Source organism: Piliocolobus tephrosceles, chromosome 19, assembly GCF_002776525.5.
Source record: "Piliocolobus tephrosceles isolate RC106 chromosome 19, ASM277652v3, whole genome shotgun sequence".
Lineage (NCBI taxonomy): Eukaryota > Metazoa > Chordata > Mammalia > Primates > Cercopithecidae > Piliocolobus > Piliocolobus tephrosceles.
Window position 1 is genome coordinate 49,966,367 of NC_045452.1, and position 144,179 is coordinate 50,110,545.

The following is a 144,179-nucleotide window of genomic DNA, read 5'->3' on the forward strand; positions in this document are numbered from 1 at the left end:
GTTAAGCTTAATAAGTATCTCAAGATAAAATGAAAATATTAAAATTGCACAAGTCTGCCCAAAATAAATGCTAATTTTACAGACCTAAAGAATTTCCAATTAAAAGAGCACATTCATCCAGGATGACCCGCTTCTGTTACAGATAAGGAAACTAAAGCCTTGAGAAGGGCAATAATTTAAAGATTGAAAAGCTCTCTGCTCCCAAGTCCAAATATTACATTTCAATTCATGTTACATGACTCAAGTGGTATGTGGGGGAGGAAAAGGTAAAACTGAGGAGGGATGGAAGAACAAGGAGTACAAGAAATACCCCAAGTATCCTGTGTGTGATGAGAACGAACACTATTAGACAAACAGATTAAACGGGCATTTGTGGAACAAGTTTCCCCTTATTAATCAGTATTTGGTGGCTTTTTTTTTTTTTTTTTTTTTTTGAGACAGAGTCTTACTCTGTCACCCAGGCCGGAGTGCAGTGGTGCAATCTTGGCGCACTGCAACCCCTGCTTCCCAGGTTCAAGTGATTCTCATGTCTCAGCCTCCCAAATAGCTGGGATTACAGGCGAGCACCACCACACCCAGATAATTTTTATATTTTTAGTAGAGACAGGATTTCACCATGTTGGCCAGGCTGGTCTCGAACTCCTGACCTCAGGTGATCTGCCTGCCTCGCCCTCCCAAACTGCTGGGATTACAGGCGTGAGCCACCACAGCAGGGTCTGGTGAATTAATTTCTAAATAACACTCACTGGATTATATAACCAATCTCATGCATCACTGAAAGGAACCTGACACTAAACTGCACTCAACTTAAATCATCAAGGTCTATAGTTATACATACTACATATGGAAAACTAGAAGAAAAGAACGCTAAAAAGTATTTCACTACAAGTTACTTTCAATATAGAGGATTAAGCATCCATGTACTATTTTCATAATGAAATAAAGATTCTTCAGATGCCATCTTGTTTTTAAACTGTAAAAATTATAACCATAATTCCTATTATTTAGGAGGCGAAAGCCCTAAAACTAGTTGATAGCCAAAATGACCCCCTATAGGTTTAAGAATTGACACACATAGTATGCATAGTAACTGAAAAGACAAAATAAACAAACAAAAAAAGTGCTCTTCAAATTCCTAATTATACACCAACTCACAATAAAATTGAGTCAAAAAGGGGGTTGGGGGGAGGTGCTTGAGTATAAAAAAAAGTTAACAATTTTAATTAAATAAAGCAGAAGTTACCGTACAGCAATCAGTATATCACATGAATCACAAACCTGAAACTGTTTTATTCAAGTAGAGATACTAAACTGAAATGCCTTACTTAAAAACAACCAAATCCACTGATCCCTAACAGCCACCATAGCGCCACAGTTTCTCAATATACATAGCTAAAACTAAAAACGTAAGTCTATTTTTCATTATTTAACTTGAGAGTCAAAATAATCATTTCTAAAATGAGGATTTCCAAGCTACAGATTTTGCACCAGTGATCGCAGTAACTACTTTTCATTATATGATAACCACAAGATTCAGCCAAATAAGGAACAATATGTGGCCTATAAATAAAGTTGAAATATATCTCAGTTTAAATAGCATTTAAGGAACTACTAAGTAGGTAAATACTACTGCATTTATCTGAGACAAAAATTACATTGGTAGTATAAGTCTTTCTAAATTCTATCCAAAAAAATAATACCAGTTCAGAAGCCTATTCTGGCGATTTATCACAGTCTATTTGTTACTCTCAAAAAGAAACCACCATTGAGCAATTACTTTGCATTTTGTAAATTTACAACACTCAAGTGTTTAGGATTTACATTATTTGTCTGCCTGTGTTTCACAGCACAGGAAGCACCCAAACCTGGGATTGAGAAGGAACAAGAATGAAATATAAAAGTGCTTTTACACAGTGACCATACTTGTAACAACATACACAGGTGTCCCCCTTATCTACAGGGGATACATTCCAAGAACCCCAGTGGATACCTGAAACTGCAGATGGTAACAAACCCTATATATACTATGCTTTTTCATCAAGTACAATAAGAGATTAAAACACAACTATAACCATATGCTGTAATAAAAGTTATGTGAATGTGATGTTTCTCAAAATATCTACTGCATTTAATATTTTTGGACTTCATTTGACCACGGGTAACAAACTGCTGAAAGTCAAACAGTGGGTGGGGAGCCTACTGTATATCAAAATTGCTAAGAGAGTAGATTTAAAGGTTCTCACCACACACACAAAGGTAAGTAAGGTAATGGACATGTTAATTAGCTTGATTTAATCTTTCTACAATGTACACATACAGCAAAACAGAAAAGCTAGGAGTACTACAAGAATACTGTATAAAGAATGACAAATAAGCTAACCACGGTACAGCTTTCCCTTCGAGGAGTGGAATGAGTGTGCAGAGAAGGGAAGATGTTCCTGTTTGTACTCCTGATTCAAGAATTTGGTTCTAAAGAATCCTGACGCATCTAGCCAATGAATTAACCCTTCTATCTGAGCCAGGTTGGCCTCAGCACTCGGTGCAAGCCATACAGACCACAGGTGGGTGTGCACTATGGACTGAAGGACAGAGTAGTCCTCTTGGTATACACATAATCAGAAACTACAAGATATAATTATATGTTCTCCTCTCCCTGAAAGGAATAAGACAATGGCAGGGAACTTTTGAAATGTTTAAAGTACTGAAAAAAATTTATTTCTTCTATATGTATTTATTGACAAAATTGGCATTTTCAATTTTAAAATAATTTTTAAATAAACTATTGATTTGATTTGATTGTAAAACTGCTACTTGATCATAGAAGGAAATGGCATATAAAAGGAAAAAAAGTCACCTAAAATTCCACATCCAAAGACAAGCATATTTTATTTTTCTCCTCACAAGTTTGCATCTATGTGTAGCGGTGGCTAGTAGACAAGGATGTCACCGTTAACTGCACAACACCATTCACCCCCTCACTTTCTAACCAAACCCTGATTGTGCTCACGTATCTCTCTCAACCAGAGGCCATCAACTTCCCAGTAGGTAGACCCCAGTCACAACCTAAGATGAATCACAATCCATTTATGCCCATCACAGCTGTGCTATACCCCTTGACCTTGACTCATTTAGGCACTGGCTTGTGTGCAATGATGACCTACGAAGAGAGGAGAGAGGGACAGGGTAGCATCTACTATGAGGCTTTAGGGAAAAAGTTTTTCTCACTGATAGAAACAACCTAGGGAAAAAAAAAGTGTCTCTTCTTCCAGGAAACTTAGTCATATTTTCTTGTGACACTTGAACTTGTGGCAGCCATCTTGCAACCATAAGAGGAACTTGCCAAGGACAAAACAAGGACGTTGCCTTTCCATTGACTGGATTTTTAGACACACACACACACACACACACACTTCCTGACCTAACTTCCCCCTACTAAAATCTATTTCTCTCTACTCTTATTCACAACTAAGCTTCTCAAATTGAGTTGATACAAGCTGTTTCCTCCACTAACCTATGCATTCATCATTAAACATCCCTAAGGCTTTCCTGATTTCCCAAAACTTAGGCTTCTAATATCTATGGTTCCATAGCATGTTTTACTATGTTGCTACTATAGCATGCTATGGGAATGGTTTGCCTGTCTATTAGACTGTAACTTCTGAAAAGTTCATTATTGCCAATATCTGGAAAAGTTCCCAGCTTATAAAAGCCTAAATATTTGTTTCATAAGTTAAATGTAAACCAAATGCCTAACATGTAGGAATGCCAAAAATACTGAAATGAATTTAGCAACCCTATTGTCCACATATACCGAAAGTTAAATATGTGTTTGGTGAGTTTGGGGAGAACAGCAGCAGGAACAGGGAGAAATGAGAACAAAGTGCCTTAGCCTTGAAACTTAAAAACACAGTTCCTCCTCACTCTTCAGAGATTAGAGAGCTGTTCCAAGCTAATTCAACAAAAAAGAAGAGGCTATTTCCACACTGGCATGTGAGAAGCAGTGGTAGCATAGCTCTCTAGAATCTCAGCTCCTCCGCTATTTGTGACCACTGTTGCCAACCTGCTCAGAGAAGAAAAGGCGGCCCAGCCCTTCTGGGGTGTGGAAAAGACAAACTAGTCCAAAGACAGGAGACCCTCAGAGACAAAATACACTTTAAAATAAACTTACAGCTTGAATAGCACTTGTGACAGTCCTTTACAACAAAAAGACAACGAAGTAGGGAAAGTTAATCGTAATTACATGCTCATCCCCAAGTAGCATTTCCTTTGACTTCTCTGGATGACAACTGAAATTGAAGGCATGCCAGCAAAGAACCCGAGGAGGCTGGGCAAAATGCTTTTTACTTCAACAGTCTCTTGCTAATGTGAGAGAGAGAAAAAAAAAGATTACAAGAGCCAAAAGCTTTTTTTCCCTTACTTCTTTTAACCTGAATGATGACTCTTACCTAGGTGAGTACCCAGAGCCAGGTCGAAAATATACCTTAGAAAAACAGTCGATAAAGAGACATCAGGTACACTGGAAATTGAAGAGGTCTGCGCCAAGATCAGATAACCACTGTACATTTTTTAAAATAATATTTAAATATAAAACACATATTAATGAAATCACCTAATAAATCATTCAATCTTTTATAGTCACATATTTTATAATAAACTGATGGATGAGCAACTGCACTAATCTAGCTGACTTCCAAAAGATGCTGGCACACTTTAGAAAAGGAATAAGGCATTAAGTATACAAAGATATCAGTAAAGAGGAAGTTGGGTGGATAGGTCTCCCTATTTCTTCAATAGGACCCTGAGGAGTTCACCTCCTTAGGACAAACACACCTCCCTAGGGTCCTGGAGGCAGACAAGTCAATAAAAAGAAGAGATAACTGGAAAAAAGGTGTGCAGGGGGAGGGAGGGACATTTTCCTTACTATACTATTTACTCTATAGCCTTGGAAGTAGGCTATTACTAATGTCCAGGCTACAAAGGAATTGAAAGCATTTTTTAGTGTAATTCCACTTTAACGAAGGATGGGGAAGTAGAGTGCAACTGTCCACTATGACCGATCTGATCTAAAAAAATAATAAATTTAAAAAGTGAAAATAACTTTACCTGATAGAAACTGGGAATAATTAGGGGCCAGGCACAGTGGCTCATGCCTGTAATCTCAGCACTTTGGGAGGCAGAGGTGGGTGGACTGCTTGAGGTCAGGAGTTCGAGACCAGCCTGGCCAACATGGTGAAAACCATCTCTACTAAAACACAAAAATTAGCTGGGCATGGTGGGGGGGGGGGTGCCCCGTAATCCCAACTACTACAGAGGCTGAGGCAGGAGAAATGCTTGAACCCAAGAGGCAGAGGTTGCGGTGAGCTCAGATCACACCACTGTACTCCAGCCTGCGCGACAGAGTGATACTCCATCTCAAAAAAAAAAAAAAAAATTGGGAATAGTTTGTTACAAAAATATTAGCTTGAATGATGACTTTCCTAAGGCATTGAGAAAAGTGTTTACAATTACTTTTCAGATAACATGATCTGCACAAAATTTCAGCTGCATTAATGCAACATTTTCTAAATTGTGCCGGTACTGAGAAAGGAACCAGCTGTCAGCCAACTTCACTACATGCCCACTGTGCTCCTACACTGGTCATTAACAACCAAGATTCTGGCTACCACTATTTCTTCTTCCTCATGTGTGCTTCAAGACAGCTTTTATTTTCCTATGAATATTTTCTAACCTGTCCCTAATCCTAAATAAAACAAAGAATCTGTCCTAGAGGAGTGATGATATTCAAAGTATTAGATGTATAAGACATTTAACATCTAGAAAACCAAATTATATTGTGCTCAATTCAATTCTAAGCCAATTATGGGTAAAAATAAGTCACAAGACAAGTTTTATGTCTATCTTAGGAGATGAACTAGAATTACTTAATTCCAGCTGCTTTCTCAATAATCACACCAATGATAAAAAACAGAAAGTAGAAAGCTAAATAATCAAAAGAATTTCAACTCAGTGTACACTTACAAGGTACAATACACGATGTTCTCTCCTTTAATCTGTTAAACATTCCCAAGTTTCAAAACCACAGAACTAGAATGAACACATATCATACCACCCAGTTCAGCAACCAACAGTTTATTAAAGAAACACAGCCAAGGTATATTCAGTGTGCCATAGGAGATAAAACAGAAAGACACAGATTCTCATCATCAGGAAACTTACACTCTGGTTGAAAGAATGGTCAATAACACAACCTTTTGGAATTACTAACAGGTACAAAAAGCTATATGATAAATACGTGCATTGTATTCATATCCATTTCATGGATAATTTTTCTGTATTAGTATGGGCATATCATCTAAAGAAAACATAATACTTAGAAGAAACTAACTGGCATACAAATTTACATTCCAAATGTTTCCAACAAACTGGATAGGGCCCAGGAATATGTACTGAGAAGCTAGTTCTGTTCTGGTATTAACAAGAAGGGAGGGGTGGACAGGTTACTAAAGCTGCCAGGCCACAATGTCAACTACAACATGGAAAAGGCTAGCCAAAGAATAGCAAGTGTTTTTATTTCATAAAAGCCAGTTTCAATTAACCGGTTAGTGACTACCTCAAGCACTCCGCTGAGACTAAGATTCCTTTAAGTAAAAAGCTATGTCCTGTGTTCCTTGCCCTCAGAAGTTGAATGTATGTTTGAGATGGTGCTACTGACTTAACGTAAGAGTGTTCCCCGAGTTGTTTTTCCAGCAGCAGCAACCTGCGCTGCACTCCCCAGTCTCACTTGTGATAAATGGCGGCGATTCACCTCTCAGCAGCTACGAAACATTGCTGTGTAACTAAGTACTTCCCTGATTCTGAACAAGAGATAGTAACACCTAACACTTATTGATGTTTCCTATAAAGCTGGCACTGTTCTAACCACTTACCCCATATTAATGAATTTAACCCTCACAGCAATCTCTCTGAAAGAGATTCTACTATCACATGCCTGTTTTACAGAGGAAACAATGAGGCACCAGTTACCAGGCGGAAGAGCTTGCCCAAGGCTTTAAAGTGGGTGACACAACCAGAACCTGACCTTAAGCAGTCTGGCTCCAGATCTACTTTTAACCATTCTGCTTACTGCTTCTTTGTCAACTGTACAGTGATCAAACTCAGACTTCAGTTATGTTAGTGCACTGTGGAAGTCAGGTGCCTGGGCTTCGGGCTAGTGGAACAAGTCAATGTTTTATCTGCAGTCCTGAAATGTTTACTCCCTCCAAGGGGTGTGGATTCTGGCAAACTGCACTCAAATTACCCATACCTTGGCCATCGGTACATTACCTCATTTGACATACATTTTAAAACAAAACAATCTTAAAAATCATCGTTCCACCACATAAAATAAACCCTGTTTAGAATGCTCACAGAATGCAGGTTTTAGGGTGAAGACAATTCTCTCATTAACAGAACATAAGTCAGAAAATTAGAAGAGAGGTGGTGATTCCTAAAACATAAGTCACGGAGAGATCAGCACAATGAAGAGAATCTCTGACACGTGGTAATTTTAAAGGGTTTTGCAACTGTTATTCTGAGCATCACCTCACACACCTCACAGTACAGGTGTGTAGAAGGCACATGGCACATGAGATTTAACTGAATGGTAAATACCACCCTCACCGCTGCCACCCGCCACCAGCACTAGCAGGAGGTTGATATTCAGAATAAATGCCACTTCCCAAGGGATTCACTGAATCTGTCGTCTTAGTAATCTTCATTAAGCGAGTGTAAGCTTGGCCAAAAAAAAAAAACACACACACAGACTTCGAGGAGTGACAGTACAAAGTAATTTTTACAGAATGTGTGATATACATATTACACTCCATATACATACTACACTCCAATGTGTGGATCATCTTCGAGTATTTCCACTGCACCTTTTTACACATCACTGCACTTCAGATAACATACATTAAACAAACCAACCAGTGAGCTTGTCTCCAAATTCAAAATACAGGTTACCAAATGAAATTCTGTATTTTTTGTATTTCCATCCCCAATATCAACAATGCAACAAGAAGTTTACACTCAAACTTCTAATCTGTAAAGTAAAATATACAGACAATAGAACTACCTATAAAACTTAAATGGAATATTAAGAACAGTCTGAAAGAACTCTTAGGAGGAAACCATAAAAGAACAAGCATTCCGGTTGCTGAAAGAATGTTACTGACAGTGGTTAACAGGCTATGTTCCCCCAACAACAAAGGGGTGGAGGGCATGCACGCGCATTATATAATATGAATGCGCTATTGTTAGTCTGTATTTTTAAGTTTAATGTCTTTCTTAAATTAAATAAAAAGTTTTAAAAGTTTTAATATAGTCTTTCCAAACGAACCTCCTTGTACCCCACCTTAGAGGCCCTAATACTTACAAAATTCATGATTTCTAATCTCCTGTAGTCCCAGACATAAAGGAACAAAATAAACCGTTTTTCCTAATATAAAATGTTTTAAATGAACTATCATTAATAGGAATCATCATTTTTTCCACCAAAGGGTCAAATTCCCAGCTCTACATGTCCCATTCCTAAACTTTGTTTGCAATGAGGGTTCACAAATATTTGGGTTGTGTGCTCCTTTTCAAAGCAAGAAGCAATGACACCAGGTGTAAAGGCAGTAGTGTCATACAATCAAGACAATGAGACAGGTATTTATGGTTGGCCATTCATTAAACAGCTCTTTCCAGGCTTGACCCAATGAGACCTGTTAATTCCACTCATATTGTGTTTACCCTCCTCTGACTCCTGAAACTTCTTGTGTATGCATGAAAAGCCAAGGGTCTTGAGAAACAGCAAGTCCCCTCTGCGTACTCATAACCAAATTTTTATGAAGCACAAATTAAGCTCAATGCTTGAAATTTATAGACCACATAACAAAAACCACAAAAAGGAATCTAAGTCCAGTAAGAGTAGCAAATATTTTTGTTACAATTTTTTTATTGGGTTACCCCTAGCTGCAAATTTCTTCCCCCGTTTTAGCTCTCTCCAGCGCAAATTTATTCTCACACAGCAGGTCACGAGACTCTGGGTTTAAACACCGCCTCAGTGCTATTGGCCACTGCCTAAGAGTGCTCTTCCACTTCACCCACTGATAACCTGGATCAAAACAACCCCAGCTGGGTCCCCTTCGGCCTTCTGAAGCAACCCCTCTAGAGTGCTCCTTGGCCTTTTACAGTGGAGGCATGTGATGAGAGTATCTGCACCAGCTGTTTCTAATTACCTCTCAGGCTGGGGCGAATGACTCAGCAACCCAACTTTTTAAAGAGTCATCCTACCTTGTTAATCAACCAACATACTGAACAATAGTAAACCACTTGACAGAACCATAGGTTAAACAGCAATACAAGATTCACTACACCAAAGCCACCCTACTCCAGGCTGACTCACCAGGAGCCTTTCTTCCCTAACCTTCCTTAAGATGTCCAAAGGCAGAAGTGGCAAGTGCCTTCAAGCCAAGCCCAGCCCAGCCCTTGCACCACTACCCAAAGACCAGGAAGAAGCAAGCCTCTTCCCATTTCTCTGCTTGGCTATGTGAAGCGCTCAAGTGCTCTGCCACTAACACATCTGGGATTTCCACCCTTTATCCTTCTGAACTGCATTCAGTACAAACCCTCTGATGTAAAGTGTGTTCAAATACATGACCAAATTCCCATAGCATCCTCCATGGGTAACAGTCCATACCCCTATACAATTTTCCAAAAAGCAAAGCATCCTACAAAACATTCTTTGTTTCTCCAAGCGTGACACTGTAGCTCGTTTTCCCCATACACGTTCTTTCACAATTACTACTACACTTTACCTGGAATCAAAACAAGTTGAACGCAGAAGCCTCACTCCATAAAAGCATTCCGCACAATTCTACTCAATGACATGAAACTGCCGTGTAAGAATGAGGAAGCAACGGCACTCGTGTTACATTACACGAGCACAAAGCTGGTGTCTCCAGAATCAACGCCCACTCTCACCATATTGTGCGAGGCTTAATTACAACGCGTGGGCAAAACTCCAACAAAGGGAGTCCTGGGATCTCCGGTCCCCAAAACCAGTCTTCGCTAAATGCATCTCAGCACGGTGGCCTTCTCTCCCCAGCCACAAACTCGGCTTTTCTTACGCGATTCCACGCGCGACAGGCACCAGGCTGAGTAGACGCGAGGCTGGGCATAGCGGTGGGAGGCGGCGGAGGACAATACGGGGCCCCAGCCGCGAGGGCGGTGCTGATGTGTCACAGCCCGGGCGGGCCGCGGGCGAGGGGCCGGGCTGGCGCCCGAGGGCGGGGAGCGGGGGTGGGGCAGAGACCCCGCGGCCCCCAGTCCCCGCCCGCCCCGGGTAAAGTACGGCGCGCGCAGGTAAACAACAGCTCCTGCTGTGCAGGGGGTTCGGGCGCCGACGGGACGCCCCTTCCGGTGTCGGGGCCACTTCCAGAATCCCGGCTACCAGCGCCCCCCGCGAGCCCCGCTACGCGCCCCCCGCGCCCCGCCCAGCCCAGAAAGAGCCGCCCCCGGCCCGCCCGCGCCTCCCCCGGACCTGTCTGCGGGCCTCCCCTCACAGGCCCGCGGCTCTGACCGCGCCAACCCTCCCGGAGAAGGGCCGGCGGGACTGCCGAGCCACTCACCGGAGCTGAGGCGCGGCGCGGCCCGACTGACTGCAGCGAGAGCGGCTGGCGGGCGGCGAGGGCAGCGGTCAGGTGACTCACTCCTTCCGCGCGGCCAGCCGCCCCCTCCCTTCTGCGCCGCTCTGCTGCCGCCACCTCGCGGCGCCAAAACCCCGCCCGCCCACTGGAGGCCCCGCCCCCAGCGCCGAAGCCCCGCCCCGCCCCGCCGCCCTCGAGGCCTCTGTCAGCGAACTAGCTAGCTCAACAGCGCGGGCCGGGGTCGCCGCGGCCGGAAGCCCGCGCGGGGAGGTTGCAGGGTCGGGTCGTAAGGGGCGGGGCGGGCCTCGGGGAGGCGGCGGTGGGGTCCCCGGACCTCCGCGCGTGGCACAGCCCGCAGCCTGAACTGACTCCCACTCCAGGACCACCTGTCCTCTCCCTTCTGAGGGCAGAATAGAAAGACCGAGCGCCTCCTCGCCCCGGGAGCTGCAGGACGCCCTAATTCAGCCGAGTCGTCGCGTGCCCGGGTGCCCCCGGACAGCAGGAGAGAGGACGGGCGCTGACCCCACAGGGGTCGTTTTACCCCTTGAAGAGCTCCTCGCTGCCTGCCCTGGGGGTGGCGGGCGCCCAGGTTCGCAGGGTACTTGAGCTTCCTGGTTGGGATGTATCAAGTGCGTCCAGGGTTTTGTGGAGCGAGTCTAGCAGTTGCTCTACTTCTTACTGACGTGAAACAAGGGCCCCCACGACAGGTGTTCCCTTTTCGCTGTCGCTGCCAGGAAGCTTCCAGCCAGGTTCAGCGCCCAGTGGTGTCAGCCGGCCCATCTCGAGCCTTGGTTCCGCTGTCATCTTCTAGTGCTTATTCTGGTATTTATCCAACTGTCAATTTTGAAATTATGTTCCCAAGCCATTTAACACCTCTGGAGTTCAAAGCAGTGGCTGTCAGCGGAGAGGGATGCACGCGCAGCGGAGGGGACTGTGCACGCCAACTCCACGAGGGTTCCTGCGGAGATGGCACGGACCTTGAGGTCTGTAGCCAAAGGACGATTTGTGTGACGGGATTTTATTGTTAGCTTTGGAGCCAGTAACACGACAGCCGTGGAGTTCCAGGGGCAAAAAGGATACCAAGATAATTCAGGTATCATGACTGCATTTGCACCCACAGGCTGTGGGGCTTGGGGACATTTGAGTTACATCCAAAATACATGAGAAAATCACGTAAGTGAAGTTGGATGGGAGTGCGAGGGGTGAAGTAATACATTATGACCTAGAATTAGGGGAGGCTTCCTGGAGCATTGTGTCTTAATTGGGAAGAGTGGAACCCAGCGGTCTAGACAGGGTCCAGAGGTGGGAGGTACCTCGCATCCCGGGCTGCCTCAGTTCTTGGTGGGAGTGCAGATATTTAGTGAAACATGAGGAAAGGACACTTGGAAATAAACCATGAAAGAAGGATTGAAGTTCTTCCAGACACACGAGAGCGCCCGAGGCTTTATTCTCCATCCACCCTGAGCCAGTGGAATTACAGTCTTTTTTCTACACGTATGCAGTTTTTTCTAGGGGAAGATCAGACCCTCCTCTTTGGGAGGAACTCTTGCTTCTTTAGATAACAGCAGTGACATTTTCTAGCCTGAAAATTATGATGTATGCCCTGACATGTTTAATTATTTGAGAAGCTCTCACAAAGGTATACTACCAATGTGCTGAGAGTATCAAGGCAAGTGAGTGACTCTCAAGCTTCAATTTGGGTAAGAATATCTGGTTTGCTTGTTAAAATGCAGATTCCGGCCAGGAGCAGTGGCTCATGCCTGTAATCTCAGCACTTTGGGAGGCCGAGGCGGGCGGATCGCGAGATGAGGAGATCAAGACCATCCTGGCCAACATGGTGAAACTCCGTTTCTACTAAAATACAAAAAATTAGCTGGGCGGGATGGCGCGCGCCTTTAGTCTCAGCCACTCAGGAGGCTGACACAGGGGAATCGCTTGAACCTAGTGGGTGGAGGTTGCAGTGAACTGAGATCTGCCTGGCGACAGAGCAAGACTCCGTCTCAAAAAAAAAAAAAAAAGTTTCCTGGGTCCCACCCCCAAAAGATTTTAATTTTGTAGATCTGAGTAGGACCTAAGGATCCGCATTTTTAATACTGAAGCATGTGGTCTTCAAGCTTGTGGCATGTAGTAGGGACAGGATGAAAAATGAAACTGGAAAATGAAATGAAACTGAGTCAGTATGAGAAGGGCCTCATGCACAGCACCTGGAGTTTGGACTTTATCCCGTGGTCTGTAATAATTGAGTAGAGGTTTTTAAGTCACGTGGTTATTTTTAAAAGCTAATTCTAGTATTGAGAAGGAATGGGAGTGCAAACATGGTAGGTTGAATGAAGGAATGACTGAATGATGATGCAGTAAAATAGTGAAAGATGTGGCACTTTTTGTTTTCAGTATTCTCCTGCTTTGAACCAAAACCACTTAGAATATATTTCTTTTAAAACCTGAATATCAGTGTAAATATTCACAAACAACTGTATGTTCTGACCTATGTCTTCTGGACTTCCAGAGTTAGCATTAACATTATTAGCTGCCAGGCCAACAAAACCTTGAGTAATCCTACTATACTCAGAATCAAGAAAAGTAGCTACATCATTGGTCAACTTTGAAGGACATCGGCCTCAAGATCTTTTACACTAACTCACACATTTATTGAAATATATTACTAAAACAGATTTTTAAAAATTATCTTGAGGTTATAATGAGACATAGTGCTTCTACCCAATTCCTATTGGAAAAAAAAATTTTAAGATTTGGGGACCAAGAAAAAAAATTGATTTTTTTTTTTTTTTGAGATGGTGTCTGTCTCTGTCACGCAGGCTGGAGTGCAGTGGCATAATTTCGTCTCACTGCAACCTCTGCCTCCCAGATTCAAGTGATTCTCCTGCCTCAGCCTCCTGAGTAGCTGGAATTAACAGGCACCCGCCACCAGGCCCAGCTAATTTTTATATTTTTAGTAGAGACGGGGTTTCACCATGTTGGCCAGGCTGATCTCAAACTCCCGACCTCAAATGATCCACCTGCCTTGGCCTCCCAAAGTGCTGGGATTACAGGCATGAGCTACTACTCCCAGCTGATTGCTTTCAATTGGTATTGATAATAGTTTGAAACTGGGACAAGTAGCCTAGTGTTGTGGTCTTTCTGCTCCTTAGCTCAGGTAGGTCCAAGTTCTTGTCTCACAACCAGGAAAAATTAGGCACACAGACACCAGAGAGTGAGTGGAGTGGAATTGATTAAAAGAAAGGAAAGCTCTCAGCAAAGAGGGAATGCTGGGATTGGTTCCCCTACCCAAAAGTGGGAAAATCCCCTCTCGTGTGGCTGATCCTGGGGCTTTTATCCACTCAAAATGGGGAGTGCATACTGATTGGTTTGTGAGTTTGCAAAAAAAGGTTTAGGCAAAGACACCACTCAAAGGCAGGCACGACAGTGTAGAAAACCAATTAGAAAGGGTAGGTATATGTAAAATAGGTGAAGGGTGGGGGTCAGAGGAAAGCGTACCAAACAGGAAGACAAGTTCTCAATCTGGTCTGAGAATTTAACTTGTACCTTGGCTTTCAGGCTTTAAACTGTCTTTAGCTTGGATGTGAGGTTTCACCAGAGACCTGCCTCTATCTGCTAGGTATTTGACTGTCTCCTGTTGCTATCGCTAGTAGCACAACATAAAGATTTTTGCTACTGTTTCACAGTGATTTGCAATTGGTGCTTTTTTTTGGGTCATGTAGTTTTGTTTTTAGTGCATTATTCTTTAGGAAAATATATCCATGAAGCTTGGGCATCACAGCTTACTATGTCCTTGATTTATACTTCTCATTGACTGTGAGAAGTGATGGCTAGTTTTTCTGCTGTGAGCAGGTTTTGTGATATACAATGCCGTTCGCAAGATGTTATATATGTGCATTGTCACATTTCTTTCAAAAATGATATTTCCGATTTTTCCAAACATACATATCTTCTTTCTGGCCATCATACTGATTTTATTACCAAAATAAAATCTTATTAATTTAACTCTGAAAACAATTTAACTATAAGCCACCGGTAGGGAATGATTTTTAATAAAACCTAGATATATACACCATCATTTTCTCCTCTAATAACAGGTTGCCTTGCCAGACCCTCAAAAATGAGGGAGCTAAATCATACAGATAGGTGACATGTTCATGGCTATAAGGAACACCATAGCATAATATTTGGACAATAAAACATAATACATATCCTGGAAAAACTTGGATGTATAGTCAGTATAACCCTTATCCCCTGTCCTCCTCCCTAACCTCAGGAAGCATCCACACATCCACATTTATTCCCTACCCACCTTTGGTTCTGAATCCTCATTTCCACAGATGCAACATGACATCTATAACCCCTACAAATCTGCATACCCCTCCAGCCTTCCCAGAACTTCACTCCCTCCATCTTCTTTGCCTTAGCTCCTTTTGTCTTTAAGTATTCACTCGCTAAGTCAAGAAAATTATTGGAGGGGGGCAGGGCAAAAAAAACTAGGCTTTAAACTGTGGGGAATTACCCAGATAAAACAAACACAAGTCTCCCCACTTGAAAAACTGCTCTTTGACACCTGTACCCTAAGATGTGGTTATGGATTAAAGTCATAGCACTCCTGGCCCCGGGTTGGAAGGTTTTATGGAAAATGAACGTATTTTATTAGAAGACAATGAGAACTTCCTGGAGCAGATCAGTAAACACACCCTCATGTTTACCTGATAACTGAAATCAAAGATAAGGTGTAGCCTCTGGTTTGAAATGTTACAAAGTCTAAGATCAAGATAAAGGCAGAAAAATGAAAAGGAAATAGCCAGTTTTGAAGCAGCAGAACTCAGTGGGACAGGGGCCAAATCAGTGAAAGAGGTGCTACTCAGATACCAAATATCATGACAACCAAAGTGGCCCAAACACCCCAAAAAAATGTGCTTTTGAAAACCAGCAGGAGGTTGCAGTGGACTAAAGATGGCCACAAAATTTTTATCATTTTTCCCGTGGAGAATGGGAGTTTATTTTTAATCATCTTGAATCAGTCCCTGTGACTGCATAGCCAAGAAGGCAGAAGTGATGCTCTGCCAGTTCTGGTTCTAGTCTTTTAGAAGACTGTCAGCCTCCACTTCCTCTTTCTCCAAATGAGCTCTCTTGGGACACCCTCTCTCAGAACCAAACCACCAGGCATGGGGCATGTGTGGCCTTTTCACTCAGGAGCCCCAGCAACCAGCCAGTACTGAGCATCACGTGCCAATCACGTGAATGAGCCATCTAGGATGTTCTCTGGTCAAGTCTATACAAAAGAACTTTCCAGCTGAGCCCAGCCAACACATAGAATTATGAAATAATAAAATGATTATTGTTGAAAGTCATGAAATTTTGCAGTGTTTTTTTCATATAGCAATAGATAACCAAAATCAAGAATAAATAAAATATCAGATTATTAAAATGGAGCATGAAAACGGAGTTAAATTTGTAAGAACCACAACCCCAATGATCATGACTTAGAGGAAAGTTCAGTAAATGAAAAAGAAAATATGTGAGAAAGGCTGTTTCAGTTTAAACCTGTGTCAAGCTCCTAGACCTAAAATGACACTTGAAATTTTCCTCCATTAGAAATTCATTGTGCTACAAATTTTCTCTCATTCTGTTACATATATTTATATAATGAAGTAGAGAAATTATTCTCTCATAAGCTAATGCTGCAAAATGTTTTTATATATATGTATATGTACATATATTTTTAACATTAACATGTATAATAGTTTATAATATTTAAATGTTTAAGTTTTATATATTTATACATTTATCACCATATATATGCACATGCACATATGTATACACACACATACACATATACATACATATAAATGCTTGGGGATAGAAAGAATCTTGGATGTAGCCTGAATCTTGGATGTAGCCTGACTGCTTTGCATCCAACTGGGGAGGAGTGAGGGGAGAAGAAAGTTGAGTTCCAGCCAGAAAGGTGACAGAAGACTGCCCAAAGCTTCATGTAATCAATCGCTCAAGCCTGTGGAAAAGTTACTAAACATTTGGTGCCACTGCCTTCCTCCAGAGTCAGTGATGCTTATGCTTGGTACTGAATCAGAGACAGCACCTACAGCACCTTCTGCCATAGTCACACATCTGCAAAGGACAGAAAAATCCAACCTGATAGCTGTGTTCTATGTATTTGTTGGTGTTTACACCAAGGATTGTCACCTGCAGCTCTTGATCTTTTATTCTGAAAAGTTGTGGTAGTAGTAAAGGCTACTCTATAACATACCTGTTTTAATAAATGTATTCTCAATTTTTTAATGCAAAACTGGCACAACCAAGAGAGGTGCCAATTTTGACTCATGTTTTTACTTCACCTCTTCATAAACCACTTCATTGAGTGTCCTCAATCAGGTTCTCATTCCGATTCTCAATAGAGGCAAATTTTGCCCCCCCCCCCCCCACCAGGAGATATTGTTATGGGGTGGGTGGCACTAGCCTCTAGCAGGTAGAGGCCAGAGATGCTGCAAAAAATTCTACAACGCACAGGACAGTGACCATGAATAAAATACTTTGTGAATAAGGATACATTATTTGCCATTCAGAACAAAGAATTATCTGGCCCAAGTTTCCACACAGCCAAGGCTGAGAAACCCTGACCTAGAGATATTCATGCCCCAATATGAGAAATGTGTGTATACATTAAAAGAAAGTGTACAGGAATAAACGAACAAAGTGGAAGGAAAAAAAAAATGGAGCCAGGAAAGAAGCTAAAACATACATATTGCAAAACATGTGTCTTTGATAAAGATGAGCTACAGATTTATCTGTAGCTTCCTGGCATCCAAGTAAAAAGATAAACCAGATAATTGAATCGTGAGCTAACTGAGGGCTGAGTGGCCACCATGAGAAGTACTGAACTCCTAGAGGAGAGACCGTAGACACAGGTTGTCATCACAACAGCCTATTCCCTGGACTGAGATGTCATACATAGGGAGCACTTTGGAAAGGGAGGAAAATGATTGATCCTTGAATAAGAACTACTGGGTCAGAGGAGAGATATGGATATTAGCATGAAAAGATAGAACAGTCAATTGATTAGGGATGCTGGGTTTTCAGCCTTGATTGCTCCAGATTCCCTCTCCAGCCTCCTCCACACTGCTCTGTACCCTAAGAGGCAGGCCTCTTAGGATGGTATTCACGGATTCCCCATGCTCCCTCACTTCTGGTTGATACGGATAACGGCAGATATCTACAGGAACTCAGCTGTCTACCTGCCAGGCCATGGGTTGGCTATGGCTATATTCCTCTACCAAAGTCCCCAGCTCCTGCCAGGACCCCCTCACCTACAGCTAAAGTCAAAGCAACATCACTCTAAGGGTGGTGACATTTCCCTACTTTGGTTAGCTCTAGAGTGCATCGCCCCTTGGGTGGGTTCCCTGCCCTCATCCTTGTAAATGGTTCCATCTGTTTCCTGTCAGTTCCCTGACTGATTCACCAGATTAAGACTTGAGGGTAAGGAGAGTGACTATATTAACACATCAAAGGAAAGAATGTGAATGTAGTAAAGAGCAGTTAACTCCTAAAGCCAGTAAAGGGAAAGCTAGAGGTACAAATAGGAGCATCATATCCCTTGCCCTGCCTGGGACACAGTATTTTACTCCTGGGCCCTGTTAACCTGCAGGAAAGGAGAAGGATGGAAGCACAGGCTACCATGGTTTGGTTCTACTAGATTAGCTATCAAGGTCTTCCAACTTGGATTTCTCTTTGATTTCTTTCTAATAATTGTTTGCCTGTACATGTACATTTACCTACTGGAAGAGATGGGTTGGTTAGTAAGCATCAATATTTGAAACACTTGTTAGCTATATCCTCATTGTAAATAAAGTATCTTTCCAGTGTTCCCCCTGCCTCTGCAGCTTCAGGTGAACATGCATCCTAAAGCTGGTATCACCGCTGATGTGTCTGTAGTTCAGGTTTCTGCATCAGCAAGTTCAAAATCATAGTGAGATGACAATCCTGCAGTGACCTAGTTCAGGTGTTTCCTACTTCATGGAAACACCCTCTTTATTCATCATAGTAGCTTCAGGACTGACCTTTAGATCAGGGATGCTATATTTTCCATACACTTACCTTGCCCTAAATCCCTTTGTGACAGACACTGCTTTGCCTACCCAGTATCCCTTCCTTTCTAACATAATCTTGATTAAATGTGCAATGTACCAACTTAAAACATGCCTTTCCAGATTGCCTTAGCTATGTGACCTAGTCCTTCTCAACCACATATAAGCAAATATGGACTCAATACAATTTCTAGGAAAGTTTTTACTTTCCTGATAACAAAAGACTAAATCAGCTGTGCTTATGCCCTCTGCCCACCTTCGCTTGAATGACTGGAGGAGGAGCTCTTTTCTTTCAATCGCGAGGGTGAAAACTACAGGCTAATGATAGCAGAGCAGGAAGCTAGAAAGAAGCTCAGGTGCTTGATGACTTTCTTGAGCAGCTGATTAGCCCTGGTTACTGAGTTGACTCTTCTTGTAAAAGCAGAGAAAGAAAACCCTATTCAGATAAGCTTGTAATGACATGAGGCCTATGAGTTGAGTTTCTATGACATGAAGCCAAATGCAGTCTTAACTGATACCCCTTCTTAATCTCAAGTCCCTCATGTCATTCTGTATAAACATACATGCTAAGTACCCTGAAGTCATGCATTCTCTGTTGTATAGGAATAAGTAGGTTGTTATAAAAATATTCAGTGCAATAAACGGAATGTTTATGTCTCACCAAAATTCTTATGTTGAAATCCTAACCCTCATTGTAATATTACGGGGTCAGGCCTTTGGAAGGTGATTAGTTCTTGAGAATGGAACCCTCATAAATGGAATTAGTGCCCTTATAAAAGGAACCCCATAAAGCTCCCTCCCCCATCCCACCATGTGAAAACACAGCAAGAAGGTGACATCTGCAACCCAAAAGAGAGCCTTCAGCAGAACCTGACCAAGCTGAACCGTGATCTTGGACTTCCAGCCTCCAGAACTGTAAGAAATGAGTGCTTGTTGTACAAGCCGCTATGGTATTCTGTCAAAGCAGCACAAATTGACCCAGACACTCAACCTACACCTATGATCCTGGAAACTGGCAAATGAATAGCACTGAATGACAGTATAATAGTGTTGACAGGCCGGACACAGTGGCTCACCCCTGTAATTCCAGCATTTTGGGAGGCCAAGGTGGGCGGATCACGAGGTCAGGAGATGGAGACCACCCTGGCTAACATGGTGAAACCCTGTATCAACTAAAAATATAAAAAATTAGCCAGGCGCGGTGGCGGGTGCCTGTAGTCCCAGCTACTCGGGAGGCTGGGGTAGGAGAATGGCGTGAACCCGGGAGGCGGAGCTTGCAGTGAGCCGAGATAGCGCCACTGCAGTCCAGCCTGGGGGATAGAGCAAGACTTCCTTCTAAAAAAAAAAAAAAAAAAAAAAAAAAAAAAAAAAAAAAAAAAAAGATAGTGTTGACAGAAATAAAAGAACAAAAGATGTATGTTATGTTATTATGAAATTATGAAGAATATTATTGACTTCAGTATTGCTACCTCCCCTTGGATATACTAAGGTCACACATAAGAAAACACAGATATAGATAAGCCAGTAAAAACAGTCTGACAAAGTTCCAGGAAATGGCTCTTTCGAAACATGGGACAGCTGCCAAACAAAAAAAAAAGGAAATTAAAATCCTTCAAAACAATTTTATGGATTTCAGCTCTGCAAAAACATTGGGGGAGCATGTGAAATTATATGGAATTATTCTGATACTCAGCCTCTTTTATTGTGCACTTTATGAAAGAATAATCAATAAAACATCTGTCATAATTACATAAAATTTAAAAAGCAGATCCACTTAACATGGCCAAAATAAACTAAATGTATTTTAAATCCATGTCTCTGAACTGAAGCTACAGGAGTGATGAGATGTTGAATCCCGTTTAATAAAAGGAAACATCTTTTTATACTAGCAATTTGAGAATTTTACCTAAGTAAAAAGAGACTCTAGAATGAATATTAAGCTTACAGTTCTAAAAGCATCAATTTAAATTGATTAGAACACTGGAAAATTACCCACTGGCTAAATAAGATTTCCAGAAGGAATACTATTGAAAATGTTTTTTACATCCCTTAGGAAAAACAGGGAAAATAAACAGAGGGCATATCTCTAATTAACTATATGTACCCCTTGGGTTTCCAAAAACAAGCTCTAATATAATTTGATTCTTTATCCTTACCAATGGGAAGTCAAGCATAAAACCATGTGCAAGCACCGCATGATGTGGCATAGGAAAGAAAACATTAATCATAGACATTTCTATCACTTTTTGATAGATGAAAATCCATGTTTCTATTAGCAGATACAAATAGATCAGTCTGTGCCCTTATTCCTTTGTAATTGGTGCCCGAAATCCCTTAAAGATTGACTATTTGGGGTGAAGGTTTTGCATAGTCAGAAGCTCTCTGTTAAAATACAAATTCTTTCAGAGGGCAAACATTAAGCCACATTCAAGGACAGTTGTAATCACTCTAGTGAGAAGCAGCTCATAAAAATACTCATGGCGACTGGGATTTAAATGCGTTTTGACAGGAAAGTGGAAGAAAGCATCAAGAGCAGAATCCATGCCACTGTTGCGACGTGAGAGAAATTTGGTGGTCAAGGAGGGCAGTAGAGGGCACTGAATGCTAAGTAGCAGGAGGATGACAGAGAGGAATTCTGAATCATTGACAGGTGAGCATAGCTTTTGGAAACAAGTGTTACCTATTCAGTAAGACTTTTATTAAAAATCCAGCTTTAAGATATCAAAAATAAGGCCCTGAGATACTGTTAATTCATCACGATTAGTAGAAAAATAAAGAACGGAATATGTTATGAAAGTGCAAAAAGCAGGAAAGCTTTAAATACATGTTTCCACATTCAATATTCAAAATGTATTTTTGTGAATCCAGTATTTCATAGATTTTGTTTCATTTGATACACCAGGAATATCTCAAATGAAAGTATATAAAACAGGAATTATCTCAAATGAACAAGTTGAGTTTTCAGGCCAAAAGCTGGCAAAGGTTGCCATGCAGTCTTCAGGCTCATTGACCAAGAGGCCTTTCCTCCACCTGAAACATTCCCTGAAGATCCTATAAATAAACTTGACTGTATGGACTACATAAGTGTCTTCTTATATCAATTTATATGCATGTTTTAAAGTTTTATATTATACAGTATGCAGTTATATCCTTTTTAAGTATGATGTGTAATCATTTAATAAAAGGTCTATTAATTCCCTATTATGTCATATGATTTGTAGGAGGTATTTTGATAAATTTTATTTATAACGGTCAAAAATGGCAAAATCCTGGCCTCTGTGGAGTCCTGCTGGAACAGAGTATGAAGCAAGCCACGGATGGCTTAGAATAGAAACTGGAAGGAAGCTACGTTGGGCTTCCTGCTATCTGAATCACCAAGTTCAGGAACTAAGTATTTACTAGTCTGGAGTACTTATTAGTTCAATTCAGGCTAACAGGAAGTCATTGATGAGAAAGTAGATGGAATAGAAATCAATGTAGGCTGCTTCTGGAGGGACTATTCATCCCTCGTGGAGAGGCATTTCAGCATAATGATTACAAACATGGACTTCAGTTAGAGCCAGTGTGTTTGAAACCCACTTCTACTACTTACCCATTTGTGCCTATTTCTTCAACCGTAAATACGGATTATGCTGGTACTTATTTGTTGCAAATATTAAATGAGTTAACATACAAAGAGCATTTAGACCAGCACATAGGCATAATCGTGTATTAGCTTTATTATTATAGAAGCCAAGAATATTTTAGACAAAAGCAAGGGTGAAGCAGAGATCAGGTCGTGCCCAAGCCTAATTTGCTGATTCTGAGAAGGGACTAGATAGCATCAAGAAACATGAAGATGGTGGCACTGAGGATTTTTTAGCTTTGAAGTTATGTAAGAGGAATACTAATCATTCCTTAATGTGAAACTATCCAGAGATATTACCCTAATTTACATGTCAGTTATAAACTGGTTTGATGATAGCCTTTGGAATAGAGGATGTGTGTGCGCTCGTGCATTGAAATAAGCATCTTCTAAGTGAAAACAAAACTGTGAAAACAGCCTCCCAGAGAGTAGGCTGGAGTTGAAGTGCACAGTGTTGGTGATCCACCGAGACCCTTCAGACCCCTTTTACCATTTTTGTGCACCTCTCTGCTCTTGCTCCCAATGGCCAGCCCTTCTTTAGAAGACTTCCCTCAGTCTAACGAAGCTGCTTCCCACTCCCATCCCCTGCACATGTTGATTCAGAAATGCCTGCAACTTTACCTCTCTCTGGATGGTGCTTAGCTGCTGCGCAGAGGAGTATGAAAGCCAAGCTCCCCTGCCTCAGGTTATTCTCTAAGTTCCCCTGTGGGATAAGGCCACGCCTATCTTCCGCAGGACTTTTGTCCAATATTGCACCTTGTTTGGCTTCCTCTCCTTCCCTATTCTTCCTTCATTTCCTTACTGATTTCCCTTGGGAGGAAAATAATAAATAACAAATCACTTGCACATGAATCCTTGTCTCAGGGTCTGCTTCTGGGGAACTCAGCTGCTATGATCTGAATGTTTGTGTTCCCTCAAGATCCATATGTGAAAATCCTACCCCCAAGGTGATGGTTTTAGAAAATGGGGCTTTTAGGAAGTTATTAATGCACTTAGTATACTTATAAAAGAGGCCCCAGAGAGCTGGCTAGCTTCGTCTATGTGAGAACATGGCAAGGCGGCACCGTCCATGAACCATGAAGTGGGCCCTCTCTAGACACAGAATCTGCCCGTTTCTGGACCTCAGACTTCCCAGCCTCCAGAACTGTGAAAAATAAAATTCTGTTTTTATAAGACTCCCAGTTTATGGTATTTTGTTATAGCAGCCCAAACAGACTAACACACTGACAAGACAGAAGTGAAGATACTTTTTGTCTTATTTTATAATAAGTGATTAGTAATTAATGCACACTCTGGGATCAGGAAATCTGAATTCAAATCTTGCCCTCAGCTGTGCTAACTTCTATGAGCCTGCTTCCTATCTTTGAATGTTTTCAGTTTAAGTAGTATTTTATTTCTTATTAATACAACCAATACAACCAAGAACTGTCTTAGATTTTGTGTTACCTAGGTAGAAGAATGAACCAACATTTGCCAAACACTGGGCACAGAGCTAGGTTCCACTGATGTGTGATCGTCTAATCTTCACAACAACCAGAAGGAGCATGTGTGCCCATCCCTGTTTCACAGCGAGGAGTTTGAGGATCAGCGAAGTAATTTGTCTAATACTAAACTGAATGAGTATTTAAATGCAGGGAGACTTATATACAACATAGAATTAAAAGAAAGAATCACAAAAAAGGTAAAAATTCCATTATATGTAACTTAATTATATAAAGATAATCTCTATGCAAATTTGCAAAGTTGACTGCAATTAAAAGTTGAGGAAGTGCAAAGATATATGAAGGATATAGGATGTCTCACTAAACGTCCTACAATTCAAGATTGCAAGGAAGAGAGAGAGAAAAAATGGAGCCGATGAAGAATGAATTACTACATATAGGTGGCTGGAAGGAAAATCAAAGAAGGGTGACAGGAGGTAACCCTCACTGTTAAAATATGGTGGGAAATCAAATGAATGAAGTCAAGGAACCATTGGAGGAATGAAGAGAAACTTCTAAGGAAAATAGTGGTGAACATCATTTTCCCAAGATAGGGACCAGGAAAAACCCTTTGCAAGTTCCAATTAGCATGATTGCTAAGGTAAACTGAACAAGAACTCAAGTGTGTTAGTCCAGGTCCTCTAACAAGCCAACACCTAGAACAGGATTAAACATGCAAGGAATTGATTAGAAGGAATGCCTGTGTAAAAGGAAATAGTGAGTAGAGCAATAAGACTCCACTGCAAGCCTAATCTCAAGCAAAGAGAGAAGATTGCATGGAAGCATCGCAGAAATACAGTGCAGTCTAACGAAGGTTCAACAAAGTTAGCAGAAAGTCCTTGAGCCTAAGTGGACTCTGGTAGGAGTCCCATGGCTCTATGAATACGTCTGCCTTTGTATCCCCACTACACTGCATCACTGGCATGGAGCAGCTCATGGGAGATATAGCCTCAAGCCTCAAGCAGATGTACCCATGCATTTCAAAATTTAGTAGCTGGTGCCATAGGCCAATTACAAATGGCCTTCTACTATGCCCTGTTATGTCTAGGAGGTGCATTCTCATGGCCTCTTTATCGAGTTTCCAAAAAGTCTTTGTTTGAAAGCTACAAGGCAACATCCCTTTTATTCTCAATGTTTCACAGAAAAATAATGCATCTAGTCACCTTTTATTGAGCACTCATGTGCAGCAATCACTGTGCTAAGCACTTTATATATTTTTTCTTTTACAGTCCTTACAGCACATGAGGAAGATATTATTCCCACTTTGCAAATGAAGAGTCCAAAGCTTGAAGAGGTTAAAGAACTTCCTCAATAATGCAAAGATAGTAAGGGGTAATGCCAGGATTCAACTCAGACACACTGACTGCTGTTGCAGATCTCCATGTTGTAACTCATAATAATAACGCCAACTATGCTATTAGGTAGGATTGTTGTGAATACTCATTGAAATCGTTCATATAAAGGCCCATCACACCTTGCCTGGCCAGGTAGTAAGAGCTCAAGGAATGTTATGATTATTCAGCAGTTGTGCCAAGATGCAGATCCAGCTCTGATTGATGCCAATATCTGTGCTCTTGGCCACTGATGCTGAACAGCCTCAGTGTAACTTCAGTGTTTCCATCAGACAGTATTAGGAACAGCTGAAAGGCATTAAAAAAGAAAGAGGAGGACTGGAACTAAACATTTTTTCAAGAATTAGTTTCAGTCACACAGATAGAATTCAATGATAGGAGATAATTAAATGTAAGGAATGACTTCCTTTGATTCCCTGAGGAAGAAAGTCACAGGTGTGACCCATTTACTACCTCTTCATAAATACAAATCTCTCAGATTTATGAGACTAAGTACCAATGGGAGAAAACAGAAAGAAAAAATGTGTTTGCAGAACACATCTGGATTTCTGCTTATGACCAAGATAGGGTAATAGAAACAAGGTTTACCCTCTGATATGGGTTGGCTCTGCATCTCCGCCCAAATCTCATGTCAAATTGTAATCTCCAGTGTTGGAAGAGGGGCCTGATGGGAGGTGACTGGATCACGGAGGTGGATTTCTCCCTTGCTATTCTTGTAATAGTGAGTTCTCATGAGATCTGGTTGTTAAGAAGTGCGTGGCACCTCCCCCTTCTTTCCCTTCCTCCTGCTGTGAACATGTCAAGACATGCCTGCTTCCCCTTCCCCTTCCACCATAATTGTAAGTTTCCTGAGGCCTCCCCAGCTATGCTTCCTGTACAGCCTGTGGAACTGTGAGCTAATTAAACTTTTCTTTATAAATTACCCAGTTTTATATATTTATTTATAGCAGTGCAAGAACGAATACACCCTCCCACTGGAAACAACTAAAAAATCAGAAAAAAGAAAATGAAACAATGGTGTTTTGATTGGATTCTAGCAACACAGGACAGTGTTCCCTGAGAGTGGGAAAACAAATAAAATGAGTTCTATGGGTGTCCCAGATTACTGCCTGAAGAGAGGAAACCCAAGTGGAGCCTCATGGTCAACCAGAGTTAAGAAGCTAGAGTTGGTCATCTGGAAAAACCAAGGCAGCCAGAATTTGCAGAGAAGAATGCTGAAGAAAGGGAGTTTCAGAGAGAACTCCAGTGATCTGCAGACAGCCCCCCTCATGTCTCCAGCTTAATAACGTTCACTGCATGCTTGTGAGGCAAAGTTGATGGATAGGCAAAGAACCACCTAAAAGGAACAAAGGAAGCAAATACTGGAGCTCAAACAAGATAGGGAATAGTTCAGGTGTCTTCCAGCCACAGTGGAAAACCTCATTCATGAAGCACTGGATAGAGTACTCAGAAGAGTATTGTTTCAGTAATGGGGCAAAATTAGCCCTAAAGGCAAAAGTTTGAAAGGCTCAAACTGTTTTCATAACTGCATCCCAATAAAACTCAAATATTTACAGAAATACAAAAATATCAATAACCCCAACAAGATAAAATTTACAATGAACAACATCCAACCAAATATTACCAGGCACACAAAGCAGCAGAAAAATATGACAACACATAATGTAAGAAAAAATCAATAGAAATTGATCCAGAAATGATGGATCTACAACTGACAGGATTAGTAGACAAGGACATTAAAACTATATTGTAACTCTATTTCCATTGTAACTATATTCCATATGTACAAGGAGGCAGCAGAAAGATGAAACATTTTTAGTAGAGACTTGGATATATTAAAGTGACCCAAATCCAACTTCTAGAAATAAAAAGTACAATGTCTTAAATAAAAATTCCATCTGTTGTATGAGATTAACAGCACATTAGACACTATATGGATTCAAAACTATGGATTTAAAAGTATGGATTCACCCACATTATTGTGTGTATTATGTGTTCATTCATTTTATTGCTGAGAAGTATCAATTTGTGACTGTACCACAAAAGAAAGGACTAATGTGAAGACACAGCAATAGAAACTCTCCAAAACGAAATTGAATAAACAACTGAAAAAAAATGAACAGAGCATCGCTTAACTGTGAGACAATCTCAGGCAGCCTAACATACATGTAATTGGAGTTCCCAAAGGATGGGAGAGAATATTTAAAAAATTTAAATAATGGCTGAAGAATTTTTCCAAATGTGATGAAATCCATAAACATATATAGCCAAGAAACTCAACAAACCTTGATATGGTTTGGCTATGTCCCCACCCAAATCTCACCTTGAATTGTAATAATCCCCACATGTAGTGGGAAGGACCTGGTAGGAGGTAATTGAATCATGAGGGTGGGTTTTTTCCCTTGCTGTAATACCTCAATTACAGGTATGAGCTACCATGCCCAGCAGATCTTGCTGTTGTTGTGATAGTGAATAAGTCTCATGAGATCTGATGGTTTTGTAAAGGGGAGTTCCCTGGTACATGTTCTGCCTATGCCATGTAAGATGTGCCTTTGCTTCTCCTTTGCTTTCCACCATGATTGTGAAGCCTCACCAGCCATGTGGAATTGTGAGTTAATTAAACCTCTTTTCTTTATAAATTACCCATTCTCGGGTTTTTTGTTTTTTGTTTTTGTTTTTTTTTTTTTGAGACAGAGTCTCACATTGTCACCCAGGCTGGAATGCAGTGGTGCGATCTCAGCTCACTGCAAGCTCCGCCTCCCGAGTTCACGCCATTCTCCTGCCTCAGCCTCCCAAGTAGCTGGGACCACAGGCACCTGCCACCACGCCCAGCTAATTTTTTTTTTTTTTTTTGTATGTTTTTAGTAGAGACGGGGATTCACCATGTTAGCCAGGATGGTCTCGATCTCCTGACCTGCTGATCCACCTGCCTCGGCCTCCCAAAGCGCTGGGATTGCAGGTGTGAGCCACCGTGTCCAGCCACTCAGGTATGTCTTGATTAACAGTATGAGAATGGACTAATACAAACCCCAAGCACAGAAAAAGGCATCTTATAGTACAATGCAAACAAATTTAGAATGGAATTATTACACAACCATAAACATTACTTAGATAAGGAGATAACACTCCCAAATTGTATTCCAAACAAACAAGAGCTTTAGTGCAGGAAGTCAGATGAGGTTTGAACTCTCCATCCAATCCATTTAAAACAGATGAGGTTGTACATATGGAGAAAGCAATCAGAAGAATCAGATTAAAAAAAAAAAAAAACAAGCTTACATACTAGACCAAAGTGTAGAATAAAACCAAGGTGAAATCGGCAAGAAAGGATGACCTAAATACCTCATCTGATAGTTATGGCAAACTACCTCATAAAATAATGATGGAAAGACAATATCCCCCTCCCTAACCTATTTCTAAGCTTTCAGATCTTTACTTTTCTTCTTTTGAGACAGAGTCTCTCTCTGTTACCCAGGCTGGAGTGCAGTGACGCAATCTCGGCTCACTGCAACTTTGACCTCCCGGACTCAAGTCGTTCTCCTGCCTCAGCCTCCCAAGTAGGTGACTACAGGCATGCACCACCATGCCCAGCTAATTTTTCTGTATTTCATAAAGACGGGGTTTTACCATATTGGCCAGGCTGGTCTCAAACTCCTGCACTGAAGCTATCCACACTCCCTCAGCTTCCCAAAATGCTGGAATTACAGGTATGAGCTACCATGCCCAGCAGATCTTTACTTTCAGTTGCCCCAGACAAAACCATAGTCCCAAAGTTTCTTAATTCTGTACATCCATTTTATGATCCTACTTCCTCCATCACTCCATCTCGTTCCTCGCCTCAAACTCCTTCATTGCTTATATTTTCAGTCTCCATTGATGATATCACCCTCTTCCACCACGTTAGCTTCTTCTCATCTCTGTTTCATCTGGATTCCTCAAAACCAATCAATCACTAAATCCTATGGAATTTACTTCTGAAATATCCTTAAAATCGGGCACTTTTCTCCCCTTCTATTAACATTACTTCGGGCCTTCATTATTTCTTTCATTTTAATATAAATCTTTTATTAAAATGAAACATGCATATAGAAAGATACATAAATTGTAAGTATAAAACTTAATTTTTTTTACAAAGTGAATACACCTATGTAAACACCACCTAATCAATATGTAGAACTTTTCTCTTATCCCAGATGACTCCCTGGTGTCACTTACCAATAATTACCTGTGTCCCTAAAAGATAACCATTATTCAGCAACCAAACACCACAGATTAGTTTTGCCAGCTTTTTGAACTTCATGTAAGTTTAAGTTAATTTTGAAGTAGAATTATACAATATATAATCTTGTGTCTGGCTTTTTTTTTTTTTTTTTTTTGCAAAATTTATCCCTGTTATTAGGAGTAGTAACAATATCCATATTTCTTTGCTGTGTATGAATGTACCACAGTGCATGTATCCATTGTATAGTTGGTAGGCATGTTTGAGGCCGTCATGAATAAAGTTGCCGTGAACATACTTGCAAATGTTTCCTGGTACATTTAGATTGACATTTGTTTTGGGTATAAAACTAGGAATGGGATTACTAGATCAAAGGGTGTGCAGAGGATCAGCATTCACAGATACTGCCCAACAACTTTCCTAAACAGTTCTTCAATTAACATTCCAGCGAGTGGTGTATGAGAGTTCCAAGTATTTCACATCCACGACGACACGTGACACTGTCAGTTTTTGAAGTTTTACCCATTCTGGTTGTTGGGTAATGATATTCATTGTGGTTTTAATCTGCATTTCCAGGATGTTAAGCCACATTTCATAAATTTATTGACCATTTTGAAAACCCCGACGTGTGAGGTCTTGCTCAAGTCATTTGACTTTTTTCATTTGACTGTCTGTATTTTTCTTAATGAGTTCCAAGAAGATTTTGAAAATATATAACTTAGAGATATATGTCTTTTAGATTTTTTTTCTCATTCTGTGGCTTTTTCAATCTCTTAATTGGGTTAGTCAGTGTAAAATTTATTACACTACTCACTGCACAAATTTTAAGTGTACAGTTCTGTGAGTTGACAAATGTATATACATGTGCAACCCCAATCATGAGATAGAACATTCCCATCATGTCAGAAAATTCTCTCATGCCCCTTTACCATGACTTATCCTCCCTCTCCTCCAAGCAACACCTGATCCGATTTCTTTGACCCTGGCTTAATTTTTGCTGTTCTCAAGCCTCAATTAAAAGAATTGGAAAGTATGGATTCACCCACATTATTGTGTGTGTCAATAGTTCATTCATTTTATTGCTGAGAAATATTCGTTTGTTTGTACCATAAATTTGTTTATCCATTCACCTACTGAAGGACATGTGGGTTGTTTCAGGTTTAGACTATTACAGATAAAACTGTTATATTCATATATAATATTTTTTATGAACATTTTTTATTTCCCTCATTTCCCTAGCAGTGGGATTGCTGGACATAGCCCTCATCCCTTTCTTTTTGTGATAGAGTCTTGCTCTGTCATCCAGGCTAGAGTACAGTGGCATGATCTTGGCTCACTGCAACCTCCACCTCCCAGGTTCAAGCAATTCTAGTGCCTTAGCCTCCCAAGTAGCTGGTATTACAGGGACGTGCCACCATACCCAGCTAATTTTTGTATTTTTAGTAGAGATGGGGTTTCACCATGCTGGTCCAGGCTGGTCTCGAACTCCTGACCTCAGGCAATCCGCCCACCTCTGCCTCCCAAAGTGCTGGGATTAAAGGGTGTATTTATAACTTTATGAGAAATCCCGAACTGTTTTCTAAAGTTTTGTGACAGTTTACACTCCTATCAGCAATGTGTGAGCTCCACATTCCCTGTACCTCTTATATTGTCCATTTTTTAAACACTAGTCATTCTAGTGGGTATGACATGTTCTCAGTCAGGTGTGTTGGCTCATGCCTGTAGTTCCAGCACTTTGGGAGGCCAAGGCAGGAGGATTGCTTATGCCCAGGAGTTTGAGACCATCCTGCAAAATGGCAAAACCCTGTCTCTACAAAAAATACGAAAATTAGCCAGGCTATAGTTTCAGCTTCTTAGGAGGCTGATGCAAAAGGACTGATTGAGCTCTGGAGGTCTAGGTTGCACTGAGCCTGAAAAAAACCTCGTTTCAAAAAAGAAATGTAGTCTCATGGAGATGTATTTCCATTTCACTGACAACCAATAATGTTGAACACCTTGTTACCTTTTCATGTATTTATTGGCCATTCCTATATTTTCTTTTGTGCAGTATCTATTGAGTCTTTGCCTATGTGTTACTGCCTGTTTATAATCTTATTCTTGATTTTTAAGAGTTCTTTATGTATTCTGGATTCAGGATGCACATGCTTGCACACACACATGTGCACACACACAAAGAGACAGCAAGAGAGATAATATTTTATTCTTGTTTATTCTGCCTTTTAATTATCTTAGTGATGTATTGTTCTGAAGTCCCACTTACCAGTTTTTCTTTTTATAGGTAGTGTTTGTGTCCTAGCCTAAAAATTGATGGCAGTGGCAAGAGCACAAAGACGTTCTCCTATGCTTCTGGAAGTTTAACATTTTAGCTTTTACACTGAGGTCTACTTCCCATCTTAGAAAATGTTGTGGATGTTACGAGGCAGAGGTCAGGGTTAATTTATTTTCCCATGCAGATATACAGATGTTCCACATCATTTGTTGAAATTGTTCTTTTCCTATTAATTTACTTTGGCACTTTGCCAAAAATTGATTACTGTGGAACTATGGAACAACTTCTAGATGCTATTTTTTTTCTTAGATCTAGTTGTCTCTCCTTTTACTAATGCCGTATTGTCTCAATTATAGAAACTTTAAAAGTATACCTTGAAATCAGGTGTGTGAATTCCCTAATAAAATTTTTTTTCAGAATATGCACATTCTGGGTCTTCAGCAATCCATAAATATATTAGAATTGGCTTCTAGATTTTTTTTAAGTATGCTGAGATTTTATTTAGAATAGTGTTAAATTTATATTTGGGAGAGAATAGATATCCTAACAGTCTTGAATCTGCCAATGTATAAACATGGTATATTTCAATACTTATTTAAATATATTTTATATTAGATATATTTTACTTATTCTCTGCAACGTTTTGTAGTTTGTGCTATACTGGAGGTAACAGTCAGTTTGATAAGGCAAAAATACATAAATAAATTAAAAAGTAGACAGAAGACTTCATATTAATAGTTGATATGTTCTTTTCTGTAGAAAAATCCTAAGAAAAAAATTTTAACTTACTAGAATTAACAAGTGAATTTAATGAGGTCAGAGAATACAAAACTGATATACAAAAATTGCCTACCACACATTTGGCTAAATTTATTCTTAATATGGTATGACGGTTGATGGTATTGTAACTGGTATTGTTTTGAAATTTTATTTTTTCAGTTGTCTATTGCTTTACAGAGAAAATTAGCTCTGTACTTTTTCACCTGCTATCATTTCATCCTGAATGGAATTGTACCCAAAGTCATCCACCTCATCTCTTTTTTACTCATTACTTGCTTTCAAGACCAGCTCAAAATTCATCTCCTGATTGGAACCTTCTCCAGCCTTCCTAATAGCTCTATGTTACATGCTTATGCAAATATCCAACATGAGAAATAAATGAACAGGAGTCAGTCAATATGCAACACTTAGTATATACTGAAGTCACATTTAAGATTTGCTATTTGTCATTACTTTAAACTCAGTAAGGAAAAATTGAAGAGAATAAGATGCATTTAACACTGCCCCATAAGGAAAGTGATAAAGATGTTGGAGAAAGCTGGAATCTGTTTTTAGTTCAAATTTTCACTCTCCTGATTTTTATTAAAATCATGTTAACAGGCTCAGTCTTTAAAAAGTATATGATGACTGTCAGTGAATTATAATATTCAACACAGAGTTATACCTTTCTTTAAAAAGTAGAAGTATTCAATTGGGAAAAATACAAGTAATTATGAGGAATAAAACTTAGTACTTCAAATTTTAAGAGATAAATTAATATTTTATAATTATGTATTTCCTTAATAAAGTATTTCATTCACTAGCTTAGTGTTAATCACCAAGCTCTAGTTATACTATCTACTATGCTAAAAACTTAAGCTTTCACTGTATATTAAAGATTATCATTTTAAAAGGTAATATTTTAAATTTAAACTATAAATTACTTATGAAGATGAAATGCATTTTAAATTGAATGAAATTGCAGCTAAATGACAAAATGTTTATAAGTGTTTCAATTAAGAAAAATACAATATAAAAAGAAATATATTTTAATGAAGCAGTATGAATGCTCTTCAAAGAACCATGGAAAACATGTCATTATATATTTGTCCAAATTCATGGAATGCAGAACACCAACAGTAAACCTGAATGTAAACTATGGACTCTGGGTGATATAATGATGTGTCAATCAGGTTTATCGACTGCAACAAATGCACCACTCTGGTGGGGATGTCGATAATGGTGGAGGCTATGCATGTGTCGGGTGGGGATACATGGGGAATCTCTATACCTTCCTCTCAATTTTGCAGTGAACCTAAAACTGCTCTAAAAAAAACAAAGTCAAAAAACACAAGGAAAATAAATAACATCATTTTATCTTTCCCTTTCTCATTCCTACTTTATGGATAACACCTCTTCCTGGTGATTGCCTTCCTCTCTGTGGTGATTGCCTTCCTTTCTCTTCTAACTCTTCTAATTACATGAGGAAATGAATATAAAGTCCTTAGCACAATCTCTACCCCTGATAAGTATTCAAAAATGGCAGCTGTTATTCATTATATAAATAATTTCTAGGCACCAGGACTTCTGGTAAGGCACTCATGGATAATATAGAGGTTTTAATTTAATCAATGGGGGGGAAAAGAAAACTAGAAAAGTCCATAGGAAAATTCACTGAAAACATAAAATACATAATTTGCTATATCCATCCTAACACAATGTTTAAATCTTTTTTTCTTTTTAGTAAAAGTTTTAATATGTCTAAAAAAGCTATTTGTGTTACAAGTTCGATATTTAAGCTAACCCTTTCATTTCTATTATGTGACCTACCAAAACTGCAAAACTCAGTGACACATTGAGATATAGGGACCAGAATTTATATTATGTAAAGGTAGTATGCTATAGATAATGTCCTGATAACTGTTTTCCATTGGATAGTATATTAAGTTGATGCAAAAGTAATTACGGTTTTCGTTATTGCTTTTGATAGAAAAAAACAGTTACTTTTGCACCAACCTAATATTTATCCAATTGTGAGTGAGTAAGACTCCATCTCAAAAAGAAAAAAAGAATAAAAGAAATCTAGACTAGTCTGGTCGAGGATGAGAGATCAGGTGGCACAGGGGACTGTCCCAGCACTCCCAGCCCACCATACTTACTAATAAAGTAATCAAGTCATCCTAGATTAACCCACCTCAAACAAGGACATCAGAAGAACCACTCAAATTTCCTTCAGGCTTCACACAGAATCATGAGAAAGAGTAAAAGTTGGCAGGGCATGTTGGCTCACGCTTGTAATCCCAGCAATTTTGGGAGGCCGAGGCGGGTGGATCACCTGAGGTTGGGAGTTCAAGACCAGCCTGACCAACATGGAGAAACCCTGTCTCCACTAAAAATTTAAAAAATTAGTCGGGCGTGGTGGCACATGCCTGTAATCCCAGCTGCTCGGGAGGCTGAAGCAGGAGAATCACTTGAACCCAGGACGCAGAGGTTGCAGTGAGCCAAGATGGCACCATTGTACTCCAGCCTGGGCAACAAGAGTGAAACTCCATCTCAAAAAAAAAAAAGAATAAAAGTTGTTATTTCAAACCACTGAGTTTTCAAGTGCTTTGTTACACAGTAAAAGCTGATTAATACACTCCATCTCAAAAAGGATCACATATTCAAAGGTCTCATTTTTATAAATTAACACAAAGATGACCTCCTATAGTATGTCACTGATAATACATCCTAAGAGTCTCAGAAATAAACCAATGGCAGAAGGAACCGATGTCACCCCATCCTCCCTCCAGAACTATGCATTCTGACTTACTGGTCCACTGAAGACATTAGTATCAATCTGTATATTACACATCAGTAAAGCATAATTTCTATTATTCAGTTTTAGGAACACTAAAATCATTAAAAATGGAATTGTTAATATTGGCTTCATTTACTTCCATTTTGGAGCTCAGTGGTCTAGTGAATTATAAAGGCAATGTCTGTTTTTCTGCTTTCTCCGGAACAGGCTAAACACAATATTAAGAAAGGGAAGACAAAGGCAATGGCAATTTCTGTTTTTCTTTTTATCAAACACATGTTCTATTCATTTGATACTATTAAATTAACGTTTGATACTCTTTGGTGTTGAGTTTTAATATTTTGGGAGGATTTTATTTGCAAGCAGCAAAATAAAACCCAATATTGTGTCACAATTCTGTGAAACCCATTTTTGAAAATTAATCTTTAGTGACTATATTAGTCCATTTTCATACTGCTATAAAGAAGTGCCTGAGATTGGGTAATTTATAAAGGAAAGAGGTTTAATTGACTCACAGTTCAGGATGGCTGGAGAGGCCTCAGGAAACTTACAATTATGGCAGAAGGTGAAGGCGAAGCAAGGGACCTTCTTCACAAGGTGGCAGGAAGGAGAAGTGCTGAGCAAAGCGGAAAGAGCCCCTTATAAAACCATCAGATCTTGTGAGAACTCACTCACTATCGCGAGAACAGAATGAGAGAGATGGCCCCATGATCCCTCCGCCTAGTCTCTCCTTTGCCACATGGGGATGATGGGAATCACAATTCAAGATGAGATTTGGATGGGGATAGAAAGCCCAACCATTCCAGTTTTCCAGGAACTGAGAGGGTTCCTGTGAATTGAGACTGTCAGTGCTAAAACCAGGAAAGTACTAGGCAAACTGGGATTATTGTTTGAGATGATGACTGTTCAGCTGGCTTTTTTTGAGTCCCTTTGTAGTTCTTTTTTTTTTCTTCTTCCCCCAGTGGCTTCTGTTTGACCTTTGCTATACAAAATCTGAGGCAACTGAAAAGGCTGGACAGTGCCAAGTAGGGATATTTTGGGTGGTTTCTATTTTCTAAGTGTTTTTAGTAAGAAAAGTGCCACCAACCTTTACTGAAATAACACCTCAGTACTCTGAGTAGTAGTTTCTGAAAACTCTAAGATAATCAGGATGATTCTGTGTGTTACTTGTCCTCAGAGAAAAAGGTTGTATGTGTTTAAATAAAACTAGATGGTTTTTAAATGTGGCCTGGACAACAGACAGACAAATGTCACATGTTCTCACTTATTTGTGGGATCTGAAAATAAAAACAATTGAACTCATGGACAGAGAGAGCAGAAAAATGGTTACCAGAGGCTAGAAAGGGTAATGGCGGGTGGGGGAGGTGGAGATAGTTAATGGGTACAAATAAAGTAGTGGGAATAACACCTATTTGATGGCACAACAGGTGACTCTAGTCAATAACTTAGTTGTACATTTTAAAATAACTAAGAGTTTCAGTGGGTGGTTTAACTGAAAGGATAAATGTTTGAGGGGATAGATCCTGCGTTCTCCATGATGTGATTATTTCACATTGATGCCTGTATGAAAACACTTCATGAACCCCATAAATAAAAACACCTACTATGTATCCAAAATACTAAAAATTTAGTAAAAATAATGAGTAAAAGTAGCCTGGAAAATTATGAATTTTCTCATCAAAATGCAAACATAGTCATTTAATTAATGTTTAAATAATGCTTATAATTGGCATCCTTATTTAAAGCAAATTTACACTGGAGTAATATTTATATACTATGTATCTTTTTTATAGCAAATTGAAGTTCTGTATATTTACAGTGTATTTTTTACTCATTTTATTTATACATATTTAATTATATATTTATATATTTAATTTATATATGTATATATTTATTATATTTAAATTTACAATGTATTTTTTACTCATTTTATTGGAGTTGAAGCATTAAATTTCATATTTTAAAAGGATATATAGAAATTTCACTTAGTTTTTCTTTTACGTTCTTTTTAGTCAGCACTATGAATTATTTCATGTTGAATCAGTAATATTACCCCCAATTATATCATTAGTCTAATGACAACATACTGTTTTTAAATGATGAAGTTTCTGAGAATACACTGCAAATAAAATTAGGAAATTTTTGTTTGTTTTTGAGACAGAGTCTCGCTCTGTCACCCAGGCTGGAGTGCAGTGGTGCGATCTCAGCTGACTGCAACCTCTGCCTCCCAGGTTCAAGTGATTCTCCTGCCTTGGCCTCCTGAGCTGGGACTACAGGCGCTCACCACCACGCCCAGCTAATTTTTGTATTTTTAGTAGAGATGGGGTATCACCATATTGGCCAGGCTGATCTCAAACTCCTGACCTTGTGATCCACTGGCCTCGGCCTCCCAAAGTGCTGGGATTACAGGCATGAGCCACCATGCCTGGCCAGGAATGTTCTTATGTTACAATATAACATTTCAAAATGCAAAGTCCATATTTTTTATTTATGTACGTATATTGTGTATGTGTTTGTGTGTGTGTCTGAATGGGCGGGGGAAGAGAAAGAATGAATCTTGGCTGCTAGCAACAGAAACGTGCCCTCTGCTGTTCAGTGCCCCTCACATTTTAATGTGCACATGAATCACTTGGGAAGCTTCTTAAAATGCAGATTCTGATACTAGGGTAGGTCTCGTGGTTCCCGAGATTCTTTATTTCTAACAATAAAGAATGTTTCGTATGACACTGATCCTCCCCGGCTGCGGGCCACCCTTTGAGCGGCAAGGTTCTAGCAAGCCTGTAGGAAGTAAGATGCACTGTCATCCTGGTAACTCCTGTGGCTTCACCCTCTCATATGTTCTGCATTGCACTTCCCTTTCTGCATCATCTTATTTCCTTATTTGTTTACAGGTGTGTTGTCTGTCTTCCTCACATGGTGTTAACTCCAGTATCTCCAGTATCTGCCACTAATGAATAATGAGCCACCAGTACTAAAGATCTATTGGTTAAATAATGTATATGCACAAAGACATGGTGTATGTGTGGTGCAGGCTACCAGACAGAATCCTTGTATATATTAATACAAGGCAAAGTGTTACCAGTTAAGAACAGGGGTACATAAGTGCATTCCCCAGCTGTGACTGGCAGGCAAATTAAAGCCTCATGCTTCTGTGTCCTCATCCATAAAATGGAAGTGATAATAACTGCAGTCACAGTACTGTTGTGAGACCAAACAAGTCACTACATGTGACATAGAAAGGTGACTACCACGTAATAAACACATTGTAAGTGTGAGCTCATACGTTATGTTTTTTAACACTAACAGGTGTTTTATTTATAAAACCTGGAAGTGGCTGGGGGTGGTAGCTCACGCCTGTAATCCCAGCACTTTGGGAGGCCAAGGTTGGGGGATCACAAGGTCAGGAGTTCAAGACCAGCCTGGCCAATATGGTGAAACCCTGACTCTACTAAAAATACAAAAATCAGCTGGGCGTGGCAGCAGGCACCTGTAGTCTCAGCAAAATTAGCTGGGCATGGTGGCGGGTGCCTGTAGTCTCAGCTACTCCGGAGGCTGCCTGGGCGACAGAGTGACACCCCATCTCAAAAGAAGAAAAAAAGAAAAAAAAAACTTAGAAGCTTCTTAAGGTGGCAGACATATCCTGTGCTGTATCTGAAAGGGATCAAGACTAGATGGGTAGTTTCCAAACTCTCCTTTGCAGAGATGCAGAGGGTCTGTGGAAATCTCTAAGGACTATCTCTGAGGGAACAGTGGACAGAAAGGTGGACAGAACCCAGCAATCAGGGCCCTGTCCCCACCACCAATACCGCACAAAGTAGCCCTACCCTCTCTTTTATTACCTACTGACATTTCAAATAAGCTTCCCAAGTAAAGAGATATGTCACTCTACGTGAAATTAACTTGAGAAGCACAGGACAAGGTAATTTTAAAATCTTTGTTCAACTCTATAATCTTATCAATTCCTAGAGACTCAGGCATTCAATAGCCCTTCTTATGACCCACTGCAGTCTTCAGGTAGGTCTTCAATATACATTAATGTTATGTATTAGTTATAAATTACATATTAAGGTATAGTAAATGAATTACTGATTGAGGCTTGGTAAGATCAGTTTCGGAAGGATGGAGATCATGACTGTTGGTTGAGATGGATTAAGAAGTAGAAGAAATAGAAACTTTGAGCAGCTTCTCCTCTTTAGAGACAAGTAGGTCTGGAGAAGGAGATAGCATCTGAGGAAGGTTAAAGACCAAAGGAAGATTCTTTCATGGATGCTGTGCAGATGAGGGCATTGATTTTTTTTTTTTTTTTTTTTTTTGAGACAGAGTCACTCTGTCATCCCAGCTGGAGCACAGTGGTATGATCTTGGCTTACTGCAACCTCTGCCTCTCAGGTTCAAGCGATTCTCCTGTGTCAGCCTCCTGAGAAGTTGGGACTATGGGTGTCCCCCACCACGCCCAGCTAATTTTTGTATTTTTAGTAGAGACAATAGGTTTAGTAGTTCCACCATGTTGGCCAGGTTGGTCTTGAACTCCTGACCTCAAGTGATCAACCCACCTCTGCTTCCTGAAGTGCTGGGATTACCGACACAAGCCACTGTGCCCGACCAAGAGCATTGGTTTTAAAGTACTGAGTACTTAATCCGTTTCAGCAAGCATTTATTGTCCCATTCAATTAGGTGCTTCTACTTTAGGCCAGTGATTCCCAGCCCTGATGACCCATTAGAATCACCTGGAGAAGGTTTCAAACAGCATCAACTCCCCCATCAGTTAAAACACCATCTTTTTGGGAGGCCGAGACGGGCGGATCACGAGGTCAGAAGATCGAGACCATCCTGGCTAACACAGTGAAACCCCGTCTCTACTAAAAATACAAAAAACTAGCCAGGCGAGGTGGTGGGCGCCTGTAGTCCCAGCTACTTGGGAGGCTGAGGCAGGAGAATGGCGGGAACCCGGGAGGTGGAGCTTGCAGTGAGCTGAGATCCGGCCACTGCACTCCAGCCTGGGCGACATAGTGAGACTCCGCCTCAAAAAAAACAAAACAAAACAAAAACAAAAACAAACCACCATCTTTGCGGCTGAGTCCCAGGCATGGAATGGTGGTGATAGTTGTTGTCTCCATAGCCCCAGAGCTGCCAGGCAAATCTAACATGCAGTCAGGTTTGAAAATGGAAGTTTCATTTCAAATCAAAATGTCTAGGATTTACATGCATCAGTGAGCTTTTAATATGTTGTATTAGTCTATTCTCATGCTGCTAATAAAGACATACCTAAGACTGGATAATTTATAAAGCAAAGAGGTTTAATTGACTCACAGTTCTCTATTGCTGGAGAAGCTCACAATCAGAGCAGAAGGGTGGAGGAGGTGCAAAGTGATATCTTACATGGCAGCAGACAAGAGGGCATGTGCAGGGGAACTCCCCTTTATAAAACCATCAGATCTGGTGAGATTTATTCCCTACCACAAGAACATCCTGGGGGAAACCCGTCCCCATGATTCAATTATCTTCACCTGGCCTGGCCTTGACACGTGAGGATTATTACAATTCAAGGGGCGATCTGGATGAGGACACAGCTAAACCATAACACACATTAACCAAAAAGTATTACATTTACCTCTTTTTTTCTTTTGAGGCAGAGTCTTGCTCTATCACCCAGGCTGGTGCAATCTCAGCTCACTGCAACCTCTGCTTCCTGGGTTCAAGTGATTCTCCTGCCTCACCCTCCTGAGTAGCTGGGATTACAGGCACCTGCCACCATGCGCGGCTAATTTTTGAATTTTTAGTAGAGATGGGGTTTCACCATGTTGACCAGGCTGGTCTCGAACTCTTGACCTCAAGTGATCCACCCACCTTGGCCTCCCAAAGTGTTGCTATTACAGGCACCAGCCACCACACTGGTCTAAATTTACCTCTTAAATAGTTCTTGTTTACAGGTTTGTTGCTGTTTACATGTAATGTGTTAAATCTTGTGATCAAAGAATATTTAATGAACACATTTATAATGAAATTATAGGAAAAGTACGTGTGGAAAGTTAAGTATATGTTTTTCTTTCATTGGGAAAAGATGTATACATATAAATATATATTATATTTGTAACTATATATAATATGAATTCCAGTATATTAATCACATTTTTCAATCCACAACCTGGTAACTGGAGAACAAACTGGAGAATATCTTTCTTTGCACACACCCTACCCCTCCCCACCGTACTAACCTGTGCTTGGTCTTTGGCAATACAGAAATTACAGAAATCATCACTGAGGAGTGGAAGTACTTCAAAATTGGATCAATCTGGCTTAAATGCTGGCTCTGTCCCCCACTCTCTAGTACAAATTCTGAACTTCTCTGAGCCCAGTTTCTTCATCTAGAAATGGAAATGATGTCATCTATTTCCCTTGGTTCTTTTGAGTAGATGTGATAACTATAAACAACCCAGCAAAGCATCCAGCATACTTCAAAGACAGGTACCTCCCTCTTCCACTAACAACAGTTAAGAGCAGATAATGTCCACTGATCATTTTCTATGTGCCACCACCAGGCTATGTACTCTTTATATATCAATTCATTTAAATGTAATGCAGTGTAATGCTTCTTTTAAAGTAGGAGATGGAAAGAAGAATGGGATTATAAAGTGAAGTCAAGTTTATTTCATACCCCGTGGCATAGCAAGATCAGGGGACCTTATTGCGTGTTGTGAAACTACGATATTTGTAACATAAAACACAATCTCAAAAATAAATGCCTTATCTAAATAGTCACAGGCACTGTAAACTCTCATTAGCTATGAAAGTTTGTCATGAATTGTGATATTTATAAAATGAAATATGTGTTCTTACCAGAGAAGCTTGGCTTAATAAATGCAGTACATATAAGAGAAGGTAAAAATGTCCTTCAAACTACAGGCATGTCTTGTTTTCTTGCACTTAGCTTTATTGTGCTTCGCAGATACTGCGCTTTTTACAAATTAAAGGTTTGTGGCAACCCTGTGTTGAGCAAGTCTATCAGTGCTATTACTCCAACAGCATGAACTCACTTTTTGCCTCTGCGTCATATTTTGGTAGTTCTGGCAATATTTCAAACTTTTGCATTTTTATTACATCTGTTATGGTGATCTATGAGCAGTTACCTATGATGTTACTATTGTAATTGTTTGGGGATGCCACAAACCCTGCCCATATAAGAAGGCAAACTTAATCAATACATGTTTGTGTTCTAACTGCTCCATCAACTGGCAGTTTCCCATCTCTCTCCCTCTTTTCAGGCCTCCCTGCTCCTTGAGACTCAATATTGAAATTAAGCCAATTGATAACCCTACAATGGCCTCAAAGTGTTCAAGTGAACACTTAGTGTTCAATGCCCAAGTGTTCAGGTGAAAGGAAGAGTCACACATCTCACACTTTAAATCAAAAACTAGAAATTATTAATAAGCTTAGTGAGAAAGTCATATTGAAAGTCAAGATAGGCCAAAAGCTAGGTTTCTGCACCAAACAGCCAATTTGTGAATGCAAAGGGAAAGTTGAAGAAAATTAAAAGTGCTATTCCAGTGAACACAAGAATGATCAGAGAGCAAAACAGATGTATCATTGACATGGAGAACATTTTAATAGTCTGGATAGATCAAACCAGCCACAACACACCCTCAGACCAAAGTTTAATCCAGAGAGAGACCCCAACTGTCGTTAATTTTATGAAAACTGAGAGCAATAAGGAGGCAGTACAAGAGAGGTTTAAAGTTAGTAGAGATTGGTTCATGATTTTTAAAGAAAGAAGCCATCTTTATAATATAAAGTACAAGGTGAAGCAGTGAGTGCTAATGTAGAAGTTGTAGCCAGTTAACCAGGAGATCTAGCTAAGATCATTGATGAAGGTGGCTACACTAAACAACAGATTCTCAATGTAGGCGAAACATTCTTCTACTGGAAGAAGATGCCATCTAGGACTTCTAAAGAGAAGTCAGTGCCTGGCTTCAAAAATTCAAAGGACAGGCTGACTCTTTTGTTAGAGGCTAATGCAGTTGGTGACTCAAGTTAAAACCAATGCTCATTTACCATTCTGAAAATCCTATAGCCTTTAAGAATTACGTTACATCTACTGTGCCTATGCTCTATAAATGGAACAACAAAGCCTGGATAACAGCACATTTGGTAACACCATGGTTTATCAAATATTTTAAGCCCACAACTCACTGTTGAGACCTACTGCTCAAAAAAGAGATTCTTTTAAAAGCATTACTGCTTATTGACAATGCATCCAGTCACCCAAGAGCTCTGATGGAGATGTACAGGAGAATAATGTTTTCATGCTGCTGACACCACATCCATTCTGTAGCCCGTGGATGAAGGAATAATTGTAATTTTCAAGTCTTATTATTTCAGAAATACATTTCATCAGGGCATAGTGGCCATAGATAGTGATTCCTGATAGGTCTGGACAAAGTAAATTGACTATCTTCTGGAGAAAAAAAAAAAAATCTTCATTTTAAGTGTCATTAAGAACATTCATGATTCACGAGAGAAGGTCAAAATATCAACATTAATAGGAGTTTGGAAGTTGATTCTAACCCTCATGCGTGACTATGAGAGGTTCAAGACTTCAGAGGAAGAAGTCACTGCCAATGTGGTGGAAATAAGAGAACTAGAATTAGAGGTGGAGGTTAAAGATGTAACTGAATTGCTGCAATCTCATGATAAAACCTGAATGAATAAGGAGTTACTTCTTGTGGATGAGCAAAGTGGTTTCCGGTGGAATCTAATCCTGGTGAAGATGCTGTGAACATTATTGAAATGGCAATAAATGACTTAGAATATTACATAAATGTAGTTGATAAAGCAGCAACGAAGTTTGAGAGGATTGGCTAATTTTGAAATAAGTTCTACTGTGGGTAAAATGCTATCAAACAGCATTTTCTACAGATAAATCTCTCGTGAAAGGAAGAGTAAACTGATGAGGCCAACTTCAATTGTCTTACTTTAAGAATCAGTAACCACCACCCTGATCAACATTCCACCAGCAAAAAGATTACAACTTGCTGAAGGCTCAGGTGATTGTTAGCCTTGTTAAGCAATAAAATACTTTTAAGATAAGGTATGTACATTTTTCGACAATGCTACTGCACACCTAATAGACTATAATATATCGTAAACATAACTTCTATATGCCCTGGAAAATGGAAAAATTTATGTGACTTGCTTGATTGTGATATTTGCTTTATTATGGTGGTCTGGAACCAAACCTACAATATCTTCAAGGTATGCCTGTATTGACTTGCAGTAGAACCCAGACGCAGGCCTTCTGACTCAAGCTACACTGCCTCAAGGCAAGGGCAGGAACTCCTGTTTATTCCTGTAGACGACGTTACATTGAACACTGCCTCTCAATCCAAAAAGCTGTTTGCTATGGGCAGAAGTAACTAAAATGAAGAAAATAAAATACAGTATGGTTTCCATTTAGTTAATGCTATTTTTCCAAAATAACAAAAACATAAATCCTAAAGATGATGACACTCAAACATTCAATATCGTTTATATTAGTACCTACATAGGGTTGTCTCAGTTACTAACTGTGAACATTTCTGAATCACTGCTTAACCTAATCCTGGTTTTTCCCCTGGTTCAAGTAAATCTAATTCATGCTGAATCTTGTAATTTGAAGATTGAGCTTCCCAAAGCTTATCTGGCTTCTCACCATCTTTGTATCCAAAGACCCTACAAGCACTTTTATCCCACCTTTGATTTCCTTAAAAAGTGTGATTGATAGCTACTCCTTATAATTTGTGATGGAAAATATTCCTTCCAAGTTTTTTTTCTCTCTCTCTCTCTCCCTCCCCTCCTTGTCTACCTCCTTCCCTTCCTCCTTCTCTTCTTTCTTCCGCCTTCATTTCTGGACCCAGTAAAAAAAGTGTTAATCACACCATCGCTGTTGACTCAAGTGAAACACGATTTTTCTCTAATTTATGACCTTTCTGACAACTTTCTTCTAAATCTTAATCAGTATTTTCTATTTGAAAAATTCTACAGTTTCCTCTACCCAATTTCTGATCAGTATCTTGTAGTTTTTAGAGAACATTATTTAACATGGATTTCTGTCTGTCATCAAGACTCTGTGAACTGAAAATTCAGCCTATAATAGATCCTAATTCCTTAAAACATACTTACCCAGCACATATTAAAAACCTTCAAGCAACGATATGAGTTGTCTTCTCCATAACTCTAATATTAAATTATAATATAGGATACCTTTTAAAATCATTTACAATCCAGCATTTTTAAAAAATCAATTATTGTGAATCCCTCATGGAGCTAAGAGTGGATGATTCCTTATAAACCATGCCAGGTGCTATGCCTCCACTTTGGCTATTAAGTTGCCAGATGAATATTTAGGCAATAATTATAATAGCTAACACCTGAAAATGTATTCTGTGCAAGCACCATTCTGTTTATATCTATTAACATTTAATCAAAATAATTCAATGAGATGTTTCCTGTTATAATCTCCATGTTACTGGTTAAGAAACTGAGATGCAATAACTTGTCAGAAGTCACACAGTTAGTTAGGCATAGAGCCAGGATCCAAACCGAGACCACCTCACTCCAGCTTCCTTAAACTTTGAGCAACACTGCCTCAAGGCAATGTCTTCATTCATTCACTCACTCAGTTAGCAAATATTTATTGAGTGCGTACCTCATCAGGCCAGGGCCCTGCCCTAATGCGGCAGTCAAATAATTTGAAAAGAGTATGGTATCATGATAGGCATAGAAAATTGGAGATATAAAAGAGTACAAAATCAGTCTAGGGACATTAGAGAAGGCTCCCAGAAAGAAGTCATCCCTAAGATGGGTCTTGCTATGGTTGGAATATTTACCCCCTCCAAAATTCATGTTGCAATTTAATTGCCATTTTAGCAGTATTAAGAGGAGGACCATTAAAACGTGATTAGGCATGAGCGCTCTACCCTCATCAATGGATTAGTTAGTGCCATGTTGCTGGAGTGTGATCGTTACAGAAGGGCGAGTTCAGGTCTCTCTCTCTCTGCCTGGGCCTCACTGTTGTGAGACACAGCAAGACCTTCAATCAGATGCAAGCACTTGACCTTGGACTTTGCAGCCTCCAGATATGTGAGAAATAAATTTCTGTTCATTTACACATTATCCCATCTATGGTATTCTGTTAGAGCAGCGCAAAACAAAGACAGGTCCTAAACAAAGAGTGGGAATTAAACAGGCCAAAAGTAGCTACAGGGTGAAGATAAGCTTCCCAAGGCAGAGAGAATAACAAGTGCATGGGGTAGGAGGGGAGAAAGAGGAAAACATTCTTCAGGTAACTCTGAAGTCAGCATTATGGCCAGGCATAGAGTGGGGTGGGAGTGCATGAGATGGGCTGGAGAGACAGGTAGGGGCCAGATCATGCTTCCCTGAGTCTAATGACCCTATTGAAAGATACTAAGCAGATGTGATCAGGTTTTCTCTTCAGAAGATGACTTGTCTGGCTTCAGTGTGTGCAAGATGGGAAGGTGAGCAAATCCAGGACCAGGAAGACTAGACAGGAAGCTGATCTGGTAACTGGAGCAAGAGATTACACTGATCTGAACTGAGCTGACCATCCCCTGAGCAGTGAAGCTAGCCAGATGATGCAGATTATTATCTTATGATCTAAAGCTGTGATGCACAAAAATAATGATGTACAAATACTATATGTCTGATGAAATATGTATTATATGTAAATAATATATATGTTTGCATATACAAAAGATATATATGGAAGAAATCTTCTTAAATAAAGTACTTTGGAGAGGTTTTGGAAAAAAGATATACAAGCTGCCAGTAGGTATTTTTCAAAAATTATACAAAACACCCAAGAGAGAAGCAGTCAAAACAAAAGGCATTTAAGAATGAAAAATAAAAAAGAGGATACATCAGGAAGAAATCCTTAAGAATTCACTAAATTGTAGTTTACTGTAAATAATCATGTCCCAGAGGAAATCTCAAGGGATAATATTTTCCTGCCAGAGGTAAAGGGAAGGAAATCATACCAAAAACAAACCAGAAAGGATTGCACAATTGTCTATAATAAAAAAAGAGAGAGCTGACTGATGTGAGGTATGCAACAGGCAAAAGTCACGTAGGCACAGCCTCCAGAAATTGGAAGAACAGGATGAGCATGTGCCAGGAGGCTGCACCCAAATTCCAATCTCCTCTTCCATGAATTTTCTTCCCCCTCCCTTGGCTCATTCCAACAGAAAGAAATCAGAATTCCTGCAACTGATTACAAGTCCTAGGTTTGTCCCATTCTCTATCATCTATGTATCTTCTTGCCCCTTCTCTTCTAAACTTTTGGAATTGTATTTTAAATACTCACTAAACATATTGATTTGGGGTGTCCTGTGTTTGTGAGTACCATTGCACAGCATCACTTTATGTATAACTGATCAAATTACCTCAAAACAGGACTAGTTCTTAGCATTTTTCCTGTGTGATTCATACTCAGCCTCACTTGAATGTCTAAGAGTCAGTAAAATAATTGTGGCTGCAATAGGCAAAGAAGGACTAACATTTACTGGATTTCTCTTGTGAACTAGACTCCAAGACAGATGTTTATCATGTTTGATCATGCTGTATTAAGTCTCATATCCCATAAAGGAGGTGGTATTATTTTCATTTTACAGTTAAGGGCACTATTTTGGTGGGAGGTAGGGGGAGGTGGAGTCTCACTCTGTTGCCCAGGCTGGAGTGCAATGACACACTCTCAGCTCACTGCAACCTCTGCCTCCTGAGTTCAAGAGAATCTCCTGCCCCAGTCTCCCAAGTAACTGGGACTACAGGTGCATGCCACCACACCAGGCCAATTTTTGTATTTTTAGTAGAGAAGGGGTTTCACCATGTTGGCCAGGCTGATCTTGAACTCCTGACCTCAAGTGATCTCTCTGCTTTGGCCTCCCGAAGTGTTGGGATTACAGGCATGAGCCACTGCACCTGGCCAAAGAGCACTATTTAGAAAGTTTCCTGAAAGTACTCAGTTTTTGGCATCTGTCAGGATCAGAGCTTCTATCTGACTCCAAGTCTATACTTTTTCTACTATGCTACATTCTGAAGTTCTTTAATGTCCTTGGAAAAAAGAATGATACTTTCCTCCTTCATACTTCATAAGGACATTGTGAGGATTAAAGAGGAGTTTAAAATAAATTTACCCCAAGAAAAGTGGCAAAAAGGAAACCTGAAGGTCACTTCCTTGGAAAATTCCAGCAACTCTGGCTTTTGCCCACTTTACAGTTCAAGTAACAAGATATTTTTAAAAACTCGATTTGAGAATTACATGTTAACATTCTTGAACAAAGAGGCAGGTAGTATAGAGAAATGACAATGGGTTCCATGGTCAGACAGAAATCCTGCAGTCCTGACTTCACCACTCAGGCAAGTTATGCAACCTCCCAGACTATCAGTGTCCTGCTCTGAAGGAGATAGGTAATAGAAGTTGCTTTATATAAATGTTATGAAGATTAAATAATGAAGGTAAAAGGCCTACCATAGCACCCAGGACATTATAGGTGTTCATAAATTATGGGCATAAGTTAAATCACTGGGATTTTTAAAACCACAGATGATTTTTATGGTAGCTGTGTTAGGGTTCTCTAGAAGGACAGAGCTAATAGGATATATATATTATTAAGTATTAACTTACACAATCACCAGGTCCCACCATAGGCTATCTGCAAGCTGAGGTGCAAGGACAGCCAGTCCGAGTCCCAAAACTGAAGCACTTGGAGTCTGATGTTCAGGGGCAGGAAGCATCCAGCATGGGAAAAAGATGTAGGCTGGGAGGCTAGGCCAGTCTCTTCTGTTCGCTTTTTTCTGCCTGGTTTATATTCACTGGCAACTGATTAGATTGTGTCCACCAGATTAAGGGTGGATCTGTCATTCCTAGCCCACTGACTCAAATGTTCATCTCTTTTGGCAGTAACCTCACAGACACACCCAGGATCAATACTTTGTATCCTTCAATCCAATCAAGTTGACATTCAGTATTAACCATCGCAGTAGCCAAGTTTAAAAAATGGTAGCCATGCTCAGTGGTTTTAAAAAATACTGATGCCTGGTGCACCCCTCTCCATCAGAAATTCTGATATAATTGTTCTGCAAAGCTGAGGATCTCTGGGCTGGAACACCAGTCATGGTAGCAGAGGAAGGCATGAAGTCTATGCCCCCGTTTTCCTAACAGCCTCAGCACCTCATGGAGAGGCAGCAAGTGGTTACCTGTCACACAGGAGGCATTGCTAATTGGTCAGTGTCGGCCGAGTAACTGTAACAACCAAACAAAGGGAGAGCTGCAGCTACCCGAATACCGAGAGGTGTAAAGAGACCCCTCGTTCCTTGCTGGCCAGTACGAGAGAGAAGTACAGGGTAGCAGGAATGTAGAAATGTGTGGAGAGAAGACCATGTCCCCATTTCTCCCTCCATGCCATAGAGAAATCAAAGGTTTAGCCAGAGCCAAGGAAAAGGGATGAGATATTCTTTGCATCAAAATTGAAATTTTAAAATGAGTAGGACTGAGTTTTATATACTATTCTGATATCGATTGCTGTGTAACATATCACTCCAAAATGTAGTGGCATAAAATAACCACCATTTTGATATGTTTGCCTCTGTGGGTCAAGAATTCAGACAAGCATAGCAGGGATGATCCTCTACTCCACAATGTTTAGGGCCTCAGTTGGAAAACCTGGAGAAGTGGAGGCTGGAACATCTGGAGACTTTTCTCGCTGACATATCTGCTACCTGGCCTGGGATGATTTAATGGCTTGACTTTCAACCAGTGATTACACATTGTCTTTTTGTGTTACTTGAGTCTCCTTACAGCATGGTGTCCTCCAGCTAGTCAAACTTATTACATGGTTCAGGACTCCGAGAACAAATGTCACCAAATATATTGTAATCTTACCTTAGAAGTCACACAGTATCACTTCTGTGGTTCTCTGACGATTAAAGCAGCCCCAAATTCACCCAGACTCAAGGAGAGAAAACCTAAACTACCTCTCAATGGTAAGAGTCTCAGATAATTTGCAAGTACCTAAGTAGGTCAAGCTAATACCTAGAGTGACAGGAAGTTAGAAAATCTGACCAAGATGTTGGTAAGAGTGAATATACCCAACAAGAAAGGAGATAATAAATAGAGTGCAGCTGGGGAGAAAGACGTCACTGAAACAAAAGTTTTCTGTTTATACCATATCATGTTGAGAATTCTCAATAAACCATTTACAAAAATTTACCATATGCAAGAAGAAACCAGAGTCTGTGCACTTATGTGAGAGCCAAAACCAAAAATTTTATCATTCAAAAATGACCTGTTGGTCACATCCTTGCCTCTTTGCTTAAAGATTCTAATGTTTTTGAACATGTAATAAGTAAAAATATTTTGAATTTGGTATCTTTTCTACATAGAAGGCATATATATATATATAATGGTAAGGATTTTTTATTGGCTAATCTCTTTACAAATCTTGTTAGTACCTAATCCTACAAACATGCCATGATGTGTTAGCATAATTAGCCCCATTTCACAGATTTTTAACAAGGAGATTTAGGAAAATATGTTACTCACTGAAGATCACAAGATGAACTTATGCAACACTCATATGTTAGCATATGGCTCAAGGCTGCTAAGGCAAATGCTGCTTAGAGAGCAATGGTTACTTCCTGAAATAATGTATCTTGTTAAAAATAATTTCAGGCCCGGTGCGGTGGCTCAAGCCTGTAATCTCAGCACTTTGGGAGGCCGAGACGGGCGGATCACAAGGTCAGGAGATCGAGACCATCCTGGATAACCCGGTGAAACCCCGTCTCTACTAAAAAATACAAAAAAAAAAAAAAAAAAAAAACTAGTCAGGCGAGGTGGCAGGCGCCTGTAGTCCCAGCTACTCGGGAGGCTGAGGCAGGAGAATGGCGTGAACCCGGGAGGCAGAGCTTGCAGTAAGCTGAGATCCGGCCACTGCACTTCAGCCTGGGCAACAGAGCGAGACTCCCTCTCAAAAAAAAAAATAATAATAATAATAATAATAATTTCAAAGCATCCTTTGTCACTAGAACGGATACGGAAGCTAAGTGATTAGATGCCCTCCCCATACAGCTGGTAGCTCCGATCTCCTGAACTTTTTATTTTCCTAGAGGGATGATGACTGTGAATCATGTGAGCTCTTACTTTGAAAATAGTACACAGACAATGGGAGTGGATGGGGTTTTTGGCAGCAGTACCCCTCTTCTCCATCTGCCACAGGTGAGTAGTAGGCCACTTTCTTACATAAGCCCCAATGGCTACTTCAAGTACTAGCAGATGACAAACATCATAGCCAACTTAGGACAGCATAAGATATACATTTAAAGGAGGAAGACATTCCTTGGACTTAGAGGAACTGACACATACTAGAAAACGGTAACCAGTTCCAGTGTCTTAAATTGTGCCAAGTTTTTATCGTTGCAGATTATCTAGGAAGTAAGTGGCAAACTTTTCCTTCAGAAAAGTAAACATTACAAATGACTTAGATTTTGAAGTATTGCGGTAGCAGAAAACAGTGTAGTACAAAAAAAGGAGGAACATGGAAAAAAAACACTGAATGAAAGAGCTAATAGGCCAAACCAATTTCAGCCAAGTGTGTGGGAAGATCTAGAACCCATAGGCAAGTGAATGTGAACTCCCCCTAAACACCAAGCCCCAGTGCAGGATAAAGTAGGCAATTTTAACTACGTGCCATGTAGTGTATGCACACAGTAGGTTGAGGACCAGAGTTGGGGAAAGCAGGAGGAGGAGGAATCATTGTTCATTGGATACAGCACGCATCGCTTAAACGACCTCTGGAGAATGTAAAGAAAATGGAAATTCACACATGCCAGTCAGAATGTAAAATGGTTCAGTCACTTTGGAAAACAATTTTGCAGTTTTTAAAAAAGTTAAACATGTACTTATGGAAGGCCCAGCAATTTCACTCTAAGTATTTACTCAAGAGAAATGAATGTGAACGTTCATAGCAGAATTACTCAGAACAGTCTGCAATTGGAAACAACCTAAATCTCCTCGAAATAGTAAATGAGTAAACAAAATTTGGTACATTCATACAATGGAATACTACTCAGCAATAAAAGGAATGGACTACTGATTCATGAAAAATCATGGCTGACCTTCAATATTACACTAAGTAAAAGAAACTAGATGCAAATGACTATATATTTTTATTGTTGTTGTTTTTGAGATACAGGCTTGCTCTGTCGCCTAGGCTGGAGTGCAGTGGCATGATGCCAGCTCACTGCAACCTCCGCCTCCCAGGTTCAAGCGATTCTCCTGCCTCAGCCTCCCAAGTAGCTGGGATTACAGATGTGTGCCACTACGCCCAGTTAATTTTTCTATTTTTAGTAGAGATGGGGTTTCACCATGTTGGCCAGGCTGAACTCCTGACCTCATGATCCACCCGCCTCAGCCTCCCAAAGTGCTGGGATTACAGGCATGAGCCACTGTGCGCAGTCACAAATGACTATATATTATATGATTTCATTTTATATGAAATCTGTTATATTTCATATAAAGGCAAAGTTATAGAAACAGAAAGCAGACCAGTGGTTGCCTGGGGCTAGGCACAGAAGTGGGAAACAACTATACATAGGCAGCAGTGAAATTTTTATTTCTTGATGAAAGTGTTCTAAGTGTCCAGATTTTAATCAAAAAGTACTAGTCACACAAAAAACCAGGAAAGCCTTGAGCTGAATGAAAAATGCAGCAATAGATGACAGCACTGAGATGACAGATCTGAAAAGAATTACTTAAAAATTTTAATAGTACTTTATATATTTTTACAAGCAAAATTTAATAAAACAGTGGTTATGAGAATTTAGAAGTCAAGACATTCCAGTATTGATGTAAGCAAAGACATGTTGTACACTAATTTATTTACCCAAGAGAAATAATAACATGTCCACAAAACGGGTGTACAAATGTTCACAGCAGCTATATTTATAATAGCTAAAAATGAAAAACCAACAAAATGTTCATTTATAGGTGAATAGATAAATTGTGGTAAATCCATACAATGGCATACTATTTAGCAAGGAAAAGGAACAAACTAATGATATATGCAACAACATGCGTGAATCTGAAAAACATTATACTGAGCAAAACAAGTTAGATGTAAAAGAAGACTTACAATGTGATTCTATTTATAGGAAAGTCCAAGAAAACTAATCTATAGAGATAAGCAAACATCAGTGATTGCCTGGAGCTAGGTAGGACAGGAAACTGAATGCATAAATGCTGGAAGACAGTTTTTGGTGTGAAGGAAATGTTCTATATTTTGACTGTGGTAGTGACCATTGTCTAGTTTGTAACAAGACCCAGTCTGATTTGTGTGTTAGTTCTGACACTTACTTGGTGATATGGTTTGGCTCTGTGTCCCCACCCAAATCTCATCTTGAATTGGACTCCCATAATTCTCACATGTTGTGGGAGGGACCCAGTGGGACATAATTTGAATCATGGGTGTGGTTCCCCCATACTGTTCTTGTGGTAGTAAGTCTCATGAGATCTGATGGGTTTATCGGGGTCTCTACTTTTGCATCTTCCTCGTTTTTCTCTTGCCGCCACCATGTAAGAAGTGCCTTTTGCCTCCCACCATGATTAAATTAAACCTCTTTTTCTTCCTAGTCTTGGGTATGTCTTTATCAGCAGTGTGAAAATTGACTAATACAGTAAGTTGGTACCAGCAGTGGGGTGTTGCTGGAAAGATACCCAAAAATGTGGAAGCAACTTTGAAACTGGGTAACAGGTGGAGGTTGGAACAGTTTAGAGGGCTCAGAAGAAGACAAGAAAATGTAGGAAAGTATAGAACCTCCTAGAGATTTGTTGAATGACTTTTGACAGAAATGCTGATAGTAATATGAATAATAAGGCCCAGGCTGAGGTGACCGCAGATGGAGATGAAGAACTTGTTAGGAACTGGAGTAAAAGTAACTCTTGTTATGTTTTATCAAAGAGACTATGGCATTTTGCCCCTGCCCTAAAGATTTGTAGAACTTTGAATTTAAGAGAGATGATTTAGAGTATCTGGTGGAAGAAATTTCTAAGCAGAAAAGCATTCAAGAGGTGACTTGGGTGCTGTTTAAAGCATTCCATTATTGAAAGGGAAACAGAGCATAAAAGCTCAGAAAATTTGCAGCCTGATGATGCAGTGGAAAAGAAAAACCCACTTTTTTGAGGAGAAATTCAACCTGGCTGCAGAAATTTGCCTAAGTAACAAAAAGTTGAATGTTAATCCCCAAGACAATGGGGAAAATGTCTACAGGGCATGTCATAGGTTTTCAAGGCAGCCCCTCCCATCACAGACCTGGAAGCATAGGAGGAAAAAATGGTTTCATGGGCTGGGCCCAGGGTCCTCATGCTGTGTGCAGCATAGGGACTTGGTGCCCTGTGCCCCAGCTGCTCCAGCCATTGCTAAAAGGGGCCAATGTACAGCTTGGCCCATGGTTTCAGAGGGTGCGATCCCCAAACCTTGGCAGTTTCCACATGGTGTTGAGTCTGCAGTTGCACAGAAGTCAAGAATTGAGGTTTGGGAACCTCCTTCTAGATTTCAGAAGATGTGTGGAAACACCTGGATGCCCAGGCAAAAGTTTGCTACACAGGTGGGGCAAACTTTGGAGAACCTCTGCTAGGGCAGTACAGAAGGGAAATGTGGGGTCAGAGCCCCTACACAGAGTCTCTACTGGTGTACCACCTAGTGGAGCTGTAAGAAGAGGGTTACTGTCCTCCAGATCCCAAAATGGTAGATCCAACGACAGCCTGTACTGTGCACCTGGAAAGGCCACAGACACTCAATGCTAGCCCATGAAAGCAACCAGGAGGGGGGCTATACCCTGCAAAGCCACAAAGGCAGAGCTGTGCAAGAGTATGGGAACCTACATCTTGCATCAGCATGAGCTGGATGTGAGATATGGAATCAAAGGAGATCATTTTGGAGCTTTAAAATTTGACTTCCCTGCTGGATTTCAGACTTGCATGGGCCCTTTAACCCCTTTGTTCTGGCCAATTTCTCCCATTGGAATGGCGGTATTTACCCAATATCTGTATCCCATTGTATCTAGGAAGTAACTAGCTTGCTTTTGATTTTACAGGCTCATAGGTGGAAGGGTCTTGCCTTGTATCAGATGAGTTGGACTGTGGACTTTCGGGTTAATGCTGAAATGACTTAAGACTTTGAGGGACTGTTGGGAAGGCATGATTGATTTTGAAATGTGAGAATGAGATTTGAAGAGGCCAGGGGTGGAATGATGTGGTTTGACTCTGTGTCCCCACCCAAATCTCATCTTGAATTGGACTCCCATAATTCTCTCATGTTGTGGGAGGGACCCAGTGGGAGATAATTTGAATAATCCCCCATACTGTTCTCACGGTAGTGAATAAGTCTCATGAGATCTGATGGTTATATCAGAGGTTTTCACTTTTTCATCCTCCTCATTTTTCTCTCGCCTCTGCCATGTAAGAAGTGCCTTTCACCTCCTGCCATGATTCTGAGGCCTCCCCAGCCATGTGGAACTGTAAGTCCAATTAAATATCTTTTTCTTCCCAGTCTCGGGTATGTCTTTATCAGCAGTGTGAAAATGGACTAATACACCTGGGCAAGTTATTGAAACTCCTCTGTGCCTCAGTTATCTCATCTGTAAAATGGATATCATAATAATACCAATTTCATAAGGCAATTGCAATTGTTAAAAAATGAGTTAGTAAATAGAAAGATTGTAAAGTACCTGAGATACAGATATTTCCATGTGTTATCCATTACAATTTTTAACAAAGGATAAAGTTATATATGTAAATATGTTTGTCAAATAGGTGTTTACAAAAGCAAAAACTGGCTTGCATAGATATACAAGCTATAATGCTTTTCACCTGATGAAATATTATATAGTTGCTACATTGGTGAACATTAGAGAATCTATTATATAACTTCTAGTTTTAGTAGTTCACATAAAAAATCAGGTAAATATCTCAATAAATGCAGAAATGACATAAAATACAACACCCATTTCTGATACAAAGCAAAATAGATCAATTCTTATACTTAATCACATCAAAAGCTAGCAACAAATTTGACAGTAAACTTCCAATTTTCCATTCAAATTTCACAAACAAAACAATGGGGCTATCACAATTATTGCCCATTGTTCTGGAAGTAAAATTTAATGCAAGCAAATAAATAAGGAGAATATATGTACTAGAAAAGAAGATGCATAATTGTCATAATTTGGAAATTACAGGACTGCATAAAAGGATAAAATAATGTGGCTGGTTAAAAATGTTATTTATTTACAAAAATGAGTAGTTTACCTATCTACAAAATCATAATAAGAAAAAAAGGATTAAACAAAACCTCATAATAACAAGACAAAAACAAATAATTAGAAACTATCTTAGCAGTTAACATACAGGACAAATAAAAAGAAAATATTCCAACTTTACTGAAGAGACATAAAAGGAGAATTGAGTAAATGTTCCTATGTAGAAAAACTCAAAACTCTAAAATTATCAAATCAACCTTCAAAAATTCAATTTAAAAAGCAACAGGAATTCGGGAGGTATTTGAAAAAATTGTAATAAGTTCACCTGGAAGATGAAACAGGAAAAAATTTGGAAAAAATAAGATGAGGCAGAACTATTTTTATCAAATATTAAAGCATATAAGACTACAGGAACTGAAGCATTTTGTGGCAAGATTAGTGTGTTAGTTAATTATTGCTGCATAACAAATTTCCCCAAAACATATTGGCTTAAAACAACACACACCTATTATCTCGTAGTTTTGTGGGTCAGGAATCAGGGCATGATTACTTGAGTTCTCTGACTATGGGTGTCTCACAAGGCTGCAATCAACGTGTCTACTGGGGCCACAGTCATCTCAAGGCTCAACTAGGGTAATACCTGCTTCCAGGCTCACTCACTTGGTTGTTGGAAGGATTCAGTTCCTTGCAGGCTGTTGGACTGATGGCCTTGGTTCCTCCTCAGCTGTTGGCTAGCGATCTTGCTCATTCTCTTGCCACATGGGTTTCTCCACAGGGCAACTCACAACATGGCAGGTGGCTTTAGCAGAGCAAGCAAGTGAGAGGATGAAAGAGAGAGCGACAGAGTACCAGTAAGATGGAGGTCTCAGTTTTTGTAATCTAATTGCAGAAGTGGCATCCCATCACTTTTTCAGTATTCAGTTCATTAGAAGCAAGTCACTGGGTCCAGCTCACATTCAAGGGGAGGGGATTACACACAGGTATAAATACCAGGAGGCAGCGATCATCGTACAAATCTGCCTGCTACCACTAGAGAGATAAACCAATAGAAGAAAGCAAAGTATAGAAATAGATCCAAATTCCTTTGAGAATGTAGTATATAATAAAGATAGCATTCTAGATTAATGATGACAAGCTCTATGAATTATCATGCCATTGCCAAATCAAATCATGTCCAAATCATACTTTCAAATAATTAGGTAGGCATCTTTAAAAAACCATCTGGGCACCTATCTCTTTCCCAGAGATATAATACTGACATAATAATTCTATGGAAACTACATATAAAATTGAGGCAAGGAAAAATACATATATAGTATAATTATCAAAATGTTTTAAATATATATATACACAGGGAAGCAAAAGAAACTACCAGTAAACAGACACCCTACAGAATGGGAGAAAATATTTGCTAACTGTGCATCCAGCAAAAGTCTAATATCCAAAATTGTTTAGGAACTTAAATCAACAAGAAAAAATTCCATTAAAAAACTGGCAAAGGAGATGAACAGATACTTCTCAAAAGAAGATATACACACAGCCAACAAACAATGAAAAAATACTCATCATCACAGATCATCAGATAAATGCAAATCAAAACCACAATGAAATATCATCACACACCAGTCAGAAGGCTATTACTAAAAAGTCAAAAAACAGAAAATTGGAAGGCTGCAGAGAGAAAAGAACACACACACTGTTGGTGGAATTGAAAACTAGTTAAGCCACTGCAGAAAGCAGTTCAGAGATTTCGCTAAGAACTTAAAACAGAGCTACCGTTCAACCTAGCAATCCCATTACTGGGTATATACCTAAAGGAAAATAAGACCATTATATTCAAAAGACATGTGCACTCATGTTCATCACCACACTATTCACAATAGCAAAGACATGGAATCAACCTAGATGCCCATCAGTGGTGGATTAGACAAAGAAAATGCAATACTGACATACCATGGAATACTATGCAGCCATAAAAAAGAATGACATCACGTCTTTCACAGGAACATGGATGGAGTTGGAGGCCATAATCCTAAGCAAACTAATGCAGGAACAGAAAACCAAATACCACATGCTCTCACTTACAAGTGGGAGCTAAACATTGAGCACACATGGACATAAACATGGAAAAAAGAGACACTGTGGACTACTAGAGATGGAGAGGGAGGGAGTGTGGATTGAAAAACTACCTATTAGGTACTATGCTTATTACCTGGATGAAATACAGCCATGTAACAAACCTGCACATGTACCCCCTGTATCTAAAATAAAAGTTGAAGTTTAACCAATCAATAAATAAAAACATATAGAGGGGAGAAAATGTTTAAGAAAAGAAAAAGAAATATCACACATCAACAGTGATTGTTGTATAACTGGGATTACTGGCATGTTTTAAGTCTTTTATATGTTCTAAATGTTGTTAATAAAAATGTGGTACTTTTATAATGGAACAATAAAGTTTTCTAAGTGATGGTTTCAAATTTTTAAAGAAGTGGGAATCTCTTTCAAATGATTTCTTATACAGAATCATAGTCATAAAGACACGTAAATAATTTCTGAATGAATTTTGAAGGTTTAAAGTTGAAAATATTTGAGAATATCTAATATGGGAAGATATTAAAACCTCTTCAACATCTCTACAGTAAAATAGATACCATTATCAATCATTACTGAATTTTTTTTAAAGTACATACTCCTACTTAATGTTTTTTAAAAACAAAGTTCTGGCTTCTTATTTTTATTCTTCACCAAAGAATCAGATTATAGGAAAAACAAATTTGAAAGCTGGAACGGTTTACTTTAAATGTGAAAATAAATAAAAATTTTAGTTCTAGCTCCAGCTGAACAAGTCTTGTTCTAAAAATCTCTGCACATAGCCTTCTTATCAGCAAGGCAGAGATGGATATAAATTACACGATTTCAGGAGCTCAGATGGAACTCCAGATTTCTAGAATTTGGAACAGGAGAATAAAGGAGTGTTTGTCTTTTTAAAAATAAATAAATAATGCTAACACCCACCCACACAGCTCTCCACACAGAATGAAAGCTACGTTATAATAAATTCTGTTTCTCATTTATGACTCAATGAAACATCAGAATACTTGATGTACAATATAACTTTGAAAGGAAGGTTGACCAATTTTCTTCTTGGAAGAAGAAATGAAATCATCCAAAAAAAGCACTTTGGCAACTATGACAAAAATGAGGAAATAAGCTCTTCCTCTTATGAATGAAGATTCAGTGTCACTGTATCTAATAGTGACTAGACTGAAAAGAGAAGATGTTCAATAGGGAGCTTAATGTCTATTACTAAAATAGATAAAAATTAAAGATAAATAAAAATTAAATTATCTGGAAACTCAAAACAAAAGCTCATGTAACCAAAAGACAGAAGATTGGCCAGGCATGGTGGCTCACACCTGTAATCTAGCACTTTGGGAGGCTGAGGCAGGTGGATCATCTCAGGTCAGGAATTCAAGACCAGCCTGGGCCACATGGTGAAATCCTGTCACCACAGAAATACAAAAACGAGCCAGGTGTGGCGGCACATGCCTATAATCCCAGCTACTTGGGAGGCTGAGGCACAAGAGTCACTTGAATCCAGGAGGCGGAGGCTGCAGTGAGCTGAGATTGCACCACTGCACTCCAGCCTGGGCAACAGAGTGAGACTCCACATCAAAAAAAAAGAAAAAAAGTTCTATTAGAAAAAAAAAAAAAAAAAATCATTAAACAATATGTATCCCACTTTTTGCTATTTTCCATATGTGAACAAAAATCATTATACAGTCAATGGGAAATAGTAATTGAATACTGCATGAAATAACATTGGACAATTTTTATTTTCGATTAACTCAAGAAATATAGTGTTATAAGGAACTGAAATTAGGACATAAACCAGTTTCCCAGTTTGGAAAATGGTGACATACGCTTTGTCACCAGAGGTCAAATCAAAGCTTACTAGCTACATTTCCTCACCTTTATCATAAAAATTTTAAAGTATGAGAAATCTTCATATGGACATCCTTAAGACAAGTGAAGAAATATTTCCCATTTTCACCTTGTACAATCCATTTAAATATGATTTTAAATTTAAAATGTGTTACTATAATTTCCTGTGTTAGTTCGTGATGGGAAAAAATATCCCTCAGAAGCACATCCAAGTTCTTCTCTGCAGAAGCATAGCCTTGGGAGTGGCCAACCTCAAATTCATTTCCCTGATTAAATTTTGCAAAGCTGCCAGGTGGAGAAATTTTTCCTTTAGAAGAGAACCTAGGGTTTGCTGAAACCAGCAAATGGCTTACTATCAGGAAACCTGAAATCATCGTATCAAAAAGATACTTGCACTTCTATGTTTATGGAAGCCCTAGTCACAATATCAAGGATATGAAATCAACCTATATGTCCATCAAGGGATGACTGGATAAAGAAAATGTGATACACACACACACACACACACACACACACACACACACACACACAAACACGGGATACTATTCAGCCATAAAAAAGAATGAAATCATGTCTTTTGCAGCAACATGGATGGAACTGGAGTCTATTATCTTAAGTGAAATAACTCAAAGTCAAATACTGCATGTTCTCACTTATAAGTGAGGCCTAAATGATGTATATACATGAACATAAAGAATGGTAGACATTGCAGACTCAGAAAGGTGGAAGGGTGGGAAGGGTGTGAGGGATGAAAATTACTTAATGGGTACAATGTACAGAATTCAGGTGACGGTTACACTAAAAGCTCAGACTTCACCACCGTACACTATATTGATGTGACATAATTGCACTTGTATCTCCTAAATCTTTAAAAAGTAAAATAAAGAAAAATAAAAGAAAATCTAGGTTTCAGACTCAGCTTATCCTTATAAAGCTTGAGCAAGACATAACTTCACTTGGCTCCAGTTGCTTCATTTGTAAAATCAACAGGCTGTCAAATAGCTGTCACATCCTCCAATTCCCACTGGACATCATTGTATAATCAATCATCCGAACAAATCCAGGCTCAAGAGAAGATTGCTCTATAACCTGGCTCTTTGTTGTCGATCTCCTCTCAAGATCATTTATGTAAATATTTTAGTTTACTCAAGATAATGGCCATTGATAAACCTATACAATAATTATTTCCTCAAAACTGAATATTCCAATGAGTAGATACTCTTTAGCAAAGTAGTCTGCACACAACTAGTTCTTAACATATGTTTGAAAAATGTATTTAAGATTATAGTCTGGGCTGGTTGTGGTTGCTCAGGCCTATAGTCCCAGGAGTTTGAGACCAGCCTAGTCAACACATTAAGACCCCGCCTCTACAAAAAAATTAAAAATTAGCCAGGCATAGTGGCATGTACCTGTAGTCCCAGCTACTCAGAAGGCTGTGGTAGGAGGATCACTTGAGCCCAGGAGGTCAAGGCTGCATGCAGTGAGCCATGATGACACTACAGCCTGGGAGACAGCAAGACCCTGTCTCAAAACAAAACAAGACAAACAAAAGAAAAACAAAAAAAATCTAAGAGTATAGTCTGTACTTTTTCTCATCAGTTTTTTCTTCATAATTGTTAAAAAGCATCAAAAATATGTGGTACATTTTCTCTTAACCTGTTTATCATGAATACAAAATTTTAATTGGTTAGAAATCATGAATTTTAAACATATTCATTGAACACTTCTCAAAACATATTTTAGCATACCCTTTTAGCATACAGTCACTCAGACGTAGTAATAGAACCTTCAATAGTAGTAGTATTCTTTTATGAAACTTAAGTAGATTAATATTGACAAGACAGCTCAAAATCCCAGGACGAAAATAAAACATATATGGAAATATATTTTGGGGCTTGTTTTTAACATTTGACTGATACTGTAGTGGAATGAAAAGGTAATGAATTCACGGGCCAGTTGTGTCGCTGTAAGCTGTAACTTTGGGCAACTGATTTTAACTTGGCTTTCTTATCTGTCAAATGGCCATCATGCCCTTTTATCCACCTTACAGTCTGATGTGTGGATAGTGGGGAAAATCTATACAATGCCCACTTGACACCACAAATATTAATGCTGATGGCACAAGGAGCTTGTTCATTTGTTCTAGCCTGAGAGATACAGCTTGGGAATGGCATCGAACCATTGAAATTGGTTCTGTTGTTGCAGTGGTGGGGTGGTTGTGGTTTCAGTGACCAAGTTTGGAGAGAGTGGGAAGTTCATTCCAATGTATCTGACCAAGATCTGCTGGAAGGTGAAAGTGTGTAGCTTCTCGGTGCAGTTGTGTTACAAAAGGGAGACCGTTTGCAGAGACATAGTTGAGTCAGGTCTATGCTTAGAAGAGTGGATCTTTCCGTTGTTTACAGCAACGTACCTAAAATGAGCTCACCCTCTTCAGCTGACAAGATGAATGCCCCTGTGGAGCAGGTCTGAGCTGTTTTTTAGGGGCATGGCACAGGCAAGCTGCTGAGAAATGTGGCCTGGTGTGCACAGGATTCCTGGCATAGGCAATTAAAGCTGATGGTCCAGTTTCCAGAACTGTCCAAAATTACAGAGGAGGCTCATGTGAGGTCTGGGCTTGCCTTCCTCTGTCATCATTGCTTCCTGTCTCTCTGGTCAAGGGCCTGGGCAGACACTTGCCACGATGGGCACAGGGAGAGACCAAGTTACCTTCATAGTTGGAGGAGGAGAAACACAAACTCAGATGCCTAAATTTTAACCTCATGTGTCTCCCAGCTACACTTGGGGAGAGTAAATAAACTATTACTATTTTAATCATTTGACTATGAAAATACTATTTCTGGCTTTCCAGCTGGATAGAGGATGCATCGAAACAGTGCCCTCCACCTCACGCTCTGTTTGTGAGCAGTGGGTGGCCACAGACTTATTTTGCGGTCTCCTAGAGTGGTTTCTTAAAATTTACAGAGATCCCTTTGAAGCTTCCTGAGGAACAACATGTTAAAATACATGAAATCTTCTGGACCTCATCTTCCTACTCTCTCACGCACCACCTTTAACAAAACTGATTTATATTTTTCAACTATGAAAGGGTAAAAATGCAATGTTTGTGAAGTCTGAGAAGCATCCTTCCTGAAAGTGCTTACTTTAAAAAATTATGGGTATATAGTAGGTGTACATATTTATGGAGTACATGAGATATTTTGATACAGGCATACAATGTGTAATAATCACATTAGGGTAAACCGAGTATCTATCACTTCAAGCATTTATCATTTATTTATGTTACAAACATTTCATTTATACTCTTTTAGTTATTTTTAAATGCACGATAAATTATTGTTGGCTGTAATCATCCTGTTGCGCTGTTAAATATTAGATCTTATTCAAGTGGAGAAAAAGGAACCCTTGTACGCTGTTGGTGGGAATGTAAATTAGTACTAAATTAGAATGTAATTATTCTCCATAGCCAGTATAAGAATAGTATGGAAGCTCCTCAAACAATTAAAAATAGAACTAGAACATGATCCAGCAATCCCACTGCTAGGTGTTTACCCAAAAGGAAGGAAGTCAGTTTACCAAGGAGATATCCACTCCCATGTTCCCACGGCACTACACGTAATTGCCAAGATTTGGAAGCTTCCCGTTTTTTTTTTTTTTTTTTTTTTTTTGAGTAAATTTTTCAAGAATAAGTACATGCCACGGAATCCTAAATAACAAGTAATAGGATACTACCCTTGTTTGCCACACAATTGTGTATCTTTTGCTCCTTCTTATAACTGCCAATTGTTTAAGGGGAGAGTCACTGGGGTGAACAGCCTGGCCAACATGGTGAAACCCCATCTCTACTAAAAATACAAAAATTAGCTCTGCAACATGGTGCCCGCCTGTAATCCCAGCTACTCAGGAGGCTGAGGCAGAAGAATTGCTTGAACCTGGGAGGTAGAGGTTGCAGTGAACCGAGATCATGCCACTGCTGGGCAACAGAGCAAGGCTCCTTCTCAAAAAAAAAAAAAAAGAAAGAAAGAAAGAAAGAAATCCATCTTTCAACAGTGTGTCACTTATATGTTTGCTATAGTTTGGATGTTTGTCTCCCCAAGCCCCACATTGAACTTTGATCCCCAGTGCTGGAGATTAGGCCTAAGGGGAGGTGTTTAGGCCATGGGAGTGAATTTCTCAAGAATAGCTTGGTACTATCCTTATGGTAATGAGTTCTTTCTCTATCAGTTCCTGCGAGAGCTGATTGTTGAAAAGCGCCTGGCACCTCCTGCCTCTCTTGCTTCTTCTCTTGCTAAATGATTTCTGAACACACTGGCTTCCCTTCACCTTCCATCATGAGTGAAAGCAGCCTGAGACCCTCACCAGATTCAGATGTTGGTGTCATGCTTCTTGTACGGGCTACAGAAGTGTAAGCCAAATAAACCTCTTTTCTTTATAAATTACCCAGTTACAGATATTCCTTTATAGCAACACAAATGGACTCAGATTATTTTCAAAAAACATAATCTGCATTTCTTCAACTTCCAGTCCCCTTCAAAAATATAATGAATATACTAAGTTTCCTGTGCTGTCAGAATTTTTGGACAGTCAATAATGTTTTATGAGTTATTTTTTTCTAGATCAGCAATTAGACCCATTATTTTAAATCTAGAGCAAACTCGCTTCACCTGAAGGCATATTATTTGAAGATAACTAACATACTGTTTTACGAAAAGTTTGTTTTGTTTCCTGACTTTGCATATATATCTTATAGAATGGAGACTGGAAGACAAACAGCAATAAATTATTTGTCAAGAAATGTAGTACATTAATAACGTAAACTGTAAGAGTATAAGGTCTTTTGAAAGATGCTTATAATAATACATAAATCTACACTCTAATAATTTTTTTTTTTTTTTTTTTTTTTTTGAGACAGTCTCGCTCTGTTGGCCAGGCTGGAGAGCAATGGCTAGATCTCAGCTCACGGCAACATCTGCCTCCCGAGTTCAAGCCATTCTCCTGCCTTAACCTCCCAAGTAGCTGGGATTATAAGGACCCACCACCACGCCCAGATAATATTTGTATTTTTAATAGGGGCTGAGTTTCACCACGTTGGCCAGGCTTGTACCAAACTCCAGACCTCAGGTGATCTGCCCACCTCGGCCTCCCAGAGTGTTGGGATTACAGGCATGAGCCACCACGCGCGGTCAACACTCTGATAACTCTGAGCTCTTTAATCCTTAAAACTTACCAGCCTCATTTGCCAGAATGTGTTGTTTGGAGGCCTCATGCCAGAGTGTAAGCTCCCTAAGGGTAGTAATATGTGTAGGATTTGTTCACCAGGAATTTCCAGTACTTGGAAATAGGCCTGGCACATAGAAAGCTTTCAATAAATAATTTTCAATAAATGCTGCCATACATGGAAAGAGGATTAACACGATTTAGCTACTTAAACAATCAGCAACTCATCTGAATATTACAGGTTGGGCAAAGTCCCCAGAGCCTCTTGCTCAGGGGTAGCTTGCATAATGAGAATCTCTCTGACCATGAAAATTATTTGGGAATTCTTCCAAATATGTCAGCTTAACAAAGAGACATCAATGAATTATCTTGAACATTCATCGTCTTCTTTATGTCTAAGGAAATACAGCACATTTTGACAGAAAGCCACCATTTATGATTTCATGACATAACTGACATAATTACAGTTTAATATAAGATTTTCCTGCTTTGGGATAGGTATTCTCATGCCCAGTGTATTTTTTAAGAAGTTATAAACAGTGAAAAACAAATTCATTGCAATTATATAAAGTATGTTAGCATAGTTCTTTTTAAGAGAAAACCACCCTCATTATAAGTGTGTTGCTGTAAACATATATTTATATTGTAAAACCCCAATTCTAAGACACTACTCCTTTTGCTGGTGGAGTAGAATAAGACACTAAAGTGATCTGCCCACCTTGGCCTCCCAAAGTGATAGGATTACAGGTGTGAACCACCGCACCTGGCCTTATGTGGCATTTGTATTGAATAGAATGAGTAACTAAGCCAATGAATGAGCAAAATACACAGTCTTGTTCCAGAAAAGAAAAGAACAACAAATGCAGTCCAGGCAATAGATAGGAGAATGCCTGCCCCGGGTTCCCAACCTTCTTTCCTTCGCCTTGGGAGGCCAAGGTGGGCAGATCACTTGAGGTCAGGAGTTCGAGACAAGCCCAGCCAACATGGCAAAACCTCGTCTCCACTAAAAATATGAAAATTAGCTGGGGGTGGTGGCAGATGCCTGTAATCCCAGCAACTTGGGAGGCTGAGGTAGGAGAATCGCTTGAACCCTGGAAGCAGAGGTTGCAGTGAGCTGAGATCGCACCACTGCATTCCAGCCTGCGTGACAGAGGGAGACTGTCTCAAAAAAAAAAAAAAAAAAAAAACCAAAAAATGCCACAAAAGGCACTGTAAAATGTGGAGAGAGAACAGAAAATGGCAGGAAATTAAACTTCTCTCAAATCTCAAGTCCCTGTAGGAGATCAGACAAAGAAACTGACAAATGAAAAACTGGATGGTGAAGGGAAGGGCTTTAAGCAGACGTTCCCATGCAATTCTTTCTCCAATAAAAGACCACTGCTTTGGGTGCCAATAACCATGTACATGTGGAAAAAAGTTTAATGACATTATGTATTATAAATATCTATTCTTTTACAAACAAACTAATAAAAAATAATTACTGGAGGGTTTGTATTACTTTATTAGCAAAGATTGTTTTACATATGCTGGAAATAATTTTGATTTCTGCAAAGAGGAGGAAATTTTCTGATTATTCTATACTGCAATCAGATTTTTTTCCTATTTCAAGTTATTTATGAAAAGTTCATTTGTTGTCGCAGATCAGAAACATCCATCCTCTTTTACTTTCCAGAAAGTGTAAAAGTCAAGAAAAATAATTTCACCATCTAAGCTATATGTTCCGTGAGAAAGACACTGCTAAAACAGCAAAATGGTCCAAAAAAAATCCACCTGTGGAAAGTGAAGAAAAAAATGTTAACTTTTATAGTCCCTCTTAAAACAAGGAAATAGATGTATTTATTCCTACATCTAGCTCTTCTCCCATAATCTTCTACTTCTTGAATCTGCTTGGGACCAAGAAGGCCAGATCTCTGCTGATACTGATTCCTACATCTTCTGGTCTGGTGCCAAACCACAGTGATTTTGCATCTGCAAGAGCACATTTGAGAGTCAGCTGAAAGAGGAGCAAAACATTTATTAACGCCAAAGCCATCAACCGCAATCAAAAGATCAATCCAAACAAATCGAGCAATTTGCAGAAGAGCAGACACGGTCTAAGGCAGGAACAAGTGAACCTCAAGGGTGTTAGAACAAAAACAGACCCCATCTCATAAAAGGAATCTTGGCGCAGGCCTTCCCAAATATAAATATCAAAGAGCTATTCTCCCCTGTCTTCCTTCTATAACAGCACTCAAGGATAGGAAAGACAGATTTATGGATCAGAGGCTTCTGTCCAGAGCATGGTCTTTCTCACGAAGTTACCTGTCTAGCATGTGAAACTGATGATCGATGGGACTGTTATTCCCCATACTGGCTTTCTTCCCTGTAAGTGATTACACATCCAACCCATTTCCGAATGACTTGCGGTGCCTCTCCATACGTGGAGAATATTTCTCTGCCATGTTTTCAGGCTTGGCAACATGATGTGTCTGGGCCAATGAAATGTAAGCAGAGGTGACAGTGTGCCAGTTCAAGCGAACACTTTGAAGCATGACATTTTCCAGCCAATTCTCTGTTTTTCTCTCTGCCACAGAAACAGCAGTCTCAAAGCCAGGCACAGAAAGATAAATTTTGCAGGTTCTCACGCATATGTGAGACTTAGGAATCAAAACAATTGAACTCATGGAGGTAAAGAGTAAAATGATGGTTACTAGAAGCTGGGAAGAGGACAGGGAAGGGGATGGAGTGCACACAGCTACTGGGTGCAAAAATGCAGTTAGGAAACAAAAATAGCAGGTCCCAAATATACATGGCTATATTTCTGATTCCAGGAAAGAGAAGACACTGGGAGCAGAATTGTGGCAATCAATGCACGACCATCACTATGTAATGCAAGTGGAAAATGAAAATTTGTTGGCGTGAGCCCCTGAGATTTGGAGACTATATATTATTGCAGTGAAACTGACTAATATATATGACACCACGAAGCAGTAACTCACAACTGCATTGAAATAAGCATTCCATCTCTAAGGGCATCCCATTCCAGGAGAGGCTTGGCTTTTATTCTAAAAATAAGCTAAAAGAGATTAGATAGGATTGGTTCAAGCACTATGTCACCTGTAGTCAGAAGGTACCAGGGATAAAGGTACCATTTTCTATCCTAGATGAACTATGTTGCTGTAAGATAAGCCATAGTTATCCTGGAGGTCACCTGGTCCACAATTCTGGAAGTAGCCATGAAATAGATCAGCCTTGAAGGAGTGGGGCACAGCATAGGTTTCTACTTGCCCCACAGCAAACATGTCTTCGAACACATAGTAAGTTCACTTGTCCTCCAGCTCAGGAGTCCAGGGAATAGCCACACACAGTCAGGGCTATTAGCGTCACTAAACAGAAAGTGCTTCTTTTGGCTTCTAGTTCTGCAACTGCTTTTATGGCTCCACCTCTTCCTTTTAATTTGCTTATTAATGGCTCTTTGACAACCCTACTGCTAAGTCAGTGGCCTTGGGGGTATAATTACAAATACTTTAAAACTCAAAGTTAGCATGTTTTTCCAATCAATTCAAAGTACTTAAACATACCAACAGAAGCCAAAAGCAACCTAGGTCCTAACCACATGCACCAGGCCACAGGAACTCAACAGGGCCTGACAAATTCAGTCTTGCCAGGACCAGCAGGGAGGAGACAAGAACTATGAGATTCAGAAAATGAGTTGGAAGGCAGCGATGCATGGCTGAGCAAAGGGGATTTGTTCCTAGAATGCTGCTGCCTAATCCAGGAAGGACAGACAGGGCTGGGAAGCAGATCTGAAGCAGAGCTATGGAAGGAACACCCCATTCCTTGGCAAGCTTAGATCTGATGGTGGGGCCTGGGGCTCATAAGGACAGCCAGCCACATGCTCACTGGCTTAATCAGAGATGGTTCCTCCTGCCTCTGGAGTGAGTTATTCTTCAGAAGTTTAAGAGCAAAGAGGATTCATTCTTTGGCTAGCCCAGCTTGATTCACTCTTTGGCTAGACTCACCCTGGGTCTTACAGAATCTACAAAAGGATGAGAAGGAACTCACTGGCAAATAAAGCTTAATGGGAACAAAACAAGCATTGTCCAACAAGGACGACCTATCACAAGGATGACCTATCACAAGGATGCTAGAACTCCTGACAGGCCAGTCTTCTTTTAAGGGTGGGGAAATTGAGCCCAGAGATGCAAAATGACACACCTAAGGCCAAAGTCAGTGACAGCATGGCAGAGGCAGGGCTCAGGGCCTGACTGATGAATTCCAGACTGATGCTGAGAGCTCTTCCTTAAGTCTCTACACTAGCCTATTCTGAAATAAATACAAGGACTTTGTAGGAGCCCCTAAAGTCAGAGAGAAGGTGTGACTACAACAGGAAGGGCTTATGAATATGCAACACTGTTGTTATTGACAATTGATCCACCTAAGACACTGACTTTTCCACATAATGTTTTCACAAAGAATAGGGGCATGAGATATTGTTGTGTGGACATTATCCACATGTGGGAGGAAAGAAAGTCAACCATGTGATGTACAAGCCGTTGAAACTTCATATTTGAGAATCCTGCAAGTCAACTATTATTGCCAATTGTCAGGATCCTCCCTAGTGAGAATTTCATGAAGTGTAAGTATAACACATCACACCCCATTAGGGGCTGGGGGTGGGGAACTGCAGGAGGTTGAAAAGGAGGGGCTCAGAGAGGAAGGAAAATGAGGGAAGTGATTAAGAAAAACACTGACGAATAGTGAAAACAAAACTTGCCTGGTGTGGATGCAGCTAAATTAAGTTTTCCTATGAGAAACAAGGTAAAGGACTCATTTAAAATGCCTGCAGGTAGACTGAAAGTTGTTTCCAAACACCGGATTGACAAAAAGATCTTAGAAATAGACAGAAAATGCCAATGCCTGTAGCTGTTTCTGACCCTTGCCAGTGGTCATGCTTTCATTTCCTCCCAGATCAGATCCTAAGTACCTATTCAGCAAAATAGAATACATGAAATCACAGACACTTTCAACCACCAGAAACAAAATTTTACTTAATTCTACAAATATTATCAAGCCCCAGTGGGAGACGTTCTTTCCCCTGGCATTTGGTTGCATTTGGGTTTCACAAAATAGTGAACTTATCAAGAGGAAATGCTTCTCTAGAGCTTGCTGGATTCATTTAGTCACTTCTCCCGACTGCCCCTCAGGGTCCCCGTTATTGCTACTTGGGGTAGACTATGACCAGTTTTTCTTGGCATAAACCACACAATAACCATGACTTTAGCATAGCTTTGAGGGTTTACTAACCTGTGACACACTCAAACCAGGTGAGCTAAAGGGTTTCAAAAATCCTGAAGCACCTGAAATGCTTCTGAAAATGATTCTATGACCTGGCTGTTAACAGGGATGAAAACAATTTTGAAAATTGAGAGAGAATGAGAATCTAGATAGGAAGTGCAATTGCATGCATGGGTTCTTTCTCTGAAAAGTAAGGCAAAGCAGACACAAGAGAGGACTTGAGCTTACACTCATTTTGGAGGAAAATTCCTTGTGACGCCACCCTCCCCACATCCCTGGAGCCCCCACCCCAGACCATAAACCTGATCCTTGAAGTAATTAAAACCCACTTCTACAAAAGGGAAAATAGTAAGTGATTGATTTTAAACCTTCCACAATAATGCAGTATGTATCGGGGCAACAATGGTGTCGGATTGATACTAGGACAGAAATTCAGTCTTTGCCAGAGCAGTGACTTTGTAGCTAACTCCTGATCATGTCAACCTGAAATAATCAAAAGGGTCAGATTCCAATTTTAGAGAGTTTATTCAAGCAAAAAGCTGGAAATGGCCATTTCTGGATGATCCATCCTAGAGAAATGGGGGTAGTGCTCTGAAGTTAAAAGCTAAATTCTCTTTTATATAGGAAAAAGCAAAAATTTGACAAGATTGCAACATTTTCAATACAGGGCTGGTTTATGAATTACAACAAATTAATCAGTTACAGTGTGTTTTCTTTTCCATGCAGCTTGTTTTCTTTTCTTTCTCGCTTGTTTTCATTTCCTTTTCATTTTAGAAGAGTGTGCTTAGCATTCCATCTTGAGGCACTGAGATGGCCACAAAGTTTTTGTGTGAGAAGAAAGAGGTTAATCTATAATGAAAGTCAACAGTAAGAGGGAAGGGGTCTCCCCTGGCATCCTTCACTGCTATGGACAGGAGACAGGGAAATACTGGGTAGAAGAGGGCGGTTCCCCAGCAAAGGGCCCACCCTCAAGCCTGAAGACCCACAGCCCTAAAGGAGGACAGGCATTTCTGTTTTCAGGGCCAAATTTTGCCTTTTGGCCTGTCATGCGCCCCCTATCCTCCCCCACATAAACCCAAGACCTTAGAGGGCACACACACAAGAAGCTGGACATCAAGACCAGCAGACCAGTGGACCAGTGAACCGGCAGACCAGTGATAGTGGAACAATGCGGCAGGGAAAGTGAGAAAAGGAAGGATGTCTGGAATCCTAGGGGAGCTCGGCCAGGGGTGGCTGGAGAAGAGTTAGGCCACTGGATGCCTGACTCCAGGGAAAGACCACCTTCCCACTCCAACCCCGCTTCTGGCTCCCTATCCATCTCACGGACAGCCACTCCATAAAACCTTGCACTCACCCTTCAAGCCCGTGTGTGACTGATTCTTTCAGGACACTGGACAAGAGCTTGGGATACAGAAAGCTGTCACACTGGCCCCCTGCCCTTACAATAACGCAGAGGGTCCGTTAAGCTGATTAACACACAAGCTGTCTGCAGACAACGAATCTGAAAGAGCTTTGTAACACATGCCCACATGGGTTTCGGGAGTCACAGAGAACCAATCCCTAGACTCTGCCATAGGACAGGAGCCCAAAAGTGCTTATGCTGGCCTCTGCACCTGCCTGCCTGTATGTTCCCCTTAGGGAGTTGAGCTTTGGTGCGACCAAGCAGGCGTGCTACACCTGTCGCACGTCCTACAACCATTTACAACATTTTACAAAATAATGTAGGTAAGGGAAAAGACAATTCAGACAATCAAAAATATTACAAAAAGTTCACAGCTGCCTAGTTTACACTGCCTGCCTTGTGACAGGCTCCATAATTCACATTTCCTTATGGCTCAAAATAATTTAGAGTTCTAACAGCTTAGATTTTGAATCACTCCTTTTCACAATCACAAAGCGTAGTAGGAGTGCCTGAGAGAGAGCATAGCTCACACATAATCCGAACGTCTTTTCTAGCCCGTAGTTTCAAAATCACTCTCCCAAAGAAAGGTGAGGAAAGCTAGTATCACAGAAACCAAATGGGCCCGTCCGAGTTTCATTTCCCTCCACCTGAGAGGCAGTGATGAAACACCACACAAGTAGTGCTTTGAAAAGCACCTGGATTCCCCCAGGTTCTTTTAGACTACCTCATGGGAAATAAAACAGAAACAAATTTAAAACTATAACTGGGTTGGTTTTTTGTTTGTTTACCAGTTAAGACCTCAGGTAAGTATATGCTATGGGCTGAACTGTCTTCCTGCAATCTCCCCCAAATGTGTATGTTCAACTCCAAACCTCTAGTACCTCAGAATGTTCCTGTTTTGGGACATGATAAAAGAAAAACTTTAGCCGATTTAAATTTCAAGGAGTTTAGTTGAGCAACAAACATTTCGTGAATCAGATAGCCCCCAAATCACAGCAGATTCACAAAAACTCCAGCACAGCCATGTGGTGGAAGAAGATTTATAGACCCCCCCCCCCAAAAAAGAAAAAAAAGAGAGAGAAATGAAGTACAGGATTTGGAAGTGAGGTAGAGAATGGCTGGATTGGTTACAGGTTGGTGTTTGCCTTATTTGAACACAGTTTAAACACTAAGCAGTGTTTAAATGAATGGTTGAAGTATGGCTGCTGGGATTGGCCAGGACTTAGTTATTGTTACAGGTGCATACTACTAAGTTAGGTTTTCAGTTTTGTCTGCCTATTAAGTTAGGTTATGGTTCATCCACAAGGACTCAAATATAGAAGTAGGGAATCTTTCTCAGGTTGTATTTAGTTTGCTTTCACAGACATAAAGCCTGTAAAGAGGTAATTAAAGTAAAATGAGGTTATTGGCATGGGTCCTAATGTAATCTGACTGGTGTCCTTATAAGATTAGGACACAGACACCCAGAGGGAAGACAATCTGAAATCACAGACCTACAAGCCAGGGAGAGGGGCCTCAGAAGTCAACCTGCTGACACCGTGATCTCAGATTCACAGCCTCCAGAACTGTGAGAAAACAAATTTTCGTTTTCTGAGTCACCTAGCGTCCTTCTGGCACTTTATTCTGGCAGCCCTAGTGAACTAATATAGTATATTAGCTTCCCCACAGTTTTAGTGCATATTTAAAACTCCACCCTTAGGGAGTTGCTTACTCTTATTAGGCTTACGTTGCTTACTGATCTGTCTCTCACTTTTAATGCTTTGTTGACGTCCACATTGCATTAGAGCCATGTCAGAATAACTGAAATCATGGCACAGCCAGTCTGAAGGTTTTGGCTGTCAGATTCATAACACTTGGTCCAACGCTGTGGACATCATTGACATGTACAGTTTGTTACGATCTCCATTTTACAGATATGAAAAATGGGACTTGAAGAGGCTAAACAACTTGTTCGAGTTCAGCAACTGGTGAAGGGAAGGGCTAGGATTTGAACCTAGATGGCTTGAGTCAGAGGGTGTGCTCTTAACAATTATGGGATACTGCCTCCCCAAGCAGGGAGAAGAGGAACTGTCATATTGAAACTGCTTTTGCAAAATTATGACTGAGACAGTGAAAGAGATCTGACGTAACCAACTTCATCTTCCTTCTAACCTTTAAGCTGTCCTTATTCCTTCCTGGTCATAGGTTGAACTAACTTTGGGAGGAATTTAGTTTATAGTTTACAACAAAGACCATAACAGCCCTTTCCCAAAACAAACCTCCTTCTTGCCTGGGGACTAAACAGTCTTTATAGGATCAATTAGCCACGAGATTTGAAATTATGTTTTAGGACTTATGCAGCTGGAGGCTACAGGATTCTGACCCTCCCTCAACTGCTCGTAGGATTAGTGCTTGAGATATTTTGCAGACCTTTTGATGGATCAGCTGGCAGCACCCAGACCGATGAACTGGCTCATCTTATCTTGTAGCCTCCCACCCAGGAATTGACACAGCACAAGAGGACAGCTTCACCTTGCCATGATTTCATCTCTCACCCAGCCAGTCAGCACTCTCAATTCACTGGCCTTCCCCCACCCACCAAATTATCCTTAAACACTCTGGGCCAGGCCCAGCGGCTCAAGCCTGTAATCCAAGCACTTTGGGAGGTCGAGACAGGTGGATCACAAGGTCAAGAGATCGAGACCATCCTGGCCAACATGGTGAAACCCCGTCTCTACTAGAAATAGAAAAATTAGCTGGGCATGGTGGCAGGCATCTATAGTCCCAGCTACTGGAGAGGCTGAGGCAGGAGAATCACTTGAACCTGGGAGGCAGAGGTTGTAGTGAGCTGAGATCACGCCACCGCACTCCAGCCTGGCAACAGAACGAGACTCCATCTCAAAAACAAACAAACAAACAAACTCTGATCCCCGAATGCTCAGGGAGACCGAGTAATAATGAAACTCTGGTCCCCCATACAGCCAGCTCTGTGTAAATTATTCTTTCTCTATTGCAATTCCCCTGTCTTGATAGACTGTCTAGGTAGCAGGCAAGGTGAACCCATTGGGTGGTTATAATATATCTGAGATTTAGTGACTGAAAGGTTGAATCACTGGCAGAAACAGAGAAGATCCCAAAGTCTTCTTGTGAGGAGAAACATGATGAGGTGGATTTTAGACCTGTTAATTTCAATGGAGAGACTTCACACGGAACTGGGAGATTCATGGCAGGGCCACGGGTGAAGAACTGAGGTTTCTCCATTTAAGGCATGGAAGCAGAGGAGACCTCTAAGCAGAAAATTGCAAAGAAGAGAATTACAAATCCTTCCTTTGGGTGTGGCCACAGTTAAGATGAGAATGAGGGAGAGGCAGCTGCGAAGAAGCCAGAGAGGCCGAGCATAGCCAGAAAACACAGAGTCCTGGGATTCCAGGGTAAAATATGTCAGGGATGTGGTAGTAAACACTCAGAATAGCAAACTGCTGACTGGTGCTGTTAGCAAACTGAAATAAGCGCTGCATTGAGGGCAGGCAATTGGTTTAACTCCAACATACTCAACTTTTCATTATTGAGATATTCTGGACACCATCTAATAAAAACTATTGCCCAGGCTGGAGTGCTGTGGCCGGATCTCAGCTCACTGCAAGCTTCGCCTCCCGGGTTCCCTCCATTCTCCTGCCTCAGCCTCCGGAGTAGCTGGGACTACAGGCGCCCGCCACCTCACCCGGCTAGTTTTTTGTATTTTTTAGTAGAGACGGGGTTTCACCGTGTTAGCCAGGATGGTCTCAATCTCTTGACCTCGTGATCCGCCCGTCTCGGCCTCCCAAAGTGCTGGGATTACAGGCTTGAGCCACCGCGCCCGGCCCCAAAAAACTTCTTAATTCTCAGTGTTCACTTACATCATGAAAAAAACTGTAAAATACACAGAAACAGAAACATATGATTGGCTTTGCAAATAATCATAATGATCTGAATACTCGAGAATACTGTAAACTCTTCTTAAATTCAGAAAATATTCAAGCATTTTAAAAACCATAGCTACATGTTGACAGAATAATGGATATTAGTAACGTAATTGTCTAGTGATCTCTAACAAACTGTAAAAAACAAAACTGTAATATAGTAAGAAAGGATTCGAAACCCCATTGTTTGGCTTAATCTGTGAAAAGATATTTTAGTGGTGTTGTTGAAAATGAAAAGAGTGCATATAGCCCAGATACTATTTTACAAAAAAGTAGACTAACTCTTACTACCCAATATAGAATCTTTGAGTTGGAAAGGCCATCCAAGCTAAATCACTACACTGAATATATAGACAGAAATTTTCTCTACAACGTGCCTAATATCTGGTCATGCAATCGTCCTGATATGGTTTGGCTCTGTGCCCCCCCACCCCAAATCTCATCTCAAATTGTAATCCCTTTGTGTCAGGAGAGGAATTTCCCTCTGCTATTTTCATGACAGTGAGTTCTCACAAGATCTGATGGTTTAAAGTGTGGCACTTTCCACCTTGTTCTCTCTCCTGCTGCCTTGTGAAGAAGGTGCTTGCTTCTCCTTTACCTTCTGCCATGATTATAAGTTTCCTGAGGCCTCCCCAGCTATGTGGAACTGTAAGTCAATTAAAACTGCTTTCTTTGTAAATTACCCAGTCTCAGGTAGCTCTTTATAGCTGTGTGAAAACAAACTGATACAAGTCTATATCATTGTCTTTTATTAATTACAGAAAGCTCTTCTTAATATTGAGTTTAAACCTGCCTCCCTATAACATCAGAATACTTCCCTTGGGACAGAATAAGACAGTCTATAATAAAATAACCTCTCTCTTATTAACCTTCTCTTCTGTACACACCTAATTCTTCCATTGGACTTCCTAGTATGTGGTTTTTAGACCCTCCCTGCTGATCTATCATTATTTGTGTGCACTCCACATTAACAACTGACCATTAAAGTGTAACAGACAAATTTTAATACTCCTGCAAAGACCTGATCATTATAATTGCTACTGAACAAATAATAATTAAGAATCTACCAAGCACAATACATTGAGCTGAACATTGGAGATAAAACATGTAGTTTATGGAATGCAGATCTTCAATATCTGCAGTGACTGTCTCAGCTTTTGGGGACCATGTGGTATTTCGGTCTTAAAGCAAATTCATAATTAATTGATTTGTTTATATCTTATTTTTGTTTTTACAAAAGCTGCTGCCACAAAGATCTTCAGATCTTATATCTTATCATTGTAGAATTGCTCTTTTCCAGCTGACAATAGTAACTTACATATTTCATGCCATTTCATAGCCAGTTATCCAACCTGTTAAGATTACTTAGAATTTTCACCTTCAACTAGAAGAAGAAGGAAAAAAAAAGAGTTCTTTTGGCTACGCTGGCAGCTTTTTGCATTATAAATTTTTAAATTTGATAAATGTGGCTTTTATGTTTATATTCAAGTCTCTGATAACATTTTTCACAGAGGTCCAAGAAAAAAGAACTAAAGAAACTTCTTTTAAGATTGACCTCCCTTGGTTTATGCCCTTTTTGTGTGATTGTCCAACTACTTAAAAAGTCATCTGGAGCATCAAATGTAGCCATCCCACACGCTTTTATCTTGCTCATAAGATTATTAAAATAGGCTTTATTCAGGTATAATACAATAACAAAGGTTGCCAGGTGTTCCTTTATGCTGTTTATTGTTACTTTTACGGAAAGAAGAAAATGAAGAACTGCACAGATATCTAAAGGATAAGAAGGCCAAAGGAGGAACCAACCACAAAAACAACAGCAGAAACTGTCTGTAAGGAAACCACAAGACCCAGATAGTGGGACACACCACCAAGTCATGTGCAAAAGGTCATGACAATGAAGAAATCCTTATCCCTTATCCCTTCAAAAACTCCCATGTTTCTAGGCAATATGCCTCTTCACTCTGCTAGGATATTGGGGAAATGTTTGGGGTCCATGGAAGGATAAGTACATTATAGGATGCAGTAGACACCATACAATGATAATAGAGATGGAGGCTGCCCACTTGGGTCATGGAAGATGAAGCTTTTGAGGACTTAAAGTTGAGATCTGACCATTCTTTTTGTAGACAGTCTTGAGACCGGTCCTTGCTAATTCATTTGAATTTGTTGGTTACTTTATCTTATTCCATGTGGATTTTGGCCCAACGATGACAACTGGTGGGTGGGGGAGGGGTGGTCCCAGAACAAATAAGTGAACATTTTGTCTGCTACTTTATTGCGATCAGACAATCTAGGAAACTTAGAATAGAAAGAAAATCAGAGTTTACTTTACCTGATCTATTCGAAGGAAATATATGTCAGTCCTGATTGACTGCCATCTTCTATTCCAAATGTTCAACAATGATCTAGCTAATAAAAAATTCTGAAAAAAGGATTTCTCAGATATACTTTTTAAATATTTGCACATTTCCAGGCTTCTTTCATCTCTGCAGTTCCCTACTGTCTCTGACAACACATCCAGGAGACCTTTATACCCTGAAAAGTAATTTACCTAATACTGGGGGTATGAGCACATTTTAAATGTCTTCAGGTTCTCTTCCTCTTTATTCTCCAATACTGAGCTTGATAGAGTGGGAAGAAAATAGCTTTAAATTAAAACAACCACATACCAGACTCCTGGTTCAGCCACTTATTAGCTGAGTTACTTTGGGGAAATTATCAACCCTCCCAAGCCTCATTTTGTTTCTCTATTAAGTTGAGGATTCCTGTTAATTCACAGAGTTACTATAAGGGCAAAATGAAAATATGCAATCAAATAAAATTAATTGAAGATATTATTCTCACATTACAATTTTTAACTTTTCCAGTTGGAATATCATATCCCTTAATGCAGAAGATTTCATCTTCACTCCATAATTATTGAGTACTTACTATGTACCAAGATAAATACGAAAAAGATACAGTCTCTGCCTGAAGCAGGCTTAGACAAGTAAAATATAAGAAGTGTCAAACAGTGTACACAGGATATTTTGAGAGTACACAGGGGACTGAGATGAGGAAGGTCAGAGAGGCCACCAAAGGAGCTTACTCTTGAATCTTTTAAGCATGTCTTGTTCAGGAGAGGAACTGTGACAAGGGAGAGTACCCTGAGCAAAAAGAACAATTTGTGCAAAGTCACAGAGATGAATAAAGTCTTGGTGAAATAAACGCAATGAGTCAATATGGCTGGAGTACAAAAACAAGAGAGTGCCAAAATGTGAAAATAGACACTGGCAGGGGTCTGATCACAAACAAACAAACAAACAAAAAACAGTAACAGCAAATGTGCCTGGGGGTTTATTCTCTGTCTCAACTACTGCAGAGGGCCTCTGCTATGCTCTGTTTTCCCCAAAATTCATATGGTGAAATCCTAACCTCCAACATGATGGTATTAGGAAGTGTGACCTTTTGTGGAGTGATTAGGTCATGAGGGTAGAGACTTCATTAATGGGATAAATGCCCTTGTAAAAGAGGCTTCAGAGAGCTAGCTTGAGCCTTCCACCATGTGAGGACACAGTTAGAGGACGTCTTCTGTGAACCAGAAATAGACCCTCACCAGACACTGAATGTGTTGGCATCTTGATCGTAGACTTCTCAGGCTCCAGAACTGTGTGAAACAAATGTTTGTTGTTTATAAGCCACCTAGTTTATGGATTTTTGTTATAGCAGCCTAAAAGACTAAGGCAAACTCAAAAGGATTTTCATGAGAGTGAGGGGAAGATAATATTCCTAGAATCATACTTTTAAAATATGGCTTGGCTACAACATAGAGAATATTTTAGAAGGAAGCTAAAGCCAAAGGCAGAAAAATCATTTAGAGGTTTCTGAAATAATCCTGGACAGAAGTAAAGGGAATCTGAACCAGTGCAGTGCAGATAGGCCGGAGAAAATGGAATGCCTCCTAGAGATATTAAAAAGGCAAAGTTACAAAACTAAGGCACCAGTTGGGGGGTTATGGAAAGGAGGTAGTGAAGTACCCCAGTTTTTGTCTTGGATAAGTGACATTTGAAAAAGAATGGTGTGTAACAGGAGAAGGAATTGGAAGATAGATGATGAAATTCCTTTTGAACATATTAATTTGAGATACATCGATTTCAAGATCTAGAGGTCTTATTGTATTACTTTGAGATAAAATCTAATTTTCTTGGAATTCTATCAACTGAAAATTTCTATTATTTGGGACTGACTTGATTTACCAAGATCAGGAATGAAAGAGAATACGTGACTACAAACCCCATGGATGTGAAAAAAAGATAATATGTAAAGGCTACAGATAACTCTGTAACACAAATATTTGACAACTGAGATAAAATGGAACAATTTCTCCAAAATCAATAAATACCAAAGCTTACCTAAGATGAAATAGATAACCTGGATAGTCCTAAAGCTATTAAAGAAATTGAATTGATAGTTTAAAACATCTGTAAGGCCGGGCGCGGTGGCTCAAGCCTGTAATCCCAGCACTTTGGGAGGCCGAGACGGGTGGATCACGAGGTCAGGAGATCGAGACCATCCTGGCTAACACGGTGAAACCCCGTCTCTACTAAAAAATACAAAAATTAGCCGGGCGAGATGGCAGGCGCCTGTAGTCCCAGCTACTTGGGAGGCTGAGGCAGGAGAATGGCGTGAACCCGGGAGGCGGAGCCTGCAGTGAGCCGAGAGCGCGCCACTGCACTCCAGCCTGGGCGACAGATCGAGACTCCGTCTCAAAAAAAAAAAAAAAAAAAAAAAAAAAAAAATAAAACATCTGTAAAAGATATCTCCTGGACAAATTATTTCACCAATCAGTTCTACCAAACATTTAAAAAAGAAATAGCACAAATTTCACATAAACTCTTCCTTAGAAGAGGAGGAAACACTTCCCACTTTATTTTACAAGACCAACATTAGCTAGATACCAAATAAACAACCTAATCTTAAGGGGAAAAAAACTAATGCAAACAAGAAACAGAAGCAACATTTTCTTTAGTTTTCTTTTTTTTAAAAAATCTTTTATATTTTTGTTGTTTATTCTTTTATATGACTCAACTGCAGTAAAGAAGGAACATTTTCAAAAGAGCTTTGAGTAACAGGACAAGCTTATAATAGCCACTCGAATTTGACAAAATGACAGCACAAAAATTAGAATATAAAGAATGCTGTAGTATGAAACAGGAAAACACTACACTTAGAAAACAAAATAAGAACCAAAATAATGTCATCAAAAATAAGCTAAAATCACAAGTTAAAAATGAATAAGATCAAAAGAGCAGAAAACAAAATCAATATACTTACATTTAGAAAAAAGATTGTGATAATTACACAGTAATGCAAATAAACATGAGGTGCTTAAAGAATCATAGAGAAATTGCTAGATATGGAGGACAAAAATAGAGAGCCCAACAAATGTTAATTGATGTCTCAGAAGAATAAAATAACAGTGGAATAAGTATTACAAAGATATATCACAAAATAAATAAACACTCCTGAAATGAGAACTCAATTGGCACAGTGAATGAACACGAAAATTAAGTATGGAATGCTTTACATTTATATATATCTTTGTTAAGTTATTGAATTATAAGAACGAAAAAACAATTGTTCAGGTATCAGAAAACTAATCACCTACAAGGAGAAAAAAAAAACCATGCAGACCCCAGACTTCTGCAAAGCCAAATGCCCAACTATAAACGAGAACTATCTGCAGTGTACTGTTGAATATGACAGCTACATCTGTGCTTCTGAGCACTTGAAATGTGACCAGTTCAAACTGAGATTCGTTCTGAGCGTAAAATACATCCTGAATTTTGAAGACGTTATGAATAAAAAGGTAAAAATCTCATCAACATTTTATGTTGATTACATGATGAAACATTTATATATATTGGGTTAAATATATTAGTAAAATTAATCCAATTTAGAAATGGGCAAAGGACAAGATTAGATTTTCTATGCCACAGTATTAACAATATGACTTAACTGTTGCTCTTTAACTCTTTCATAACCATATACCACAAAACTGGCAAGATTGCTTTTCTTTAAAATCGTCATTGAAAAACATTCTTACCCAGCGAGATTTCATTTAGAACTGAAAATTTTCAGGGTATAAAATAAGGAATTGTGTTACAATTATGATCTGTCATATGAGGTTCGAGCTTCTCCAGATTTTGACCCTGTTCGTGCTATCTCTGGCTTTTCTCCAAGTTACCGACTGCTTTACTCTACAGCATTAGCTATTTTAAAAAATAAGCTACTATTTTTGTTTTTCACCTTAGGCTCTTTGGTCAACTGAGGTCAACTATCCTGATACCGTTAGATCCCCATTAATATCATCTCCCCCTAAAAATATATCCCTTCAAAGTCAAAGGATGTCTTTTTCTTTCTGAGTCATCGTATATTAGTCCGTTCTCACAGTGCTACAAAGACACTACCTGAGACTGGGTAATTTATAAACAAAAGAGGTTGAATTGACTCACAGTTCTGCATGGTTGGGAAGGCCTCAGGAAACTTACAATCATGGCGGAAGGGGAAGTGGAAGCAAGATATGTATTATATGGTAGCAGGAAAGAGAGGAGCACGCAGGGGATATTGCCACTTATGAAACCATCAGATCTCATGAGAACTCACTATCATGAGTACAGTATGGTGGAAACTGCCCCCATAATCCAATCATCTCCCACTATCTCCCTCCTTCAACACATGGGGATTACAATTCAGATTATAATTCAAGGTAAGATTCATGTGGGGACACAGATCCAAGCCATATCACATTATGACAAGTATCTGACTCTTGAAGAATTGTAACTACTAGAATTTCAGGCAGTAAGAAAGCACTGGGGTGAGAAAATCCTTTCGTCAAAGGACCTGTATTTCTTCCTATTTCTGCTTCAGTTTTTCTCCCATGGTTAGAAAAGATTTTCCAGTCTTTGGGGTGGAAAGCTGTCCACAGAACACAACAAAATTGAAAGGGGCTTCCCAGTTATGTGAGAAAAGCTTCATAAGAAAGTGCCAGTAACTCACAAACAACTCAGATATTTTTTACAAAGGAGCTTAATTTCCAAAATGATAAATCCGCTGCCTGATACTGATTCACATATGAACACAAACCATCTTAACTCTATTAAATACTATCTTTCAGTATAATTTCTTTTCTTTTTTGGGATACAGGAGACTTTATTGATGGTACACAAGGTGGGGCTCCCTAGACCCCTCCCACTTCAGGGTGTTTTCCATGGAACCAGTGAGGAGGGGAGATTCTTACTGTGGTGGGGGACTGAGTGTGGCATGGACTCTCCAGCAGCTGAGGGCCTCTCTTTTCCCTCTTGTGCCCTCGCTGGGACTGGCAGTCTGGGTGCCTTACTCCTTTGAGGCCTACCACCCTATTGCTGTAGCCAAATTCATTGTCATAGCAGGATATGAGTTTGACAAAGTGGTTCTTGGGTGCAATGCTGATCCAGCATGGAAAGTGGAAGAGTAAGTGTCACTGTTAAAGTTGGAGGAGAGAGCCTGGTGCTCAGTATAGCCCAAGATGCCCTTGAAGGGGCCCTCCAATGCTTGCATCACCACCTTCTTGATGTCATCATATTTGGCAGGTTTCTCCAGATAGAAGGTCAGGTCCATGATCGACACATTGGTGGTAGGGACACAGAAGGACATGCCAGTGAGCTTCCCGTTCAGCTTGGTAGATGCAGCACCAGTAGACGCACAGATGATGTTCTGGAGAGTCCCATGGCTGTCACACCACTATTTCCCAGAGGGACCATTCCCTGGTCTTGTAGGTGGCAGTGATGGCATGGACTGTGGTCAGAGTCCCTCCATGATGCCAGAGTTGGCATGGATGACCTTGGCCAGGGGGGCAAAGAAGTTGGTGGTACAGGAGGCATTGCTGATGATCTTGAGGCTGTTTTTGAACTTCTCATGGTTCACCACCATCATGAACATGGGGTCATCAACAGAGAGGGCAGAGATGATGACCATTTAGACTCCCCACTCTCAGTACGCCCCAGCCTTCTCCATGGCAGTGGGAGTGAAGATGCCAGTGGGCTCCACAGTATAATGAGCACTGGCATCACCCCATTTGCTTTTGGTGGGATCTTCCTCCAGGAACATGGTGATAAGATTTCCACTGATGACAAGTTTCCCATTCTCAGCCTTGACAATGCCATGGAATCATACTGGAATATGCAGAGCACGTAGTTGAGGTCAATGAAAGTGTCGTTGATGACAACAATAACTACTTCCCAAAGTTAAAAGCAGCCTTGGTGACCAGGCACTCAATATGGCCAAATACATTTAGTCTGACCTGCACTTCCACCATGGTGTCTCAGGGACATGGCTGACACTGCACGAGAAAATATGGCTATCAAACTGGAGGAGCACAGAGCCTAATTTCCTTTTAAATACCTGCATGGCTAAGATACCTTAAGCAGGGTTGCCAATCATTCATTAAACGACAAACATTTCAATTTTACTACTTTTAATAAGTTCTACCATGTGTTTAAATATTGATCTAAATATAGTACTTTGGGCTTAAAAAGAAAAAAACACAATCTTTTTCACCTGAATGATCTACACTATGCTTCACAAGTAATCTCATGTCAATAACCATCTGTTTTCTGAAACTCACTAACACTGTAATGGAGTCAGTTTATTGCCAAAAAGGAAAAGAAAAAATGAAGCCCTTTGTACTCTAACAATTATATCAATTTTCTTCTGATCTCAGCATGGCTCTTAGGCTGTGCCATCTTGGTGGCATGGTAAATTATTGGATATTTTCATGACAGATATGTTTTACTCAAAGTCCATTCAAACATTAAAAAACTAATTTTCTCTTGAAGAGAAAAATCTATTCTGGACTTCAAATAGGATAAATCTCCAGCTTTCTTTAAATAGTAAGATGCGTCATCAAACCCAAAGCACCACACACTCAGGGTCCCTACAGAAATAGTCATTTTGTTTGTTCAGCTGCACATAACCCCACATATCTCAGCCCCATGCATGCTTGGTTTATTTAGTAACCGTTCAAGTTGCTTATCTTTCTTTAGCATATTCTTTAATAAACCTAAGTAAAAAGCTTCTGCTGCTCCAAAAACACATTCCCATTTTGCTCATGGTCAATGAGTCTTGTGGTTTGAGATTCTTTCACCCACTCTTGCATTCAGGGAAGATTATCACTTCCCCACAAAATTCCAATACAGGAGCTTTGATAAGAGATGAGGTCATATTTGCAATGCAGGAATCACTGGGCCTCTGCATCCACAAGTATAAGCATTGTGGTTACCACCCGCACAAGGTATGACAGTCAAAACAACTGGGCAGATGGAGCCTGTTGCTTTGTTCCATCCAGTATGTCTTGATTCTTACTTCTTGGTTGGTGATAAGAAGAATGAATGAGCAGAGTGACTTTGTATCAGTATATCCAAAATGGCCTGGCCAAGTGGCTCACGCCTGCAATCCCAGCACTTTGGGAGACCCAGGCAGGCAGAGTACTTGAAGTCAGGAGTTCAAGACCAGCCTGGCCAACATGGGGAAACCCCGTCTCTACTAAAAATACAAAAATTAGCTGGGCATGGTGGTAGGCACCTGTAGTCCCAGCTACCTGGGAGGCTGAGGTGAGAGAATCGCTTGAAGCTGAGAGGTGGAGGTTGCAGTGAGCCAAGATCATGCCACTGCACTCCAGCCTGGGTGACAGAGTGAGATTACATCCCAAAAATAAAATTAAAATAAAATAAAATAAATTCAAAATATTGGTGGTGCTTTCCAGATTTTAAGGAAAAGGGATGCATACCAAATGATTTCTAATAAAGCTTCAACTTATATTTCTAGGAAGACCAGAAGGAGGTGGCTGTATTTGTTCTTTCTTTTTTTTTTTTTTTTTTCTGTGAATAAAGAAGGAAATCAGAAAGAAAGGTGTTTAAATAACATCTGAGATCTAGATTCAATTCTGGAAGGATTTTTAAAACTATCAGTTAAATTTAGAGGTATTTTACTGAGTGAGACTTATCTTCCCACATGGCAGGGTTCTAAGAAGAGCCTGAGTATTCATTAGAAAATAATGATTTACTTTAAACTCACAAATAATTGCTTTAAAAAAATGGACCCAGAAACTTCCATCTGTCTCCTTTATTAGTATTGATAGGTTATCTAATATTACGGTTAAAAATAGAGACTCTGGAGCCAAACTACCTGAGCTCAAATCCTAGCTCGACCAGTTTTGAGTTTGGTCAAGTTATTCAACCTTTCGGTGACTCAATTCCCTCATGTGTAAAAAGAATATTCATAGCACCTACATCAAAAGGTTGCTGTAAAAAGTAGATGTGTGAATTTAATGTGCCTGGCACATGAGGGGCATGAGATGTGATTGTTGCTAGTTTCAATAAACATCTTACATTTCACTTCTTATCAGGATATTTGTTTAAATATGACTATTTATTTATAGATGTGGCCTAGAAACACGGCATAAAGACAGAGAAAGAGGAACTTTTCTCTCTTTTTTTAGGGTCTTACTCTGTTGTCAGGCTGGAGTGCAGTGGCGTAATCACAGTTTATTCCAGGCTGGCACTCCTGGGTGCATGTGATTCTCCTGCCTCAGCCTACTGGGTGGCAAGGACTACAGGTGCATACCACCATGCCTGACCCAGGGGAACTATGAAATTCTATTATTCCTACTATTATGGTATTTCTTATTATCCACCCATTTTATGTATTCACTCACTCATTCTTTATTTGGCTTGTATTAAATGCCTGTTATGGACCCTGCAAAGTGCAGGACCGTAGGGACACAAAGATAAAATATAATCTTCAAGAAGAAAAAAGGATTCATGAACACAATGTAAGCACACTAGTGTCACGGGTCTTATGGTTTAAAACTAAACAGTGGGTGGAAGTACCAGTGAGGGAGAGACTAATTCTAATCTGGAGAAAAGTTTTAAAAAGTTCAATAGAGAAAGGGATGCTCGGCTGACTATGAAAGAGGAGCAAGGTTGCCCTGCAGTCTGGTTGGTTTGATGACAGAGTGTTCCATGTAAAGGAGGATACGGGTATAACCACAGCAGGTAACAGAGGCCCTCCAACAACCTATTGGACTACACTGACACCAATTCTCCCACGTGCTAGATAAAACAGCATAAGGAAAAATGGTTGAGCTTGAAAAAAGAAAATGGAAACAAACCCATAGGTTTAAGCAAGGAAGAGGGAAATTAAATACAGGCTAGTAAATGGAGCTGGTGTAGCAGCCTCTCATGGGGTTGTCAGGCCTCCTTAGCAATACAGCTGAGTTTTAATGTCCAGGCAGGAAGAGGGTAAGGACACTGCCCCACGTGAGATGTGAAGTGGAGAGCTAGAGCTGAAACCTCTACATTTAGCCAGACCCATCTACGAAAAGGGAACTAGAAATACTCCACCCAAAAGCCTAGAGAAGTAGCAAGGAAGTTTGCCATCTACTCGCGACTCAGTAGGGAAAAAATGAGAAATTCCAAACCTAAGGCACACAAGCATGTAAGGCTCTAATTTATATTGTCCCCATGCTATCAAAATCCCAAGTTGGGACGGTAACATAGAGTTGGTCTAGGACCCAAAAAGCCACTAGGAAACTGGCAAAACTGGTACTTCTACTACCTGGGAATGGGAAGCGAATCAACCCCTGCTGAAAATGATCTCACAATAAAATAAGCAAATAAAACAAAACTCACCCACACACAGGCACACTGGGAAAAAATCCGTCTCTACCACCGTGAGAGTCAGTAAATGTTAACAAGTGGAGAATTCACCTGACTATAAAATATGGTTTAAAAAATCAAGGAGATAAAAAAAGAAAATAGAAACAACAATGAAAGAACAGGACGATGAGGGAAAACGGCTACAGAAGTTCCTGCAGTGTGGTCCATTTAGATAATTACTTGTAATTCAGCATCTATAAAGCGGGTAGGTGGGGTGGAAAGTGCAGGGGTGTAGGGTAGTTGTGTGTATTGGTGGCGGACTGAGGGGAGAGTGAAGAAGACGCATCAAGAGATAAGTCATGGAAGGCCAAAAGGATCAAGTTAAGTAAGGTCCTGGATGCCATCCTAAAAAAATTTTTAATCCCTTAGCAAGGGGAAGACTTTGAAGACTTTTAATTAAGAAAGTAATAAACAGATTTGTTTTGGAACATTCTCTTTGGCAGGAATTGGAGAATGATTGAAAGGAAATGTGAATAGAGGAATAGAGACCATTCTGAAGATTTTTATAGTAGATCATATGTCTTTAGTTCCAAGCTGCATTTATAGGCCCAAGAAATAGTCAAATATATTTATTAGAGTTCCAAACTTGGGTTTCACTGAGAACATCAGCAAAACCCCAAAGCTGAAGGGCTATTCTCAACTTTACAGTTAGGAAATATTGATACACATGGAGCATTTATGCTGTCAGCTGGTGTACACGTCGGGCATACAGACACGAATAAAATATGGGTTGTGTGTTTTCTCGTCTCCAAGTGCTCACAAACTAGCAGGATAATCAGACATGTAAATAAACAATCATTACACAATGTGATGTGGATAGGAGAATTATGAGCAGAACAGTGGGGAGACTGGAGGAAGTGGGATGTTGACAAAGGCGTTACAGAGAAGGCATTTGAACTGAATCATGAAGGGAGAATAACAACCTTCAATGTAGGAGGAATTTTGTAATTGCAAAGACGATTAACTGTGTCATCACTATGATGTAATTCCAGGAAAATCTCATAAACCGTATCTTGATGATATGCTGTCATATCAGTCATTATGTGAGATGAGAGGAGTCCAAAACTTGATCCTCAGGGAGCTTTTAACATATAACAATTCTTTATTTTGGAATATCATAATATTCCAAAGGCATTTCAGAGGCATTTCACGCATGCTTTTTTTTTTTTTTTTTTTTTTTTTTTTTCTCGAGACAGAGTCTTACTGTTACCCAGGCTGGAGTGCAATGGCTCAATCTTGGCTCACTGCAGCCTCTGCCTTCTAGGTTCAAACAATTCCCCTGCCTTAGCCTCCCGAATAGCTGGGATTACTGGCATGCACCACCATGCCCAGCTAATTTTTGTATTTTTAGTAGAGATGAGGTTTTGCCATGTTGGCCAGGCTGGTCTCAAACTCCTGACCTCAAGGGCTCCACTCCCTCAGCCTCCCAAAGTACTGGGATTACAGACATGAGCCCACTGCACCCGGCCCACACGTCCTCTTATTTAATCCCCACAATAACTGTGAGGTTGATCTTATTCTATCCACTTTGAGAGGAAGGAATTTCTTCATAAAATAGTAACTAAAAACAAGACTAACCCATGAGAAATAACAACCATTAGAGGTGAAGCAGTGTGTGTAACAGCAGTGGTAGGTCGAGAGTTGTTCAATCGCACGGGGAAATTCCCAGCTGTTTCAATCAGTTGCATCTAGGCCAGGACACCATGTTTTTCTTTTACGCTTTCTGCCCTGACAAGACAACCAAAAAGCCTACCTTCTGTTCAGGGGACAAATAAGGACCCAACACTTTTAGATGGTGTGTTGTCCACGGGCATTGAGTCACTGAGGGCAAGTTGATTTCAAGCACAGTGTGGCATTGACTCCTTCCACTTCCTGGCCCTCCTTCCACCTCCTGGCCCTCCTTCTACTTCCTGGCCCTTCTTCCACTTCCTGGCACTCCTTTCAGTTCCTGGTCCTATTCTACTTCCTGGTCCTCCTTCCACTTCCTGGCTTCACTCTGAAAAATCTGTTGCCTCCACACTTTTCTCTCATATCCCAATCACCCCCCTTCCATCTTCTCCTCATGGTCTCAGCCTCAGGTTCAGGGAGTCTTTACAAGCAAGCATCTGAAATGCTTAGATCAATGGGTAATTAGTCTATGGGTGTCCCTGGGTTCACTAAAGGTAAGAAACAGAAGGAGAGGGAATTACAGAGAACAGATTAATAGCCAAGATAATCCTGCCATATGTGCCCCAGCAACTTGAGGTGAGAGAAGAAAGAGCTAATTTAAACTTAGAAAATGTTCCAAGTCAGAAGGGGCTTGCATGGAAAAGATGCATTTGAAAGGAGATAAAAGCTAACAAATTTGAGGACTGCTTGGGACCTTGGAGATCTTGGAATCTATCCCCTAACACCCCTCCATCCTGGTGGGAAGAGCCATATACGCAAAGATCCAGCCCGGACCACATGGAACCCTGTGAGGAGACAGACCTACCAGAGGAAGTCTTTAATGCCAAGAAATGGTGGGGAAACAGGCATCAACTCAGGAGGATGCTGATAAATATACACCTGTGAATAATGAACACTTCCTTTGACAGGCAGAGCCAATATTACCATTTTATTGAGCACATAATTCTTGTCCATTAAAGAGTCCATTCTCTTGATGACCTAGGAGACCATGGGGAACAGATTGTTCTTAAGCATGCACTATTTTGTTGAACAGCTGATATTCATTGCATCTTCCCACTCACAAGTACATTAGAATTAGAGAGGCTTAACTTGCTTCCTCTTAGTAGTAAATTACACATCTTTGATTGAACATCAGATCTTTAGACCACTAGCAAACTATTGAGAAGATTACTATTCCACCACAACATACTATCATTCAACTATGTAAAAAGACTGAGTTCTGCCATACACAAATACAATCTAGATGTGAAACTAAGTCAGTAAACCACTCTTAGTTTAGTACAGGAGAAGCTGCAAACTAGAACCCTAGACACAAATCTGTGTGCCATCTGTTTTTGTAAATAAAGTTTCATTGGAACGCAGCCACACCCAGTCATTTACAGATTGTCTATGGCTGCTGTCCCGCTACAACAGCAGAGTTAAGTAGTTGTGAAAGAGTCCAGATGGCCAACAAAGCATAAAATATTTTCTCTCTGGCCCTTTACTGAAATAGTTTGCCCATTCCTGGATAGCGTTAGTTTTCCTGCCTGTAAAATGTGATCAGAAATAGATCCTAATCTTACCTATTTCTCTCTATTCAATAAACATTTATTGAGCACCTACTATGTAATAGGCACTTTGGAAGAGGGGTAACAAAGATGAATAAGACATAGTTTCTTCCGAGAACATTGTAAGGACTAAGAGGTAACGTGGATAATTTCAAGGTGCATATGAAGTACAAAGATAAGGGTATGCATTAACACTATCAAGTCAAAATATGAGAACTTAGTAGAAACTGGCAAAGGTATTATGGAGAGATGAGGCCAGAGCCAAGTGATAAAGAATGAGTGGTATTTTTTATGTTGCATAACCTAACACTATTATATTGTATACTTACAAACCTACTAAGAGTAGATTTCATGTTAAGGATTCTTATCACCAAAAATATAATAAATGAAGAGGACAGATGGAAACTTTCAGAGGTGATGAATAGGTTTGTGCCATAGACTGTGGTGATGGTTTCATGGGTATGTACTAATCTCCAAACTCATTAAGTTGTACACATTAATTAGGTACGGCTTTTTGTATAGCAGTCTTACCTCAATTAAGTGATTTTTTTTTTTAATGAGTAGGAATTAACCAATGAAAGTGCTGAACAAAAATTGGGAGGATTCAAGGTTCTTTTATGCAGCCAAAGGCCAAGAATTGACTCTTTTTGCATTTCTGCTGAAGCAATCTTTACTAAGTTCATGGATGCCCCTGGCTGCAAGGGAGTGGGAAGAGTGTTTTGTATATTACACGCTTTGCATAGTTTAGTTTATAATGAGAACTTGCTGCTTAAAGACTAATGAAGACAAAGAAAATAATGAAAAACTTCAAAATTAAACTTGTGTGAAAGCTTTAGTCTCCATGAAACTCTCATCATTTTTAAAAAGCCACTTAGGACTTACTGATAAATGATTCTACTTGCAAATGGTAGAAATATCATATATTAAATCTGGATAGTATCTACTATGTAATAGGGTGTGAAAATTTTTCCATTATTTTTGGCTGAACCCCCAAAACTAATTCAATAGATGTCAAATAACCTCCTAGAAGGAATTCTTTATAAGCTTGTCTATGTGGTGTGAACTGAAGAGAGCAAAGAAGGTTCTGACATTCCCTAAGTACCTCTTCTATGGTCATTAGCAGCAATCTTGTAAATTCACACAGTAAATTTCCAAAGGCCACTTGCCTGTCAGGTGTACATTTGGTGCCTGAGAGAGATCACATAAGAATGTCTTTTTTTTCCCGCCACCAAGAACACTATCAGGAATTTTTCTTGGCAGTGAGTAGAATGTAAAGCCCAAAGGCCTGGGATGAAAGACCCACAAATGTAGTCAGGATTTACAAGGCACGGGAGATCCAGAACATGGTAAATGGCATTGGAAGATTGAAATGGAGTATATGGTACAGAAGAAGGGTCACGGGACAAATAGGAAGCGGAAAGACTAAGGGCTTGTTTTCCCATACATAGGTGTGTCTAAGTATCTGTGTGTGTGTGTCTATCTGTGTGTGTGTGTGCGCCTGATGTGTATGTGTGTCTGTGTGTATACATATGTGTCTGTATGTGTGTCTGTGTATATGTCTCTGTATGTGAGCACGTATCTATGCCTCCATGTGTGGCAGGAGCAAGAATGCAGAAGGTTGCAGGGGAAAGGTAGGTGGGATACTGCCAAAAAGAGCAGATCAACTCTTTTGCATGAGAGATCAACTTTTCCACATTTCAATGTCTCTTTATCTGTTTTCCAAAATCATCTTAATTCTATAATTGAAATGTAAATATATCTAAATCCCATGAAGGTATTTGCACATATTAGTGAGCATCATGGGCTATTCTGAGGTGATTCATGCTTAAGAGAAGATGAATATTCGTTTTTTTTTTTTTTTTTGCATTTTAGCACAGAGAGTTATGAAAAATATTTTAAATGTATTTATATTCCTTGTTCTTTCTAAATTATATACCTCACAATTTTGAGATTTCTCCAACCAGAGACAATTAGTTCGGTGGAATTATCATGGTGTACCATGTTTCAAAACCTAGAGAGTGTTAGAATATCTGTGCATGATTTGCTAAGAGGTGACTTGAACCTCATCTACTTCACCTTCCTTCAGTTTCCATTCAGAAGGAATACAAAGATTAATAGGGATTTATTTGTATGTTTGTCCCCCCCACCCCCTCCCCCGGGAAAACAGCTGGAGCACTTCTCTCCCATTCTTATATTGCCTTAGTTCAGACTGCTATAACAAAAATATCATAGGCTGAGTGGCTTAAGCAACAGAAATGTATTTCTCCCAGTTCTGGATGCTGGAAGTGCAAGACCCAGGTGCAGGCTGAATCAGTTATGTCCTCACATGGTGGAGAGAGAGGAAAGGAGCTCTCTCAGGTCTCTTAAAAGGGCACCAGTCCCATCACAAGGGCTCCACCTAATTACCTCCCAAAATCTCCACCTCCTAATACCATCATCTTAGGGATTACAGTTTCAGCATATGAATTTAGGCGGGGCGGGGGACACGCGTTCAGTCCATAGTGCATGCCAAATGAGAGTCTTGAGAGTAACTGCTTATAGAGATTGGGGTGTCTGGCAGGAAGGGAGTAAGACAGCTTAGCACTTCCACACCCTTCCCATCATCCCCCACACCTAGCCAGCTGGTGGCAGCTAAATTGGAGCAGGTTCTAGGCCTCAGCAACAGCATGGGCCCTGAGAGGAACTAGAGTTTCCTGGACTTACAGGGACACAGGACAGGTGCCTGATTCTCACCTGACAAAGTCTAATGACAGGCTGGCTAGAGCTCCCTTCTAAGCAAAGTGAAGAGAAGCTGTCTACACCCTCAGACTCTGTCTGATGCCAGGTGCTGAGTGTTCTAGGGGTTAAATGGAGACTATGGAAGGTAATCATGTTGGGAAGACTTGAAAGGACCATATAGAAGGCATCTGCCTGACAGGGCAAAGCAACCCCTAAAGGAGAGGCTATAGGAGACTCTCCATCAGATGAGGTCGCTAAGCAAAGCTCATAAGCAGTCATCTGATCGCATAGCTTACTTACTCAAGCGATATCTCCTTTTAGTTTTGATTTGTATCTCTCTAGTGACTGGTAATGTTAAACATCTTTTCGCATGCTTATTGGCCATTTATATATCTTCTTTGAAGAAATGCCTATTCAAGTTCTTTGCCCATTTGAATCAGGTCATTTGCTGTTGTTGAGTTTTAGGAGTTCTCTATATATTCTGGATACTAATCAATCCCTTCTATGAGTGCAAATGTTTTCTCCCATTCCGTGGGGTGTCTTTTTAGCCAGTTGACATTTTCTTTGATGTTCAATTTTAAAATTTTTTCATGAAGCCCAATTTGTTTATTTCTTCTTTTACGGCCTTTGCCTTAGGTATAATGGCCACCAAAAGATCATTTTCAAATCCAATATTGTGAAGCTTTTGCCCTGTTTTTTCTAAGATTTACATAATTTTAGGTTTTACATATGGATCTTTGATCCACCTTGAGGTAATTTTTATATATGATGTTAGGTAAAGATCCAACTTCATTATTTTACAGGTGAATATTGTTTTCCCATGGGCTGGACTGTTTGATATCTGAAAATGGGATCTTTAAGACGAATTTATCCATAGACATGATAGAGAAATTCTAAAGGGGGTTTGAAAGAACAAGACTGATTTCTACTTGGCCTCCTAAGTCCAGCCCATTCAAAAAATTGGTTATATAACCAAAGCACAATTATCAAGTCATGAAACTGGTTTCCTGTATGGTATATAAACCAATCCTAAAGGAAATACTCGAAGAAAAAATAATTTTAAGAAACTCCATTAGCAAGACATTTAAAAAATAAAGAGCTCAAAGGGAGCATTGTGGAGGCTATCATATGTACTAGTTCATTATCTAAAGGCTTGGCCAGTGGTACGATGACAGGTAGGCAACGTGTGCCTCACAAAAATGGGTCTCCTTATTTAGACTAATCTCAGATTTTAAACATCAGAAAAGGATAAAATATTTCATCTTTTTATCACAAAATAAATCAAAGGGCTCAGTAAAGTCATTTAGAAATAACATAAATCACAATAGAAAAGAGAAGATCTAGACGTATGGCACCAGCAATGATTTCACCTCCTTCCCTGTGCTCATAATTTCCTCCATCTTTTTTCTATATAGAAACTTGCCTCACAGACCACATGTGTGAGGATATTTTGGACTTTATATCAAGCATTTCTATGACTCATATAACATCATCTAATGGACCACTTACATCATTATTTCCAAGAAAATAATCTCTAAGGAATGGCACTAAAAATTTGTTCTCATCTAAGTTATTAAAGGGTTTTTTTCTATATACATAAACTAGAAAATAGTATTAAGACAAAAATAATGCTTTAAATTTTATGTTAACACCATTAAGAAAATATTCCTAAGGTTGCATTATCCAACTGTGTAGCCACTGGCCACATGTAGCTATTTAAACTTAAATTTTAATTAATTAAAGTTTTAAAAAAATAAACATTCATTTGGTAGTGGCCACCACATTGGACAGCATATACATAGAAAATGTTCATCATTATAGGAAAAGGTTTTTTTTTTTTTCTTTTTTTGGAGACAGTCTCACTCTGTTGCCCAGGCTGGAGTGCAGTTTCATAATCTTGGCTCACTACAACCTCTGCCTCCCGAGTTCAAGCGATTCTCCTGCTTCAGCCTCCCGAATAGTTAGAACTACAGGGATACATCACCAACCCCAGTTAATTTTTGTATTTTTAGTAGAGACAGGGTTTCCCCATGTTGGCCAGGCTGGTCTCGAACTCCTGACCTCAGGTGATCCACCCATCTTGGCCTCCCAAAGTGCTGGGATTACAAGCATGAGCCACTGTGCCCAGCCTATTACAGAAAGTTGGTTTGGACAATGCTGTTCTGGAGTTTCAGAGCCAATCACTTTGGAAAATTAGAAAAACAACTCATGTTTTCTGTGCATAACTAGGTTCTTAACATCTTAATGCTCAGTGAATTTGAGCTTTTGTAAAGTAAGAAGATATGTGATGTCACAGGCTTGTAAAGGCAGAATATTATTCCTCAATTTAGAGGCAGGCTGAGTTCCCTTGAAACTTTATTTTTAAATTGCTGTATTAAGGCCAAGAGACAGGCAAAAATTCAAAGTTGCAAAACTTCTTCCTAGAAGCCTGAATGCCCTTCAGATTGCTTGCAAACCATGAAAATTCAGCACTGAGGGATTTAAAATGGTGAGTTAGTGATCTCATGCCCTTAGTTTTTTCACAGAAGTTTTCATGGTTTCTCGACTAAACACATAATACACTTCTTTGTATCACATTTTTCCCCATATTTGTCATTTTCACTTCCCTTTTACATGATTCATCTTTTAATATATTAAGGCTACATTTTTTACTGGCCATGCATAGATATTTGTGACAATATTAAAGAAGGGAAAACTTACAGGAATTTTTTTGAATTCTGTTATCTAGAAACTCATTTACTTGGAACAAGGAAAATTATGAGTTTTGAATCATTGAAATTTTATTCAGCTCCCCTTTCCCACCAAAGAACAAGTTGAATAAATCTTTGTCAGAATTTAAATTTGTCTTTAACTGCTTCCTCCAGAAACATGCAGAATATTAGATCATCAAAAATTACATTCATTTGTCTAAAGAAAGCATGTTCAAATCTCAGAAGTTTTATGTAATGTCTAACCAGAATACGTGATTTCATCTACCTACGGTGGAAAAATCTGTATGTAGCATAAAATTTCTCATGATATTCTTAAAACTTTATCCTAGGGAGACTGGAAGGAGCAGGTACAGTGTCTTTACAAGCAATGTGGCTACCAAACCCCAGCAACACCTCAACCCCATCCTGGAGCAGTGGCGCCGCTAAGGAAGCATCTTTTCTAGAGAAATCTGTACATGGGTTTTTGGTGCTTATTTTGGCTATCACTATATGGTTGACAGTCTGGTATCTGAAACTTTTGTGTCTACAGCCACACCAATCTGCACGTGCCCAATCTCATCCGAAATTAAACTATTGTGATAATGTTATTTTTTGTATAGGCAGAACTTAGATTTTTAACTCCTAGCAACTTTATTAAGTGGAAAGGGATTATTAACACACCCAGCCCCATACCCTGTCCCTTCCTATAACTAAAGACCTAGAGAGACTGACTTTGGAAAACTAATTGACAGTTCCTATGTTTTGAATGTCCCCACAAAAACTCATGTTGAAATTTAATTGCCATTGTAAGGGTATTGGAAGATGGAGCCTTTATTTAAGAAGTTAACACTATAAAGAAAATACAAGGGCTCTGCCGTCATGAATGGATTAATGCCAGTATATTGGAAGTGAGTCAATTATCACAAGAGTGGGCTTCTGATAAAAGCCTAAGTTCGGCCCCTATTTCTGTCTCTATCTCATGGGCAATCCCACCTTCCACCATGGGATGCCACTTGCCAGATGCCAGTGCCATTTGGACTTCCTAACCTCCAGAACCATGATCTAAATAAACTTTTCTTTATAAATTATCCATTTTGTTACAGCAGGAAAGAGATGAAAACAACAACTTATGGAATTTTTAAATTTTTCTAAAGTTTACTGTGGTCTTCTGATAAATTTCCGAGGTCCAGGCATAATATTGGCATAAAATAAACCACATATAATGTTAGAATTCAGAGAAGGAAAAGAGGAACAAAATTTCAATGGAAGTGAATGGTAAAGATTACAAATTTCCAGGAAGAGAAGTATTGCAAAGAATTCCAGTTGGGGTAGACAGCAAGAGAAAGGATGTAGAAGAAATGAGCTTAAGATATGTCAGGAAGAGGAAGAATGCAAAAGGCTGCAATCAATGCTTTTCAGACTTGAACCTGCATAGGAATCACATTTTGCTACAATGCAGCTTTAGATAAAAAGAGTCTGGATTAGGGCCTGAGACTGCATTTCTAACAGGCACTCAGGTGATTGCAATGCTCTGCTTTCATGGGCCACATTTTGAGTAACAAAGCTGCAGTCAACTTGGTTACCATAATCACTGAATAACTCACATTTGTGTTGCTCCTTTGTTGCATAGGACGGTCCCTCACATAATTTACCTCTTTCAATCACTAGGTGTGTAAAACAGGATTCTGTGAAATGTCCAGTCTTCTTTTATCTATGTTATGGAAACACAGGGAGGCTTTGAGGACTCAGCGTCACACCACATTCCTGGATTTTTAAAAAATCCTCCTTTTAACAAGTTCTAAAGATCATCTCAAATTTTCTACACTTGCCTTTCCCAAATTGGATGTGATTAGATATGCCAGTGATAAAAATGTTTCAGGCTCAAATAAGTTTGAAAGTGTGAGTTAAACACAGTTAGAGGTTTCTTTACTATAAGACTCTCAGAGTGTTTGATAGGAATGTACATCAGAAGTCTTTGAGAGATTTGACCACACACATAACGCTTTCTTTGTAGTAAACCTATTAACACCTGCTGGAGAAACTTCCCTGCATTGTGAACAGTGAGGTTTTGACTACTAGTTCTGAGGTCTTATTGTTCTTAACTTCGTAGATACTACTTTGACCAATGTAATCAGTGACCTATGCTTAAATATAAGTCATTGCTAAGAGAGTTTTCAAAGCTGTCCAGGGCATCCAGTTAGAAACAGTGATCACCTTTTCACCAGTCGATTAGATGGGGTTGAGCAAAGAACAGCTACTGTAGAAAACACTGGAAAAAGCATCATGCTGAGAATGTACAAAGGACATATAATACAATTAGGATATTGAAAACCATCATTTTAAAGGGTGCACCATAGCTGTAAACCGTAAGAAAATGATATTGACAAACAGGACCAGTCTACTGTGCACCAAACAAACGCAATAGCTCATCATAAGCAAGCAGAGAAGTGACCAACCCAAGACTGAGGTTTATACAGAAGTTTTCCAAGCACAACCCATAGTGTCCTGTAGTGACTGCCTTTGTGAGTGAAGAGAAAGACCAAAAACTTTCCAGCACAAGACTTTGGAAGTCTGACCTCACCTTTCCCCACTATGATGACTAGGAGAAAAGTTTCTAACTATGTAAAATATATAAAACTCAAAGCTACAAAAAATACCTCTTGACCTTTCTTTGGACTGGTTATGTTAAAATAAATTGTGAATTGAGGTTTTGCCTACAACAAATGGACATAGAGCAATCACAAGCTACTCTCGATAATGAATTCTGAGTAAGCAGAAATGAACTCCTTTTTTTTGAGACGGAATCTCGCTCTGTCGCCCAGGGTGGAGAGCAATGGCGCGATCTCGGCTCACTGCAAGCTCCGCCTCCCGGGTTCCCGCCATTCTCCTGCCTCAGCCTCCCAAGTAGCTGGGACTACAGGCCCCCGCCAACACGCCCGGCTGATTTTTTTGTATTTTTAATAGACACGGGGTTTCACCGTGTTAGCCAGGATGGTCTCGATCTCCTGATCCACCCTCCTCGGCCTCCCAAAGTGCTGGGATTACAGGCGTGAGCCACTGCGCCCGGCCAAACTCCTTTTTTAATATAAAAAATAAAAAGAATTTTAACCAAACTGACTTTCTCCTTTTACACACAGAAATAATTGATGCTTTCAAAGTTTAGGAGAAAATTCTACATATGCTGTCATGATAGCTAATGAGTTTCCTTGATATCTGTATTAGTCTATTTCCACGCTGCTAATAAAGAGGTCCATGACACTGGGCAATTTATAAAGAGGTTTAATTGACTCACAGTTCCACGTGGCTAGGGAGGTCTCACAATCACGGTGGAAGGCCAGTGAGGAGCAAAGTCACATCTTCCAGGGCGACAGGCAAGAGAACTTGTGCAGGAGAACTCTCATTTATAACACCATCAGATCTCGTGAGACTTATTCACTACCGCAAGTACAGTAGCGGGGAAACCGGCCCTATGATTCAACTGTCTCCACCTGGGACCTGGCAGGGGTTATTACAATTCAAGGTGAGAGTTGAGTGGGAACACAGGTGAACCATATCATATCAATATCAAAGTTCCATCTCATAGAAAATTGGTATGCAATGGTTCTCAAAATTCTACTGCATCAAAATCACCTAGAGAGCTTGCTGGGATCTACCCTGGAATTTCTAATTCAGTAAAACTGGGATGGGGCCTAAAGAGCTGCATTTCTAACAAGTCTCAGGTGATACTGATGCTGCAGGGCTGAGGGCCACAATTGAATACAGCTGGAAGGGATGAGCCTTAGCAATCAGCTGTTCCATATCTTTGCCTAAAGATCTGCATTTCTAACAAGTCTCAGGTGATACTGATGCTGCAGGTCTGAGGGCCACAGTTGAATACAGCTGGAACGGGATGAGCCTTAGCAATCAGCTGTTTCATATCTTTACCTTACAGATGAGGAAGCAGGGCATAGAGAAGAATTTATCACTGAAGGCAAGGCCTGCAACAGCTACCTTGAACACCCCTGCACTCTTCTCTGTCCTTGTCCACTGTTTCAGTCAGGTGTCCAGGGTCTCCAAATGTTATACTTCTTCTCCCTACACTCTTCTCTCCATTCCCTTATCAGGAAAAACTATGAAAACTTTACTGTGGTCAAAAAGATTACCAGGACTCTGTCTATCCATCCTTCTAGTGTATCTTTGCCTTTTACTCTCTTTCAGCTACTTCACTACTCTCTATATTGTCAGAAACTGATAATAACACAAATGATGCTTGCCTGAAGAAATGAAAGTGAATTGGGCCCTGTGAAATACAATTGATTATTGGGCTGTAGGTATTAACCCAATATGCCTGTAAAATGATTTCAGCATTCTCATTTCCCTCTGTGTGTATGTGTATTTAATTCTCTTTTGAATGTATAGTATCTTAATATTCTTCACAGTAAATAAAGAGTTAAAGTCTTTGGGGTGTGTTCATTTACTATTTTTATAACTTTTGTATCATGGTTTATGTTTTTTAAAAAACTTATCTTTTAATATCCTAAAAAAGGGAGTACTTCTTGAATGGTAGAATAAGGACCATCAAAAATCTGCTCATCCGTAAAAGCAATGAAATCAGTGGCACAAATTGTCAAAATTAACTTTTTCAGAATTCTGAAAGTTAACTAAAAGATTGCAAAATGTCAAGGAGTGTTTAGTCAGGAAAAATGGCTGAATCTTGGTTAGACCAGTGAGCTGTTTTGTGGCATTTTAACTTGACCTAATCCCACTCCCCCACCCCAATGCCATGGTAACATTGAAAACCAACAGCCTCGCAACTATGGTAGCTATGAAAACCAGCAGGCTGGCAGCCACTGGAGAGGGTCAAATGGATATGGATAGAAAACTTCCCCCAAATCTCATAATTGTTAAGACTTGAACTGTGTGGCAATTCACTGAAAATATCCATTCTTGGAGCTTTTCTATGTTTGACCTAACCCAGAATTTACTCTGTGCCAACAGCCCTATCCCTAGGGCATTTGTTTAAAAAAAAAAAAAAAAAAAAGGTGCCAATTATTTCACATTGCAGCTGCCTGAGACAATGTTACTGGTTGGAGCTAACAAGAAACTGACCAAAACACAACAACCAAGAAATTAAGATGTTTATAAACGACTTTGGAAAGCAAACACATATTCCTGCAAATACAGAAGGTCACTCACATGTGCAGGGCTGTGTACCTGCACAGGAAAGACCTGAGAAGATCCTAATTCCTCACCTCTGTCTTACCTTAAGATTCCACACAAACAGGAAGAAAGCTTAAGGCAAAGTTGTAAACGGCCTGTAGGAATATTAAAGATATACCCCAACCCACACATATATCCCATCACCCAAAACTGCAAAACTTATTGGTTCAAGGAATATAAGGAAATCTCTGTCTAATCATTAGCTGACTACCAATCTAACCAGGCAGAGACTTCAATGGCTGCATATAATACAGACTTTACAGAATTAGTGCAGGAAAGTCACTAATAAAAAATAATAATAGTAAGAGAAAACAGCAACAATAACAACAAACTTTGGGGAGAAGAGAGCATCTGATTTCCCAAGTAGACATATTATGTAAAATATCCAGTTTTTAACAAACACACACACACACACACACACACACACACAGAATGTCCCATGCAACAGAAAACAAGCAGTAAATTCTCCTTGACAAAGTCCAGACTTTGGATTTAGCAAACAAAGATTTTTATTTTGCTTTTTGTTTTATTATTTGATGTTTTATTTTAGACTCAATGGGTACACATGCAAGTTTGTTGCATGGGTATACTGTGTGACACTGAGGTTTGGAGTATGAATGATCCTGTAACCCAGGTAGTGAGTACAGTACCCAATAGTTGTTTTTTTTTTTTAACCCTTGTCCCCCTCCCTCCCTTCCTCTTCTAGTAGTCCCCAGTGTCTATTGTTGCCATATGTATGTCCATGAGTACTCAATGGACTCAAAGTCAATAAACAATGACTTTTAATCATCCAATGAACTAAAGGAAATCACAGCTAAAGAATTAAATCAAAGTGTGAGAACAATGTCTCATCAAACAAAACTATCTATAAAAAGATATAAATTATTGTTTTAAGAGAATAGAAATTCTGAAGTTGAAAAGTATAACTGAAATTAAAATTCACTAAATGGGATTAACAACAAATTTGAACTCATAGAAGAAAGAATCAGTGAACTTGAAGATAGACCAATTGTGCTAATCCAGGACCAGAAAGAAAAAAGATTTAAAAAAATAATAACAAGCTTCAGAAACCTGTGGGACACTATCAAGTATACCAACATATGGCAGTCTGAGAGGAGAAAAGATTGATAAAAAAGACAAAAATATTATTTGAAAAAATAATAGCCAAAAATTTTCCAAATTTGGTCAAACATATACACAGTCAAGAATCTAAATAAATTCAAGTAGGATAAACTCAAAGAGATCCACAGTCAGTTACATTGCAATCTGACTGTAAAAAGACAAAGACAAAGCAAGAATCTTGAAAGCAAGAGAGAAATGGCTTACCACATACAAAGGATTCTTAGTAAGATTAACTGTTGGCTTTTCATCAGAAACCATTGAGATCAGAAGGAAATAGGAGTTAATATATTCAAAGTGCTGAAAGAAAAAGATTGTCATTCGAGAATTCTATATTAAGCAAAAGTGTCTTTCAAAAATGAAGGAAAAAGTAAGATATTCCCAGATAAACAAAAACTAAAATAATTCATCACTAGCAGACATGCCATATAAGAAATACAAATCACTCCAATTACTAAAATCAGAAATTATAAAGAACAACATTAGGATGTTTAAAGAAATACAAGGATTATAAGAAAATACTACAAACAACTGTGTGTTAACAAATTAAATAACCCAGATGAGGTAGCCAAATTCCTAGAAAGAAACAAACTACCAAAACTGACTCAAAAAGCAACTGAATATCCAAATGGACCTATACTAAGTAAAGAGATTGAATTAGTAATCCAAAAACTTATCACAAAAAGTCCAGGCTCAAGTGATTTCAATGATGAATTCCACTGAATAATTTAGAAAGAATGAGGATCACTCACAGACTTTTCTGAAAAAGTGGAAGAGAAAGGAGCATTTCCCAGTTAATTCTATGGAGGCCATATCACCATAATACCATAATCAGATATAGATATGAAAAGAGAAAAAACCACAGACTAATATATCTTATGAATATAGATGCAAAAATCCTCACCAAAAGTGTAGCAGGCCATAATGAACAACATATAAAATGGATGATACACCATGACTAAGTAAGATTATCCCAGGAATGCAGGATTGGCTCAATATAAGAACTCTATCAATATAATATACCGTATTAGTAGAATTAAAGATAAACCCACATAATCATCTCAATAGATTTTCTTAAAGCAATTGATGAAATCCACCCCCCACCCCCACAGCAAACTAAGCATAGAAGAGAAGTTTCTCAACCCAATAAAGGGTATCTATGTAAAACCTCTAGCTAACATCATGTTTAATGGTGAAAGAAAGTTCAGCAACAAGATAAGGATGTTAAGGATGTCTGCTCTCACCACTTCTAGTCAACATCATATTGAAGGTCTAGCCAGAGCAGCTAAGCAGAAAGAAAGAAAGAAAAGGTAAGCACACACATATCCCATCAGTAAAGACTGGGAAACTTAGTATTTCAAAGCATTTAAGAAAATCTCTGTCTAATAATTAGCTGACTGCTAATCAGATCAGGCAGACACTTCAGTGGCTGCACATAAAAAAGAACACAGACTTGACAGATTACAAAGGAAGAAGAAAAATTATTTCTATTTGCAGATGATGTAATCTTGTATATATAAAATCCTAAGGAAAATCTACCAAAAAACTATGAGATTCTAATAAACAAGCATAATAAGGTTGCAGAACACAAGATCAATATATGGAAATGAATTTTATTTCTATAAAATAGCAATAGACAATAAAAAATACAATAAAAATTTTGTTTGCAAAAGTAAAAAAGAAAACCTCAAGAGTAATTTTTTTAAAGTAAAAGACTTGTACAGTGAAAATCTATAAAAGATAATTGAAAGAAATTAAAGAAGATCTAAATAAATGGGAAGATACCTCATGTTCATGGATGAGAAGACTTACTTGTGTTAAGGTGGCAATATTTCACAAATTAATCCACATATCCAACTCAGTCCTTTTCAAAATCTCAGCTATGTATTTTCAGAAATTGACAAGCCAATCCTAAAATTTGTATGAAAACTCAAAGGAACCACAATAACCAAAACAACCTTGAATTGTAGGACTTAGTCTTATCAGTTTCAAAACTTACTACAAAACTGCAGTGATTAAGACAATGTAGTACTGGCATAAGTATAGACATATAGATCAACAGAATAGAATTGGATTCAGAAATAAACTCTTACATTTATAGGTCAAATTATTTTTCAGCAAAGATGTCAAGAAAATCTAATGAAGAAACAGTAGTCTTTTCAACAAATGGTGCTGGCACAACTAAATATCCATATGCAAAAGAATAAAGTTGAAGCCCTACTTCACACCATATACAAAAATTCATAGACCTAAACATAAGGGGTAAAACTATAAAAGTCAGTCATAGACCTAAATACAGCAGGTAAAACTATAAAAGTCTTAGAAGAGGCCCGGAGCGGTGGCTCACGCCTGTAATCCCAACACTTTGGGAAGCCAAGGTAAGTGGATCACCTAAGGTCAGGAGTTTGAGACCAGCCTGGCCAACATGGTGAAACCCCTTCTTTACTAAAAATATAAAAACTAGCCAGGTGTGGTGGTGGGCACCTGTAATCCCAACTACTCAATAGGCTGAGGCTGGGGAATTGCTTGAACTCAGGAGATGGACGTTCCAGTAAGCCAACACGGTGCCACTGCACTCCAGCCTGGGTGACACAGTGACTCTGTCTCAAAAAAAAAGTCTTAGCAGAAAGCATAAGAGTAAATCTTCATGACATTGGGTTAGGCAATGGTTTCTTAGATTTGTGAATCCAAAGGTACATGAGACGGGTCTCAATCAATTTAGGAGGTTGATTTTGCCAAGGTTAAGGATGCACCCATGACACAGCCTCAGGAGGTCCTGATGGCATGTGCTCAAGGTGGTCGAGTACAGCTTGCTTTTATACATTTTAGGGAGACATAATACATCAACCAATACATGTAAGAAGTACATTGTTTCCATCTAGAAAGGCAGGACAACTTGAAGTGGGGCTTCCAGCTTACAGGTAGATTTTAAAGATTTTCTGATTGGCAATTGGTTGAAAGAGTTAAGTTATTATCTAAAGACCTGAAATCAATAGAATGGAATGTCTGGGTTAAGATAAGGGGTTGTGGAGACCAAAGTTTTATCTTGCAGATGAAACCTCCAGGTAGGAGGCTTCAGAAAGAATAGATTGTAAATGTTTCTTATAAGACTTAAGGTCTGTGTTGACGTTAATGCTGGAAGGCTTTTCCTGAATTCCAAAAGGGAAGAGGATATAAAGAGGCACTTCTGACTCTCCCTTCCCATCATGGCCTGAACTAGTTTTTCAGGTTAACTTTGGAATGCCCTTGGCCAAGAGGAGGGGTTCGTTCAGATGGTTGAAGGGCTTAGAATTTTATTTTTGGTTTACAGACTGATACTGTTTGGCTATGTCGCCAGCCAAATCTCCTCTTGAATTGCAGCTCCCATAATTCCGTTGTGTTGTGTAAGGGACCCAGTGGGAGACAACTGAATCATGCGGGGAGTTTCCCCCATACTGTTCTCACAGTAGTGAATAAGTCTCATGAGAGCTGATTGTTCTATAAGGGGAAACCCCTTTTGCTTGGAAACCCCTTTTGCTTGGCTCTCACTCCTCTCTTGTCTGCCACCATGTGAGATGTGACTTTCACCTTCTGCAATAATCGTAAGGCCTCCCTAGCCACAGGGAACTTTTGAGTCCAATAAACCTCTTTCTTTTGTAAATTGCCAGGTCTCAGGTATGTCTTTTTTGTTTTGTTTTGTTTTGTTTTTGCTTTTGTTTTTGTTTGTTTTTTGAGATGGAGTCTAGCTCCGTTGCCCAGGCTGGAATGCAGTGGTGCAATCTCAGCTCACTACAACCTCCACCTCCTGGGTTCAAGCTATTCTCCTGGCTCAGCCTCCCAAGTAACTGGGATTACAGGCATGCGCCACAATGCCTGGCTAATTTTGTGTGTTTGTGTGTATTTTTAGTAGAGATGGGGTTTCACCATCTAGGTCAGGCTGGTCTTGAACTCCTGACCTCAAATGATTCATACACCCTTGGCCTCCCAAAGTGCTGGGATTACAGGTGCAAACTACCATGCCCGGTCATGGGTATGTCTTTATCAGTGGTATGAAAAGAGACTAATACACAGATATAGCACCAAATGTATAAACAACAAAAGAAAAAGTAGATAAATTGGATTTCATAGAAATTTAAAACCCCATTTCTTTTGTTTGTTTTTGTTTTTTGAGACAGAGTCTTGCTTTGTTGCCCAGGCTGGAGTGCAGTGGCATAATATCTGCTCACTGCAAGCTCCGACCCCCTGGGTTCATGCCATTCTCCTGCCTCAGCCTTCTGAGTAGCTGGGACTACAGGCACCCACCACCACGCCTGGCTAATTTTTTTGTATTTTTAGTAAAGACAGGGTTTCACCATGTTTGCCAGGATGGTCTCAATCTCCTGACCTCATGATCCACCTGCTTCGGCCTCACAAAGTGCTGAGATTACAGGTATGAGCCACTGCGCCTGGCCTAAAAACCCCATTCCTAAGGACATAATCAATAAAACAAAAAGACAATCCAAGAATGGGAAAAATATATTTGCAAATCATGTATGTAATCAAAGACTGAACACACAATGCAGAATATATGAAGAACTCTTAGAGATCAACAATAAAAAGACAACCCAATTAAGAAATAAAGAATTTGATAGACATTTCTTCAAATATGTCCAAATGACCAATGAGTACATTAAAAAACGCTCATCATTAGTCATTAGGGAAATACAAATAAAAATCACAATGCGACACCACTTAACACCCACAAGTGAGGAGCGCAACCAGTCCTCACTCTCCTAGGAGGTATGACACTTCATTCTGTTCCTCACCAAGACCATCACTTCCCACTGCCCCACATTTTCCCCTGCCTCTCCTCTATTTTCCCATCGCTGGTGATAGAAATGACCCAGGCAGTTGCTGCAAATTGAAAAGGGAAAGTTTCCTGATCCCCCTTGCAGGACATGCAACAGAGGTGTGGCTCGCCTGTTCAGTTGACACCACTGCTCAAAACTCTGATGGGAGGGGAAACACACAGACTGACAGGTGTAGGAGCCAGGGTGAGTAATTTGGGCTCCAGCCCCCCCGTAGTATCTAGGGGTGCATCCCTGCGGCCCCTTTCTGCAAGGGAAGAGGACCAGTATGGCAGCTTTCTGTATCTGAGCTCTTACTCAGCATCCCAGAAGAATCAGGTGACACATGGGCTTGAAGGATGAATGTGGGGTTTTATTGAGTGATGGAGGTGGCTCTCAGCAGGATGGATGGGGCGCTGGGAGGGGGATGCACTGGGAAGATGATCTTTCCTGGAGTTTGGCTGTCCAGCAGCCGAACTCCCCCCAACCACCCCCAGCTGAGCTCCTCTCGGTGTTCAGACGTTCCTTCTCTTCTGTCTTTCTCTGCTGCGCTGTCTGCTTGTCTCCTCATCTGCTCATCTGCTTCTGGAGCCTGGGGTTCAGGGTTTATGTGGGTACAGGATAGGGGGACACAGTGAGCCAAAAGGCAACTTTGGGGGCACGTAATGCCTGTTCCCACTTAGGGCCACGGGTCTCCAGGCTTAAGGGTGGGGACTTTGCCAGGGAACCACCCTCTTCTACCCAGTATTTCCCTGTCTTCTGCCCATATCAAAATCACCTTCTCTCCTCCACAGCAGAAGTCAGGGTTTTCCCCTCTTCCTTCCCAGACTTATCTCTGCAGCAAGTATTTTTGTCTCCAGAAGTCCTACTCTCATTGCCCAGCCAAATGGCTAAAGGAACATCATCACCCCCACATCTGTTAGAACCCTGGTGAAGGATGGGAAAACATGTCCCTGGTAACCAAATGGGAAAGTCAGCTGAACCTTCCCCACAGAAACAATATTACACACACCTCAGCCATTTGAGTGTAGGATATGCTTGAGTGGATAGTCTGGCAGTCCTAACAAGCATCGAGGATGTATACGTAAAAAATGGAAACGGTTTCACTTTCAAACAACCAGCTCGTAAATGAATGTTTGGATCAGACCCATTCTTCTGTTTTTCAGTCAAATAATTTTTTATTTTTTATTTTTTGGTATCTAACCTTGTTTCTATTCTTATTGTTGTCAATCAAATCAATGCTGCATTCCTCCAGAAACCGGTGAGTATGTTTTGAAAACTGCGCTCCTGTGACCCAGGACCTTGGCTAGAAAGAGTCATCGTAGCACAAGCGGAACATGGAGCAGGGGTTTTCCTGAGGGTGTGGCAATAGCAATGACTCATGCTACTTCCTTTTTCTAACCCCTTCCATTAGTGGGGTGGGGGAAAGTCACAGTCAGACCTGGGGAAAGCCGTCTTTATTTAGAGGGTGCCCCTAGTGTAGTGATGGCTTTTTGCTTTCTTTTTGCCACAATGCAAAGCAGGGAAATAAAAACACACAACAAGATAGCGAGAGTTTAGAACTCTAACTATAGGACAGCCAAAAAAGGTCATTTATAAAATAATGCAACATACACTAAAATTAGTTCCTAGTGTATGCAGAAAAGAAAGTCAAATTCAGCACATTTCTTTTTGTGTAGTCAGGTACTAAATGACTCTTGCAGCATATGAAGTGGATAAAGAGAACAAAGACAAAGCAGAAGAAAGAAGAGAGAGGAGTGCAAAGAAGAAAATAAGTGTAGACATAAATTAGCTTTTCAGTGGGGTAGTCTAGATACTATCTTAGTTCCCCAAACAATGTTTACTTTGTGATTTCATTGCATGACTCTTTCAGATGTTTTCTCTCTGAACGGCTAGAAATCAACAGTTCTAGACTCTAACTCTGTAAAAGCAAAGGACTCAAGTCCTCTTCAAGTCTTTCCACTTATAAAAAGGGGAATAAATGAGAGTTTTATACCTTGTGAGCTTTTTAAAGCATTTCACAGAAATTAAACATCAGTGATTACATAAAGCTATATATAACTTTTTAAACAGAGGGGAAAGAAGTCAAGTTATTGAGGAAACCATAGCCAAAGAAGGACAGCTGTTTAGTTCCCTGAACCATGCTTCTGAAATACTGTAATTGAGATCATTCAGTGAAACTTGTTTGTTTAAATTTTTTTTCCTTATTGAAAAGAGGGGCTGAGAGGAAGAAAGGCATGAACTGCTACTTCACAAATTAGCATAATTATATCCACTGTATGTGGTATTATGAAAATTAAATTTAAGAAATTATAGTTAAAACCCCAGCATAGTGTCTGGCATCTGTTAAGGGATAAAAAAGACTCAGGTGTCACAGTTTTTATTATGATTGCTGTTATTATCATTGTGATTATTATAGAGGGGGATCTGTGAGTTTTAAGGAGATTGCTGGTAGTTGGATTATTTACCCGAATCATTCCAAATGCTTATATTGTATTTCATGGACCATGTACAGAAAACAGAATGACGGTTCCGTTTTTGTGTCAAATTGTAATTAGTTAATGCCATGCCCTCAAAAGAAACCTTGATTTTTATGTTATTATCCAAAATGAATTTCATTCCCAAACTCTTGAACCTTTGACCTGTAGGAGATAAAAATATGCCTGTTTGGCATAAAGATTATTTTGAGCTGATGATTTTGAGAAACTGCAGACACAGGAGAAGCTCTGAAAACAGAGTAAAAGTTACCCTTATGTAAGAAAAATTTGTATCTGTAAAGGAAATCTCCATTTGTAAGTGTCTTCCTCTCCGTACCAGGATGAGAAGGATGACTAAATCATCAGAGACTCAGTGGAGAAGGCACCAATTCAGATCTGCATAACAAACTTTACCTTTGCTTACTGTGTTCTCCTGGGCATCTCACCATAACTGGCCTTCCCCTCACCCCTCTGTCTTTGTTTCAGTGGAAGATAGAATTTAAGCCTGAATTCCAAGCCATGTCTTTGAGATTTGCTCATTTCTCTAAGTTTCTCCCAGGTATACAGCAGATATACATGTTATGAAACATTGGTTTTTCCCTCGTTAATCAGTCCTTTGTTGCAGGAATCTGCCCCAGCTAAAAGATATGCAGAGTAGAGAGAAATGTTTCCCCCTACAGCCCCCAGTACTTAATTTTATTCACTAATTTCTGGATCTTGATTTATTAATCATTAAAAAGGTGCCAGATTCACCAAAATCACCCTGATAAAGAGACAACATGTAGAGAAAAAGGGTGAAAGACTTTGTCTCGCTCATCCATCTGGGTTATCTGTGCCTTTGTTTGCCTCTGACTGGTCTATTTCACAACTCTTTAGACACAGAAGTTACGTTGGAGAAAATTGATTGGAATGCAAATAATCTCTGTCCATGAAAATGCAAATTGGGTTTGTGTGGATATTGACCAGTTTTGCCAGTTTTGCATTTGTTTGTAAATGCATTTCACATTCCTTATTTGACCATAAATGTGTGGTTCTCTTTTGAACTCCTTGCAACATCTATTTATCACCGTATTAATTCCTGTGTTAAATAAAATCTTTGACACATGTTTATTTTATATTGCATGAAAGTTGTAATTTTATCCTCATTTAAAATGTATTCTTTAATGAATATAAAGAGCAAACTTAACATGATTCATTGAGGAACACATCTGAAATTCAAACATGTTCCTTTCCTTGCAAGTTTTCTCTCCAAGGCCAGAATGGCATCCTTCCTGTGTCATCCATATAGTCATTGTCAAAGAATCAGTCAATCAAAGATGGCTTTGTAAGCTTGCTGTGTAAATAAAAGAGTCCTGAACATTTTTTAATAGCTTTTTCTGTTCAGCAAAAAACGACTTGCAAGCCTAGGCACGATGGCTTACGTCTGTAATCTCAGCACTTTGGGAGGCTGAGGTGGGCGGATTGCTTCACCTCAAGAGTTAAAGACCAGCTGGGAACATGGTGAAACCCCAACTCTACCAAAAATACAATATAAAAATAAAAATTAGCCGGGTGTGGTGGTGCATGCCTGCAGTCCCAGGTACTCGGGAGGCTGAAGTGGGAGGATCACTTGAGCCTGGGAGGCAGAGGCTGCAGAGAGCCGAGATTGCACCACTGCATTCCAGCCTGGGCGACAAAGTGAGACCTCGTATCAAAAACAAAAAAACAAAAACAAAAAACAAAAACAACCTGCCAAGCTTCTAAGGCGACCTATTGTTCCCAGTGGTTACTCCGATTTACTGGTGGTGAATCCATAGGCGTCTGCAGCAACTTCAATTCTTGCGTCCTCAGAAGAAAGAATTCGACTGAGGGGCATAAAGCAGAAAAAAAGACCAAGGCAAGTTTCAGCACAGGAGTGGAAGTTTATTTAAAACGCTTTAAAACAGAAAAGAAAATTCACTTGTAAAAAACCCAAGAGGGTGCCTGAAGGTCAAAAAGAGAGCTTTAACCTTGATCCTAGGGCTTTACAGGCTTGCCACTTTCCCGTATTTCTTCCCTTAGGGTGGGCTTCCCGCATGCGCAGTGCCCTCCTTACTTCTGGGAATTGAGCGCACAGAGAGTTCAGGAAGTTGTACCTAGGCCCTTCTGATCCTGCCTTCCCTTTTTTCCGGTGGAGTGCCCCGGAAGGTCATACTCCGCCAACTTGTCTCTTTGTGTACATGCCCAGGAAGCTGCTTTCCCTGGCATCTACATTCAATTAACACTTTAATGTTAACAGCTGTGGATCATCAGGAGCTTGTCTCTCCCTGGCACTGGCTGCTGAATTATCATTGCTAGAGAGTGAGTGTGATAATTGTCAAACCATCCCCGGACATTCCTAGTGGGTGGGGGAAGAGCCCTCTCCTGCCCCACTCATGTCTATCTAACTACCTGTAACAATATAAGTAAGTTGTTAACACTTCATAAGTAAGCATTACCAAAAGGAAAGTGAGATCTGTTTAGGGGGCTTCTTGGAGAGAAGATTTGCGAACAAAATTTGGTTTAAAAGAGGATAATGTTAGTTCACCTCATCGGAGTGTATGCGAAACAAACTCTTCAATGTTTTTATTAAAATTTGACTAATGTCTTTTGAGACAGCAAAATTTTGAAAAATTTTGTTTTTAGTTTTTATGTTTACAATTGTATTTTAAAAATTATAAGAACACAACTGTTCAGCTTTTCTCTAGAGAGTATGTTGCTAACATTTTAGGCCTTTCTTTTTACTGAATTTAATTTTACGTAATTACAGACTTTAGTATTTTATAGCTATAATACCATTCCAGTTATGTAAGTAATATTTTATGTAATTGAAATAATTATGTGGGAGGAATTTAGTCAACTCAACTGTATAACCATTCGTGTAGTTTATAAATTATTAAAAAAGTTTTAGACGTATTTCTATGTGAATGTGTGGTGTTTTGGCAAAAACAGCACCAAACTATAATCATGTAAGCAGCTGAAGGTTTTAATGATTTAATGAAGATTTAATTATTTAATTTAATTTAATAAATAATCACCATTTAATAAATATGACTAATGATGTTTGTGGTAGCAAGTAAAAGAATTTGTGTTTGTTGGCCGGGCACAGTAGCTCATGCCTATAATCCCAGCACTTTGGGAGGCCGAGATGGGTGGATCACCTGAGGTCGGGAGTTCAAGACAAGCCTGACCAACATGGAGAAACCCCATCTCTACTGAAAATACAAAATTAGCCGGGCACGGTGGTGCATACCTATAATCCCAGCTACTCAGGAGGCTGAGGCAGGAGAATCGCTTGAACCCAGGAGGCAGAGGTTGCCGTGAGCCAAGATGGTGCCATTGTACTCCAGCCTGGGCAACAAGAGCAAAACTCTGTCTCAAAAAAAAAAAAAAAAAAAGAATTTCTGTTTGTTATCAATGTGATTAGTGTGGAACATTTAATAAAAGGTTACAGAAACCTAATGAGAGCTTATTAGGATGAAATATGTGTGTTTTACAAACTATTAATATTTCTCTTACTTGTGAGTATGTTTCATGCATTGCCTGTTATTAACCTTATTAGAAAATGAGATCATTTTCATCAATCACCACTCAAGCATCATCTCCTTCCAAAGCCACCCTTGATGTCCACAAGACAGAATTAGATGCTCCCTCCTGTCTGTTCCCACAGTGAATCTGCCATAACTGCATCATAATTATTGTTTATCTGTGAGTACCTATCTATAGGTGTGGTAAATGGAAACAAAATAGATGTTGAAGTCAAACCAGATTTGAATTTCAAAATAACCAATTGCTAGTTGAGTGATCATAGATGAGCAAATAAACATTGTGAAATTCAGCAAGATGCACATTAAAATCATCAGAGTATATACCATAGTATTATAGTATTGTTGTGAAGATTAAGAGAAATAACATATGTTGCCACCTGGAACACAGTAGGTGCCCAACTTTATTATATAAACATTTCCCCCTCTTCTTAGATTACAAATAAGCTATTTATATCTGTTTTATTCCATATTTACTATATAATGCTAAACATATGTTCTAACAGAAGAGAAAGATGAAAATTACAAATGCCGTAGAAGTTAATAACATTTCCCACACCATCACATCTTGTTTTGATAAGTCATCATTAGTTTTCACTTTTCCCTCAACTTTGCTAGACATGCTGTTTTGACACCAGTGTTTTTTTTAAAAAACGCAAACATTGAGCAATGTATGACCCTTGCAAAATGCTCCTGGTGTTTCTTCTTCACTATTTCCAGAGAGAGACTAATGTTCAAGCCTAATTAACCAGGTAAAGATAAAACATTGGCCCAGGCAGAAAGATCTAGTTCTGCTTGTTCACAAAGTGTGGCCAAGGCGAAGGGGGCAGGGTGCCCAGGAGACTGAGGCTTTGGAACATATGGAGTCACCAAGCCCTGCCCAACCCTCTAGTTGGGTTTCTCACCACCCGTTCACACTCTGGCCAAACCACACATCAGCCAGTCTCTGATCCTGCCACAGTCTCACCTTTTCATTTGAGGTTTCTTCTATCAGAACTGCACCTCCTCACATTTTGTCTTGTGATCTTTGCAACTCAACTTAGTTCCTATCTTTTCCAGAAAACATTTCCCAAACCATTTACCTTTCTCTAATACCTCCATTCCATCCCTGAAAAAATGAAAAAAACAAAAAACAAAAGCAATCTCTTATGGCCCCAGTTCTTCTCATTTAGGGTTGATAAAATACAGGATATCCAATCAAATTTGAATTTTAATAAGCAATGAATACTTTTTAGTATTAGTATCTCCCAAATAGTCCATGAGATATATACATACTATTTGTTGCCTACCTGAAATTCAAATTTAACTGGGCATCCTGTATTTTTATTTGCTAGATATGGCAATCCTATTCTTTTGTCTTGTGTTGTAGTACTCTATTATGTCACATGTCTTGTATTACACCGTTATTCACGATTGTTACTAGACTACATGTTCTCTGAAGCCAGGAACGGTGTTCAATTTTTGGTTTCACCACAACCTCTACCTCACCCTTCCCGATGCCCCCTTACCGAATACTCAGCACAGTGTCTTAAATGTTGTTGGGAGTACAGGAATCAAGTCCTCATTCTTTCTTTCATTCTCTCTTTCACGTAGCAAATATCTACTAAGCTTGTAGTTTCTGGGGATATGACTTTAAACAAGTAACAGCTATTGTCATCAAGGAGCTCCCAACTCATTCAGGAAAACAGACATGTCAGAAAGCAATTTCGTTTTATGGAGCCTCACTCTGTCACCCAGGCTGGAGTGCAATGGTGCAATCTTGGCTGGCTGCAACCTCTGCCTCCCGGGTTCAAGCAATTCTCCTGCCTCAGCCTCGCAAGTAGCTGGAACCACAGGCCCCCACCATCATGCCTGGCTAATTTTTGTATTTTAAGTAGAGACGGGGTTTCACCATGTTGGTCAGGCTGGTCTTGAACTCCTGACCTCGTGATCCGCCCGCGTCTGCCTCCTAAAGTGCTGGGATTACAGGTGTCAGCCACCGCGCCTGACCAGAAAGCAATTTAAATCAGTGACATAAGTTCTAGAGTAGGGTGACATGAGAACACAGGGGAAAGGCACCAAGCCCAGTCTGTAGGGGTTAAAGGAGACTTCTGGGGAGGAAGTAACAACAAGACTGAGACCTAAGAGTTAACAGGAGTTAATAATAATAAGGTGATGGCAGAGAGTGAAGACATTCCACACAGAATAGTTGGGGAAAAAAAACACTTGAAATAGAAAATGTGGCATTAATATTTGATTCATTAATCAAATCTTTCTTTTAGCTCAAGCTTGTTCTGACTCATGCATGCAATGTCTTTGAGGCCACAAGCCTCTTCTTCACATTTTTTTCTCAAGGAATTCAGCAATGACAGTTCTTATTTCCCTTGCCACATCTACCTTCTCTAAGCTCTAGGCTGGTTTTTATCCCCCATCCTTGGTGTAGTCTAAACTACTTCTTCAAGAATTTAGAGCTGAATGTGACCAGCTGTCTCGGCCCACCTCACCCTTGTCCTATTCAGTCTCACTCTGTCTGCTCCATCCAGTATTCTTCTGATTTTTTCCTCAGTTTACTCCTTCCAACTCCTGTTGCCTCACTGAGGCTGATGTCTATGACCATTGCTGCTTTCTGATTCACTTTTGTGTAATTCCACTCACTCAGTCTTCTGCATTTCCTACATGACCAAACTATATTCCACATAGTAGTGCTGATGGCATTCATAGGTTTCCAACTTTAAAAGTGCAATCACAAGAGAAAATAAATCACATCTCTGACAAGAAGGACTAAAAGTATAGGAAGAAACTCTCAGATGAAATCCACTTTAAAAAGCTGCTTCTAAACCAATGTCCTGCCAGGTGCAGTGGCTCACACCTGTAATCCCAACAATTTGGTGGGCTGAGGCGGGTGGATCACCTGAGGTCAGGAGTTCAAGACCAGCCTGACCAATATGGTGAAACCCTGTCTCTGCTAAAAATACAAAATAATAGCTGGTCATGGTGATGAGTGCCTGTAATTCCAGCTACTAGGGAAGCTGAGGCAGGAAACTCACTTGAACCGGGAGGCGGAGGTTGCAGTGAGCCAAGATCGTGCCATTGCACTCCAGCTGTGGCAACAAGAGCAGAACTCCATTTCAAAAAAATAATAAAAATAAAAATAAAATTACTATAATGTCCTTTGTAGTAATCAGCCATTTGTAGTCATCTTTGCAGTCCTAACCTGTACCTAGCATGAAGCAACCACCTAATGCAAGAATTTACATCTAATTAAATCTTTCGTTCTAATCAAACTTTGTTCTAATTAATCTTAAGTTATGGCCAGGTGTAGAATTAAACAAATGATGAACAGTAGCTAACTTTCTGTACCAAGTATGAAACCAGAAATTTTAAGTGCTATGCAGAGTTGTGACAACAGGAGATCTCTGATACCTTAATTTCATGTGTCCACTTGACTGGGCCATGGGGTCCCCAGGTATTTGGTCAAACATTGTGGGTGTTTCTTGGGGGTATTGTTGAGTGAGATTGGCATTTCAACAGGCAGACCAAATAAAACAGATTGCCCTTTCCAGTATGGGTGGGCCTCATCCAATCATTTGAAGGCCTGAATAAAACAAAAAGACTACTGTTCCCTAAGTAAGAGAGAATTCTGGCTGCCTGGATACCTTCAAATTGGGACATCAGCTCCTCCTCGGTCTTGAGCCTGCCAGCGTGGGTCTCTAGCCAGGCTTGCTGACTCACCTCCAGATCTTTGAACTTGCCCACTTTCATAATCATGGGAGCCAGTTCCTCACACGTAATTCCACTCACTCATCCTTCTGCATTTCCTACATAACCAAACCGTATTCCATGTAGGAAATTTATATACATCCTATTGATTTTGTTTCTCTGGAGAACCCTGACACTGATAATAGAGTAATGCAGGAAATAAAGCAATCAGAAAGTACTTTGATTCGAATACATGCCTTTAATTTGCCTTATAAATCTTTTACGATCCAGATATATGCCATCTCCCTTGGTAATTAGTTCATCTGTGCTACGTGTGAATGACTTAATTCCTACAGGTCATTTTTTCATATTCAATCTTAGGATCTTTGAAGAATACTCTCAATTTATTGATACTAATCCATTGGCTGCAAATAGCCACACAAATGTTCACCACATGCATATACAGGACTATGAAGCTTTGTATGATATGGGGTTGTATTATGTTAAGTCAGAAATTAGGGTAAGGAGCTGTGAGTGCTGATATTCGAAATAAAAATGAAAAAAACTTAGGTTAAAGCCAGTTAATTCTCATCAGACCCTGTCATGTTTCATAGTGTTACACATAAGTAAAGTTTTGGAAAAAAACAGAAGAGTTGGGGACTTGGGTGGGGAGGGGAGGAGGTAACAGTTTTGTAAGGAATTCAGGGACATCAAAGTACTAAATGTATGATGTTGAGCAGCATCTGCATCCTAGCTTTGTTACCTGTGCACTTACACAGAGTCCTGCACTCAGGAGGACCCTGAATTGGCCTTAAACCTCTGTCACTATCTTCAGATTCTTAATATTTTTTGAAAAAAGGGACCCCAAATTTTCACATTGCACTGGGGCCCGCAAATTATGTAGTTGGTCTTGCTGCTAAGTAAAACTTTCTTAAGTTTAGTAACCAATTAAAAGTCAAAAGTAAATGTTTATTCAACTTTCTACCTAATGATTACTTTGATGTCCTAACAATAGCAAACCAGACTGAGGCTCCATACTCCCATGCTCTCCCTGCACATAGAAAGAACAGCTGGCAAGAGATGGCTGAGCAATAACCATCAAGAGCTTTGGATAAGTGGTTCTTGTACAGAACTTGAGAAGACGGGCAAGTTCCTATCGTCAGTTCTTATAAGAGCTTGGATAGCTGCTTCTGAAATCAAGGACTAGCTCTTATATTATAGTGACATCGCCCCTAGATTGAAAATCCCCGATCTAGGAACTGAGGAAGGTAATTTGGCACTATTGTCAAAACTTTTCTTTATCATCCTTCACCCTTGACTCTGTCTAGTATAAGAAAAAGGAAATGCCAGTAATTTGGGAGTTTATTACTTGCTGTACAAATGTAATCACCATTACTCCAGGGATTAAGGTAGACCAAATATCCTATTTCCATGTTTTGCGCATGTGTGCGCACACATACACACACACAATCATATAAACCCAAACATATTTCAATGGACAAAGTGCTATTTATAGAGATACTGTATTTAAAATAATCTGGATAGATAGTAAAAATGAAGGAATTTGGAAATGATTAGTATCTTTCATAAACTTTCACCTGATAGGACAGAGGAAGGCGCTATACTCAATTTGATAAATGGAAGACCTAAACTGCTAAAATGACAATACTCTTGAACAGCTCCTGAAATAAAATACTACACCAACATTATTGCTGACTCACAACTGCCCTGAATGACTTGAACTCCACTCCTGCAGCAAAGTCTTTTAGCTCCAATCCCATACATTTCACCCCATATGCTCACTCTCTTTCTTCCATACTAAGTTCCAGACAATAGGATTGTGTTAGTCAGTGTTGTTCAGAGAAACAGAACCAACAGATAGAGAGGTGACTGATGACTGACTGATACAGATAGATAGGAGAGAGAGAGAGAGAGAGAGATATCAATATATAATAAGGAATTGACTCATGAGATTATGAAGGCTGACAAGTACCAAAATCTGCAGCCAGCAAGCAGGAGACCCAGAAGAGCCATGGTGTAGTTCCAATCCAAAGGCTAGCAGGCTCAAGATCCAGAAGGAGACCAATATTTTAGTTTGAGACAGAAGGCAAGAAAGAGTCCATGTCACGGGGTCAAGGCAGTCAGGCAGGAAGAGTTCTCTCTTACTTGTAGGAGGGTCAACCTTTTGTTCTCTTCAGGTGTTCAGTAGATTGGATGAGGCCCACCCACATTAGGATGTAAAATATGCTTTTCTTAGTCTGCCAATTCAATTGTTATTCGCATCTAAAAATACTCTCACAGACACACGCAGAATACTGGTTGACCAAATATCTGGGCATCCTGTGGCCCGGTCAAGTTAATACATAAAATTAACCATTTCAAGCATGTAACTGTAAGTATCTTGTGCCAGCTTCCAAGACAGACAGCCACCCCACTGCTTCAGCCCCTTCTTTGTTCCTTCCTCCTCTGGTTGCCTGGAACATATATGCCGCCATCTTGGACCATGAGATTAAGGAACATTGCTCAATCATGGCAAAGAAGTTTGAGGCTCTGGAGATTTTATGGAGAAGAGCCTCTATTTCAGCCCAGGACTACACATCCCAGTCTTTTGCATGAGAGAAAAGGAAACTTCCACCTTGTTTAAGCCACCATTATTTGGCAGGTTTTTGTCCTTCACAAGTAATTCTAATCCTAACTCATGTAACTCCCTTTCACTCCCACTGCACACAACAGGGTGGAATTACAAACTGCACAATAAATTAGATAAAATACCTATGACCAGAAAGGGAGAAAATTGTGAAAAGCCCATCAACTCTATAGGAAGGGTAATTTGTATCCTCACGGTAATATTTGCACAGTCTTTCACAACATTACTTCATTTCTTGCCAAAAATAACCTTGAGAAGCAGAAGGAGCTAATGTTTTTATCCTCATTTTTCTCTCTGAATAATCTAGGATTGTCCCTGCTTAGATGATAATTTGGTTTTAATTGATTCTTCATATTAAGCTAAGCAAAACCAGTATCAAGTGAACAATGTAATAGCTTATTAAATACAATGCTATTACTTTGCAAACATTTATAGAGAGCTTTAAAACATCTTTATAAATATAAATTTAGTCTTAAAGCAAGATTATGAAGTAATAGTAAAATTTCACTTTAACATGATAGACACCAAAATGACTTTTTAAAATTTAAACTGCATTTCAATGGAAACTTATGGTCACAGTGAAACAGAATATTAGGCCGTTTCTTTGTTGTGAAGGTTTTTAAATAAAGCAAGGAAAAACACTATTATTGTTGTCACAATGCATGTTAGCATTAAGTCCCAGGAGAAATCCTAAAGCTGTGAGAACTATTTAACTTTCTTTTAATCCAGTGTTTTTTAAACTTCTTTGACTATGAAACAGTGTTTATCTTTGTTTGTTTGTTTGTTTGGAAATACTTAACACTTCAAACATTGGTGTTGAAAGAACAAGGTTTCAGAAATGCTATACCATATTCAAATTCTAATTCTAATATCTTTAGTGAGAAGGAATTACGGTATCTATAAAAATATGGGTTGCCCAGTTAAAACTGAATTTCAAATGAACAACAACTCTTTAAGCATAAGTATATCCTGTGCAATATTTGGGATATACTTATACCTAAAGAATTGTTGTTCTTTATAGCCCAAATATTGCATGGGATATACTTATACTAAAAGAAAAGTTTGTCTAACTTCTGAAATTCAGTTTTAACTGGGTGCCTGTCTTTTCCCTGGCAACCTTACTGTCTTAGTCCATTTTGTCCTGCTATGACAGAATACATGAGACTGGGTAATTTACAAAGGAAAGAAGTATATTTAGTCCACGGTTCTACAGGGTGGGAAGTTCAAAAGTATGGCCATGGCTTCTGGTGAGGGTGTTCTTCTGTGTCGTAACATTGCAGGACAGAGAAGGTCAAAGGGGAAGCAGACAAGTGAGAAGAGAGAGGATCAAACAGGAACAGAACCTTGCTTTATAATAACTCACACTTTAGGGAACTAATCCATTCCCACAAAAACTAATGCAGTCTCATGAGAGCAAGAACCCACTACCTAGAAAACTGCATTATTCATAAGGCCATGCCCCTGGCCCAAACACCTCCCACTAAGCCCCGCCTCTCAACACCACCATATTCGTGATTGAGTTTCAACATGAGTTTTGGTGGGGACAGACAAGCCATATCCATAGGACCTACCTTTGATCCATTCCTAGGGACAAACAGTTGCTAGTCCTTCTGATTCAGATTTCCAGACATTTAATGGGGCTTTACCACTAGACAAGATCCCATTATTAACATCACAGGCCTGGCCAGGTGTGGTGGTTCACACCTGTAATCCCAACACTTTAGGAGGCCGAGGTGGGTGGATCATCTGAGGTCAGGAGTTCAAGACCAGCCTGGCCAACATGGTGAAACCCCATCTCTACTAGAAAAAAAATACAAAAAATTATCTGGGCGTGATGGTGCACGCCTGTAATCCCAGCTACTAGGGAGGCTAAGGCAGGAGAATTGCTTGGACCCAGGAGGTTGCAGTGAGCCAACACTGTGCCAGTGCATTCCAACCTGGGTGACAAAGCAAGACTCCATCTCCAAAAAAAAAAAGATAGTCACCGACCTGGCCATCCTGCTTTCTCTTCTGAAGCATTTCCATCTCTTTCGTTTGTCTGTGGTCTGTGTCCAACACTATCCATGTTCCCCTGCAGATCCGTTCTCCACCCTTTCACTCTGCTCTGTACTCTGAAAGACTGGTTGTATGGACCCCAGCAACCAAGCTCCCTTGTTCTCTGGTTTGTAGTTGGGCTTGGCCAGTGGGAGCCACCAGGAGAGGATGGAAGGATAGAAGGAGAGAGAAATTTTCTGCTAAGCCCTAGGTCAGCTGCGGCCCAGCTCCCTCACCAAAATACAAGTTTGTGAGGATGTCAGTGGTCCTTTGCTTGCCCTTGAAAGCCTAGGGAAGACTTCCTGAAGTAGTCACCCCAAGGACCTCATCAACCCTTCTTATTTCCCTTAACTCTTCCTCTAACTTTATAATAATCCCTTCATTACATTCTCTTTTTATCACCCCTTCTTAAGGGTGCTCCACTTTCCTCCCAAGACCCTGACTAATACAGCATAAGACTGAGATGCAGGGTAAATGGAGATTCCCTACTTGAACCTTAATCCTGAATCTCAAACTCACACCTAGGTTTGACAAGCGGTCCTACTTGGGGAGTTTTAACACTTGACTAATAATAAAGAGGTCGTTCGTTTCCCATTTCTAGGTAGGCTACTTAAAGATCAACAAAAGCCATTCAGTAGGCTTAATATAAATTATTGTTATTACCAGCACTTGTGTTATTTGGAGGTGGGAGTCAGCATACTGAAGTGCTGTCGACACTTACCTCTCTCTACTTTATAGAAAAGGAGATCATATAACCAAATCCATATTTGCCCGCAGGTCACAGTGACTCCATGGTGAGCCTTGTGTCTTGTTGTCTTTTGTTTCTCATTTTTTGGGTTTCTTTGCCTGGGATCTGAGTTCTGACCAGCACGTTCATATTGTTAGTTTCCAGCACTCACAAATCCCTAAGATTTGTTTGGCAAACTAGATGTTGTCAGAATACTTAGGGTGAGATACAATAACCATTTAAATGATACACAAAAACAAACAAAAAAGAATCCGTCCTAACTTACCCAGGATCAATTTCTTGCTGTTTTTTTCCCAGCTATTTTTAAATAATCAAATCACTGTAGTATCTATGGCATTTTAGAGGTTGCAACGTCTGTGAGTCATATCCTTATTTACAGGAATGATGGGAGAAAGTCAGCTTGTTCAGCATTTACTCCATTTATCAGAAATGTGCAGGCAAATAAGAAGCTGGGGAAAATGCTGTTTCGTGTATCATTTCACCTTGTCCTACAATCTCTTTCCCTTTCACTTTTCAGGACTCAGACCTGAGAGAACAGTCACTGCCCAGACACGTTCAGTGACAGATGAAACAGTAAAACATTTTGCAAAAGCAAATTCCTCCTCTTTGGCTGTAGAAAAACTTGGTTTCTCCTTCATACCCAGAGTCCTTCTGCTCATAATGCTGGTCCTAAACGCCTTAATCCAAAAGCAGCCAATAAGAAGTTTTTCAAAGTCCATCTCCTTAGGGAAAAACTTTGTTTTCCAGTTTGTGTGACTCAGATCATCAGCTCATGGTCCTTGTCACAGCCCCAGTCATCTACGTGTCAGCACCGCCCGTTTTCTCTCTCTGTCTTCAGCACTGCCTGAGAAGTACACACAAAGGACTGAACAGACACATTTTCCAAGTTTCAGAGAACAATGAAAAGATACGATTTTAACACTGGAACTGAATACTCTCGTAAGCATGAATTTTTCTGCTAAGGAGGATTTGTTTGTAATTATGGGAAATTAAGGAATATATTCCCAGTGAATTAAAACATAGGAGATTAGAACTGGAAGAGTATTCAGGGAATCTAGAAGTTCATGCTATCTGCTTTGTGAGTGATTTCATCTCTCACTTTGTACATTTCCTTTTCTGTGTTCATATTTGATGCGAGCTGCATTCCCAGCTCCGATTATTCTCATTCTTTAAAAATAAGAAGCACTGGGCATGGTGGCTCACACCTGTAATCCCAGCACTTTGGGAGGCCGAGGCGGGCGGATCACCAGAGGTGGGGAGTTCAAGACTAGACTGACCAACATGGAGAAACCCCATCTCTACTAAAAATACAACAAACTAACCGGGCATGGTGGTGTGTGTCTGTAATCCCAGCTACTCAGGAGGCTGAGGCAGGAGAATTACTTGCACCTGGGAGGGGGAGGTTGCAGTGAGCCGAGAACGTGCCATTGCACTCCAGTCTGTGCGACAGAGGGAGATTCCATCTAAATTTAAAAAATAAAATATAAAAAAATAATAATGATAGGCCAGGTGTGGTGGCTCATGCCTATAATTTCAGCACTTTGGAAGGATAAGGCAGGAGGATTGCTTGAGCCCAGGAGTTCAAGACCAGCCTGGGCCCACAAAGTGAGATCCCCATCTTTACAAAATATTTTGTAAAATAACTGGGCCTGGTGGTGCATTCCTGCAATCTGAGCTACTTGGGAGGATAGCTAGAGCCCAGGAGGTCGAGGCTACAGAGAACCGGGATCACACGACTGCACTCCAGCCTGGGTGACAGAGCAAGACCCTGTCTCAATAAATAGATAGGTAAATAAATAAATAAAACAAAGAGGTGAAAAATATGGTTTTAAGAGCTCTGTTTAAGAGTATTCTGTTGCCATATGGAGTTTGTCAACTCTAAAGCGGTAAAAAACAAGATGGATTGTACACATTTTCATAAAAGGCAGGATTATTTGGTGTCACCAAATTAAATATATTAACGGTCACAGCGGAAGCCGACTCAATCTGCCTTTTATTCTGCCAAGCTATCTGATACTGCTGAGGGCTTACCTATTTCCTGAGGAGAAAAATAGTCATTAAAATGACCTTACAAAGACAATGCTTGCCGGGATCATTTCTATAGCCCACTGCTAGAGAAGTTCCCTGAACATGTGGAGCACCAGAAACCACCGGCGGCGGTGACACTGGCCCTGGGTGCTGCTTCACTGCAACTCCATTTGCCATTGAGAACCGTTTCGCTCTTCCTCTGGGAAAGTAAGAGAGAGAGGATGCAGTCTAAGGGGGTTCCCTTCTTGTAATACAAAATAACAACCATTGAGGACATCGCAAGTAAAATGTGTGTAACAACCCCATCTAAACAACTCTATCATCTTTCTACTATCGGTCTACCTAAATATGTATAGTATGAATAACCCTAGATAGCACTCTAATCAACTTAAGCTAGGTAACTTAGAAAACCCTTTTTCTTCCCCCCGTCCTTTTGAGACTGAGTCTCACGCTGTCATGCCCAGGCTGAAGTGCAGCGGCATGATCTCGACTCACTGCAACCTCCACCTCCTGGGTTCAAGTGATTCTCCCATCTCAGTCTCCCAAGTAGCTGAGATTACAGGCACGCCACCATGCCCGGCTACATTTTTTTTTTTTTTTTTTTTTTTTAGTAGAGATGAGGTTTCACCATATTGGCCAGGCTGGTCTCAAACTCCTGACCTCAGGTGATCCATGCACCTCGGCCTCATGAAGTGCTGGGATTACAGGTGTGAGCCACTGCCCCCAGCCAGAAAACTCTTAAAACATGCTATCCTAACAAAAAACATGTCACCCCTTTAATATGCTTAAAATTCTCCAATGGCTTCTCTTTGCTTTTAGGCCAACATTCTTAATGTGATCTTCAAGTTCTTGCCCTATTCTACAACTGTACCTTATACTATATTCTCCCTACCACTTCATGCTCAGCCATCCTGGCCTTCCTTCAGGTCTTTGAGCATTCCTCAGGGCCTTTGCACGTGTTTTCACTCTGTCTACGTTGTCTTCCTCCACCTGCCTTCTTTGCCTCTTTAGTTCTTACTCATCCATTAGATCTTAGCTCAGTAGACACTACATTAAGAAGCCATCCCAGACTCCCTCATCTCAGTAAGATTCCATGTTTGTTTGTTTGTTTGTTTGAGATGAAGTTTCACTCTTTTTGCCCAGGCTGGAGTGCAATGGCGTGATCTTGGCTCACTGCAACCTCTGCTTCCCGGGTTCAACCAATTCTCCTGCCTCAGCCTCCCAAGTAGCTGGGATTACAGGCTCACCACCATGCCCGGTTAATTTTTATATATTTAGTAGAGACAGGGTTTCACCATGTTGGCCAGGCTGGTCTTGAACTCCTGACCTCAGGTGATCCACCTGCCTCAGCCTCCCAAAGTGCTGGGATTATAGATGTGAGCCACCGTACCTGGCAAGATTCTGTTTTTAAGGTGCATTCATCAACTACATTTTGTCACTTACCTCATTTATGTGGTTGTCTTCATTATCTATTGCTGCAAAACAAATCACCCCAAACTTAGCAGCTTAAAACCAGTATTATTGCCTCAAAGTTCCTGAGAATCGGGAACCAGGGGCAGTTTAGCTGGGTGGTTCTGACTCAGAGACTTTCATGAGGCTGCACTCAAGATGTCAGCCAGACTGCACGTTGGAAGTCTTGCCTGGGGCTGACAGATCTGCTTCCAAGTTCACTTATGTGGTTGTTGGCTGAAGGTGTCAGTTCCTTACCCTGTGGGCTTCTCCGTGGCAGCAGTCTCACCCCAGGGCAAGTGATCCAAGAGAGAGCAAGTGGGAAGGAAGCTCCAATGTCTTTCATGACCTGGACTCAGAAGTCACATGTTGTCACTGCTGCTTGACTCTATTTGTCAAAAACATGTCTTTAAGTCCAACTCACATTAAAGGGGAGAGAAATGAGGTTCTATCTCTTATGGGAATTTTTTGATATGTTTTAAAACTACCCCATTTGGGTATTTAGATAAATATCTACCTCGCTTACTAGACTAAGGGTTCCTTGAGAACCCAATAGAACCCTTGTTTCTAGTGTTCACTTTTCTGTCCCTGGTATCTTCCAGGATGCCTGGCAGAGCGTGGACATTCAATAAATATTGACTCTATGAACTGAATGAATGAAACTTTGCACTTGAATCTCAGCTCTGAGAACTTTCTACAAATTATACAACGTTAGTTTCTGGTTCTGGAGAAAAGGAATAATCACAGCTGTCTCTCGGGTGGTTAAAATAATACAGCCTATACAGAGTACCTAGTATAGTCCAGCACAGAAGGGGGTCATTTTTTCTCTTCCTCTTCCTTGCCTCAATCACACATGCAATCTATCCGAAGCCCTGCGGAGTCTACTTTCCATTATGTCTTTCCCATCCCTCTTAGTCTGTTACTCCCTTTCAATGGCTGCTGCTCTTAGACTTGCCTTGCACATGCTTTTCTATTAGCCTTCTATCAGTTGCCTGTGCCTCTATTCTCTGTCTGGTGCAATCCATCCCCAAATGTGCTAGGACCACATCATCTTTGTCATTTTTACATCTTCTATTGCTGTTGCTCTGCCCCGCACTAGCTAAGTGTACAATAAATTTTTGTTGAATCGAATTTCAGTTCCAGATCTCTTTTATTTAGTTCCTTACTTGCACTGAGTTAATCATACACTCAAACCCAGGTACCAGGATGAGATAGAGATACATGCCCTGCCCATAGCAAAGGTTATAAATTTTCTAGCTACATGTAACCACATTCTTTTCATGTCTACACAAAATAAATGGCCCATAAATGGCAAATTCTTTAGTAGAGCGATTACAGAATATAATGTGAGTTACATTTTCTCTTAATTCTATCTCTAAAGCAAGCACCTTCATCCTAATACTATACTACTACTAACACCATAATACTTCTGTGCTCGTTTTTATGCTCTATAATATTGTCATTATTGCTAATAGCAAGAATATCGCAAATATAATTGAAGATAGAAAATTCTTAAATGGTCTGCATTATATAGATAATATGCAGTGGTAAATAAGATTAGTGGAAATTTGTCAAATTAATGAAAAAAAAAAGACAGATAACACAAGAAATTCCTTCTAAGATTTCTCTGACATGCTACAAAAGTAGATGATATTTTCATGTTCTAATGAATAAAATTCTGCTTAAAATATATACACCTAGGGAAATGCTTGCTTTCGAGTCGCAAACATATATCTTTTGGAAACAGTAAAAAGTCAAGCTAACACCAGCAAAGATAAGAAAACTATCAGTGACTCGTTAATGTAATAGTAATTGTGCTCAAATATTTTTACTTTGTTAAACTATTTTCATTCTGGTAAAGCAAAGAGATTTTGGAGCCATATTTCCCAGCTTCCCATTTTCTAGAAGGGACTGTGACTGCTTGAATTCTGTAAATATATGCAACTGTCTTCAGATGAGCAGTGTCCAAAAACTAATCTTACGTTAAAGATGAGTAATTTACCTATCTTCCTCCCATTCTGCTAACTTTGTATTTGTATTAACTTAGTGAACAAATCCTCCCTTATACTGGTGTTTATTAGCGTTATACTAAAAAGAAGAGGCGGGTCACTGAAACAGAAGGTTCTTCCAGAATAGTGGAGACTTCCACCTTTGGTCAAATGTTAAAGCAGCGTAAGGGTGAATAGGCTCAGATAACCTGAAAACTTTGAGGTCTATCAAAAAGCTTCATTTCACAAATGAGGAAATTGAAGATCAACCTGCATAAGGGCCTCCCAGCTCTGCACCATGTGGCAAAAAACCTGTGGCCCTGCACCGTGCCTCCCTTCACATTTGATCAAACTGTCCAGAGACTTGTCTATCCCAGAGCACATCAGTCTCAGCACTATTGTCACATTGAGGCGGACAACTCTTTGTTGCAGGTGCTGTTCTGGTCAGGATGGTTAGCAGTATCCTGGACTCGGTCCTCTAGATACCCGTAGCACCCCCTCATGCTAGCTGTGGCAACAAAAACTATTTCCAGACACTGTCAAAGGTCCCCTGGGGGCAAAATCACCCCGTTTGAAAACCACTGGTTTGGCCGGGCGCGGTGGCTCAAGCCTGTAATCCCAGCACTTTGGGAGGCCGAGATGGGCGGATCACAAGGTCAGGAGATCGAGACCATCCTGGCTAACACGGTGAAACCCCGTCTCTACTAAAAAATACAAAAAACTAGCCGGGCGAGGTGGCAGGCGCCTGTAGTCCCGGCTACTCAGGAGGCTGAGGCAGGAGAATGGCGTAAACCCGGGAGGCGGAGCTTGCAGTGAGCTGAGATCCGGCCACTGCACTCCAGCCTGGGCGACAGAACGAGACTCCGTCTCAAAAAAAAAAAAAAAAAAAAAAAAAAAAACCATTGGTTTATCTCAGGTCATCGTTTTAATGAATTATTCCTTTTTTCTGTTTTTGGGCAAATATTGCAAGATACAAATGCATCACATTCAGTATTGAAGCTCTGAGTTATTTATATGAGAAATCACAGTCTTTCTAAGAAATGGGACTTTAGGCCAGGTGCAGTGGCTCACGCCTGGAGTCCCAGCAGTTTGGGAGGCCGAGGTGGGCAGATCATCCAAGATCAGGAGTTCGAGACCAGCCTGGCCAACATGGTGAAACCCCATCTCTACCACAAATACAAAAATTAGCCAGGCATGGTGGCGGGCACCCATAATCCCAGCTAATTGGGAGGCTGAGGCAGGAGAATCACTTGAACCTGGGAGGCAGAGGTTGCAGTGAGCTGAGATCTTGCCACTGCACTCCAGCCTGGGCGACGGAGCGACACTCCATGAAAGGAAGGAAGGAAGGAAGGAAGGAAGGAAGGAAGGAAGGAAGGAAGGAAGGAAGGAAGGAAGGAAGGGAGGGAAGAAATGGAACTTCGCTTCTTTTTTTTGGCATATGCAAATACAGCTAAGAACCAGTTTCGGACCAGGGCTAGGTCATCCCAACGTCTAGCACAAAGGAGGTTAAGAAAGGAGCAAACTAGAAACTGTCAGTTTTGATCCATGTTTAATGAAAAAGAAGTTACATGAATAGAAATGGACATAAAACAAAGAATTCAATTTGAGAAAATGTGGTGATAGGTAGAACAAGGAGAAATTGTTTTAATTCTGAATTTACTCGCATATTCCTATTAGCTGTTACTGATCTAAAACATCTCCTTAAATCCAAAACAATAGTTATGGTTCACTGATGTTTTCATGGGCACTCACCCAAATAATGTCCAAACAATCTTTTTCCATGTCCCCCCTCCCCCCAGAACACACACAGGCAAAGGCAGAGATGTTTACTGTAAGGTCACATGGCGTGAAGCAAATGCAGCCTTATCTGTTTATTATTACAACAGCTAGTTAGCATTGGCAAATGTGCTTTGGTTACAAACACAGTTTCTGCTAATAATTTCATGAACAAGCTTTTAGGATATGTGACCATTTATTCTTAGTACAATCAATCATTGAAGAATAAAAATCAGAGTATAAAAGCTTATACTCTGGTGAATATAAATACATGCAGAGAAGTTTCTGAGAGTTTAGATTTGAGCATATTTGAAATATTAAAGGCACGAAATTTTAAAAATATACATGTGAAACTACAGTGAACATGTTACGGGTTTGTTGCGTGGCTTAACTCCGCTCAGCCCATGATTCTTAGCTGGGTCAGTCAATATTCTATTTTTATCGTTTTCTACCCTGTTGTACGGCATGATCATATCTTCCTAAAAAAGAAAAAAACATATATCTTTGGAAAATAATTCTGATCTCCAAAAACATATACTAGTAATAGTTTCACATTAATGATCTCATTTAAAATATCCCTTCTCTCAAGCTAGAAGCTGGCAAGCAGTAAATTCATCACAGACAGTTGCCATGTGGGTAATACAGAGAAGCAATAGATCTGACTCGTTATTCGTTTAAAATAAAAATCTTTTGGCCAGCACAGGGCATTCATCAACCTCGTATGCTCACACTGAAAAATTTAAAGTTAGGATGAGCCCTGCCTCTTCTGATACTGTATTCGAAGTTTCTCCAGTTGTTCCACACATTGAGACTGGGCCAACCTCAACGTCCGATTCTCCTCCGTCAGAGCCTCAAATTCCCGAACCAGCTCAGCAGCATCCACCTTCTCTTTTTCTGCCTGATCCAACTTGGCAATGAGCTCCTTCCTGAAGATTCAGGGTACAGGGCAGGAAGAAGCACAGAATTCAACGCAAACAAATTAAATTTTTCAGTAATAGCATGATGGAAGTAGAATGATTCATTCTTTTCTTCTGAATTGTTTCCCATCTCTACTTGCCTTCAGTGACTTTTATTTGTCCAGCTTTGCAAGTTTTATGTCCCATTTATTCTAGCATTTCTACTAGACACTTCCAAAATACTAACTATACACCAAAAGTCCTATAGGTTAATAGTCAAAAACATGATCATTTTAAGAATGCAAAAAATTGTAAAAATAATAATTTAGAAAAAAATCTGTGTATAATTTTTCATAATTTAAGATGCGGCATGCCTATTGTCTTGTAGGGAGGACAACTATAGTTTTCTCTCGGCTGAGTCTTTGTCTCCCAAATTCGTTGTTATCTTCCTTTGTTTCCTATATCGGAGTTGAACAAATCTCCAATAGACTTCTTTGAACTACAGAATCCCAACTCTGTCCTTGTAGATATTACCTCCTATATCTTTCCCTAATCCTTACATATATATTGCAGCCCAAATTAACAAAACGATGTGTCCACATTTGATGCTGGCCTGACTCTAGAATTGAGGAAGCAGGCTGAAGGTACTGTAGGAAAACTGTAATGATAACACTTTAAAGAAACTCAGTTCTTAGTTAATATTTGTAAATAATTCATGGATGTAAATACACACAATAAGGAACTAAAGGCTGGGCACAGCGGTTCACATCTGTAATCCCAGCACTTTGGGAGACCTAGGCAAATGGATCGCTTGAGTCCCAGAGTTTGAGACCATCCTTGGCAACATAGCGAGACATTGTCTCTACAAAAAATTAGGAAATCAGCTGGGTATGATGGCTGACAACCGTAGTTCCAGCTACTCAGGAGGTTGTAGCAGGAGGATCACTTGAGCCTGGGAGGTTGAGGCTGCAGTGAGCTATAATTGTGCCACTATACTCCAGCCTGGGCAAAAGAGTGAGATCCTGTCTCAAAAAAGTAAATAAATAAGCAAAGTAATGAGTTAAAGATCTTCAGTCCGTGTGTAGATTTAATAAACATGACAATCCAAAGGATACCAGGTCTGTCTCCCTTATGGAGGTCAGGTAATCCTAACCTAGACAAAATCTAACTGAATTCTCCTTTGCCTCATAGTTCTTCCTCCTCTGTAGCGCAAAAAACAGTTGGCAAATGTCCTTCAGATACAGAGTTTTCTAGATGGGTTTTCCAAAGAAAAGGCTTTGCACTGCTGGTGTTAACGTTACATGACTGTAGGTTGTACTGAAAGCTTTATTAGATTTTTGAATTAAATTAAATAAATGTGTATTTTTAAATACAAACCAACACATCTAACCCATGATTTCAAAGATCTTGTGCCCTAAAAGGAGGCTAATTAGAAGAAGATCTACATAAAGATGACTCACAAAAAAAGGAAAGTTGGAGTCAATAATAATGTAGATGTGGAAGTATCTGGAAGTTACTTCATGATCATTCACAGAAATTGTACCCAAATGACCAAAGCTTGGGACACACTGCCACCAGTCTCAGTCCCAAGCCTTCTCCTCCTAGGCTCCCCCTACCCTGCAAAGCTCCTGAGTACAGTTGTGTTCCTAGGAAATGGTTTTGAACCCTTGTTTTAAAGTAGTAATAACATTGCCTTAGCATAAAATACATGCAAATACTATCTTCCTTACATTCTTTCATCACTACAATTGGCCACATTTCTAAAAGCCTCTCCTCTTCCTTCTTCCACTGATCAGATACTGATCTGACACAACATAATATGAAAAGAAGAAAGGAAAGTACATACATATCTGAAAAGCAATAATATTCAGGTTTATATTGGAAATAAGCCTGTGGCCACTGGGAACAAAGGGCAGTGGGGGTTGCTCATCAAAACACAACCTGTAATGTTTCAATAATCCAGAGCTAGAAAACAGCCTGACCATCTCATTCAATTCGGTTTCCAAACATGTTTTATTATATAATACTATTAGTTTAAAAAAAAAAAGTGAACACAAACCCAGACTACTTCTACATATGTCTGCATATTCATTCATAAATTATATACCTGCCAATATATTACATACATTATAAAGCATTCCCAAATATGGATATATAACAGGATAAGACTGGATGCTAAACCTAGGGGGTAGAAGTCTCATGAGGAACCAAATATTTACAAAACCTCAGCATATCCCACAAATTACTTAATTGAAAAGTGAAATCAGTGGCAAAAAATGGAAGGCCACTTTCACCAAATGACCAAAGTTGACACTGCTAGTCATGAGATAATAGACATTACACGCACTGTGAAACACACATCATTTCTGTGGTATTCCTGCCAAAAATGTACAATCTATATCTAATCATACAGACAAAATTAAATTCAGGGAAATTCTACAAAATTGCTAACCTGTATCTTAAAAAATGTCAAGAACTCCTCCATATTTAAAGAAACCAAAAAGAAATGACAACACAGGCAATGTGCTATTCTGAACTGAAAAAAAAAAATAGTTTTGAAGAACATTATTGGGAAACTGATGTAATTTGAATATGAACTGTGAATTACATAATAATACTGTATCAGTGCTAAATTTCTTGATTTTAATTATTATACCATGGTTAAAAGAGAGAATGTTATTGTTTTAGAATATACTTACTGAAGTGTTTAGGGCAATGTGGAACATGATGGTGTATGTACGCATATGTATATACACACATATATGCATGCTACACACATATATGCATACGCATACATACATGTATTTGCACATTTGTATACATATACATATGTATATATGTATGCATGTGTATATGAGAGACAGAGAGAGAGAAAGAAAGAAAACCCCAGTACTGTCGTGAGGAAGAATAAGGCACAACTGGGGAAAGTTTTAGTAACTGTTGAATCCAGTAAAGGATATATGGGAATGTGTTTTTTTGTTTTGTTTTGTTTTTGTTTTGTTTTTTTTGAGATGGAGTCTTGCTCTGTCACCCAGGCCAGAGTGCAATGGTGTGATCTCGGCTCACTGCAACCTCTGCCTCCTGGGATCAAGCGATTCTCCTGCCTCAGCCTCCCGAGTAGCTGGGACTGCAGGTTTGTACCACCACACTTGGCTCATTTTTGTATTTTTAGTATAGACGGGGTTTCACCACGTTGGCTAGGCTGGTCCTGACCTCAGGTGATCTGCCTGCCTCAGCCTCCCAAAGTAATGGGTTTATAGGCGTGAGCCACTATGCCCAGCTGGGAGTTCTTTATACTACTTTTGCAACTTTTCTCTAGGTTTGAAACTATCAAAATGCAGTTATCCTGAAAAAAAGACAAAGAGTAAATAAGGATAAAATTCTAGTATTTTCTTCCTGCGCCCAGTGGCCTGCCTTGGATACCCACTTTGGTGTCCCCTGAGCAAAACCAGACGTGAGAAAGTGTCCAGTCAGGGAAAACTGGAAGATAATGTACATCACCGATATGCATATAAACCAAGTTCCTTTGGGCTGTTACTGATTTTTGAATCTTCCACACTGTTTAGAATAGAATAGGCTCGCAATAAATACTTACTGAATAAATAATTGAAGAAAAAGGTAGCTCAGAGATAAATAAGTAATTTATGTTTTTAAAATGAGGAAATAGAAACCGAAAGTGTTCCATTTAATGGAAAAAGTCACACAGCTAATAAGAAAGAGCCAGAAATCAAGCCTATCTTCTGATTAAATGTTTAGTTTTGTGTCCCTAAGCATAGCTTAGGTAGTACATGTCAATAATTAAATATTGATTAGTAAAATTCCTCATGTAATTATTTTTAAAACATTAATGAGTAAAACCTATTTAAAAAAAAAAAAAAAAGAGGCCAGGTTCAGAGGCTCACACCTGTAATCCCAGCACTTTGAGAGGCCCAGGCCTCTCCTGATCACTTGAGGTCAGGAGTTTGAGACCAGCCTGGCCAACATGGTGAAACCCTGTGTCTACTGAAAATACAAAAATTAGCCAGGCATGGTGGTGTGTGCCTGTAATTCCAGCTACTCGGGAGGCTGAGGCAGGAGAATCGCTGGCACCTGGGAGGTGGAGATGCAGTGAGCCAAGATCCCATCACTGCACTCCTGCCTGGGCAACAGACTGAGACTTCATCTCAAAAAAAAGGAAAAAAAAAAAAAGAGAGAGAGAGAGAGACATGCTTTAAATCCCCTATCCATCAAACAGATCATCTATTCCTGTTCTATTTTTCCCTTCAAATTGCTTGCGTCATATAAACGATTTAGGTGGAAATAGAGTTTTGCTTTCAAATCATGGTCTGGGAGGTGGTGCTAATGGGGATAACAATGGCTATTTCCCTGGCTCCATATCTAACCTCATGTAAAACTCCTGAAGCTACCTGTCATTAATTTAGACTGACAGAGGTAATAAATCACAAAATCATAGATTTTTACAATTTGAAAGAATAGTCTAAATTGTCTAGTCTGATATTCTTGCATTGAAGAAAGTCAATAATAATTTCTTCTTTACTGGAACCCAGAAGACTCAGTGGATATGTTTCTAAATTAGTTTCATGTATTTGATAAGCAATTATACAGACATCCAATGAAAACTGTCAAAACGTCTGTTGCTTCCTGTCCAGGACCTATTTATATAGACATATTTATGCTCATGCATTAGCAATTCATAATTAAACCTTGGCACATCAAGCTACAAAAACAATCTTATAAATAGATGATCTGAAGAAGAAATCAATATTTATTATAGGCTAGAATGTGGTTCTGCCTTTGATTTATTGGTTCTATTTGTATCGTTTCCTTCAATGTCATGTAATATGGGGGTAGAAGACAATAGTTAGAGAGATCTTATTTCTGCAGCCACGAATCTGTAACATAGCTTTCCACATGATGCCATTCAATAGCCTAAAAGGTCATAACTTTGGAGTCCACCATAGCTCATCTGTTGTCCCCATCCTAAGCCACATGCCTGGAAAGGTTTTTAGTTGCTAAAACAAAGAGGGGAAGAGAAAGTCCAAGTGAATTGGTTAAGAAAACTTTCAAACTTTGTGGAAATTAATTCCAAAATTAAGTAGATTCTTTACGTTGCAGGAGTTTGAGACGTGGATTCATCACTGGGAGAAATATTTCTCTGTGCTGAGGAGACCACTACTAGGGATCTTGGCACTGTCAAAGTTAACTAAGGACTTTTATTTGGGAAAGGCAAAATTCTAGACAGTTTGGCCCCAGTGAGCTAAAGAATTTGGGGCAATAATATAATAAAATATCTTTATCATAGGGAGAATTTTATTTTTAAATAGGGATTTAGACTGTACTGTTGGTGGATCTTCAGAGATTTATGTCCAAGTCAAAGCATTCACACACAGGAGAGAAGGAGTCAATGCCTCAAAATGACAGAAAGGATGCCAAAGTCTACCTTCATTTTATCCAGGTGGAGGAATAATAAATGATATTGAACTGAGATTTCCAAAGCTCAGTCTAGACTATGTTGTTGAAGCCATACAAATGCTTAATGCATGAACAAATGTACTAATATCTATTGGGAAGCAAAGGGCAATACGGCACCCTTGCAGGAGGAAGTGAGACTTGCTCCAAAGCAGGATTTCTCATCCTTGGTACAACTGACATTGTGGGCCGGGCAATTCTTTGTTGTTGGGCACTGTGAATACATTGGCATTGTAGGAAGTCTAGCAGTAACCTTGGCCTCTACTCACTAGATATCAATAGCAAACCCACCCTCACCCCCAGTCATTCCAGCCAAAAATGTCTCTAAGTATGGCCAGTGTAGGATGGGGCAGGTGTGGAGAATTTCCCGGTTAAGAACCACCGCTCTAAAGGAAATGGAGATTCCCACTATCAATCACCCTATAAAGAATTAATCCTGGGACAGGAAGAAAGTGGACGGCAAAAGGTTTCTTCACTCTGCTTCCCCAGAGATTGGATTGGAGCCTCTTTCCTCAGCAAGGGAAACCTACTGAAAGGAGCTCTCACTGAGAAGAGTAAACATGCTGTCCCTTTTAACCCACTTAATGCTTGAGGTTGCAATTTTTTGAATTTGAAAAATCAGACCTTGGCAATGACCTTGAGCAGTAGGATATAAATGACTCCCACATTTAGTGTTCCAATAATGGAACACTAGGCATAAGTTTAATATAGTTTCGGGCAGACAATTAGGTGTAGAAATACTTGGGAATGAAATACCCATTAAATGACTGGGCTGCACGTAATTATGTGGTGTAAAATACCCAAATCATTATGATTGGGGCATTAACAGAAAGCGTAATCTCACAGTCTAATGGCATCTGGGATACTGAAATTTCACAAAAAACTAAATACTAAAATGAAAGAATATCTTTGGCTACATCTCTGTCTCCATAAACAAAGTAAAGAACTGAGGCAGTCCTTTGCTCTTCTACTCATTGGCTCAGCAAGTATTTATTGAAAGTCTGTTACAAGCCAGCCTCTATTCTTGCTAGCCAAGTCAGTCTTGGGAAGCACATCTCCACAGCTGGAAAATGAACTCAAATCTCATATCTCACCCAGAAGGCATCTTACTCGTATCAGACATCATAGGAAAGAGAAGATAGAACTTTTCTCCACGTTACTATATATCCTGCACTTGTGGAGAAATATCTCCATGTACCTTATATTTATGATAACGAAAATGTAATTTCTGGAGGCTGAGTAAATATTTCAGAAAAATATCTTAGGTATATAAAAGTGAGGTTTGGTTTTCAGTGTTACCTTCCTGTGGAATCCTTTTTCAAAGAAAGTCATACCCTGAAGGGATGCAAATAAAACAGATAAAATTGGTCCTTCTCTGGTTGATCTGGGTACAGTCCCCTGCCTGACACCCTCTCCCTCCTGAATCTGTGAGAGACTCCTCAGAACACACTTTAAAAGCTTCTGCCTTTGGGAATATCCTTAAGAAATAAATGCTTCTGGTTAAACATTAAAAAAAAAGTTAAAATCTCCTATTATTAGAAATCTCAGATAAATATCATGACTGAAAACAAATCAAAATTGCACGAATTTTAGTTTATGCCTTTGGAAATTACATATGCACCCTTTTGCCCCATCCTGATATGTTCCCCTAGATGAGATGTTACTCCCCTAATCATCATTTTATACATTTTAAAAAGACATGAGAATATAAGTCACACATTGATTTTGATCGCCTCATATGAAAACCCCTTTCTAATATTTTGCCTGAACATGCTAAAATTACGTAACATTTTTCACCTCAGAAACAAAAAGACAACCAAATTAAAAAACAGGCAAAAGATCTTTAGAGTTATTTCTCCAAGAAGACATAGAAACGGCCAATGAAGCACAGGAGAACCCGTGCAACATCATTAGCCATCAGACAACTATAAATCAAAACCACAATGACACATTGTTTCACACCCACTAGAGATGGCTAGAATCTAAAAGGCACAGGAAGTGTTGGCAAAGATGTGGAAAAATTGGAACCTTGATACACTGCTGGCAAGAATATAAAATGTCAACCCCTTTGAAAACAGTCTGGCAGTTTCTCAAAAGGTTACACATTGAGTTATCATATAAGCCAACAATTCTACTGCTAGGAACCTACTCAAGAGAATTGAAAACATACGTCTACCTCAAAAATTGCACACAAATGTTCACAGCAGCATTATTCACAATAGCCAAGAAGTGCAAACCAACCCATTAAATGTCCATTCGCCTATAAAAGAATAAAATATTGTATATTCATACAGTGGAATATTATTCAGTAATAAAAGAATAAAGTACTGATGCATGATACGATGTGAGTGAACCCTAAAAACATTATGCTAAGTGAAAAAAGCCAATCACAAAAGATTGCATATTATATGATTCCATTTGTATGAAATGTCCAGAATAAGCAAATCCATAGAGACAGAAAGTAGATTATTGGTTGCCAAAGTCCAGAAATCAAGGGTCAATGGGGAGTAACTGCCAAAGGGTGCCAGATTTATTTCTGCAGTGAAGGAAATGTTGTAAAGTTGGTGATGGTTGCACAACTCTATGAATATACTGAAAACCACCGAATTATAATAGCCAGGATATAGGATCAACCTAAGTGTCCAAGTGTCCATCAGTAGAAGAATAGATTTTTTAATGTGATACATCTATACAATGGAATACTACTCAGCCATTTTAAAAAATGAAATCTTGTCATTTGCAACAACATGGATGAACCTGGAGGACATTATGTTAAATGAAATAAGCCAGGCACAGAAGCACAAAGACCACATGATCTCACTTCTATGTGGAATCTAAAAAAGTTGATCTCGTTGATGTAGAGAGTAGAATAGTGATTACCAGAGGCTGGGGAGGGTGGTAGGGAGAGGGGCATGGGATGAGGTTATTCAATGGGTACACAGTTACAGTTAAACAGGAGGAATAACTTCTGGTGTTCTCCTGTATAGTAGGGTGACTGTAGTTAACAATGATGTACTCTTCAAAACAGCTATAAGAGAGGATTTTGAATATTCTCATCACAAAGAAATGACAAATATTCGAGGTGATGAATATGCTAATCACACTGGTTTGATCATTACACAATGTATGAAAACATTACACTCGACCCCATAACTAAGTACAATTACTACGTGTCAATTAAAAACAAAATAAAACTGGCCAGGCGCATGGCTCACCCCTCTAACCCCAGCACTTCAGGAGGCCGATCACTTGAGGCCAGGAGTTTGAGAGCAGCCTGGCCAACATGGTGAAACCCTGACTCTACTAAAAATATAAAAATTAGCCCAGAGTTGGGACACACACCTGTAATCCCAGCTATTCAGGGGGCTAAGATGGGAGGATTGCTTGAACCTGGGAGGCAGAGGTTGCCGTGAGCCAAGATGGCATCACTGCACTCCAGCCTGGGCAACTGAGCAAGACTCTGTCTCAGAAAAATAAAATAAAATAAAATAGTTTATAAAAAATATATAACATGAGGATGCCAAGACATAAGGATGATACAATTGACTTTGGGGACTCGGGAAAGGGTGGGAGAGGGGTGGGGAATAAAAGACTACACATTGGGTGACAGGTGCCCCAAAATCTCAGAAATCATCACTAAAGAACTTATTCATGTAACCAATCACCACCTGTGCCCCAAAAACATATTGAAATAAAAAAATCAAAATGAATAAATAAAACATTCTTCAATCTGACTTTTCTGAGAGTCTATCTCTTTTTCTGACATTTAAGTTAATCTTCTAAACACCAAAGTACCCAACACAATATTTCATACCAAAAATAAATAAATAAGTGGTTTCTCTACTGGACAAGATAAAATGCTTTATCTGGAACAAAGCAAACTTTACAGTTGATTGCAGTTTAATAATATACTTTAAAATTTTTCTGTCAAACAATTTGGTAATAGATTTCATTTTTAATTTTTTTTTCTAAATTTGGTGATAGATTTCAAAAGCCATAAAATGTCTATATCTCACTTCAATGAGTTTCATATTACATACACAAAAAGCTATGTATGTTGTAGAAAAATGCTTATAATATTTACGGAAACAAATCATTTTATACATTCCATGTTACTGTATATGCAATTATATTAAAATGTCTCTTCACATGCAAAAGGCCTCGAAATAATTAGATTAAAATGATGGAGTTCTTTAAAGATATCAGAATTCTTGGTAATTTTTCAAAGCTTTCAAGAAAGTCATTCCCACCTTTTTTTACACTGAGAAGAAAAAAAATCAGTAAAAATATAACAAGCCTCTCGTACATCATTGGTCATAAGCCAGAAGTGATTCTTTAAATTGGATTCAGCCAATGCTGAGTTTATAATCCTAGAAAATGTTTGACTCTCTTTCCCCATCCAACAGATATGATTTAAAATAACAGTTTCAGCAACTCTTCTCATCACACCTCTTCAAATTCTCTCAAACTTGATCCAGGGAGACCTCCTCTGGAGATGAGAGAGAAGTTCAGTTTGGAGTTCAAACCTTAAGCAGTGTCTGAATGACTCCAATAAAGAAAAACTCTCTTAAAATACCTTAGTTAGCGTCTCTTTGCATCTAGCTTATGCCAGCCAAGGTAGAGGCAACACAATCAGCTACACTTTATGAAATGATGGGAAAGAAATTCTCACAGAATCATCAAAAAATGGAGACCTAATTACTTGGGTCAAATTCATTTGGCCCAATATGTCTTGCTTGAAAATAAAGACTGTTCAGGAAAAGATCTGTTTGAAAATGAATTTCCACTTCAGTAAAGTCTTAACAAAAATAAGGATCATTAATAACCCTTGGAAAACCAAGCTCTTATATTTATAAACATAAGATATTACCATATTTCCCAATTTAACAACGTATCCTAGCGGTTTTTTTTGTTTGTTTGTTTGTTTTAATCCCCTGAATAGCTGGGATTACAGGTGTGTGTCCCAACTCTGGGCTAATTTTTATATTTTTAGTAAAGTCAGGGTTTCACCATGTTGGCCAGGCTGCTCTCAAACTCCTGGCCTCAAGTGATCGGCCTCCTAAAGTGCTGGGATTAGAGGCGTGAGCCATGCGCCTGGCCAGTTTTATTTTGTTTTTAATTGACACGTAGTAACTGTACTTAGTTATGGGGTCTAGTGTAATGTTTTCATACATTGTGTAATGATCAAACCAGTGTGATTAGCATATTCATCACCTCGAATATTTGTCATTTCTTTGTGATGAGAATATTCAAAATCCTCTCTTTTAGCTGTTTTGAAGAGTACATCATTGTTAACTACAGTCACCCTACTATACAGGAGAACACCAGAAGTTATTCCTCCTGTTTAACTGTAACTATGTACCCATTGAATAACCCCATCCCATGCCCCTCTCCCTACCACTGTCGCCCGGGCTGGAGTGCAGTGGTGTGATCTCGGCTCACTGCAACCTTCACCTTCAGGTTCGAACAATTTTCCTCCTAGCAGTCCTTCATTGCTGATATTGACTCTGTAATACCAGCACTTTGGGTGGCTGAGGTGGAAGGATTGCTGTAGGTCAGGAGTTTGAGACCAGCGTGGGCAACATAGCAAGACGCCATCTCTTTAAAAATTTTTTTTTAATTAACTGGGCATGCTTACATGTGCCTGTGGTCCCAGCTATTCAGGAGGCTGAGGTAGGAGAGTTGCTTGAGCTCAGGAGGTTGAGGCTGCAGTGAGCTATGATTGCAGCACTGCACTCCAGCCTGGGTCACAGGGCAAGCCTTTGTCTCAAAAAAAAAAAAAAAAAAAAAAAGGAAGAAAGGGCCCTGTTAGGTTAGGCCAAGAGCTTGGTGTGAACAGGGGCTCAGTGACTGGAGGACCCACCTGCTGCCCCGGGAAAAGTGAGGAGGCCAATGTAGCTGAAGTTGAGGGATGAGATTGGAAGTTCTACAGAGGTTCCAAGGCAACCCCAGGTAGGTCTTGAAATCTATGCCCAGAACTGGCTGTCATTTTCTAGCAACAAGAAACGCTAGGCAGGGAAACTAGTTACAATATTGCATCAACCAAGATCTCAAGTAATACGTCCCAAGCCCAAATGGTAGAAGTGAGAATGAAAAAAAAGGAACTAGAGACTTTATGAAAAAGAAAAAATACATATGATGAAAGAATTTGGCCTTGGCCCTATATCTAGCCAATTATTTAGGGAGAAACTAAATCATTTGGGGAAGGGAACAAGATGAGTTCTACAGAAACACACACAGGCATATAAGTAATTAAGGAGGGGGTCTGGCCCACTTGTGTGTGGTCTGGAAGGTTGTATAAAATACCTCCACTAGCCTGCTAGCCATGTTATTTCTAGAAGTTGACTTTTCATTTTTTTATTTTTTATTTTTATTTTTTTGAGACAGAGTCTCACTCCGTCACCCAGGCTGGAATGCAGTGGCATGATCTTGGCTCACTGCAACCTCCGCCTACTGGGTTCAAGCAATTCTCGTGACTCAGCTTCCTGAGTGGCTGGGATTACAGGCGTGTGCTACCTACCACTCTCAACTAATTTTTTTGTATTTTTAGTAGAGACGGGGTTTTGCCATGTTGGCCAGGCTGGTCTCGAACTCCTGACTGCAGGTGATCCGCCTGCCTTGTCTCCCAAAATGCTGGGATTAGAGGTGTCAGCCTCTGTTCCTGGCTCCTTTTATCATTTTAATATTGTTGTAGTGGTACCCAGAGTTATCATTGCTTTCAATGCAAAGAGCAAGGATATGTTTCAAACAAGGAGTCACTCTCGTGTCATTATCCTACCATATCTTTTTTTTTTTTTTTTTTTTTTGAGATGGAGTTTTGCTCTTATTGCCCAGGCTGGAATGCAATGACGCAATCTCAGCTCACTGTAACCTCCACCTCCTGGGTTCAAGTGATTCTCCTGCCTCAGCCTCCCAAGTAGCTAGGATTACATGCACCTGCCACCACACTGGGCTAATTTTTGTATTTTTAGTAGAGACAGGGTTTTGCCATGTTGGCCAGGCTGGTCTCGAACTCCTGACATCAGGTGATCTACCTGCCTCAGCCTCCCAAAGTGCTGGGATTACAGGTGTGAGTCACCACGTCTGGTCCCTACCATATTTTTTTTAATGCAACATAAAAAAACTTACAGAACATGTAATTTAGGGGATGAGTATTGCATTTCCAAAAAAAGAAAAAAAGCTACACATAAATTTAATTTAAATAACAAAGTCCTCCAGTACCTTCAGTCTGAAGGGTTTACAAATAGAGACATAGTTACTGGAGATTTTTCTATCATACCACCACACTTGACACACACACACACACACACACACACACACACACACACACACACACACCAGAAGATACGTTTACAGGCTATTTGTCATACAAATAGTCTTCTTTGACTTCAATACAGGTCACGTGATTAATAATCTTCAATTCCTTCATGAAATTTTTTGTAGGACTCCAACCATGTGTTACCATGCAATCTGAGTATTCCAAGCAACTTTATCAAAACTCTTAGAACAAAAAGAAAATAGTCAGACATAGGAGAGAAAAGTTTTATTTGTGACCTCCTAATAAACATCTTTTAATCCCCTGTAGCCGAAAGTTTAGATATG

General features: G+C 39.7%; 2 protein-coding genes, 1 long non-coding RNA gene and 1 pseudogene across 11 annotated transcripts in view; 1 reads left to right on the forward strand and 3 right to left on the reverse strand.

The window, feature by feature from the left end:
• BACH1 (BTB domain and CNC homolog 1) overlaps positions 1–10,814 on the reverse strand; it is a 49,071-nt gene extending 38,257 nt beyond the window's left edge. The window contains exon 1 of one of the 4 annotated variants that reach the window (XM_023190230.2): positions 10,653–10,814. The gene's annotated coding sequence lies outside the window, so the exon portion shown is untranslated. Of the gene's footprint in view, positions 1–9,427; positions 9,471–9,839; positions 9,970–10,005; positions 10,239–10,652 lie in introns of those variants that run through there. The other 3 variants (XM_023190243.2, XM_023190236.2, XM_023190252.1) reach the window with 3 other exon arrangements.
• Positions 10,815–21,602: 10,788 nt separating this feature from the next.
• LOC111524912 lies at positions 21,603–112,267 on the reverse strand. The gene is made up of 2 exons (XR_002725908.1): positions 111,510–112,267; positions 21,603–21,826 (listed from the first exon to the last, which is right to left on the reverse strand). It is a non-coding gene; the product is annotated as an uncharacterized LOC111524912 (long non-coding RNA).
• Positions 112,268–125,044: 12,777 nt separating this feature from the next.
• Positions 125,045–125,236, forward strand: LOC111527325 (annotated as a pseudogene).
• Positions 125,237–129,966: 4,730 nt separating this feature from the next.
• The window catches only part of LOC111524882 (MAP3K7 C-terminal-like protein), a 60,233-nt gene continuing 46,020 nt past the window's right edge, over positions 129,967–144,179 (reverse strand). For all 6 annotated transcript variants that reach the window (XM_031934662.1, XM_023190210.1, XM_023190203.1 and 3 more), the window contains one exon: positions 129,967–131,138. In XM_031934662.1, the coding sequence (XP_031790522.1) occupies positions 130,958–131,138 (181 nt within the window). In that variant the 3' untranslated portion in view covers positions 129,967–130,957. The remainder of the gene's footprint in view (positions 131,139–144,179) is intronic.